This window comes from Diadema setosum, chromosome 19 (assembly GCF_964275005.1).
Source record: "Diadema setosum chromosome 19, eeDiaSeto1, whole genome shotgun sequence".
NCBI classification, from domain to species: Eukaryota; Metazoa; Echinodermata; class Echinoidea; order Diadematoida; family Diadematidae; genus Diadema; species Diadema setosum.
Genome location: NC_092703.1, coordinates 35,444,870 through 35,560,252, shown reverse-complemented (window position 1 = coordinate 35,560,252; position 115,383 = coordinate 35,444,870). Strand labels below are relative to the sequence as shown.

At 37.2% G+C, this 115,383-nt stretch overlaps 4 protein-coding genes and 1 pseudogene across 4 annotated transcripts in view; all 5 read left to right on the top strand.

The window, feature by feature from the left end:
• The first annotated feature begins 8,865 nt into the window (after positions 1–8,865).
• On the top strand, positions 8,866–44,358 carry LOC140242478 (uncharacterized). Its single transcript, XM_072322211.1, has 15 exons — positions 8,866–9,012; positions 14,563–14,622; positions 16,464–16,501; positions 17,447–17,647; positions 33,889–34,009; positions 34,688–34,780; positions 35,335–35,495; positions 36,343–36,425; positions 37,459–37,647; positions 38,416–38,540; positions 39,935–39,971; positions 40,523–40,671; positions 41,688–41,826; positions 42,954–43,038; positions 44,148–44,358. Exons 1-15 carry the CDS (start codon positions 8,866–8,868, stop codon positions 44,356–44,358), a joined length of 1,839 nt encoding a protein of 612 aa, XP_072178312.1.
• On the top strand, positions 18,940–19,712 carry LOC140242862 (uncharacterized; annotated as a pseudogene).
• A 12,996-nt stretch (positions 44,359–57,354) lies between the features above and the next one.
• LOC140243020 (uncharacterized) lies at positions 57,355–70,811 on the top strand. Its single transcript, XM_072322761.1, has 7 exons — positions 57,355–57,489; positions 66,060–66,210; positions 66,922–67,085; positions 67,365–67,584; positions 68,150–68,250; positions 68,627–68,755; positions 69,618–70,811. Exons 1-7 carry the CDS (start codon positions 57,452–57,454, stop codon positions 69,706–69,708), a joined length of 894 nt encoding a protein of 297 aa, XP_072178862.1. The 5' UTR covers positions 57,355–57,451; the 3' UTR covers positions 69,709–70,811.
• Positions 70,812–75,541: 4,730 nt separating this feature from the next.
• On the top strand, positions 75,542–105,715 carry LOC140243133 (mitochondrial pyruvate carrier 1-like). The gene is made up of 5 exons (XM_072322862.1): positions 75,542–75,705; positions 98,534–98,549; positions 100,072–100,152; positions 102,562–102,697; positions 103,180–105,715. The coding sequence occupies exons 1-5, from the start codon at positions 75,685–75,687 to the stop codon at positions 103,199–103,201; spliced, it is 276 nt and encodes a 91-aa protein (XP_072178963.1). The 5' UTR covers positions 75,542–75,684; the 3' UTR covers positions 103,202–105,715.
• A 4,351-nt stretch (positions 105,716–110,066) lies between these two features.
• LOC140242525 (NADPH oxidase 2-like) overlaps positions 110,067–115,383 on the top strand; it is a 23,010-nt gene continuing 17,693 nt past the window's right edge. Inside the window, exon 1 of the mRNA XM_072322261.1 lies at positions 110,067–110,188. Within this exon, the coding sequence (XP_072178362.1) occupies positions 110,144–110,188 (45 nt within the window). The 5' untranslated portion in view covers positions 110,067–110,143. The remainder of the gene's footprint in view (positions 110,189–115,383) is intronic.

The window sequence follows — 115,383 nt, the reverse complement described above, 5'->3', positions numbered from 1 at the left end:
GAGAAATTTGTTTTTCCACAATGACGAAAATAATGCGACTACACCTTTAAAGATCAAACCGCAAGAGAGTAATCATGAATTATCAAAACCCGTATTTTCATTCTGTATCTGTTCTCTGTGGGTTGCAGCTAAAATGTTTTTGAATGTAATGTTCTCCGATTAAAGATTATCTTCCGTTTTTCTTATATGCGAAATGAAGTCTACATGCCTATGGGATGGTTACACTATAAAGATCATTTCTGAAATCCACATAACGAAATTGAATTTACTTGAAACCTAATGTTAAAGTAAGGCATAGGTGTTTGCAATCACGTGAGTGATCACATTAGTATGTAGGGGATGAATATGGGTCTTTTTAACTCCTGTATTAATGTGGAGTCACATTCATTTTTATGATTCAAGTTGATATTTTTGTGGTATTATGCATTCTAACGAGGTATATAGATTTATCAAAATTAATGTGTATGTTTTTATGTACTCTATTGCATTATGTTTTCACTCGAGGTAATGCTGTATTTGGATTTGTAGTTTCTATACAGTGGATGACGGGTCTGGTATTAAAACCAACTGATATATTGTGAGATTATGGTTTTTGCATAAATGATAGCGTTCTCATGTTAAGTTTTTCTGTAACCCTATTTCTATCTGTTTTAAGTTGGTAAGAAAACCCTCTGTTGGATATTGTCTATTGACAATGAGTACAGTATGTGACAATGAAGACTATTTTGAGTGTGCGCATTTATAACATGCTGAGTTTCTCATTTTAAGTATAGGTCCTATCCTTCACCACTTGTTGTATACTCAGTCGCATAATCAATCTGAGTAATATGCAAAGATTTTTGTTTTGCCATCATATTTTGAATTGATACTTTTCTGAATGTATAAATATCTTCTATTTCCATTTCATATTCTAGACGAGATATTCGTTTCCGCTCTATTCCATCTTGTATACAAGATGGAATAGAAATAAAATGGAATAAAAATATATTTTAGGCTTTTCTACGTTAAAATTACTATCGAATGCGTTCATAATGTATTCATATTGTATATTGTATTCTTAGGGTTTGTATGATATCGTGACTATCCCTTACAAGCTTTTAACCGAATTTATCAGGGTGTGTGTTTTCTTATTCGGCAATAAATGGTTCAAGTGAAATCCGTATTAAGTTTCACTCTCTATCATTCGTGATGCAAGAGGCAATAATTTCTCGTTTTCGCTCGCAAATGAGCAACATAATGTTATTTTCAGTATAAATGTATACTCTGGACAACGCTCTTCAGCGCGAATCCTCTCCCCTTTCTCTCTTACAACCCTACCAGAACTCTATTGGATCGCTTGTGCTCAGTTGATCACTCTTTTCCTGAGTGAAGTTACCGATGCATGTGCTACCTGTAAAATTTCGCGTTCACTCTAAAAACATCCGGGTCAGAACTGACCCGGAAAGGGTCCGTTTGGGTCACCCTCCGTTCCGGGTCAGAAATGACATGATGGAATTGGGGTCAGATATGACCCCATTCAGAGTCATGAATTGGGTCAGGGTGACCCCATTCCGGGTCTTCATGACCAAATTCCAAGTCATTTTTTACCCGGAACGGGGTGTGACCCCAACGGATCCTTTCCGGGTCAGTTCTGACCTGGATTTTTTTTTTTTGGTTGTTGTTGTTGTTGTTGAAGAGTGCGCGTTGGATTTGCCTTTGCTCAGTATACTCCTTTTTGTTTGCATGGCATTTGCATGTTTTGTTTCATTGCGCTCGGGTTGCATTGTTGGCAGGTTGTTCCTTCCAGGGAGGTGGATCTCTTCCATCTTATTCTCTGTTCCAGAGAGATGGACGGAGCCCAGAAACCATCTACTCTGCATCAGTGACGAATCGGTTACACAACGTAAAAGCTGTTCGTCAGTTACTCCTTGAAGTGGTAAAACAAATCAAAATGTTCTGGTAGGGCTTACATAAAAAAAAAAACAAAAAACATGAATACAACGTAGTATATATGATACACAATACAGTGTTAAATCAGCAACTTACGCTAGTAAGAAGCAAATTCTGGTGCAAATTATTGATTTCATTGTTAACAGATAAAAATCAAACAAACAAACTATTTTTCATACTACAATGATTCCATGAACTTAAAACAATTGCGATTACAAAGTGCACGTAAAAATGATAGAAAAAATAAACAAAAAGTGATGATGATTAAAACTGGGACCACTTAAATGTAGAACTAAATGCACGAAAGCATGAAAACAACATAAAACTGTAATCAAGGTTATCTTAAAATCTTGGCTTTTTAACTACTTATTGCACAGTTGAATGCAGCTAAAAACAACCCACTTTGTTTGATATCATTTTGTATAGAGTCACATACTTTTTCACCACGGTAGTAAAGACGGTGCTTTTGAATAAGTGTCGGTTTAGGTATATCTAACTTAATGAGCGTTTTATGTAAGGCATATGAATATTGTATAAGAATGAATAATTCGTTTACAATATGTGTAGACATGCTTTCACTGAATATTGTACATGAGATACATAGCAACAGTTTATCGCGTCCATCTGAAAGGCGGTCGACATGCATGCGCACAGTAAACACTCTGCAGTGGTCTATACCAATTGCATTTTCTGTAGGAGATACGAACAGAAAGCAGCTGAGGTAAACTATTCAAGCCTATCAACATGAATAGAATGGGGTCCTTAATATACAAATTTATGTTGTTAAAGTATTAGCTAGTATTAGTACATGTTCTAGTCCTCTTTATACGAGTAATCATGTAACACCGGCTAACACCTAGTCAAGATTGTTGTGTGCACTGTGTGTGTGTATGTGTGTGTGTGTGTGTGTGTGTGTGTGTGCGTGTGTGTGTGTGTGTGTGTGCGTGTGTGTGTGTGTGTGTGTGTGTGTGTGTGTGTGTGTGTGTGTGTGTGTGTGTGTGTGTGTGTGTGTGTGTTGTAAGCTGGATTAATGATGACGCTGACAGTCTCCAGTTGACGTTGCATAGTCTGCCATAGATTTTATTGAACAGTCTCAGTCTGCCGATACAATAAATGTATAAACTCCGTATCATCCTCATGCGTACATGTCGAAATGCATAGTAATACAGAATAACAAATTCTATTTTGATTATTCGACATCAAAGAGCTCGCAGAGACTATTGCCATGTCCGTTTGTCTCACAAGTCAAAGTCAAAGTCAAGAATCAATTAAATCTGCGTCATCTTATCTCATGAAAATAAAAGTTACGTTGTGCCCATGCCAACCACACGCACTGCGCCATTGGCATGGACACAACGGGCTCATGCCGAAAGGGTGGGTTGGGTGGTGGCGCGTCGCGTTAATGGGAACACCACCCTTCGTCCAAAGCCCCCCCCCCCCCCCCGGTTGCGTGTTTTTTTTAGACGGCACAGATTGGGGGAACTTAAAAATCTATCGGGGACCCTATCCCTAAACCTAACCCTAATCCTGATCCTAACCCTAACCATCAAACCCTAACCCTAACCCTAACCCTAACCCTAACCCCAACCCTAACCCTAACCCTAACCATAACCATAACCAAAAACCCTAACCCAACGTTTTTCCCATAGGTTTAACACGCGCCATGCCCCAATCTGTGCCGTCTTTAAAAAAAACGCCCCCCCCCCCCCGGTTTTGCCGAAAGGGTGCGTTGGGAGCGTTGGGTCGCGTCGCGTTGACTGGAACCCTACCCTTCGTCCAAAGCCCCCCCCCCCCCCCCCCCCCCGGTTTTGCCGAAAGGGTGCGTTGGTACTTTTTCTCATGTAATATTAAAAGACGAGTTTTGAATTTATATTTAACCTTCAAACAAAAATTTCAAAGAGGCTATCGTCCGGATCGGTTTACACTCTATTACCACTTGGTCTACAGCCAGTTGGTCTAATAACCAGTTGGTCTAGTCATCATTTCGCCCAATTACTGTTTGGTCTAATTGTTACTTGGTTTAATTACTATTTGGTCTACAGTCAATTCGTCTAATAATAGCCATTTGGTCTATTTTTGGTCTAACACCAATTTATATCATCAAATACGTATTTGGTCTATTATGAGTTGGTCTAATTCCATTTCGTCTAATCATCAAATGGTCTAAAATAAAACCAAATTTGTCCAATATAAATTTGATGAACACATCATTAATTTTGGTCCATTGCCCAGTTGGTCTAACCTCTGTCTATCATCATTTAGTCCACACCCATTTAGTCTAATAACCATTGATCTTATTGTCATTTGGTCTAATAGCCAGCCTCCTGGTCTAATCAGGTACCATTTGGTCCAATCAAAAAATTCCCCCCAAAAAACTCGTGGGCGTGTTTTTACTTTAAAAGAGGTGCAATCAATCACTATGCATATTTTGTGCCTGTTAAAATTTATATTCTTTTGAAATCAAAGATGGCCATCAGAAATTTGATTTATCTGGAAAAAAAAAGTATGAGAGATACTTTTATGAGGCCTAGAATCACACTCGTGGGAGATCTTAGAGAATTTCAATGAATTACTTCACTGGGCGGTTTAACGAAAAACAGTTTCCTTGATTTTGCTGATCCCGGTAATTTATGTTCCTCAGAATCTTCGTTGAAATTGCGCTAAAGAAATTAAAGATTTTTTTTTTCTGGATATTATTGACTATTTTGAGATAGTAGGAATTAAGATACACTGATTGGGAAGACAATACACGTGGGTATATCAGGAACTACCCATCATTGAGTCAAACGGTGTAATACTCGTAATCAAATTCACGATAATATTTGATTATCATACGATATTGCGTTACATCATTGCACACCATGCCATCTGGACAATATATTGTAATGTGTGTTCTGTCCGTAGATCCTGATGAAGGCCATGACGGGACGAAAGCTTAAAAGGGAAACAAAAAGAGCAACGTCCGCCTAAAATCTGATTTCTTTCACTATGTAGGGCATATATATATATATATATATATATATATATATATATTCGCTTATTATTTTCCTTGTATCGTTAAACTATATCAAGCGATACTAGGATCCTCAATAGTTCTCAGAAGAGACTCCGCAGAAGCTGTGCATGCGAGTAGCCCGGTTTTGCGTTTATAATTCAACATTCCTCAGTATCGAGGTCTTAAGGTTATTGTTGTTGTTGGTTTTTTTTAACACTCCCCTTCCCTGAGTGAGTGTGTTTAGGTAGAAATGGCGTAAGTATCATGGGTCGGCAGTGAATTGTGGAGGAAAGGGTAGCTAAGGATCAGGAGGTTATATGTATGTGGTGGGGATCTACTAGGTGTTACAAAAAAACATATCCCACTTTTGATCCTTAATATTTCAAAAACTATATCAGATAACACTGACATTGATACGAGCAATAGCTGAATAGTGTACAATTTTGTTAGAGGCAATTTTAAAATGACAGCATAATTCAGTTTCATTAAATTAAACATTAATTTTTCAGTTAGGTTTCAGATTTTGCTCTATATTTTCAACCCTCTGAACAAAACTTTAACTTTGCACAGAAGTCAATTGGTGTGTATGGGAGTGCATGTGTAGTTGACACCCAGACAATGGTCCTGGACAATGACCAAGATTTGAATGCTCCATTATTTTTTCATGAGATTCCACTATCACAGTTAGTCTTTACTCATTCTGAAATGTGGTGTATGCAAGCACGTGGAAACATGTGAAGGGTTTGTTTGCAAAAACCGAGAAGTCCATTTTTGAAGACTTTGAAGTACGATCTCTGTCATAAAGTACAAAATAATACATTTTAAATGATATATTGGTCACTACATATAAAGGTATATTTTTGAAGTTATGGTCAAAAGAAGCAAAAAAAAAATCTTGTTATTCTCTTTATTTTTCTTGACCTTTAATCGCAAATATCTCCATTGGGCAAATATGGACTTATCGTTTTTTTGCAAACAAACTCTTCATGTGCTTACTTTTTTCATGTGCATGCATTTCACCCTTCGTTATAGGAATTCAGACTAGCAGTGCCCAGGTAATCCATTCATGTGTGTTGGAGCAGAGCTCTGAACAGGTGGTGTCCAGGTCCGGCTTTAGGGTCACTGTAAATACACAACATACACATCATTAGTTCCTGTGTAAAGTTTGGGTTTTGTACAGAGGGTTAAAATTTGACCAAAATCTGGAACCTAACTTTGAAATTAATAATGGATTTCATGAAACTGATCTAGGTTTTCATATGCAAATCACCTTCAACTAAATTGTACACTATTCAGCTATATTACTCATAATTTTATCAATGACAGTTTTATCTGATATCTAGTTTTCGAGTTATTAAGCATCAAAAGTGGGAAATGTTTTTGTTTGTTTGTTTTTTTTTAATACCTAGTAGATAGATGGAATGATGATGTTCGGACTTTATTGTTAGGACAGGTGTCTGTCTGGCAATGGGCAGATTGAAAGAGGGAGGGGAGATTTAAGTATGGAAGGTTTTTGATACGGGATATTCTTATGATTATAAAGGTGGAAATTGTAAGGAAATGTAGTTAGGGAGGATTGTTTGGGTGTTTGGTTGGCTAGTTATCTAAAGTGTTTGATATTTTCATTAGGCGATCCGAGTACCCTCTCGGATCACCTGTATCTGTAATGATTCTTTATTTCTAAATTTCTTTCTCACCAAATCTTGTGCAGAGGTTAACTCAAAAAGTCCTTGGACTATCAAGTCAAAAATTTATGTCAACTATGTATCAAGTCATAAAGACGACAGATCTCTTGTGTATCATTGTGATCAGTCAACCGTGACGTCAGTATGACGTAATTATCTAAAATCACGTTGTCAATCATATCTTCTAAACAGGGCGGAAATTATCCATGAAACCAGGCTTACATGTCATAATTCATTAAATCACAATTTTTGTCCCACTTCTCCCCACTCTCCACTGTATGCCCTTCGATCCCCCTTTTTCGCTTGAGAATCTCAAAAATCACCGTGGTCATTCGCCCCCAATCACAGATGTGTATTTGAAACAGGAAGTTACGTAAATCCAATTAGGTCACCTAATTTGCCAATATTGACAAATTTCCAAGTCTAGGCTTTTTTAACATTGGTATTTGCTGAGTTTACCGCACTATTTTCATTTTGTTTGTTTTGATGCAAAGATAATGTGAGTTTTCAGTCATTTTATACCTTTATCATTTACAAATGCGGAAAAGCTACATACTAAAGAACTTTTTCTTTTTATTACGATGTACATTGACTGTTTTTTTTGTGTGTGTGTATTTGAATGGAAGTGAATTATATTTCTAGTAGGCCTATTAGGGGGAAAATAATAGAGACATGCATCCTATTTATAGTGCACATCGCGGCACTGAGACCATGCACCTGTACGATGTGTCGTAGTGCGAGTACAACTACGTGACGTGTGTAGATCAGAGAGGGTGCCAAAAAAGATCGAGATACCAGTCTGTGTAGTGGTCACACAGTGCATGCCTTGCCTACATAGTCGTACCGCACAGGATCGGATCGATCCGATAGGCCGGCCTAGATTTCACGCATGCTATGCACAACGCGCGTACGCACACACAAAAAAAACAGTGAACGACCGAGTTAGCCTTTTGTCAAGGCCCTCTCGCTGTAATGGGCGAGCGAAGCGAGCCCAGCCGAGCGCGCCAGCGCGAGTAGTCCATGGGCCAAGACCCGAAAAATGGGTTGTTGGTACCATCTGAGGTGGCACAACCTTTTTGGTGTCAGTTTGTTTGTCGGGCATAGATATGCTTATCAAGCTATGATAGCATTTCCAAATGAGTAGCTTAGTCATAATAAATGAATTTTTAACCAATTTGGTCTCGTTTTTATATCCCTATACTTCTGAATCGAAACTAAACCGCTATACAAAGAAGAGCACTGCCTTCTGTATGTCCATAGGTGTTCTGTTGTAAACGCGGTGCGCTTAGTTTTTATTCAAGGCAGCGAAGGGAATATCCAAAGGGTTATGATGTCCACAGCTGTCACGCGGTGGGCTTAGTCTTTATCTAGACCAATGTACCGTTATCATATCTAAAGTTCCTCATAAAAGGGATTTATAACGATTATCTATACCGTTTTTATACTACCCTATCAACAAATATATCAGTTTTAAACAAAAATCACTCTGTTCATTTACAATATCATTCATTATAATGTATCGAAGTGTACCGGTACATTGTTTTGTATTATCTTATATTGTTGGAGGGAAATAAAGCGACATTGGCGTGGTATCAGCGTTTTCACCGTAGCGTTTTCGCGGGAAAATGATAAATAATTGAAAGATACGGTAAAATTCACGAGGAATTGCTTTTGATGTTGTTGTTGTTTTTAGATAAAAGGATATACACTGTATCATACGCCTCGGATATTCCCTTCGCCTTCTAGAATAAAGACTAAGCGCTGTGGACATCATAACCTTTGGATATTCCCTTCGCTGCCTTAATAAAGACTAAGCGCACCGCGTTTACAATAGAACACCTGTGAACATACCATAGAGCTGCATTTTACAGCTCTATGGAACATACAGAAGACAGTGTTCTTATTTGTAAAGCGGTTAGTTTCGATTCAGAAGTATAGGGATATAACAACGAGAACAAATTGGTTAAAATTTTATTTACTATGACTAAGCTACTCATTTGGAAATGCTATCATAGCTTGATAAGCATATCTATGCCCGACAAACAAAACGACACCAAAAAGGTTTTGCCACCTGAGATGGTACCAATATCTGGCCTGGCCCATGGACTAGAGCAAACACAACCCCACTCAGCTGGGCTCTCTTCACCATACAGCAGCGAGAGGGCCTTGACAAAAGGCTACGACCGAGTATACTAGCTGGCAGTGGTACGACTACTAGTGAGTAGTGGAGCGAAAGTCGCTCGAAATTTTGCTAATATGAGTTACTTTAAACATTTATTTGGAATTTTCTCTGGAGCCATTGTGTTCTGGTTCCTCTTTGTGAAAAGGGCAAACTCAACAGGCCGTCTGATCAGAAGGAGGGCACTCCAACCAGACTCCACCGAATACAATTGCAAGAAAGCGGTAAGCTGACTCTTACCTACATTTCTCGGGAGTGCAGCCCGTTGAAACGTTGCTGCAGCACCGTTAGCCGTTCGGGCGAGGCAGAAGAGCGAGCGAGAGGCAGCGCGGCGCTGCTATTTGTGTTAAAGGGACTGTACAGTAAATTTACTGGTTGAGGTGAGGATTCAGCTTGTGTAAAGAGCATACAATTCAAAGGGGAAACAAAAGTTTATTTGATGAAAATCGGTTTTGAAATGACTGAGATATCTAAAAACAAGAAAAACAAAGCTACAGTAAAGAGATCAAGTCGTGGCCTGTATTTGACCGAAAGATCGGTCTGTATCTGTCCGTCGGGGAATATGTTCCGCGGAGACTGCGTCTGGCTTCACGGATCCCCTCTGAGGCTCTGTCTACGGAGGACAGCGTCAATGGCAAAATATAAACGAGTCCTCCGGACAGACGGATCTTTCTGTCTAGGCCTGTATTAGGAATATTAGGATCGCTTTTTTGGATATCTCGGCCAATTTAAGGCCAGTTTTCATCAAATGAACGTTGAGTCCTTCTTCAAATTACATGGTCTTTTATATTTCATATGAGGTTTCTCATTATCTCACCAAAAATGATATAAACCTGAATCCTCACTTCAACCAGTGGTTGGACCTACAGGCTGTACATTTAATAGTCATTTAGACAGAAAGGTCCGTCTGTCCGGAGGAGACTTTTATTTTTTTGACATTATCGCTCTCCTCCGTAGACATAAGGAGGGGATCCGTGAAGCCAGACGCAGTCTCCGTGGAACATTTCCCCGACGACCAGATACAGACCGATCTTTCAGTCAAGACCTACATGTACCACTCATCGACCACTTTTTGAATGAATACCTTGTATCTAAAAAAATATCCCTCATTTTCACCTTAATTTCGTTCCACTTGAGGCAGAAAATACTGCAGATTCATATCCCGGGCTCAGATTGTTGACTCGTACCGTACGTGCGTAGTTCTCAGCGACAAACACAAGTGACAAACACAAGTGACAATTACTGACAGTTTTCACTGTACACCGGTGCAAGCTCATCATTTTAATCAACCTCCCGTTTTCCCACTGAAAAGCTCATAAATCCAGTGAATGGGCGAATATGTGTTAGCAATGCATATGAGGATTTTCTTCAATTCTTTTTCCTCCTGTTTCCTCAGGTTATTTACCTGTATCCCCCCTAATTTTTCTTGATTTATATTCATGTTCGAATGGTCCAACGTATTGCGCCCCGTCCCACACATATTTTTTATTTTATACGTGAGAAAGCCATTGCGCGAGGGGGGTTGATCTAAAAATAGGTGGTCAATGAGTAGTAGACTTACTATACTGTACAGTCCCTTTAATATGCAAATTGTTTGTACCACCAGTTTTTCGTATATTAATTTACTCTGAAGAATTGTCAGTCAAACCTTGTTTGTACTTGAAATATTACCAGTTTGGAGAAGAGTCTAGTTCACGTTGCTGGTAGCTAGGCCATGTAATTTTTATATTGCTGTTGACTGTTTTGTTGATATAAAGTCTTAACTGGCTTGTCAAGAATCAGTTACTAAAACATAGGATGCAGTTACTCATTACAGAAGTTAGGTAGGGCCTAGGCCTGATTTAACTGTAAAAATGTGAAATCTATGCTTGTTTTTTTTTTTGTCATTCATTATAACAACATTATTGTTACCGTGGAAAAAAAATTTAAATCAATTAAGAAACAAAGACAACAATTATACACTGATAGCTTAGAGAATGAACTCATGGAATGGGGGTCAAAAAGAGAAAAGATAATGAGCCTTGTCCATACTGTAGCTGTACATTCATACAATTAAAAGATTGACCCCTAATTATTCATAATGATTTTAGATTTACAGGTTGGTTAGGCAAAAAGGAAAAGAGCAAGATAGAGGGGGGAGGGGAAGAATAAAATTCTTTGTAAAAGATTAATTGAAAGGCATATTGAAGTGTAACTGCAATATTCAACATAGTGTATATTTGACTTGGATGATACATCTTGGTGGAGATGAGGATTGGGCTTTTAACTTTTTGCGAGATACCAAGAAACCACTTATGAAATATTGAATTTAAAAGTTTTAGCTTCTACCAACCTTTAATTGTAGTGGGCAAGCTTTCGTCCTACTCCTTATGAAATAGTACAGAGCATACCATTCTAGGAGAAATTCCAATTCTATTTGATGAAAATTAGTTTTGGAATGGCTGAGACATCCAAAAACAAAGTAAAACAAAGCGGTCATGATGAAAGGTGGGTCCCACCTTTTATTAGAATCGCTCTGTTTTGGATATAATCTCAGCCATTTCAAAACCAATTTTCATAAAATAAAATAAACGTTGAATTCCTCTTGGAATTACATCCTCTTCAATATTTCATAAGAGGTTTCTCATTATGTCACCAAAAAATGCCAGAAACCTAAAGTTAGGTCTCAACCAAAACTATATCATCCCTTTAATATTTGTAACCTAACCCGTTGAGGATGGGCTGATTTTGCTAACAACACGCATTTCCCATAGACACTTGCCCGAGTGCAATGTGTACTTGGGACACATCTTCAGACAATGGGTTAAACTATTCGGGGAGGGGGGGGGGGGGGGGGCTTTACTTTTTAGATCAATTGGCATATCCTTCCACCTCCATTTTGTTGGTTCTTTGAAGACTGTTTTCTTTCAGATATTTGTTTTATCATGATCTAAAGCTTAATTACATTGTACCAGCATTATTGGTGATGTGATCATGAACATCACGATTCAATAAAAATTTTGATGAGTGTTGGAGGGTAATAACTCGTTTGAGCACATGAACATATGGTATAGATATCAGTTATGAATATCTATAATGTCATAGTTACAGCTGTACATCATAGGCGCCGGAAGTGGGGGGGGGGGGGGGGGGGCAGCCGCCCCCCCCCCATCCAAAAAGTGGGGGGGGGGCAAAACGCATTTTTGCCCCCCAAAAAAGCCCCCCCCCAAAAAAAAATAAACAAATAAAGAAATGAATAGATAAAAGTAAATAAAGTTATATATATATATATATATATATATATATATATATATATATATAGGGAAATTTATTAGCTAAGACTAGTAATTCTAACTCTCATATATAATGTTTAGAACTTCATTTTTCGTTGCGTGTGAGCAGATTATCTCAACCGCATTCAACGGTAACCGTTGCAATTTTTAGAGGCTTTTGGCTATGGAAAATCGTGTAAATATAAAAATGTTAGCTTTAAGCACTGGCGGATTTAGAGGCGGGCAAAACTGGCCCATGCCAACCCTCCTTTGGAAGCAACTTTTAAAGTATTCTTCTTTGTTTTGTAATTTTTATATGTGTGCCCCCCCCCCCCAGAAAAAAAAAAAATCTTCCATACGTCCCTCTTCCACCGCTAGTTGTTACTAACGTGACACCTGACGTAGGTAGCGCTCCCGGAAAAATAGTTATAACCCCCCCCCCCCTTCTTAATTTCCAAAGCGAAAAAATATAGCTACAAACGGCAGTTTTTGGACTGTAAAATGTCAAAATTTTCAAGCTCAATCGCTTTGCTCGCTCGCATTCAATCGCTATGCCATTCTCCTGATGTTGCTGCCAGTAATTGCCAGCAGTTGCGCCTGGGCTGCTCCCCCCCCCCCCTTGATTTCCAAAGCGAAAAAAAATATAGCTACAAATGGCAGTTTTTTGACTGTAAAATGTCAAAATTTTGAAGCACGCTCGCTTTGCTCGCTCGCATGGAATCGTTATGCCATTCACCTAATGTTGCTGCCAGTATTCTAGGCCAAAAAAAAAAAATTGTTGCATTGGTGTAACCCGCCCGACCCTAAAAATTCAGCCGACCCCATGTTTTTTTATTATTTTTTTTTGCTATCGATATCAAATATCTTGTTGATTGCGATCGTGATCGCACGAACCCGGAAGTGGAAACGGCTCTGGGGAATATCGGATGTACGAGGGAGAGATCTAGCGCCTCGCATAAGCCTTCCTTGATCAGTACGTCATCTGTTTCCAACACGGACACGTACTCTAACAAGATTTATTCAGTGTATACGTAGCATTCAGAGTGCGATGTATTGTGCACAGTTTTGCCGTAGGTTTCTTGTGTGGAGAACTTACACGAATCTGTATATGTGGGACTGTAATAGAGATCGCCGTGTGCGATGAAAAGATTGTACATATGGGTCAATTTGCATCTATCTTATCTAAGTCAAAATAGTAAAATATGAAGTGAAAACATTCAGGATAGGGATTTCAACATCTTTAAATTCTGTGAAGGGGTATAATTCCAGTAATATCGGCCTCATAAATGATTTGTAGAATAGATGAACACAGCACATTCGGTGCAGCAGTTGTAACTGTTTACTGAGCTGAGCACGAGTTTTACACGTAAAATGCAGGTAGCAAAAAAAAAAAAAAATCCGCCCGACCGACCCTATTTGAAAATCTCATGTTACGCCAATGCAACCATTTTTTTTTTTTTTTTGCCTAATTGCCAGCAGTTGAGCCCGGTGCGCCTCCCCCTTAATTTCCAAAGCGAAAAACATAGCTACAAACGTCAGTTTTGGGACTGTAGAATGTCAAAATGTCAAATTTTTCAAGCTCGCTCGCTTCGCTCGCTCGCTCGCATTGAATCGTTATGCCATTCACCTAATGTTGCTGCCAGTAATTGCCAGCAGTTGCGCCCGGTGCGCCCCCCTTAATTTCCAAAGCGAAAGATATAGCTACAAACGGCAGTTTTGGCACTGTAAAATGTCAAAATTTTTAAGCTTGTTCCCTCCGCTCGCTCGCATTTTATTGTTATGCAATTCTCCTGATGTTGCTGACAGTAATTTGTCGTTTCACAACGTCATTCCATAATCCATGTAAGGAAAACTTACAATGTTGCTCAATGACTGCGTTGTTGAATGTATCACATTCCGTAATGTATTGTAGTCCCATTGTTTGCAGACTGACAGCGCACGCACACACGCACAAGCATCGATGCACACCCTCAAAATTACTTTTCCACAAGGTGCCCCCCTCCCCAATGTCTCGACCCATGGTACGTCACTGTACATATAACTATAAATATATACATATATATGTATATATATATATATATATATATATATATATATATATATATGTGTGTGTGTGTGTGTGTGTGTGTGTGTGTGTGTGGGTGTGTGTGTGTGTATGTGTATATTGTGTAACATATGTATGGTCTATCGTGAGCCCCCTCCAATATTTGCCCCCCCAATCCAAAACTGCTTCCGGCGCACCTGCTGTACATGCATATAATTAAAGAGCTTCAAGTGAGAGAAAAGAGGTAATTTGCGGGCATTATTAAATGCATTAAAGATGATTCAAATGGCTTTTCCTGGAATGAAAGAACTGTCATTGCAAAAAAAAAAAAAAAAAATCCCCATTAGATCAGGTAATATTGCAGCAATAATGTAAGAAAATGTTGAAACATGATATAACATTTCACAGAATATTGTATCTTTGGAAGTTGCATGATTTTTCTCTGCTTCTGCTTACTAAGATCTTTGTTTTCCTTCCAGAGTTTTCCACTTAGGTCATCAGGTCTTCTGCTGAGATTTTTGCGACACATGACCAGTACAGTAAGTTCTTAGAAAAAACTTGTTAAAACTGTGTTTAAAGGCCAAGTAAAAAATACACAACATATTTTCTTGCCCTAACATTTAGAAAAAAGGAGGATGAGTGTCTTTTTCTTTCTTTTTTTTTCCTTAATTCTTTTTGGGTAGTCTAATTTCCAGTCCTTTTTTACGCCTCCGCAACGAAGTGGCCGGAGGCATTATGTTTTCGGGTCGTCCGTCTGTCCGTCCGTCCGTCCGTCCGTACGTACGTCCGTCCGTCCGTACGTCCGTACGTCCGTCCGTCCCGTTTTGTTTTTGTTGATATCTCAAGAACCGTGTGGCTTGTGTGGATTTTAGGGTCACAGGGTCAAAGGTCAAAGGTCACAGGTTATTTTGTGAAAAAAAATTGAAATTTCATGTTTTTCTCCATATCTCGCAAATGGTTCAAGGTACATGTATCTTCATGGAACTTAGTATATATGCTTGTACCGATGGGCAGTGATTATCTAGGGAAGTTGGGGGTCATGGGTCAAAGGTCAGGGGGGTCAAAGGTCAAGGTCAACTCCTCAAAATATCACTACTTTCCTTAAAATGCAATATGCCTGAAGGTTTTTTTTAAAAAACTTGATATATGGCATGTATTACCCAATATATATTTTTGGGGAAGTTTCTTGCCAAAAGGTCAAAGGTCAAAAGGTAAAAGGTCAAGGGAAAGTGCTAAATTGCACTTTTTCCTCCATATCTCAAAAGTAACTCAAGGTATCATCATGAAACTTACATATTTATGCATGTTCAACCTAACAGTGATTCTCTTTGGAACTGTGAGGTCAAAGGTCAAAGGCCAGGTTTAGATAATGCTATTTTCCCATTTGATACTGAAATTATACTTTTTCTCAATACCTTGAAAATTACTCAATGCATAACCTTATAAAAGGGTCAAAAGTCAAATAAAAATCATCAGTTCCCCAAATATCTGCACTCTGACATTTTAATCATTCATCCAATTGAACCTTAGTTCTAGGAAAGTGAACATTCAGCACATTTGTGTCAAACCTGTCATTTTAATATTTTGCCAGTTGTGTGAAACTGTCATCACACATTGTCAAGACATTGTACTATAGACCTATTAGGAGAACCATGCATTATGGCGGAGGCATATCAGTAGCCGTAGCGATATATCTAGTTTAAGTAAGGTATGATATGTAGGCTGTGCATGTGCAAAGTTCAACGACTGAAACAGCAAAAATCAGTCGAAATTTTGCCATTTAAAAAAAAAAAAAAAAAAAAAGTTATTGATGCAGCAGTACAAATTGAGGCGGGTGGGGACAAAAAACTAATAGTCTTTTTATTCTACTTGGCCTTATGTGTCTTTTATTATTACTGTGGTAGGTTAAACATTTTAGTGTGCACCCTTCAATATTGATATATCTACTGTTGCAGATGCGTGGTACCATCCTTAAAAGCATGGCTTTCTCACTGGTATCTAGTTTGCATCACCCACTCTTTTTTTTTTTTTTTTTTTTTTTTTTTTTTTTTTTGATAGCTGCCAACCATTGCATCATCCTTCTTTGCTGAATGTAAGGTTTTTGTTTCATTTTGCGATATTGTGCACCTTGTGACTTGGCTCTAAGAATGATGGAATTGATGTTTCCTGTTTATACACAGCATCCTACATAGGTTGTACATTGTGCAAGTTGGAAAATGGCACCAAACATTGGCAGTACATGCATTACTGTGCTCTGTTAAATGTTGCAGTGTAAGGTGGTGTGTCTCAAAGATTATCTATTGAGGTACACTGTAGAGATACAAGTCTTTCTTAGAATGGACGAAAGTCTCATAATATTTCTTTTATTTTACATCCACAGTGGGTTGGAACACTGCTTCTAAAGCCCCATGCTGCAAGGTAAGGCTTACAATCTGTAAATGATTACCTCCACAAGCAGGTTATAGTTTTGCTGGTAATGGTTTGTTTGTCTGTCTGTTTGCAAAAAACAAACAAACAAAACAAAACAAAACAAAAAACAAAAAAATTGTGAACGGATTTGGATGAAATTTATGGGAAAAGTAATAGTAATGACACAAGGCACAGATGATTAGATTTTAGTAAGTGATTGGGACAACCATCTGGATCCAGGAATTGTTCAAATTTTTTTTTAAGGACTCTTGATATCATTTGCAAACAGGGCCAACAAACAAGTGAATTCAAGTTGTGTGTATTTCAGATACGAACACAAACTGAGCATGCACTTGGAATGCAGCAGTAAGCCAAAGTGGAGGTACTAGAAAGGATTCTTTATCATTGGGAAAATACGGTATGCAGTAAACTGAAAATCAACAGAGCTCAAATCCCTTACCAGGCAAGCCTGAAAAGAGGAGAATCAATTTGATCGTTTGATGAGACTTTTGTGATGGAAAGTGTACCTAACATGCAGTGTATTCAGAAATAGACTGTATACTGCACATAATATTTATACTATCAGCATACAGAAAAACAAAAATAGATATTTCCAGTAAGTGATTTACAATTGTGTACACATGATTACAGTAAACTTGTTATTTATGAAAAGAATCTTCATGGTATCAAGCTTCAATGTAGAAAAAAGGTATGAAAATATCAAGGAACATTCCAACTACTGGTAGTATGGTTTGCTGACTTTGGACTTGTAGCTGTGTAGAATTCAAGCTTCAGAATATTTCAAATTAGTGTAGCTCGACAGTATATTTTTGCATTAACATTTCCTGTAAACTTTTGTTTCCTTTCTGAAAAAAAAGAAGTGATATCAATCTCTTCAAGGCACTGGATATTGTTTGTAGATTATTTTTATATCAACATCATCCCACCCTCTAGGAATGTAAACATGAGACTGCTACGGAGCCTAATACTTGATGATGCACCAACCTTCTACCCATCCATTTCAAATGATGAGCCGCCTGCTGCCACAAACGCCCTAGAAGTGCAACTTGACCAGTTCATAGAGCCAGAGAGAGCAAGCCCAGCGGCAGACGAGTTCCGCTTCAACACCATTTCTGATTATTATCATGCCTTCAGGTAAGGTGCATGCAAGGCTGGTATTGGTGGTCGAAAGAAATTCTTTCCAGCTGCTCTACACTGTTTGCTATGCTATCATAATGCTCAGTGTGCCACTTGATTTGTTTATAGCCCATGTCAATCTATGGTGCTGAAATCGTCATGTTTGTGATTGTCTGCTAATGACAGACACTTTAATGACTTCAATCACAATTTATTGAGACACAAAATAGGCCCGTTTCATATAGCAGGCTTTCAAGTGGCCCTACTTTTCCTACTTTTTCCTACTTTTTTACTGCTGTCCCTACTTTTCCTACTTTTTTGCTCAAAATCCTACTTTTTCCTACTTTTTCCTACTTTTTTGGTGAAAAATCCCGCAAAAAAAAAAAAAAAAAAATGTGCAAGGCTACCCGGTACTTGAATATTTTATATTCAGAAATGATAAGTAGACTCTAGTTGCAGATTCTTACTGGTGGGGAGAGCCTCTTCAGTATGAAAGAGGGATAACACAGACCAATCAACCACAAGACTGCTGCCAGCCTCAGCTTTTGCTCCTGTGCAGATGTGATTGATCCCACTGATATTGCAGCCTAGGACTGTGAGCAGTGCTCAACCAGCTCTCATCATCGCTCAAAATTACCAGGTAAGCTTGCCATATACTTAAAAGTAGAATTTGACATGTGACTTCCAAAGAATACAACTGAGGGAAAAATGCTGCCTACAGCCAGTTTTAATGAATGTAGAGTTCAAGCATATCATGTCTAATGCATGTGCTGGCATGCAAATCCTCAGAAAACAGAAATTTCCTTTGCTAAAATATGGTTTACTACGTAAATCGTAAAGGTCATGTCAAAACAAGAAATGACACCTTCAGATCCCATTTGCCTGAAATCCTTCAGTAATATATGTTTTGATAATAATGAACAGTGATTACAATATGAAAAACTTAATATAAAAGTAAGTTTTTCACCACAGAAACTCGATCTGGTTGATGTGAGGATGAGTTATTCCCAAGAAAGCATGGACATGGTGTGGTGTACATGTGCATGTGGGGATTTCAGCTCTCATGTTTGGATGTGTATTGGTCGATATAGTGAAAGATGACTTCGCTGTTCTAAATTATCTCAAGAGTTTATCCTAATACTTGCTTTTTGACCTTCAGTCTCGTCTCTGGAGTGCCATTTAAAGGAGATATTTTGACAGCTGTTGTTATCTCTCCACCACGTGTTTTGTTTTCACTGTCCCACCTACTGGATTTTGTGTTTGCTGCTCATATTACTTTCATCACTTGTCAACTGTGACCTCGTCTTGCCATGGCAACCATTTCTAACAAGTTTGCCACACTTGAGGATGAAGGTGATACTGATGTGTCTTTCAAGATTAATGAGGTGGTAGAGGGGGCAATGCAGCTTGTCCCTGACCGTGAGGGTGGAAACCGTCAGCTTGTGGGGGACATAGTGAAGGCTGTGGTTGCTGCATTGTTGCCAATGGTGCAGTCCATCGCACATCAACTTGTGAGTGGCCCACAGGTGTCCGTGCAGAAGGTGCAGGCCACAGTTCAAAATCATGACAACAGACTGGACGAGGTAGAACAGTATTCTAGGAGAGACAATGTTATCATGCGAGGGGTGCCTGAAAATGATGGCGAGTCTACAAATGCTGTAGTCATCGATGTTGCTGCCAGCGCAGGGGTTGCCGTGTCTGAGGCAGATATCAGCACCAGCCACCGCGTGGGGAGGCCTCAGCCCAATAAAATGAGACCTATTGTTGCGCGTTTCGTACGTCGTGACCTCCGCACTCAGCTCCTTCGTAGTACTGTAAGCGTAAGTTAAAGGACTCGGAACAACACAAGGACATAATGATCATGGAGCATCTGTCCCCTGGGCGTGCCAAGCTTCTTCAGGCTGTGAAGCAAGACGAGAACACAGAGAAAGTATGGACAATCGATGGGAAGGTGCATTGCACTCTGAAGAGCGACCCGCACAAGAAGCACATCATTCACGGTCCAGATGACCTCTTCAAGCGTCTAGGATGGAGTGAGGACAAGCTGAAACAGTCGGGTCTCTTCCTCGACATTTCGACCTAGGAATTACCCGGCCCTCTTTCATCTACAGATTTAACCCAGATCTCATTTATAAGTTTGAATGTTAATGGTTTGCAGAGTAAACTCGATATTGGAATTTTGGACTTACATTTGCAAGCATATGATGTAATCTGTCTTTTAGAGACAAAAACAGACACACCAGATCTGTCTCAATCTCATGTTTGCGGTTTTCAGTGTTATAGTATGCCAAAATATTCCAATAAACAAAAGTTTGGTGGGTTTCACGGTATGTGTATTCTGATGAAGAATCATATTTTTAATTGTTCTGAAAGAATTCATGCAACAGTTTCTGAATCAATTTTATGGGTCAAGGTAAATAGTAAAATTTTAGGTTTTGAGTTTATTGTTGGTGCAGTGTACTTGCCATGTGAGGGATCAATTCACCATTCTAATGAAGTTTTTGACAACCTGGTGCAGGATATTATTGATATTAAAAGTAGATATGATGCACCCTTTTGTTTGCTGGGTGATTTCAATGCCAGGACGGGTTTGCTTGATGATTTTTTAGATGTAGAGGATGTGTTGACAGATCAGACTGGATTAGGCTTTTGTAATGATGCCTCTGATATGCATGTAACTACTGATGGCCTAGATATTCCAACTACTCGTTATAATACTGATGTCCATGTAAATAATAATGGAAAGTCTGTTATTGATGTGTGCCAAAGTTTTGATCTCAGGATTGTTAATGGAAGAATAGGGGAAGATCAGTCTGTCGGAAAATACACATGTTTCAACAAAAATGGTGGTTGTAGCACCATTGATTATGTTATTGTATCTCGCCAGTTATTTTCTAGCATTACACATTTCAGTATTGATGTATTTGATAAATGTTTGTCAGATGTTCATTGTCCTGTCAGTGTGACCTTGCAATCGGAAAATTCTACATCTGCTGTGAATGTCGACACTGTTTTTAACAATTCTCAAAACGCTGCAGTAGACAACGCAGTTTTAGATTCACAGCCTAATGAAAGTCAACGTTATTTATTATTCCAGTGGAGCAGTGACAGCACTGCAATATTTAAACAGAAAATCAAGGACTCGGCTGAGCTAATGTGTGAAAATGTGGAATGTTTAGATGGGAATGCAAATCAAGATAGTATTGATTTTTGTTACTCACAATTATGCAATATGTTCGTCAGTGTTGCACAAGATGTTGGCATTTGTAAGTGGAGACAATCTCGACATAATATAAACAAAAATGAGACTGTCAATAAGGATAAAAACAACCATCAGCCTTGGTTTGATGCAGAATGTAGAGCTGCCCGTCAGGAGTATTTGAATGTTAAAAATCGATTAAAGAGGAAGCTTAAATTTCTGGGCAGGTCAGGGGCTACTTGTCTATTGAATCATTATGAGTCTACAGGAAAGCTTTATAAGAATTTATTAAGACATAAAAGAAGGGCATTTCATAGAGATTTGAATGAAACTCTCCGTTCATTACAGGCATCAAATCCGAAAGAATATTGGCAATTACTCAACAGTAATAATGAACGCAAAGTAAAGAAAACAGGAAATGTTTCATTAGGGGATTTTGTTAATCATTTTAGTCATTTAGGTAATAGCCAAGAGGACCAGCCCACAGGCCTGGAAGATAGTATGGGTACTTCAGAAATTGTTGAGGCAGATGGTCCCTTGGATGCCCCAGTCACTTTGGAAGAAGTGGTACTAATGATTAAGAAACTTAAAAATTCAAAAGCTTGTGGAAAAGATTTCATAAGAAATGAATTCCTTAAGAATTGTCCCGTAGAGATGCTTCATGTGTTGGTAAAGTTCTTTAATGTGGTACTGGACAGTGGTATTGTTCCAACTGAATGGTGCATAGGGATTATCATTCCTATTTTTAAGAATAAGGGTATAGACACAAATCCTGATAATTATAGAGGAATAACTCTTCTCAGTTGTCTAGGAAAACTTTTTACTTCCATTTTGAATCATCGAATCTCAGAGTTTTTTGAAGCAGCTAATATGTTAGGTGAAGAACAGGCTGGCTTTCGTTCTAATTATTCTACAATTGATAATATTTTTGTTTTGAAGACTATAATTGATGTTTATCTGCAAAATAAAAAACGCTTATACTGTGCATTTATTGATTACAAGAAAGCATTTGATCTAATTGATAGATCATCTTTATGGTACAAAATGTTGAAGATGGGGCTTAGGGGTAAACTGTTTACTGTCATTAAGAATATTTATGAAAGTGCTAAATCATGTGTGGCGGTTAGGGGGGAGATGTCAGAGTTTTTTACTTGTAACATTGGTGTACGACAGGGTGAAAACCTTTCCCCGCTTTTATTTGCCATTTATCTGAATGATTTTCAAGAATACATAAGAAATTCATATGGTGGACTTAAATATTTGGAAAGTGAGATTTCTTACCACCTGGATTCTGATAATGTCAAAAAAGCTTTAAATCTTTCTTGTTTACTTTATGCAGATGACACAATAATTTTAGCAGAAACTCCGGAGGAGTTGCAAAAAGCTCTTGATGCTGTAGATAGTTATTGTCAGACATGGCGCTTGACTGTAAATGCAAGCAAGACTAAAATTGTTATTTTCTCCCGTGGGAAGGTTAGAAGAATTCCTGAATTCGTTTATGCTGGTGATCCACTCGAGGTTGTAGATGACTTTGTGTACCTTGGAGTTAAATTCAATTATAATGGTAGTTTTAAAAAGGCAATTTCTAAACAAGTCATACAAGCTAGAAAAACACTCTATAGCATGTTGGTCAAGACTAAAAAGTTACAGCTCTCTGTGGACACACAGTGCCACCTATTTGATCATCTTGTTTTACCTGTTTTACTCTATGGTTGTGAAGTCTGGGGTTATGAGTGCATAGACCAAATTGAAATTTTCCATAGGAAATTCTTAAGAAAAATTTTGCTTGTGAACAAATGTACTCCTGATTGTATGGTTTATGGTGAAACTGGACGTGGAGTAATTTTGAACCATATTAAATGTCGAATGATTGGATTCTGGTTGAGATTAGTCAGGGGAAAAGAAACCAAACACTCATGTACAATTTTCAAATTTCTTCTGCATTTACAAGGAGACATACACTCCCCGTCAAAATCACAATGGTTATTATCTATCGCAAATATTTTTTATTATGCAGGGCTAGGGAATGTGTGGTTAGCACAAGGGGGTGGATTTAGTGCTGCATGGATTTCACACACCTCAAAAGTTAGACTTTTTGATATGTTTATTCAAGAGTGGAGAGCAGCAACATGGTCAAATAGAATCTGTACAAATTATAGAATGTTTAAGGATAATTTGATGTTAGAGAAGTATTTACAAGTCTTGTGTAAGAAAGATTATATTACATTAAGTAAATTCAGATGTAGATCTAATGGATTACCCGTTAATAAGGGCAGGTTTGATGCAAGCGTGACAGATGAATTGCATTGTACTATTTGTTCATCCGATGATATAGGGGATGAATTTCATTATATTTTTGTTTGTCACTTTTTCAACAAAGAGAGATTATTGTATTTACCAAGTAGCTTGACGGCCAGTAGACCAAGTGCATTACATATGGCCAAATTATTCAATTCAACTAATGCTTGCCATTTGAAAAAACTAGCCAAATTTGTCAGAATTATTATGTTTCAGTTCTCTTCAATACCAAAGAAGAAAGACAGTATTTTTGTAGAAAGTAAAGTAGATGTGAATGTTTGTACACGTAGTGGTAGAGTAGTTAAACGTCCTTTACGCCTTGTTTTGTAAACATATTTATTTATATCTGTTATTTTCACACGTACATGTACATTATCACTTATATTTTTGTATTCATATATTGTAAATATGTTTGTACCCTCATACCCCGAGAGGGGGTCGATAGAGTCAATAAAATCTTACAATCTTACAAGTAGGGACCCATTTGCATGAAACTTGCATATTACTGAGGCTAAATCAAAAGCACTGCTCCCAAAGGTAAACTGGACCTTTAACATGAGGCATATGACTTGTAATATCTATTTGAATCATGGGCAGGTGGTACATGTAGATATGACTACTAGAAACCTTAATTCATCTGAAGGTAAACAGCTGAGGAAAGTTAGTTGCTGAAAAATCAGATGAACAAGAAGAAATGTTTAATTAACAGATCCCACAAATTGTTAACAAGGAGTGAGAACAACAGTAATTACTTAGCCATCGTGAAAGATAAAGACTAATAGAGCAGAAACCTCTTTATGGACAATCTTAAAAGTTGATAGCTTGTAATGTATACATCTTACAAGTATTGTTTAAGAGGTTGAATTGCATCATAGGTAAGACATACATTACCTCGAAGAACTTAAAAGAAAGTAGGAAATGGAAGAACTTCACAGAAAACAAACACAAAAATAATATTTCAGTAACGTTTAAAGATTGATTGAAGTTTAAACCATGAGAGGTTGAAGTTCACTTCCTGACGACACTTACAAACTATCAGGAATATGTAGAGAGAAAAGCCATCTAAAGCATTACCTGAGAAAAACCCTAACATTTAGGAAAGATAATGAATGCATATTCCACAAATAAGAGCAAGTGTGTGGATGTTTTAAGTTGAACCGCCAAGAACAGTTTGTTAAGTTTGGAGGAAACAAGTTGCAGTAAAATTAGAAGCCATGATGTCTTTTTATTCCACAGATCTTGCAAATTTTAGTTAAGGCTGAACATCTTTTTATTACCCAGCTAGTTTGAACAAGATATGAGAAAATGGTAGAACAGAAATCTCGTAATGAAAGTGGTCAAAGTGTGATGAGTCATTTGAAGTGACATATCAAAAATATTGAACCATCTGAAAGAGTCTTGGTAAAATGTGAGACAGGGAAACTTCTTAAAGGGCAAGTTCACCTTCATAAACATAAGGATTGAGAGAATGCTGCAATGTTAGTAGAACACATCAGTGAAAGTTTCAGGAAAATTGGACAATTTAAAATTTTTGTGTTGGAACCGCTGGATGAGGAGACTACTAAGGCTCGTGATGTCATATGAGTACAACAGTATAAAGAAAATATAAAGAAAATTCAACATATTTTCACATAATAAAAGAGCACTTGACTTGCCTCTTTCTAAATGCAATGGGAATAATATTACCCATAACATATGTCAGTAACAAGTCAAGGGAATGAGTACTTTTTTTCAAAAAATGAAATTTTGTGAAATTCTCTTTATATTTTCCTTATATTGTTGTACACATGTGACATCATACACTGCAGTAGTCTTCTCATCCAGCGGTGACTGCACAAAAACTTCAAACATTCATAACTTTTGAACGGATTGTCCAATTTTCCTCAAACTTTCAATGATGTGTTCTACTAATGTTGCTACATTCTCTCAATCCTTATGTTAATGAAGGTGAACTTGTCCTTTAAGAAGAAAAAAAGTGAATGGATGGATGTGTATGCCAATTGTGTCAACATACAAAACTTTAAGTTGAAGGTGAAAACCAACAGAACAATGGAGAGTATCAAAATTGAAAGGGCACAAATACACTGTATTTAAGGGGGGGGGGGGGGAGGGGATGGGAACTGCATGGTAAATATACAGATCTCCTAGAGTGTATTTGTACTCAAACAACCAGAGAAATCAGAGAAGCTAGCAAGGACTAAAATGATGACAGTCACTGTTTATTTATTCTCCAGATCTTGCAAAGAGTAGTTTATAAGATTAACATGCTGAAATACTGAGCCAGCAAAATATCTGGAGAATGAAAAGCAGAGTCTCAACCATGTAAAATTTCAAAGGCGGAAGGATGTAATATTCTCAAAAGATATGAAGAAGTTTGATTTCAAGAATATTGAATGAACTTAAAAGTGGCTGGAATAATTGCAAAATGGAGAATCTTCTTGAAAAGGTCAAATAGCTGTATGTGTATTCAACAAAAAGGGTCATGATGAGCTGAAAAAAAGTTGAATGTAAAGAACTATTAACTATGTCCAGTAAATGTGGCAAATATTGCAAACAGTAGTAAGTCATTGGAAAGTACAGAATGATTATTTTCTACAACTCTTTCTAAATTAACAAATGTAAGTTGATTCAAGAATATTGATGGAATCTAGCATCAACAGAACACCAAAGAAATGAAAACTTATTTATTTGTTATCTACAGAAAATTATCAAAAAATAGAGTCATTTTTTGCTACCTATAAAGTCGGTAAGACTACAGTGAGTGAGAAACAAAAAGCAGATGTACATGTATGCTCCTCACATCTTGTAAAGTGGAGTCATTTGGTTATATTACAGTCTTATGTTACTCTACATGCAAGAATACTACATTTCTCTAATGCTGAAATGTAAAGTATTTACTTTTTTTTCTCTCTCTCTGTGGCTGTTTTGTGTTCTAGTGGTTTAAGTGTTTCAAATTGAGCTTGCCTTGTGTTTCCATCTATATCATATGATTATGAAGATAATCTATATCACTGGAAATTCAGTTGGGGACACTGTGCCATATAAACTCAGTATCTGAGTGTGTAGATTTGTAGTGGGTCAGGATTTGCAAAATAAAGATGTCAATTCATTGGTAGATATAATTTCACTTCGTAAGGCCTCACTGTCATGAGACAACCCATTTTTCATGCATGTCTTGCTAGAAATGTAATATGATAACACATGCTCTCAGAGACTAATACTGAGCGCTACATATAAGTAGTTTAAATTATCCTGTTATTTTGAAATGTTTCAACACATGCTAAGTGCTTACATGTATTTGAAATTGAAAGTCTCTTGGAAAGATATAATTTCACTTCGTAAGGCCTCACTGTCATGAGACAACCCATTCTTCATGCATGTCTTGCTAGTGTTACGACCAAAATCACTCTGAGAATGATCGCACAAAAGAAACAATCAACTGATGTTCAGGCGGTTTATTAACAGTGATATTGTGGGTACAGACTCATAATCGGTTTTCACATCAGTACAATAATGATCAATAAAACAATTATAAATCAATAGTGGAATCACTTACACGTATCTGATATCAGGTAATCCTTTAATTGAGAAGGTCCAAATGCAATGTTCGATGCACAAATGAATAATCCTTGACGTGCCGATGAATGATTCCTCCGACGTAACTCCAGAGGCACAGGTTGCATTAATCCACAGTATAAATCCGGGGTAAAATCCACGATATATGTTCACGGCGAAACGCGCAGAATCCAAACGTTGTGACGACCACGTCCAGTTGAGGCGTTGAATGATGATTCACTTTATAATGTCCAGCAAGGAATCCAGCCCGTCACAGCTTTGCTGTAATAATGTCCGTTGACACTAAAATATGGAGTCCATCTCCAATGTAGGCAAATTAATTCTCTGCAGGCAAAATGTCTCCCAGGCCTTATCTCCACAAACACAGTTTGTATAGCAGGTCAGCAGGTAACACAGGACTGACTATAACAAGTCGCTTCAGAGCCAGAAGTGACGTAACTCTCAGAGCAGAGGTGTTGGGTACTCTGCCTACTGCAGAATTTCTCCAGCTTATATACTATCCATTCACCCCTTTCTAGTACATTCTGTAATTTTCTCCAACCTGGGGCCACATACCTGAACATACTAGCAAGTCCAAATTCCAGGAATCCTGGATGACTCACTGCCTAACTACGTGCATAACATCATTGCCAAAATTAACTACCAATCACATTGGGCTACAGGGACAGTGCCTCACTCATCCAAATATGTTAGCACTTCCCAGAATATTCTGGAATGGGTGAAATCATTCTAGATTGAGTGAGCTATAATGTATTTCCTGTCACATGCATGTACTATAGCTACATTTTATACCACGTAGAAAATTCTTCACTGATCTGGTCAACCTGTATGTACTATATCTATATCATATAGAATGTTCTCCATTAATCTGGTTCACCTGTGTACATACACATTAAAACAACCATGCATACAGCCTTGATACATGTACATAACTACTTGTGTGTACATTTGTGACACTAGAAATGTAATATGATAACACATGCTCTCAGAGACTGATACTGAGCACTACATATAAGTAGTTTAAATTATCCTGTTATTTTGAAATGTTTGAACACATGTTAAGTGCTTACATGTATTTGAAATTGGAAGTCTTTTGGAAAGTAAGTATATTGCTTATCTCATGGTCATTCAGCTGGAACCTGAAAGCATACTAAGTTGTTGTAAGCATCACTTGAATAACTTCGAATGAAAGTACATAAAAGTGTCATGTTTTTTAAGTTGCTTTTGTCAAATATCCTTATTTCCAATCTTTTTTACATTTTGGAATGAAACATATCTTCACAACTTCAAAACATTCAAATGAATGTAGATAAAAGATGCCATCTTTTAATTATGGAAGTGTATAACATACCTTTGGCATAGGTGTATAACTTACACATCATGGAATGTTTATGTCATATTTTGTGGGATGATATGTGACCGTCGATCACAAAACCAACAAAAGGTTGCATGCACTGATTTTGTATTAGGACTGAAAATAGATGATATGGGCCAATCCCGCCAATCTTGAGTTTTTCATATTTTCTGAAAGAGCAAGTCTTCTTCTATAATATTATACTAAAGTGTAGGATCATAAAAGGAAATTGTGTTTTTTAGCAGGTTTTTTTTTTTTTTTTTCTGGAACACTTTTTGGTAGAATAGTGTGATTAGGTGTTTCTCATAGAGTCATCTTTTCATTTCTTAAAAACCCTGTCCATACTTTTAACTTTCAACTCTAATAACTTTAGAAAGGACGATGCTTCTGCTTTGAAAGTTGGCATTGATCACCTACAGAATGTGTTAATAAAGCATGCGCAGCTTAATCTGATAATCTCTTCATTGTTGTAGCTCCAGTGGTTAACATTCTGGAGCCCCTTTTCTCAGTTCACATTTTCTGGAGTGTGTGCTTTCATTCCAATATAAGGATAGGTTTGGAGAGTCCATTTGAATCGAGTTATACATCATTTTTCATATTTAAGTTTGCTCTTTCAGAATCTGCTCTTAATTAAAAATCCATGTTTGGCAAATTTTTGTTGGTGTTGCGATGCAGGATCACATATATGGTAGGTGTTCATGTCAATCACAAAATTATGTCTTTTCTATATAAGTATTGTAATAAGTGATCAAGATTCATATTGACTGTACAGTTGAACATGCATTTGTGCTTGTTTCCTGACATTGTTCTAACGAACGTCTGCCTTTGTTGTATTTTTCAGGCTCTCCCAGGAGCAAAAGTGAGGCTGAGGCAGCAGGACTGTGAGTACAAATTAAGATTTACATGTAACATCAAGAGTTCTGGTGAGTATCGACGAAAACTACTCCAAAAAGCCTGCACATGTCCTGATTTATTCCTACTTTTTTTCTTTAATGCCCTACTTTTTCCCTTTCATGTCCTACTTTTTCCTACTTTTTTAGAGATTTTGTTCGTGCTTTATTCCTACTTTTATACATTATCCTGCTTGAAAGCCTGATATAGTCTTTGTAGAAACATTGAAAGGAAAATAGATCAGGAGGAATATTTGATCAAATGTGACATGTGAGTACGGTACTATGAGGTCTAGAATAAAATTTACACTTGATCAGTTGATGTGGTATCATGGTGCATATGGCAAAATTTTGCCAAGTATACTGCAGGGATATATTGTGATAGGAGAATGGTGCCCCTTGTGGAGTCCATTGTATGTACCGTAAGTTGGGTAAAGACCAGGGCCCCATTTCATAAAAAGTTGATATGATAGCAACTCTTGCTGGAATGGCAATTGTCATGCTATCGACAAGAATCCAGCTTCCTGATGGGCTGTTGCTATGGGAAGTTGCCATTCCAGCAAGAGTTGCTATCCTAACATCTTTTATGAAATAGGGCCCTGGAGTCCATGTTAAAGTTTTACACAATCAAGTTTTGTAAACATTTAGATATTTACTTTAGTGCAAATTTGCTTAAATTGACCTGTGCACTCATAAAGATTTAAAAAGAATAAACAGGCGTCAAGATTTGCAGATCAAATTTGTCTTCTGACGTTTTGTCCAAAGTCATTATTTCATGATATTAATTCAATCTGTGTTGGAAGTCTGGCACGTGATCAAATTACAAAAAAAGAACGGAAAAAAAGAATTACATTTTGGATGGGTATTTTGCAGGGAATAAAGGTCAAAATAATGCAAGACATAAAATTTGTGATCATTAATTGCCATTTATCTCCACTTTTGATATCTGGAGAATGATCTAACAGAGTAACTAGTAGATGGGCCATGTTTAAAACAATTTGATCAGAGTAAGTACGAACATTGGGTGTCTGTTTCATCTTTTTCCTTCTCATATCTTGTCACTTAATTTCTAGGGAGCTGCTTGGTCTGATTGGTCCATGTTGCCCAACTCACATTAATGAGATTAAAGTCCATTACACAGAAGGGGCCTCATATTTGTGATGATTTAAGAACTACTGTACAATGTCTGTTGTGACTACGCACCTGACAAGATGTATCATACTAATATATCTCTTCGCTGTGAATGTCATTTCCTTACATTCTAAACATCCCTTCTCTACCCAAGTTTGTTCACCTACAACTCAGTCATTTCCTTCCTTACCTGGGGTGGTATCCTCACATTGTATCTCTCCACTGAGCATTGAAGTTTTAGACAAAGATCATATCTATTATCCTAAAAACTATTGGACTTTGGTCACCCATTCTGAATGAACTTGCCGTGATCGTTGCAGTACAATAGGGGTAACTGCAACCTACATCTGTACTTTGTATGAATATTTGACTTTTGATCTACTTTTCCTTTACTCTTTGATAGAAATCTACATGTATAATATAACGTTCTGCTGTTGACATTAGGCTTGTACATAGTTTATTCATGACCGTGCTCTGACTCCCTTTGTGATTAGACACCAATACACATGTGTTTCAGTTGCACACAACATTTCATGTAGTTCCGTAAATGTCAGATCTGTTAGTTCTCGGAACATTTGGGGAAAAAAAGAGAAAACTACTCACAGAGAACCCCAAATCATGTCTGCTGTTCACCCCATACCAGTAGTTTATTGAAGGGGAAGTTTCCATATATATTGTGGATTGGGTGTAAAATGCAGCAATATTGATAGAACACATCATTGAAGTTTGAGGAAAATTGGACAGTCCATTCAAAAATGAATTTTTGAAGTTTCGGTGCTGCTGTTTCTGAATGAGAATACTACAACAGTTTGTGATATCACTGCGGAACAATCTGTATGAAGAAAATATATAGAGATTATGCAAAATTTAGTAAAATTTTGTATGAAAAATACCAATTATTCCTTTGACTTTTACTGTCATATGTTACGGGTAATATCATTCCCCTGCTTTCTAAAAGAGGTCAGTCAATTGTTTTTTCATTATACCATAAAAATGAAAATTTTCTCTTTATTGTTGTGCAGTTATGTCATGAACTGCTGTAATATTCTCATTCAGTGATGAAACTTTAAAACTTCATTAATTTTTAACAAATTGTCCAATTTTCCTCAAACTTCACTAAGGAAATGACAGTGTGTTCTACTAATATCTGCATTCAATCAATCCTCATTGTACACTATATATTAATTTTGAATTCCCCCTTAACTCGGCCGCATGTACATGTAGGTAGTTTATGTCAGCCTACAGCTTTGTATGATATTTTGATGATGGAGGGTTCTAGATTCACATGGCAGATAGTTTGTTTGTTTGTTTGTTTTCAAATTTGGTTATCATAATGTTGGACAGTCTTACAAAAATGGAGAGCCTCAGAAATGCATGCTGTCCTGGGATAATTTTGTATCAACATTGCTTCATTCATGACATAGTTCTGTAGCTATCAGGTGGAATGTTTCTTGCCTTTTTATCATCCTTCCTGTTCATTATTTGAACTGTGCACTGAAACTAAACAATGGGAGTGTTAATTGGAAAGACTTTCATTTTTCATATCTCAAGATTTATTGTATCTTACAGTTGTATGTCTACTCAGACGTACCAAAGGTAAAATAGTCTTCATCGAAGCTTGATCTCATATATTTGTTCGGTCAACAACATGCAGATTAATAAAAGTGGTGTACTGTCTCATGAAATACTACGACACAATCGTGATTTTGACATGTTTCATTAATCTGCTTTTTCATATCAATAGCTCTGTTGTCTTTTGCCCCCCCCCCCCCATCAAATAAAACATATATACAGGTCCTCTATCTTAGGATACACAGACCCTTATCTTAATTTTGACTTTTGAACTTTGGCCAGAAATGTGAACTACAAGTGTGAAATATATTTTCTGTTTGTGGTCTCATATGAGTCAGAAGACAAGAGTCGCACAACATGTTATCATGTAGTCTCAAGTTTTCTTCATGATTATTGTGTCCAGATGCTGTTGGCATCATTTGGCAGACCTAATCATAAACCCAGCCTTGATAATTTGTTTGCTTCTCATGTTTGAATACCATGCATAATACAAGAAACTTCTGTCCTCTTATGACAGACAGCATGTAATCAATGACTGATGTCTAGACTGTTAAAGGTACTAGCCCACATTTGCAAACCCACGAAAATCAAAACTGCATAAAACAGGTCCAATATGACTTCAAGTACAAGTTATAACAGTAACATACCTCACCTGTTGCTCTTTGTCTATACCATTCGATAAAAGAGAGAAAATCATCGTTTTAAAATCAATTTTCAAACTGGGTCAACCCGACCCAAAATCGAATTGCGAGCGCGGGCTAGCTACGTACATTAACTTACACAATGTATCGCATGCATGTAGTACGCGCGTGGACCGGAGCTAGCGAGCATTTTTATACGCATGCATACGGTGCATTTTCATTTATTTTTATGAAAGTAATGGACTAATTGGAACGAAATTTTGCACAGGTGTTACTGCAATCATACCCAAACTCCATGCTAACTATGAGACCAATTGCTGCAGGTTTACAAATGTGGGCTAATACCTTTAAAGGGAGTGAACAGTACTGGTTGAGGGGAGGATTCAGGTTTATAACATTCCTAATTGAGATAATGAGAAACCTTGCATGAAATATGAAAGAACCTGTAATTATAAGAAGGATTCAACATTTATTTGATGAAAATTGGTTTTCAAATGGCTGAGATATAAAAAAAAGTGTTAATGATAAAAGACGACAGGCCACAACTTTTGTTAGGATCTCTTTGTTTCACCTCATTTTTGGATATCTCAGTCATTTCAAAACTGATTTTCATCGAATAAACTTTTGATTCCCCTTGGAATTGCATACTCTTTGACATCTCATTGTAGATTGGTTTCTGAATATCTCGCAAAACATTAAAAGCTAAATCTTTACCACAACCAGAACTGTACAGTCCCTTTAACCTGTTGAGGACAAGTGCTGAGTATACTTCGGCAGTTGTCTGTTGGAAATGCGTGTGGTAGCAAAATCAGTCTGTTCTCAACGGGTTAAAGACAGCCTTTACTTGTGTTTTCCACATGAATGTTGCTGTCTGGAGAATTACATACTTTGTAACATAATTACAATTAAATACAGCAGTGTTTAAATATGACAGGTTTAAGCGTATAAATGTGATATTATTCATTACTGAATTTGTTTGAAATGGTTATGATCTAGATTCTGTTCTGCATTTTATTTGAAATCATAGAAGTATGTGTCTGTGATTCTACTACTCCAGTGAAACAAAGTATGGTGTATTTGCTGTATAGCAGGGCAGTAATTAAAAAGGCATCTAAAATCAACTACAGTATACTAGACTTAGGCTTCAGTCTTTGCATTTCGCATACAAACTTGTAAGTTTTAACAATGCCTGCTTATATTGGGAATTTCCTTTTGACTATATTGTCAATAGTATTATTGTATCAAGCTTTTATTCAAAGGCAAATTAATGACATTCATCACATTGTTTGATTCATCCAGTGACTGGCAAGTGTAAATTTCCAAGAAACTCTTTGGACCTGGTTTTTGCATAGCATCCAAAATGCATCTATCACTCCATGGGTATCTTTTACATTCTTATGCCTACCTCACAAACTCTGAAACTACATTGCACTCCCAAACCTACTCTGGTTGCCATGGCAATAATAACTTTGCATCATCTTTTCTGTCACATTTGGTCATCCCTTGTGTGTTGCATTGTAAATTCTTTCAATATTGGTATCGTCCATTTACCCATAGAATTTCTACGTCTTCCTTTTAATACCCCCTTTTGAAATCAGGTCTGGTAAGGTGACACCAGAGGATGTAGCAGAGAGCGTGATGGAGGCTTTGGAGAGGAGCAACCAGATGAAGCCAAGGATGCGGATGGTCACACAGTATGATCTGGAGGAGGTTTACAAGGTTCTGTGATCCTGTTTTCCACCTTTTTGTCATGAGCAACATTTCATGAAAGTTGTCAGCCCTTGCAAGTTGTCATTCTCTATCAGTTTCAGTAAAATCTTTTTTTTTTAAAAATTGGCTGAGAAGTATAAAGGTTAGTGTCAGAGAATCACAACTTTTCAGGGCTTACAACTTTCATGAAACGGTGTCAGGGTCTGTTGGAGGTGTATTTCTAGTTGGTCTGTCAAGTGTTTTTTATTTCTTTTACCATCTCAGTTTCTTTGAATGGGAACTAATGTTTATTCCAAGTTTTATTTCAAACTCAAGTGAACTCTTGATATGTGTGCTACACATCAACTTCAATCTGATAAATGTTGTGTGTACTTTGTATGTAAGATGCACCACTTATGATGATGTTTCTGCACAGGATGTAGAGAGCAAAATACCAGAATAAGTCGTTGTCATATTTTTACTGCACTTGACGTTGCTGGTACCAACAATGAAATGATTGTTGGAAGTTAATGGAAGTCAATACATACTGTTGTTCATGAATTCATGATGTTTTACACAACATAATGACGGTTGGTCAAAAATGCATACGAATCTACCAGTAGGGAGTTTTCTTTGTTGCTGGGCTCAGTACTTGGCATGGATGGAATGTTTCTTGTTTCTCATTGATGTAAATTTGAAATTTTCCAGATGGCGAGAGCATCAACAGTGAGGATTAATAACAAAAAACCTCTGTCCATCTTTGATGGTATTCCAGTGGTCATCAAAGAGTCTCTGGCTGTGGTATGTAGCCTGCATTAGATCCATTTCTATCAGTGGATGTTATGAAAGAACACATTAGAAATATGTATTATTTAATGAAAACTAGTGAACACTAGATAAAACTTCCTAGTTCCAGAGTATCTGAAAAAATCAATCTGAAATGAAAATTGAAATATTTGTGTGACTAGATTTACCATATTATTATTTTTTTTTTTTTTTTTTTAACGTAGACTGCAGCATTAAAACAAATCATTCAGTGAAAAGTCTGTGAGCAGGGTGATATATGCATTCATAGATGTTTTTATACCGACAGCATAATTTCAACATTTTTGTTTGGTGATGTGTGTTTTCATCCATTTAAACATCAAGATGATCTCAGTCAACAAGGTTTGACAGTTTTTATTTTAATCTTCACAATATTGAACATGTCTTTAAATTGGATGTTGTCTTTTAGGTGAAAAACGAAACAAAACAAAACAAAACAGAGACATAGATCTCAAGTTTCTGTTGCATAAGTGAATATTCAATTTTGGCCAATATGAAATCTTAGTTTTAAAATTCATTTCAATGCTCAGGTGCCATACAAACACAAAAATGGAACGTCTTTCCTCGGCCGGGATGAAGAGAAAGAAGACAGTGCCATTGCTGCTAAGCTGAGGGCAGGGGGAGCCGTCATCATTGGTGTAGCAAACATGCATGAACTTGGCCTTGGAACCTTGGGCATCAACGTCAGCTCGTATGTTCCCTATCGGGCCAGCAGGCAGACACCTTAATATGTCGTCCTTATCAGGATCATGCACTCAGATTGTCACTGCCAACATCAAAATCATCACAAACACTTTTCTTCTTCTCCATTACTGTCTTTGTGGTCATGATCATAGAAATCACTGTCATTACATTGTAGTTTGTTGTTGATATTATTTTCATCATCATCATCATCATTTTTTCATTATTCATCTTTGTCCTCAGCAATAGCATCTTTACTGTCCTCCTCATCATCATTTATCACTCTCATCATAATCACCATTATCATCTTCATCATCATCATCATCACCATCATCATTCCCATCATCATCATCATTCCCATCATCATCATCATCATAGTAACAAATGGTAATCATCACCTTCTTCATGACCATTTTCATCATTATGACTGGCATCATTGCCTGTCATTGAGACATGTATAGGTTGGACTGGTATCCCACAGCAATGTTTCTCACTTCCTTGTGTCTTTTGTTCTGTAGGTCCATCTCCATGGTAACCTTCATCTTCACCTCTGCACTTTAACCAAAGTCCCCCCCCCCAAAAAAAAAAAAAACCAACAAAACAAAACAAAACAAAACAAAACAAAGGTTGTAATTTGAAAAAAGAAGAAGAAGAGATCTGTTACATCACATCTTTCCCCTTGCACGTTTACTGTAAAAGTGGATATTTTCACAAGAGTATTTTTTCGCACTAGACCACACCACAAAAATGTCGACTTTTACCAGAATCTTTTTCTCTTAAGATTGATTTCTTTCATAACTAATCGATAGAAAAAAAAAAAAACTGAAGTAACAAAACTGTGATGTCCTTCTATCCAGGAGTGGTACAGCTCGGAATCCTTACAACCCTCATCACTATGCAGGAGGAAGTTCTTCCGGGTCTGGTGCCTGTGTGGCTTCAGGTAGAGTCAGACACCAGTTAAAGGCATAATTTACCATTTGCAGATGAAACAAAAACCCAGCATTAGTGCTTTGAAACTGTTCTAAAATGTGAGTTAGGGATAGAAACAACCACTGTAAAAATTTGAATCCCTACTAATCAATGTTAAGTATTGGTAAATACACAAAATGTGAACAATAGTTATGAAAAAAAAAAAATATTTCCAGACGAAACCATCTGCAGTTATGGTTTATTTAGAAATACATTGTGTACTGATATCTCTTTATATTTTAGGCTTCATTGCAAAAATTTTATAAGGTAAAATATTTTGTGATACAACAGACCTACACACATGCATCAAATGTCATACCTCGAACGTTTTTTAAATCACTGCTCCCAAAGGTAAGTAGGACCATTAACTTTCTCTTTCTCTTAGCTGCAATCTATTACAGTGCATGAAGTCAGTGTATACAGGTGACTGCCATCATAATGAAGTTCTTGGGACTGGCTGTTTTCTTTTGTTATATCGAAACTTTGTTATAGCCAAACTATGAAGTATTCAAAGATATATTGGTAACAATTTTGGACATAAATTTTTTTCTTCATTGTAACAAGAGTTTCCTTTACATGACTGTGTTCTTTACAATTGGAGTGCACTGTAGTATGCTGTAGTCAGTGTCACTGTAGTGTAGAATTCAATCAGAGACCAGGGTGCACAGAACTTATGACGAGTTGATAAGCAGAGGTATTGCTGTTAGCCTTCCACATTATGTGGAAGTCGAAAGGTGTGTTTGAGTGCTCTTCTAATGTGTACCTACTGTACCGTACCTGTGCAAGAGCATACCATACTATATTGTACTGGTTCAAATCTCCACAGAGCGCTTGAACGCTCCCAATCTGTCATGGTACTGTATAGTATGGTACAGTTTGCTTTTAAGCACTCCAACACGGCCAAAGTTGATGATAATATAGCAACAATATGAAAGAAAATATACTGTCTGTTGACTCGATGTCAGAAAAGTCTTATTTTCTTCTCGTTTTACAACTACCTGCAGGACTATGTCCAATTGCCATAGGAACAGACGGTGGTGGCTCAATACGCATCCCATCGGCCTTGTGTGGCATTGTGGGTATAAAGCCCACCCATGGACGTGTGTCGGCAGCTGGCACCCTACCGCTGTGCCACACAGTGGCAGTGACTGGACCAATGACAACCTGTGTTAGGGACACTGCCTTGTTGCTTGGTGAGGAAGGCCTGGACTTCTCTCCCTCTCTCTCCCTCCCATCCAGAAAGGTGTTCAAATACTGTTCCCCTTGTATTACTAGAAATGTGGAAATTTTCACGAGGTGGAAATTTTTGCATATTTTGGGCATCATGAAGCTCTTTTGAAAATTAATGTGCAGTCTTTTAGCTTGCTTTATATGTAATATCATTTCATATCTTTGATTTCAAGGAAGGTATATTGTGGGTATAAAACTGCAGTGTTGGATGTTATTTGTAGTTTTCTTCAGGTTTTGCTAGCCTCCTGGCGTGAGTGAATTTGCTTTCATAGTGCAGACCAGTTACCGTTTACCGTAGAATGTGTTGCCAGAACCCTTATTAAAATGGCAGTGGTAGCGTGGAACTGTTTGAAGTGCTTGCTCAATTGTCTAGACTGTCTTGAAAATCAAAATCGTGAAATTCATCTTACCTGGCCGAGCACATAAAAGATACTTGCACAAAACTTTCCACTTTCACCATACTCTAAATGATTTCCCTGATTTTCCATAAAATATCCACTGGAAGTTGCTCAAAGTATATGAATAGTATGAGCTGTTTTGAACTCTTTTTAGCTACAATGCAGCTTGATATGAGAAAATTGTGTGTGTTTTTTTGGACATGTTTTCTTTCAATACACATGATATGTTCCAGCTCTCACTTTCAAGAAGTCCCGATTTGTGTAAAATAAGACTCGCTATTATATGGCACAAATAGTATGAGACTACACCTTTCCTTCTCACCTCCCTGACAGCTTTTCTATCTGGCCAAGACCCTAGAGAGCCTTCATCGTGGTCTCAGCCACCCTTGGTCCTCAGTGACCTTGGGCCAAAGAGCCTAGCTGGACTCAAGATTGGCATTGACTGGACTCATTTTAGGGTGAGTTGGACTCTAACCATTCAAGAACCTTTCATGTGACATGTTATTAAAGCCTAAGATTTGATACTCTGTTTTATTACTGGAAAAATGGGTAAAGAAAATGGAATTCCATCGGGATTCGAACCTGGGACCTTCAGATGCTAGCCTGGTGCTCTACCAACTGAGCTGTAGAAAGTGTTTGTCCCAGAAACCCTGAATTCTCAATGCTCGGATGGTCAGAAGCTATAGCAGTGTGTTTGTGTGTGACACACACGCACACACCTAAACCTGACATAGACCCGAAGGATAATTCAACTTGGGAATAAATGCGAGGGATCACCGAAGTGATGCAGCTTTTTGAGTTTGTAACAAATAAAGACAGAATAAACTGACCAGAAAGAATATAAATTATTAGTGGAAATGTGAGCAAAGAAAATGGGATTCCAACGGGAGTCGAACCCGAGACCTCCGGATTGCTAGACCGGTGCTCTACCGACTGAGCTATAGAAACCCGTAGTACAGTGTTCGTCCCAGAAACCCTTAATTTTCAATGCTCGGGTGGTCAGAAGCTATAGCAGTGTGTTTGTGTGTGACACACACGCACACACTTAAACCTGACATAGACCCGAAGGATAATTCAACTTGGGGATAAATGCGAGGGATCACCGAAGTGATGCAGCTTTTTGAGTACATTTTTTTTGTATGTAACAAATGCAAATTTACATTATATGTTACTCATAGTTTGGAGGAGAGTACCTTCCACCAGTACCACTGTCGATCAGTAAATGAATTTTGTTTGTTTGTTTGTTAGTTTGTGCGGTTCCATGTTTCTATGCCTGTTAATGCGTACTTCATGCCACACAATATAAAGATTTGATAAACCATAGCAAGTGATTGTCTGGACTGTGTTAACAAAAGGTGGAGTAAACAGAATGAATATATTATTATTATTGTTATTATTATTATTATTATTATTATTATTATTATTGTTATTATTATTATTATTATTATTATTATTATTATTATTATTATTATTATTATTATTATCATTATTGTTATCATTATTATTATTATTATTATTATTATTTATTCGGCACTTGCAAGACCATACAAGTGATACAGATAAACAAAAAAAGCAAAATACAAGGATACAAGATGTCAGGCTTTCGCTGGTGCACTTCCCTAAGTTGCTGGGTTGGAAAAAAGCAATCAATGGCCCTTGGGCCTCTCCAACCAACAGCCAGTTTTTGACTGCTGTGAGGTTTACTTGCTTCTTGTCTTGTCTCTTCTTTGTATTGCAAGACTTAGTGACAACCAATTGATAATGATCTCTTGATTTTAATCAGTTATACTAATGAGTTCCTGCAAAATGATTGTCCATGGTCTTGTTCTCCATGTTATTTTGCTTTTTCTAGCATGCCAATCCAGAAGTTGTAGCAGAATGTGACAGAGGTATGTGGACATTGTAAAATGCTTCAGTGGTCAATGACAAAATTTGTCTCAAAAGCCTTCTGCATGATTTCTGTTTTCCCAAATTCATGTGAAGTTTGTGTGTTTTGTAATTTTCAATACACAATTTTATGTAATATTTTTCATACCAGCTTATTTGCAAACAACACTATTATAACAGATGCTTGTTGCTCAGCACATGCAGTGGCTTTTTAACCCATTAAGGATGGGCTGATTTTGCTTTAACATGCATTGTCTATAGACAATAAATATATAAATATATAATAAATATCATAAAATCATTGCAAAATATTGTTTGTGAAACACGGAAAAGAGTAAGGAGCACACCTTTCAGAACCAGCTTGTCTATTAAAAGATTTGTTCCTGTCTTTGAAGATTTTTTTTTTTCTTCTTCACATGGGAAGAGATGAAATCAATCGTGATTTAAATCAGAAATGTGTTGTAAACAGGAACAATAATAATCAAGCCCTAAGAACACAGAGTTCCCACTAAAAGTTACTGTTTGCTGATTCTTTTCTGGTATGAACCATCAGGAGTTAGCTTCTTGGAGCAACAAGGAGCGGAGCTTGTTGGGATCCAGATTCCAGAGTTTGAGGAGATGAGGATTGCCCACGCCCTTCTCATCTCCACGGAGATGCTCTCTCTCCTCCAGGGAGCAATGAGAGACAATTTCTATGACTTGGTGAGCAGTGATTTCTCATCTTATTACCTCCACCAAGGGAGGAGGTTATGTTTTCGTTACCGTTGGTTTGTGCGTTTGTTAGTTTGTCCGTGTGCAAAATGACTCAAAAATTAGTAAACGGATTGGGATGAAACTTGCAGGAAAGGTTGAGAATGACACAAGTAACAAACGATTAACTTTTGGTAGTGATCCGAGAATTTTTGGGGAATTTATGAAGGATTTTAGGTATTTTGGCAGGTAGGGTCAATGAACTTGGGAGTTCAGGCTTTGTGTATTTCAGGTTTGCATGCGCGCACTAAAGTGCGTGCTCTAGTTTCTGCTAGGGCGAGGCGCGCCGTGCGTCTCAGGGTTTATGACGTGACAAAGGCTTCTATATTGGGAAATCGGGCGACTTTCAGCACACAATGCTATAAGTACGTATGGGTGGAAATGGAAGAAGAAGATCAGTGGTGGAAATGAGCTGCATGCTTGGCGGAGGTCTGCGCTCTCAGAGTGCTTTTCTAGTTCATTCTTGCTGTCATTTACAACCCTTTCCAGAGTTTACCTTCAATCTATAGAGGACCAGAGTGTGACATCATAGCCATTCATCACCATGGAAACTCTTTCTAAACAAACTCATTTCACCTGAATATTTGTGAACACAACAGTTACTAACAATGTTCACATCCATCCCAACCCGCTGCCTTGAGCCTTGTGGAAGGACTTTTTGTTTAGGACCAGGCACTATTAAAGCTATAACAAAAGACTGTGGCATCTTTAATTTGATATGCTATAGTCTAATGTATTGTGTACTCTGGTAGCAATGAATTTAAACTTTGTGCATGCTTTCCATGTGTAATAGGCAGCCAAGGCAACATCAAAGTTTGTCCTAGGTTTTGCGTAAAGTCTGATCCTTATGTAACCTAGCAATTATCAAAATGTATGCAAACGTTGCTGCTCTCAAAGTGTGTAGGAGTGGAAAAAATGAGGTGGAGTGAGTATTGAACATGAGGTAGTGATTTCATTTTTGTTTGCAGGCAGCTGATACCACATTGATTCTAGGTATGGCAGCCACAGCCTCAGCAGTGGATTACATCAACGCCAACAAGCAGCGGACGAGAACCATCCACTTTCTGAAGCAGATTTTTAAGGAGGTCGACGTTATCGTCTGCCCAGGTATGTTTCCTGGTGAAACTTTGACGGAAAATCATTCACTTTCTGATGATTTACTCTCTAGACAATCTGAAAATGAGCTCTTGTCTTTAAAAGATATTTAGTTAGTATTTTACTTAGTTCGTATTTTAGTATAACAGCGATATCGGCAAACTATTTGAAAGTATTTCTCTGGTCACAAAATATTTACTAATTCATCGGGTTAGTGAAATAATTCAAAGATTGTGGGGCAGGATGCTGTACAACTGTGTAAAGTGGACAAGGAGAAAACATTGAACAGGTCAGGCAGAAAGACAAGAAATGATTTCTTAGTTTAATACAGCTTATATACTTTACTTATAAAAGTAAGTTATACTAAACATGTAATGTAAAAAACAAGTAAAATGCTGAAATCACAAGGTAACGTGTTGTATAATCATCATTTGTGACAACAACAGAGGCTGCTATAAAGATTTAGTTCCAATGACATGGAGTCAAAAATATTTTACATTTTGTGGTTTTTACCCCTCCCCCCCCCCCAAAAAAAAAAGGCCTTCATGCTAATTGGAAGTGTTTTTTGATCAAAATAAATACACAATTTTACAAACATATAGAATACATTTCAAGGTTTAACAAAAATGATTAGGTAGCAAAAGCCACCGGGAAAACGAAACAATACTGGGAGATCGGCTTTCATGTCAATTGAATCTGTGAATGTAAAGTATTGCCTAGTAGAGTTTATTTTTCAATACAGGGGCTATTATGTTTCACAGAGCTTGGAATTACCTGGATGTAAAAAAAACCCAAAACAAAACAAAAAGACAAAAAAAAAAAACCACCAACTTTTCGTAGATGCGTTTGATGCCAGAATGGTTATCATCTAAATGAACAGAGTTATTGAAATTAACACTCACAGGAACTCTTTTAACTTGGAACTGAATTATACTTTACAACATAACAGTGCATTGACCAATAATTCCATGAAAATCACTAGTCATCACTTTTTGTAAGTGGATCTTCGCGACTTTTGACTGATTGCTTGTGTGAAACTCTGGCAAAGTGGAGGACTGGTGTCCGTGGAGGTAACCTTTTGGAAGGTCAGTGAAAATGATGTGAAGTCCCCTCTTTTTGTCTTGAATCTCAACAAACAGCTACTGGTGTGACAGCTCCCCAAATCCTGCCAGGGGATCTACAAGTTGGCGTCAATGACACAGGAGCCCTGTTAGACATTATGAGGTGAGAGAGTAATACCTGAATGAATCATAAGGGGGTAGGATACCATGCTATTTCATGTACAAGCAAAATATTTTCCTTGCAGTCAGAAAGCTTGTCAAATTATTGTGTTCTTTCTGTTCTTTTACTTTGTTGTTATTTTCACCTCAGCCAACAGGGGAAGGAAAGAGGTTGTGATCTCATTGGCATTTGTTTGTTTATTAGTTTATTTGTTTTTTTTGTTTCTCTGTGTGCAAAATCACTCAGAAAGTTGTGAACAGACTTGGTTTGCATATGCGCACTACAGTTTGTGCGTTGCTCGGGCGAGGTGCCGTGCAGCTGGAAGCTGATTAGGTAACAAAAGGCTCCTTCACTGGGAAATTGGGCAATTTTTGCACCACGCATACATATGAGTGGAAATCACAGATCTCATTTGGAGATCAAGATCAGAGGTAGAAATGAGCTGCTTGGCAAGGTCTGTGCTCTCAGAGTGCTTTTCTAGTTGTTGATATTATTCATTGTCATTTTCATCATTTCTTTCCCATTTCTTTTCCTTTTTTTTTTTTTTTTGCTCCTCTTACGCAAAATTTTCAGGTTGATGCTTTCTGTTTTTTGAAAAAGCTAGAGATGCATGGTGCTATCAGAAATACTGATATGTTCCAAACTCCTCCCCACATTAAAATCATTGCATACTTTTTTCTGCCAGGGGTGTATTTTTTTTTTTTTTTTTGAGACGGTGTGTACACATCAAGTGGATCTGACTCAATTGAATCGAGTTGAGTGACATAAATTATAGATTTTGAAATGGATCAGTATTTGAAAAGTAAATGATGTCTGTGAGGTCTTCAGGTGCTGCAGTGATGTACTACTGTGAAGCGGAAATTTTTGCGTATTTCGCGCAACCAGAAACTGGCACGAAAATAAAAGTACACGAATATATTTGCTTGCCGTATGTTCCAGTGGTTGATGTCTTGATTCTGCGGAATTAAAAAAAACCGCAAAACTCTTCTTGCCCGACCGAGCACGAAAAATTAGTCATGCAAAAATATCCACTTTTACAGTATGTGATTTGTTTTGTTGTAGATATTAGTTAGTACACTTTGACATCGATGGTGATATCTTTTATGTTGCAGGTTTGCTCCACTGGGCAACTTGAGTGGTATACCAGGGCTGGCGGTACCAGTGGGATACGATGCCAAAAATCTTCCCATTGGCCTCCAGATCATGGGCCCGTGGTGGGAGGAAAATCGCATCCTTCGAGTTGGGGCGGTCCTGGAGCGCATGCTGAAGAAAAAGCACCAACCACAAGTCTACTTTGATATCCTAAAGGAGGCAATGCACTAATCTAACCACATGGTTATTACACAAATAGTGAGTGCGATGGTACAAGATTTTGCACATGGTGAATGATAGAGGTGCTCTATTCAACGAGGCAAAGCCGAGTTAAATAGAGGCCTTTTCTTTCACCTCGTGTGAAATCTTGTTCCATTGCATGAGTAAAGACCATACACTATTTGTTTTTAACAACACCTAGAACGTCAACAGATGTGTTCCACACAGATTGTGGAATTAGCACAGAAATGGCAACCATTTTCCATGAAAGACGAATGAGTAGCCACACAGCACAGTCACTGTACGTGTACGTACGTAGGTGAAGCCTGTCGGTTGAAGTTGTTTACAAAAATGAGTGACAAAAGTATGCGCTTTTAAGCGCGTTTGTAATTGTTGAGTGCACGCGGCAAATGTTTGTTTATTGTGACATCAGAGCCATGCGATGGAACAAAAACTTGGGGGTCAATTGTGAGTTTAGCATGGGAATCAGTGGAAATGGGTGACGTCAGCCATGTGCTATTAATTTTTGCTCTAACAAAATTACATGGCTTTCAGCCACAGCGTGGGATGGAACTTATAACTAAAGGTGTATAATACGAATAGAAGGTCAAATGGACACTGACCATCCAGGACAATCAGTAATGTGGTTATGACTGTCCATCTGAGGCAGTATTGTAACGATTCAGTGTCTATAATGTGGGCAATCGATGACTGAAAAGTAAAGTAATAATAATAATAATGATAATGATGGTGATGATGATGATGATGATGAAGTCTCTTTTAATGTGCTGTGTCTGTCACACAGTGACACTCCTCGCATAGAAATGTGAGAGCTCTTTTTAACATTGCTGAGATGATTAGAATCTGGGCTCGTAATTTTTGAGTGACACGTGTCCACTCAGGGCAATGTCAAAGAGATATGTTTCCCAGTGGAAAAGACTCTTGAAAAGGAACCAGATCCCAAAGAGAAATGTGAATTGAATGAAAGCAACAACAGTAAAACACATCAGTGAAGTTTGAGGAAAATTGGGCAATTGATGCAAAAATTAGGAATTTTTAAAGTTTTGGTGTTGGAACCGCTGGATGATCGGATGAGGAGACTACTAGAGGTTATGATGTCATGTGAAAATTACACATTCCATCAACTTGATACTGGCATATGTTAATGGTAGTAATTATTCCTCCTGCTTACTGAAAGCAGTTAGTCAAGTGCTCTTTCATTATTCTAGAAAAGTGAAAACATGTTGAAGTTTCTTTGCATTTTCTTCATAATTGTTGGCCACACATGTCATAAACTCAAGTAGTCTCCTCATCCAGCGGTTCCAACGCCAAAACTTTAAAAATTGATAACTTATTTATTGTATGCCTCTATTGTCCAATTTTCCTCAAACTTTCACTGGTGTGTTCTACTAATTTTGCTGCTTTTACTCAATCCACATTTCTCTTTGGGTTTTGGTTTCCTTCAAGTATTCTGCATTTACTCTTAACAGCCATGTATTTTATCGACTCAGGGAGGATTCAAGTAAAAGATGTCCAGTCTTTGCAGTGATTAGTGTCCGCTTGGACTGTATGCCAGTGATTTGTGTCCATTCTATTAAGCAGATACTGGTATATGTGTCCTCCCCAGGTATTTCTGTCATATACCACCTTGCCAGTTCCATGCTTCAAATTTGTCAGGTGTAGGAAGATGTGTGGATGTATTGAAAGCTTGTGCTGTTTTTAAAGATTTGTGGATTGTTTGCTGAGAAAAGAAAAGTATAGCTTTTCTAAGCAAAACTCCTTAATCTTATGTAAACTCAAGTTTTTGATGCTGCAAAATTTAGGGCCTTGAATAATGTGTAAATATTGAGTTGTTGAATTATAAAGTCATATATGATATGTAGCAGTTTGATTTTACAATTTACAATGTATAATCCTCCAATTGAAGGGGCCAAAAGTGTTTTTTCTTTTATTTACTTTATGATTATATAATCATTTGTTAAACTCCGCTAGCTTATTTTCATCAGCTTGTGTATGTTGCATTGTCTATACCTGTAATCGTTATAGTGGAGTCTATCATTTGTATCATATTTTACACAAATATTACACAAAATTATGAAGATTTTTAGGGTTATTTTTTACCGTGTATCATCCACATAATACAGACATGCTTGCTTGTGATTCAACCTCTTTTAGGGATTGAGAAAAGAACAATCTAGAACAATCAGGGATGGGAGGCACCTGCCGAAAAAAATTGAGTTCTGGTGGGAACTGTTTTTATCTGTTTACATGTCCTTTAAAGGACAAGGTCACCTTCATATACATGTGGAATGAGTGAATGCAGCAATATTAGTAGAACACATCAGTGAAAGTTTGGGGAAAATCAGACAATCCGTTCACAAGTTATGAATTTTTAAAGTGTGTGCACAGTCATTGCTGGATGAGAAGACTACTACAGTGTATGATGTCACATGTGTACAAAAATATAAGGAAAATATAAAGAGAATTTCACATATTTCTATTTTTTGAAAAAAGTGTACATTTCCTCGACTTGTCACTGAAGTATGTTAAGGGTGATATTATTCCCCCTGCCTTCTGAAAGAGGCAAGTCAAGCGTTCCTTTATTATGTGAGAAAAGTGAAAATATGTTGAATTTTCTTTATGTTTTCTTTTACTCTGTGGTTGTACACATGTGACATCACAAGCTGTAGTAGTCTTCTCATCCAGCAGTGACTGATCAGAATCTTCAGTACTCCTGTGCCTCAGGCTTTTTCCCCATCTTTTAAGGTCCCGAGTTCTTAGACTCATTAGGGTGGGTTTCCCCGGCCAATTTTCTGTTTCATTTTTGAGGGTTTCCTTGCTGGTGAGCCCTTGGGATCAGGCTTCGTAGATGGGCCTGTGGCAATATTGCCCAGCGAGGTTTTGGCTCTAGCTGTACTCAGCATTTCGCTGGTTTTCTGCAGCTTCGGGGTGGTGTGGCTGCCTTCCGGAATAGCAATCATGTTTGCGGGTTTCAGTAGTAAGAACTTTGATTGTTGAAATCTGTCACCATAATTTCTCACATTTCTTCTAGGGGAAGACAAAAGATCAGAGTTTCTCTCATATGAAAGTAGTTTGTATGGGCCAATGGCCTGAAAAAATGCTGAAAATTATAGTAGCTTGATTGCTGAGGAAAAGTTCCTTTCCCTGTGTATGTCATGTGCAAGGCGAATTGACTGCACATGCATGAGTGGATCTAGTGGTAATAACAATAGAATAAATATAAAATAAAGTAATCAACTAACTTAAAAGTTAGCATGACCTCTCTCTGAATCCCATTCCCCCCTTAGCTTCCAGGTCAAACTACACTGAGGGGAGTACTCTACTGTATCACTCATATTATCTGGTTTACTGCTAGCACGCGTGTTTCTATTTCTTCTGGTTTGTAGTGTAATCAAGGGGGACTGTGGCTTAATAGTTTAGTCTTAAAGATTAGATGTTGTGTGGATGCTCCTCATGTCTAAGGGGAAAGCTCTTTTATCACCAATGATTAGCTGGGTGCACATCACGAGACTGACACCCATGAGTCATACAGCCCATTAGTTCGACACTAGGCTAACAAGGCCCACGAGACAGACACATAAAGCCCCGTGTTGTATCTGATGAACTCATGGGCTATTTTACCTTGTGTCAAACTCATGGGCTTTATTTGCTTTATAGTGTGCGAACTCATGGGCTGTATGATTCATGAGCTGTATGACTCATGGACCTGTTTTTAACCCATTGAGGACGAGTCCCGAGTATACTCGGGCAAGTGTCTATGGGAAATGCGTGTTGTAGCAAAGTCAAACCGTCCGCAACGGGTTAATGTTGAACTCGTGGGCTGTATGGCTCGTGGGTGTCGGCCTCGTGAGATGACCCCTATTAGCTGTTAATGGTGATAAGCCTTTTTGTGATCATAGTTATATTTGCTCCCGGGATGAATTGGGAGTAGACAGAGGATTTGTTTTCAGAATGTATGGAGATTAGCTTTAGAAAAACATTTGATGTTTGTGTACCGGCAGTGAGATTTATTGAAAGTCTTTGCTTGTTTTTTTATGAACTTTATTTATTTATTTATTTTTTTTTTTTGTGTGTGTATGTTTATTAGCTTGCAGTTTTGTCCACCATTTTCATTTTCTGGTTTTATGTCTTTTAAAAATGATGCAGAAGTCTCCTTATGTTTTTTAAAGGAGAAAATTGGTATAACAAGGAGACCAATTGTATTGATGTGTCTTGTATGGATTGGGATTCATACCTAAATGATGCTACTCATATACTGCTGTAGCATGCACTCAACTGTAATGAGACCTTTGCGCTTTCAATCAATGCAACTTTACCTCTGTATCTGAACTATGGTATGATTGATGATTATTCCAAATACAGGTAGGCCTACAATGAATGTGAACTCATTTTCATTGGGTCATTTTGCCATGCACGAGTTTAAATCACTGCCTGAAATACAGTCTTTATGATGTATCTGTAATAAGAAAAAACACTGTCATTCCACATAGTAAATGTTCCGATATACATCTGACCAGTTTCTTCTGGCGTTAATAAAGAGTATGTTCAGCAGTTATTTAACTTGAATAACAAATGGGTGTAGATAATAACACATGGCTCATTGCATAATGTTGCCTTTAGAGCCAGTGTATATGTATTCGGATCGGTTGGTGTGCTTATTGCCATTTACTGAACTTTTCCTTCACTGTCTCACTCTTTACCTCCATCAAGGAAAGAGGAGGGTAAGTGATTATCAGCGTTGGTTTGTCTGTTTGCAAAATAACTCAAAAAGTGTGAACGGATTTGAATGAGACGTGCAGGAAAAGTCAATAGTGACGCAAGGAACAGATCATCAAATTTTGGCAGTGATCTGGGAAGTTTTGTAGATTTTATGAAGGATTTTCGATATTTTGGCCGGTAGGGTCAATGAACCTAGGAGTTCAAGCTGTGCGTATTTTAGATTTGCTTATATATGCGCACTGAAATGTGTGCTCTAGTTTCTGAGGAGCTGGAAGTTGATGATGTAACAAAAGGCTTCTATATTGGGAAATCGGGAGATTTTCAGCATGCATTGCATACATATGTATGGGTGGAAATTACTATTAAAAATTTCATTTGGAGAACAGGATCAGTAGTGGAAATGAGCTGCTTAGGGGAGGTCTGCACTCTCAGAGTGCTTCTCTAGTTGTCAAAGTAGTAATTTGATTATAATTAGATGAGTTCTTAAGAGTGAAAAATGTTACCCTAAGAGGACCCATTTCCAGAGATTGATAGATAAAAAGAAAGTGTGAAAGAAAAAAGAAAAGCAGAAAGAAAGAGTGAGAGAAGGAGAGAGATAACTTCACAGTGGAATGTTGGAAAGAAATCATGATTTTTTTTTTTTTTTAACATCACTTTGCTACAATGTGATGGAAACAGATCAAGTCACATTACAAATAATTTCAAAGTGCGTTGAAACAACAGAGATGATTTGCCCTGAACCTGCAAGACAAGATACAAACAGTTGCATCGCAATATAGATTGTTTTCATGGTATTGTGTTTCAAGCCGTGCATATCTGTATACAATATTATGCATACCTGTAAATTTCTTTCTTGTGTGAGGTGTAAACATTAGTGTGATATAGATTATTATTATTCCTTTTTTTAATGTCAAATGTCTGGTTTCTTTCAGTTTTATTGATGCATCATTTGAACTGACTTTGTGTATACAAGATTAGATATTTCAGTGATGCCTATCAAAGTTTTTTTTTTTTTTTTCAGTGATGTTTTCCAAAACATATGGATACACCAAGAAAGTCTCTGAGGGGAATATAGGATGTGTGTGTGTGTATTTCATGGAAATATAGAACATACAATATTCACTGCCCTTATCACTTTATTCAATATGATGCCATGACTTTTAATATGTACATGTATATTGTTGCAATGTGTGTGAAATATTCTTGCTTGAATCAGAGATTGCAGTCAACGAGTGTTACCGTACTCTTTTATGGCAGTCCCAGATGTGGTGGTGAGCCATTCAAAATCTGTCATGCATTAATTTAAATGAGGTCTGTCACCTCAAGCTGGGTCCTTTGATTCTGAGAGTGGAATCATTTGTCAATGACTAATGTAAAAGAAATCAGTACCTTCTCCATATGATTTAAATATCTTACTAACAACATGGCTAAAAAGAAATTATCGTGATTATGCATACACTGTACTCACAGATTATTTTTCATGTCCCATGGTCATTCGCATTGTTTACATAAAATTGTGGGTTTCACATTTATGGGTGTTGAAATGTCTGTACCAGCTGCAAATACATGTAAAATCAAATCATGCCTATTGTCTATGAATTATCCAGTCTATCCATAACTATATATAAAAAGTATCTAAGTCTTTATACGTGTATGTGCTGAAATTATGTAATCACTCATTATTGTGTATGATCATTTCCATTAATGATATAAAATGGGCTTTGAGGGAGAATAAAATTGAAACAATGGATATTATCTGATTGAAGTGTATTACTGCTTTTGGTATTGCTTGACTTGTTTTGCTAAACTTGTTCTTGCAAACTTATTTAAAGGGGCATAGTCCCGTTAGTGTAAAGGGCGCTGTTGATGATACTGCTGATCACCATTAGTATTTGATACGAAGATTGCTGAAGTTGAGCTGTCATCAAGAGTAAAGTGCATAGGTGTTGCTAAGTAACGTTGCCGTAGTTGTCTTCTCTGTGCATCGCGCAGTCTGTAGTAATGCCAGGGTGCGTGCATATGTGCTTCTTATTATAACATCACAAAAGAAGTTTGCTAAAGCTGTCATCCCCCTCAGCCGAATCATGAGCCGAACTGTGATCGGACCACTGATTACAGTGGATCGGACTTCTTCGGACTCAGGGAAATGGTTCACAGCGTAAGAAGTAGATAGCGTAGGCCTCTATAGGAAACTTGCGCCGTGCGCCCGTGTACTCATTTGACTAAACCACCAGGACCATGTGCCTTTAAAGGTGCATGGTCCCGGTGTTTTAGTCAAATGCGTACGCGGGCGCACGGCGCAAGTTTCCTATAGAGACCTATGCTATCGACTCCTCTTTGGCGCTTATGCTGTGGCCCACTTCCCCGAGTCAGAAGAAGTCCGATCCACTATAGTCAGTGGTCCGATCACAGTTCGGCTCATGATTCGGCTGAGGGGGATGACAGCTTTAGCAAACTTCTTTTGTGATGTCATAATAACAAGCACATATGCACACACCCTGGCATTACTACAGACTGCACGATGCGCAGAGAAGACAATGAAGGCAACGTTACTTAGCAACACGTACGCACTTTACTCTTGATGACAGCTCAACTTCGGTAATCTTCATATCAATGCTAACGGTGATCAGCAGTATCATCAACAGCACCCTCTACACTACCGGGACTATGCACCTTTAAGTTTTATTTAAGAGGTTGTGGGATCTGAAGCTAGAAGAGAGGTCTAAGAATGGGGTGATGTGTTTGTGTCTTTCTGTGCAAGTGTGGTGCCATATTCTGGGTACATGTTAGCCTATAATCTATTCTAAAAGTGGATCTTTTCGTGTGAGCAATTTTTCGCACTCAGTCTGGTAAGATGAATTCGCGTTTTTGTAATTCCGTGGAAATGGGACATTAAATGGCATGCAATTTTTGAGCTAGCCTCTGGTTGCGCAAAATGTGCGAAAATTTCCACACCGCGAAAATGTCCACTTTTACAGTAGGTGTGTGGAAGATGCAGCTATTGTCTTTGCCAAATGTTTCTAATGTGGCAAGACTACGAACGGTGGACGCATCCACCGCCTTTATCCTCCTGTCTTGCTTTACTCGTTTTCTTATTATCGACTATGAATTGGTGGCAGTTTTCTTACGGAAAAATGTGTGACAGTGAAGACTGTAACTGCATCCTCTGCCTAGATTATAGGCTAGGTAGCCTACATTGTTGGAGTGGAAGGGAAAAGTATGAAAGCTAGGGAGAACAATCAATCTACTGGAATATTTCATTTGGGTGATAATAAAGGTATTCATTAGGAGTGGAATACCAATTTGATTTTCATGCTTTTGCAGATACAGTGGTGTCACTACTACTGCTGCTACTGCTATTATCATTTCTGCAATTTTTACTACACTTCCTTCTACTTGAACTCTTACTTGCCATACACTGTTTTATTATTATTATCATTATCATCATCATTATTATTATTATCATCATTATTATTATCATTTTGATCATTATCATTATTCATTCATTTATATTGACAGTGGACTCCCATTATAACGAAGTTCTTGGGACCAGCAGTTTTCTTTCTCTATATCGAAATTTTGTTATAGCCTAACAAATACAGTACAAAAAAAAAAACAAAAAAACAAAAAAACAACAACAAAAAAAAAACAACAACATAGAGCTGATAATTTTGCGACCTGGATTTTTATTTTGTTGTAACCAGAATTTCGTTATAGTGGAGCGGCATAGCTTGAAAAATTAGAGGAATTGTGCATTTTATGATAAAAGCACCAAATTTCGCACACATGTTGACAATGACATTTGAAATAAATTCAGATATTGGGCCATCGTAAATAGCGCCCTCAGCGGCCATGGCAGCCATTTTTCAAAATGGCCGCCATAAATGCCATTTTTCGTAAAAATTTACAAATTTCAGAAGGAAAAATCAATACGGATTTACAAACGAGTGAGAAATAACATTTAAAATAGATTTGAATATTGGGCCACAGCAAATTGCGCCCTCAACGGCCATGGCAGCCATTTTCAAAATGGCCGCCATAAATGCCATTTTTTGCAAAAAAAAATTACAAATTTCAGAAGGGAAAACCAGTAAGATTTTGCAAACGAGTGGGAAATAACATTCAAAATAAGTTCAGATATTGGGCCCTCGTAAACAGCGCCCTCAACGGCCATAGCTGCCATTTTTTCAAAATGGCCGCCATAAATGCCATTTTTTGCAAAAATCACACATTTGCAAAAATCAATAAGATTTTGCAAATGTGTCGGAAATAGCATTCAAAATAAATTCAGATATTGGGCCATCGCAAATTGCGCCCTCAACGGCGATGACAGGGATTTTTAAGATGGCCGCCATAAATGCCAGTTTTCGTAAAATTTTAAAAATTTCAGAAGGGAAAATCAATAAGATTTTGCAAACGAGTGGGAAATAACATTCAAAATAAATTTAGATACTGGGCCATCGCAAATTGCGCCCTCAACGGCCATGGCAGCCATTTTTTTTCAAAATGGCCGCCATAAATGCCAGTTTCCGTAAGATTTTACAAATTTCAGAAGGGAAAATCAATAAGATTTTGCAAGCGAGTGGAATATAACATTTAAAATAAATTTAGATATTGGGCCATCGCAAATTGTGCCCCCAATGGTCATGGCAGCCATTTTTTCAAAATGGTCGCCATAAATGCAATTTTTTCTCTGAATTTACTAATTCCACAAGAAAAGTCAATAAGATCTTGCACTCAATTCAAAAATTCCGTTTGAAATATATCTTGCGCCTATGTATTACATTATTGTAAATAGCGCCCTCAATGGCCATTGCAGCCATTTTTCAAAATGGCCACCATGGATTCCATTATTTTTTATTTCCTGATTTCACAAAAGGAAAAGTCAATAAGATTTTTGCACACAATTTGAAAATCATGTTTGAAATAAATATTTGTATTAGATTATTATGATAAATATTTGTATTAGATTATTATAGTACTGCCCTCAACGGCCATTGCCGCCATATTCCAAAATGGCTGCAATTGTCATAATCATTTTGTTTTAAAAAATAGTAATTTCAGAAAGAAAAGTCAACAAATGTGTACATAAATTGAAAATCATGTTTAAAATCAAACAATATATCCAGGTTGCACTAACTCTAGAAATTGTTCCTTCGCAAATTTTCAAGGAGAAAAAAAAATGCTAATAACGGTAATTGCAGCCATTTTCCAAAATGGCTGTCATAGATGCCATTTTTCTTTTATGAAGATGTCCTAATGCCGGAAGAAGACAATAAACATTTTTTGCGCAAGTTGACAATTACATACAAAGAAGTTTAAACATTGAGCCATCATAAGCTGTGTTCTCAATGGCTATGTCAGCTATTTGTCAAAATGGCTACAATACACTCTTCTTTTTCTTTTCTTTTTTTGAAAATTTGCTTAACTTTAGAAGGAGAGGACAGTAGAATACTCACAGAGACATTGTGTAATCTGAAATATGGTGTTAAAGAAATCATTTGAGGAACAACTAAAATAAACAAGTCAAATGCTTAGCGATTATATCTCACCAATGATTAATGCATATTTTAGGTGGCAAACACGAAAAATTTCCGAAAGAGAGTAATATGAATATCCAGGGATAATGGCGCCATATATCAACTTTGACAGTAACACCATATCATTGAATATATGGGACTATATGACGTGTATCTAGTCTAAAATCTAACTTCCTAAACATTCTTAAGACATTCCTAATGGCCTTTCATTTTGCGAAAAGAGTGAATTTACTTTATGCTCTGCTTCCATAAAAACACATACATTTGATATCCATACTGTTAGCCGTCACACGCGAAATACTGCAATTAGAACTAAACTGAAAACATGAATTTAGAACTAACCCATCAATGAAACCTTTTTTTTAATCTAAATTTCTTTGAACACCAGATTGCATTAGATATAATTGCTCTTTAGCAGTATTCTATTGCTTTCTCCTTCTGGAATAGGCAAATAAAAAAAAGGAGTGTGTGGAAGCCATTTTGACAAAGAGCTGCCATAGCCGTTGGGGACGATGTTAAATTTCAAATTCAAATTCAAATTCAAACTTGAATTTATTTGAATGTCTTTTGTCAATTTCCACAAGAAATTGTATTGTCTTCTGGCATTATCATATTTTCAAGAAATAAATAGCATTTATAGTGGCTATTTGGAAAATGGCTGCCATGGTCGTTGATGGTGCCATTTGTAATGGCCTCATATATTATTTTCTTTTGAATATGATTTTCAACATATGTACAAATTTCATTGATTTTCTCTCTGAATTAGCAAATCTTTCCAAAAAAAAAAAAATAAGAAAGAAGCAGACATCCATGGCGGTCAGCATGGCCCTTGAGGGCGCCTTCTAAGAAGACCTTATACTTAGATTTATTTTTGAGCAGAATTTCCAACTTGTTTGCAAAGTCTTATTGACTTTTCCTTCTGACATCAGCAAATTTTTTGGGGAAAAAAGGTGGGGGAAGGGGGCATCCATGGCAGCTGTTTGAAACTTGGCTGCTATGGCTGTTGAGGGTGCACTTTTGGATGGCCTATTATCAAATTCAGTTTGAATGTAATTTTCCACCTTTGTGGAAATTCTGATTGACGTCTGCAACACTTTACGAAAAAAAAGACATTCATGCTGGCCATTTTGAAAAATGGCTGGAATGGCCATTGAGGGGGCAACTTGCAATGGCCCAATAAGTTTACTTTTGAATGTAATTTCCCACCTGTTTGCAAAATCTCGTTGGCTTTCCCTTCTGATTTTAGTAAATCTTTTCGAAAATATAGCATTTATGGCGGCCATTTTGAAAAATTGCTGTCATGACCGTTGAGGGCACAAATTCCAATGGCCCAATATCGAGATTTATTTTAAATGTCATTTCCCATTTATAACCAGAATTTCATTGACTTTTCCTTTTGAAATTAGCATTTTTTTAAATGAAAAAGTGGCACGTATGGTGACCATTCAAAAAAAAATGGCTGCCATAGCCATTGAGGGCGCAATTTTCAATTGCCAAATATCTGGATTTATTTTGGATGTAATTTACCGCTTCATTGCACAAAAGAGAAAAAAAATGGCTTTCCCTTCTGAAATTTGCATTTTTTAACAAAAAAATGGCATTTATGGCGGCCGTTTTGAAAAAAATGGCTACCATGGCCGTTGAGGGCGCAATTTCCGATGGCCCAATATCTATATATATTTTGAATGTAATTAACATTTATGGGCAAAATCTTATTAACTTTTCCCTTCTGAAATTTGCAAAGTCATCAAAGAAGTGGCACACTAGACAGCCATTTTAAAAAATGGCTGTCATGGACGTTGAGGGCGCAGTGAACAATGGCAAAATATTTAAATTCATTTTGAATGTAATTTCCCACTTGTTTGCAAAATCTTACTGGCTTTCCCTTCTGAAGTTAGCAAATGTTTTCAAAAAATGACATTTATGGCGGCCATTTTGAAAAATGGCTGCCATGGGCGTTGAGGGCGCTATTTCCGATGGCTCGATATCTAGATTTATTTTGAATGTAATTTCCCATTTGTAACCAAAATCTTGTTTACTTTTCTCCCCTAAAATTAGCAAATTTTACGAAAACATGGCATTTATGGCAGCCATTTTGAAAAATGGCTGCCATGGACGTTGAGGGCGCTATTTACGATGGCCCAATATCTAAATTTAATCTGAACGTGATTGTCAACCTGTGTACGAAATTTGGTGCTTTTATCACAAAATGCACAATTGTTCGACTATGCCGCTCCACTATTATAACTGTGTTTGCTATAACAGGAGTGCACTGTATTTATTCATCTTTTATTTTATTTTTTTTTTTTATTTGGATCTTGCAAAGTAATTTTGAAGTGACTTGACTTTGTGATCGAGAAGTACAGTGACGGAGCAGGTGTTACCCGTTTTCCGTGGTTTTCTAGAGCAAATTTGAGTCTTTTCCCACCTTAGATGACAGTGAGGTACAATGTTTTCCCATTGTGGGAGGCAATACTTTTGCGGGCGGTAAATTTTGCTAGCATTGGTAGTAGAAAGGAGTGGGGGAAGACAGAAGAGGGAAAGTAGGGGAAGGGAGAGGAAAAAAGATGACGGGTGTGATAATAGTTACGATGACCAACGAATCCAGGGACTTCCCCTGCGTTAGCCTGTTTTCCAGACGTCAATTTACATATAATGTACTGTACTTATTGCCAGCTAGCTGTCACTTCTTCGAGTAGAAAGTTCTACAGTATTCAGAACCACCTCAGTGCCTGTGGAGTCAAGCGGCGTTTGTTAATCATTCTTTCGGTGTGCCATTTAGTAAGATTATAAAGAAATAAAGTCAGAGTAATAATTTTTGCCCCATGGATAAAGGACTTGTACGTGGATATCGATTATGGAGGTAAGGTTTACGAGCAGATCTACGTACGGACCGCGTATTTTTTATTTACACGCAAGCCTGTGGCTTTTCGCGATCTAATTCAATGAAACCGCTCGTGATGCGTCTATGCTTACTCCACTAGGGTTGTTGGTTGCGAAGAGTTCTGTGAGCACTGAACCCTCCGCTCGCGATTCGTACACGTTCATCAGTGAGTGTGTGTACGCGCTGTGACAGATTTGCTCGCCGTGGTAGACCTGCATCCAAGTACACCCATGTACGTATGTAAACGAGTGAGAGTGCGAAAAAGAAAACAATACAAAACAAAAAATCTGACCAGGAGGAGAGGGGGAGAGAGAGAGAATCAAAAGGAAAGAGATAAAAAAAGCAATGAATATTCTGTGATATCTCATCAAATGAGGGTACATTCCATGGAAGACCAATTATTGGTGTATGATGGGGGTGTATATAATAGGCTACACTGACCGAATATTATATATATATATATATATATATATATATATATATATTCATTTATATTCATATATATATACAGGTTGGAGTGATTTTTAAAGGGATGGTAGGGGCGCTGAGCATACTCCCAAAGAATTACATTTAGATGGTCATTTTTCGCCTTTGTAAATTGTAGGCCTATACACGTTTGCGTTTACTGATATGTGGGGGGGGGGGGGACTGAAGGTGAAGCCAATCCACCCCCCCCCCCCGATATTGAAACGCATAACGACACAATAGGCCTACACATGACGAGTAATCTAACAGAATGTAAAAATGTAACTGCACTTTTTCCATCTCCGTTGATTGATAATTTAGATATTGACAGGAACGATTGAAGGGAAAAGGAGTGGAGAAGCAGAGCATGGATGGAAAGCTTGAAGGGAGAGTAGTTGAAAGTTATGGAATAGGCTACAGCTGGTACATATGCATGTACATGTATCAGAGAGTTGTGAAATAACACGATCGCTTAAATCTAATGACACCTGAATGGAACAAACATCATATATACATTGGAAAATGTTTGCCTTTTTTCTCATTTTAAAATTAATACATTGTATCAAAAGTACTGTATTTGTCTTTCAGACCCCCCTCACTCTCTTCTTTCCAAAACGTCTCTCATCTCCCGTCTCTCCATACATCATAGTATTTGTTCCAAATACAAGCTCTCTCGATCTCTCTTGACTCCCTCTCATATCACATGATTTCTGTTTCTAAGACCCCCTCTATATATACATTGTATGTACATGTATTAACTTTATTTCTCAGACCCCAACCCCCTGTTATATCTGTTGCTATTAAAGGCCCCCAAATCTATCTTCATACTGATGGTATATTATTTTGTTTCTCAAACCTGCCCCGCTCTTTTCTTCATACTAGTTTCAAAGACTCACTCTGCATATTCATTTTCCGACCTCTCTCGGACCCCTCCCTTTTTCAAATTCATGACTCGTGTATTCCTTGCTCGATCACTGCTTGAATTAGCCTATATATATCATACAATTTATTTGTTTTTCATACTCTCTCTGTCTCTCCCATTCTCTCTTTCTGATTCTTAAACTTTACAATGTTTGTTTACAAGACCACTTATTACTCTCTACATTGATCAGTTTGTCTAGAAACATGTACAGTCACATGTTATCTAGGAAAATTACACCACTGTTGCATGAAGTCATTATGCACTTTATTCACTTCTTTATGTTCAAGCACTTTTTTTCATGAAGGTATACTACAGATGTAATCGGATCCTCCAATATCCAAGAAGTATTGTGATACAAACTAGAACTATCACTCAATGTGATTAATATCCCCAAAACTAAACACTGAGGCAGTTAGCTCAACAGGCAATGATCGCTTTGTATATATGCTTTTCTTTAAAAAAAAATACTATGACAATGTATTGTTCAACATTGAATAAAATTAACAAAAATGCGTTACTATGCTCACTGATAGTCACATGTTCCATATCTCAAGTCAAGTGCTCAAAACTTGAGTGAGTAAAGTCAGTAAATCAGCAATTTCTATGATTTTTATTAAGAATACTGTTACCATGTCAACACAATGTTTGACATTAAGAAAAAATGAAGTTTGCACAACTATATTATGTCATAGCTGTCACGTGGTCATGTGCCAAATTTCAAGTCAAAAGCTCAAAATCCGAGGGAGTTAGGTGAATTCACAATATCATTGCATAAGATTTTCATCCAAAATGTGCTGTCACCATGTGTAGAGCCCACTAATGTCAACAATAATCGACCAGTAGAGTCATAACAACCACTAATGTGACTGCCGTATCTTCAAGCTATATGCTTACTTGACGACAGTCTTCTGCATTTCGTACACTCCGTTAATTCAGTCAGTGATTTTCTTTATTCCGAGTGGTTCCCTATCGACGCGTTCTCTCATTATACTCTTTTCTTTAATCTGTCGATATATCTCAATTTTATATTCATTTCATTTCATTTTCATTTCATTTATTTCATTCCTTCTTTCTTTTTCGTCAAACATAACACGAAATGAATCACAAGATATAACATAGGCATGTATTCGACTTTACATGGTAGATAATGATTAACAAATAGGAAATTATACATGCACACCGGCAGAATACAAAGTTATGTTTAGAGGGGAAAAAAGAAAGAACTGAGAGGTTCACTGAAAAGCATGCTTGTAAATTGTGAACCACTCAAAGGATTCTTGTGAATACATTAAACTTTTTTTTTTTTTTTTTACAAAGACAGGAGAGAACAAGACAGGACAATAGACAAGACAATAGAAACACAACGACATTACATGACTTTACATTAGGGTATACCATGACAGTAATAAAAAACAAAAGAATAATGGAAAGGAAGGAGAGAAAGAAAAAGGAAATGAAAGGAAAAGCCAACACGCTAAACATCGGGATCGTAGGAGGGAATTGAGGTGTTTCAGCTCAGTCAGCCGAGCAAAGTGTATACAAATAAGATAATGTAAAAAAAATACACAATGATGAAATCAATGATTGACGATGAACCCTTAGGCTGTAAAGACCAGCTAAGTAATGAATGGTATATATCTTAATATATGAGTTCAACAAAAAATATTTTAACTTACGCTGAAACGAATTCAAAGATAAAGAATTTTTTTATATCACAACTTAAAGAATTCCAAAATCTATGGCCAGTGTATATAAATGTATTTTGAGCCAATAATGTTCTCAGAAGGGGTAAATGAAACTCATTTGATCGCCTGGTGGGATAATTATGAAAATATTGATTTCGGGGAAACATTGAATCAAAAATGCTGGAAAGTGCATTTGTGTTATAATTAAACGTAAACTGACCCAGCTGTAAGAAAAAACAAATCTTTGATTTTTTAAATCGTATATCTAACAAATAATGGATCTGCATGGGAACGTGGAGAAACGCCACAAATAATACGAAGTGCCTTTTTTTTGTAATAACAATAATCTATCTAATAAAGTTTGATGGGCACTATACCCCATGCTAAGATTCCATAATTTAAATAAGGCAATATTAATGAAAAATACAACGTCAGCAAAGAAGACAACGGGATATGAGATTTAAGTCTATTTATAATACCAATATTACGCGAAATTATTTTACTAATATTTATAATATGAGGCTTCCACGAAAGTTTATCGTCCACTGTAATTCCGAGAAACTTTATATGAGATACACGCTCTAATTAAGTGAATGTCATCAAAGATGATATCTGTGGGTAAAACTTCTATATAGACTTACTGAATAACATATAGTTAGTTTTCTGAAGATTCAGTAATAATTTGTTGGCTCTTATCCATTGAGTCACTTTTTGTCCCCGCCGAACGAGTTCGAACAGGGGACTATGAAACGGGCTCCGTACGTGTGTGTGTCCGTCCGTCCGTCCGTCCGTCCGTCCGTCCGTCCGTGTGTGCGTCCGTGTGTGATCAAAATGTTAAATTTGCTACTTCTCTGTCATTTATGAGCCAATTTTGATTCTGTTTGCTTTATATGATAACACTACATTGGAGCTTTGAAACTTCTACACAGAATTTCAGTTGTGACCTTTGACCTTGACCTTTGACCTATATTGTACATTTTGCTACAAAATGCTACTCCTTCGCCATTTCTAACCCGATTTCGATTCCGTTTGCTTTATGTGATGGCACTAGGTGAGGGCTTCAAAACTTTTACACAGAATTTTGACCTTTGACTTCTTTGACCTTTGACCTTGATTTTTTACCTATATTGCACATTTTGCTACAAAATGCTACTTCCGGCGGGGACATATATTACGCACCGCGTAATTTCTACTTTTCCTTGTTTTAATTCGGAATTAACAGTAGAGTGACTGGATTTTGGTGGGAGAAGAAAATATTTGAATCATCGGCAAAACGTATAAAAGAAAGTATGTCGGATGATCTACAAAAATCATTTATGTAATATGATGAAAACTAAAGGTCCTAATATACTTCCCTGAGGGACGCCACATTTAATAACTTCAAGACTAGATTCGGATGTACACACTGCATGTTTCATTCTCTTGTAAACAAAAAGAAATGACTGTATTTCATTTTTGTAATATCATGATCGATGCAGAAAATTCTTAATAAATTCATTTGAATCTGGATCGTGTAATGTCATAACAACCACTATAATATCATCATAACACGTCGACGACAAATGTCATAATGGCCATAACACTAATGTCATAACACGTCGACGACAAAATTTAAAATCGAATTAATCACAAAATGTCATAACTCGTCGACCACAAATGTCAAATTTTTCAAATTTACTGCAAATGTCATAACGCGTCATAGGGGAGGATCCAGGAATTCCGTAAAGGCGGCGTGCCGCCTTTACAAAATCAAAGACTGGCGTGAACCCCCCCCCTTTTCTTCTTTTTATTTCTGTTGTTTTAACAAATATAGAGAGGGGGCACAAGAGAGGGAAGCGCCCCCTCTCGATCCGCGATTGCGTTGACCACAAATGTCAAAATCGGATTAACCACAAATGTCATAACACCTCGACCAGAAATATCAAAATTTCCAAATTTACTGCAAATGTCATAACGTGTCACAGGGGAAGATCCAGGAATTCCATAAAGGCGAGGCGCCTTATACAAAATCAAAAGCTGGCGCAACCAGCTTCATTTTATTTCATTTTATTTCTTTTTGTTATAACAAAAATATAAGAGACGGAGGGGGGCGCCGCGCCGCCCCTCTACAAAAGCACAAGCTGGCGTACCCCCCCCCCCTCCCCGCCCCCATTTTTTTTTTTTTTTTTTTTTACTTCTGTTGTTTTAACAAGAATATAAGGGGCACCAGAGGGGGATGCGCTCCCTCTCGATTCGCGATTGCATCATCCACAATTGTCAAAACTCATTGCTTGCATTTCAGGGGCGGATCCAGGAATTCCGTAAAGGGGAGACACCTTTCAAAATAAAAGGCTGGCGCAACCCATCCCCCTTATTTTTTTCGTTTAATTTCTTTTGTTTAAAAGAAAAAAAAAAGAGAAAGAAAATGAAGGAGGGGTTACTTTTGTATAAGGCGCCTCCCCTTTACGGAATTCCTGGATTCTCCCCTGTGACGCGTTAAGACATTTGCAGTAATTTTGAAATGTTGACATTTGTGGTCGACGTGTTGTGACATTTGCAGCAAAAATGGGAATTTTGACATTAGTCGTCGACGTTTTATGACATTTATTGTTAATCCGATTTTGACATTTGTCGTCGACATGTTATGACATTAGTGGTCATTACGACATTTTGTCGTCGACGTGTTATGACATTAGAGGTTGTTATGATATTGCACGATCCAAATTCAAATGAATTTATGAAGAATGTTCTGCATCGATCATGATATTATAAAAATGAAGTACAGTCATTTCTTTTTGTTTACGAGACAATGGAACATGCAGTGTGTACATCCGAATATAAAACTGAGATATACGTGTACAGATTAAAGAAAAGACTAAGAGAACACATCGATTGGGAACCACACGGAATAAAGAAAATCAAATGATCTGACTGAATTATGGCACATGCATTGGGAGTGTAAATTCAGAAGACTGTCGTCAAATAAGCATATAGCTTGAAGATGCGACAACCACATTAGTGGTTGTTATGACATTAGCGGTCGATTATTGTTGACATTAGTGAGCTCTAACATGGTGACAGCATATTTTGAAAGAAAATCATATATTCAATTGTGAATTCACCTAACTCCCTCAGCTTTTGAGCATCTGACTTGAAATTTGGCACATGTGACAGCTATAGTTTTGCAAACTTCATTTTTTTCTTAATGTCAAACATTGTGTTGCCATGGTAACACTATTTTTCATGAAAATCATAGAAATTGCTGATTTATTTACTTTACTCACTCAGGTTTTGAGCACATGACTTGAGATATGGCACATTATTGTGAGTGAGCAAAATAACACATTACTGTACTGTTAATTTTATTCAATAATACATTGTCATGGCATTTTTTTTTCCAGGAAAAGCATACAAAGTAATCATTGCTAGTTGAGCTAACTGCCTCAGTGTCTAGTTGGGGGTATATATTAATCACATTAGGTGATACTTCTAGTTTGTATTACAGTACTTCTTGGACTATACATCTGTACCTTCATGAAAAAAAAAAGTGCTTGAATATAAAGAAGTGAATAAAGTGCATAATGACTTCATGCAATAGTGGTGTAATTTTCCTTCATACATGTGACTGTAGCGACTGTACATGTTTCTAGGCAAACTGATCAATGTATATAGAGAGTAGAAAGTGGTCTTGTAAACAAACATTGTAAAGTTTAAGAATCATTGAAAGAGAGAAGGGGGAGGGACAGAGAGAGTATGAGAAACAAATAAATTGTATGATATATATAGGCTAATTCAAGCAGTGATCGAGCAAGGAATACACGAGTCATGAATTTGAAAAAGGAGGGGGTCCGAGAGAGGTCGGAAAATGAATATGCAGAGTGAGTCTTTGAAACTAGTATGAAGGAAAGAGCGGGGCAGGTTTGAGAAACAAAATAATATACCATCAGTATGAAGATAGATGTAGGGCCTTTATTATAGCAACAGATATAACAGAGGGGGGTTGGGGTCTGAGAAATAACATAAATACATGTACATATAATGTATATTTATATATAGAAGGGGTCTTAGAAACAGAAATCATGTGATATGAGAGGGAGTCAAGAGAGATAGGAGAGAGCTTGTATTTGGAACAAATACTATGATGTATGGAGAGACGGAGAAGAGAGACGTTTTGGAAATAAGAGAGTGAGGGGGGTCTGAAAGACAAATACATTACTTTTGATACAATGTATTAATTTTAAAATGAGAAAAATGACAAGCATGATTTTCCAATGTATTTCATTCCATTCAGGTGTCATTAGATTATGCGATCATGTTATTTCAGAACTCTCTGATACATGTACATGCACATGTACCAGCCTATTCCATAACTTTCAAATTTTTTGTTTTGTATTGTCTTGTTTTTCGCACTCTCACTCGTTTACATAGTACAATGTACGTATACATGGACTTGTTGGATGCAGGTCTACCACGGCAAGCAAAACTTTCACACACTCACTGATGCACGTGTACGAATCGAATCGGCGCGAGCGGAGGCACTGTACAAGTATATAAAGTAACCCACAGAACTCTTCGCAACCTGAGCGGAGTAAGCGTAGACGCATCACAAGCGGTTTCATTGAATTAAATTGCGAAAAGCCACAGGCTTGCGTGTAAATAAAAAATACGCGTACGGACCTTGTAAATAATATCAGTCTGTGGTCCCACTCGTAACTTTTGCAGTAAGCAGTTGGACTCCACTGCGAGAGTAACTATACACAACCCAGTCGCTGTATAAAGTAGCGACAGCGACACAGCGCCTATTAACAGCGCAGCGTCTGGTCGGGCTACTGCGAGAGTTGAAACGATCCATAAAAAACACGGTCGAATTTTGGCACGGAAGGTCGAACCTTGGTGCGGGTGCCGTATACTAAACTGTTTGCCTTTCAATACACTAAACTGGAAACCAGAAATTGCATTCTCCATTGGTGTGAGGCTAAAAATGGCAAATTCCGTGTGCTTTCTCTGGTTTCTTTCCTTTCACTGACATTGATTTTTAGGATGTTACTGAACACGTGATTTATTAACGATGACGTTGAGATGAATTATTATTAATGTAGAAACTCCAGATCAGAAGAAGAAGAAGGAAAAAAAAAATCTGAACAAAACCTTGAACATTAAATTTTGTGTCTATTAATGCTGCTCAAGAGTACAACTCCAGATAAAACTAGTCCATATCTGACTCGGTTTTTCTGTTTTTGTTTGTTTGTTTGTCTGTTCTGTGTGTGTGTGTACGTGTGCGTGTGTTTTCTTCATTATAGAACTACCTCTATACCTCTTTGCCTCGGTAGATATTCAGATCCAGATTTGGTCCTTCTTGAAGTAAGAAGGGTCATGGCCAATATGCAATGTGATGACATCTAGTGACCACCCATATGATATGACACAATTCACAATTGGATGTACACCCATCTCTATCTCTGTACTATTAAAACATTTCATTTCATTTCACTTTTTAGCCAAACTCTTGCTTGCTCCTCATCCAAGAAAGTTTCTGGAAGTGAAGCCTTTGAAGGCTCTTCTGTTGCTCAGCAGTACATGAAGTTCCGGCAGAAGGTCCCAGATCATGTTACAAAGTCTATTTTGGACAATTCACAAATCAGTTACAAGGCAAGTATAAGACCAACAATAACAACATATCTGCATGTGTTCTCAAGATGTTGATTACCAACAAAGTAGTAAAAATACGACCAAGTCTATTTCAAAGATACCGGCATGGTAAATGAAGCAGTGGTCATTCATAACATGCTTTTTTGTTTGTTTGTTTGTTTGTTTGTTTGTTTGTTTGTTTGTTTTGTTTGTTTGTTTGTTTTTTTTTTTTTAACATGACTTAGTAAGTGCACATTTGCTGCCATATAACTTGCAGCCATAATGGCTTGCACTGTTTAAATGTTATTAGCAGATCATAGTCATCATAATAGTCATGCAATGTTAATAAATATGTACCGGTAATAATAATATTCAGTACAATTGCCATAGAATTAGTCCTGCTGAGCTTGGTCTATAAACTTGTCCCAGTGTATGTCCCAGTGTCCCAGTGTACGTCTTTTCAATTTACAGAGTAATAGATACCTCCCAGTGCCAACAAAGAAAGTCTTGTGTGTACCAACTGTTTGTGTGTGATGTATAACATTAGCGTGAAAAGTGCACTTTCACCAGTTTAGTTTCAGATGACAAGTTGAATCCAGCTAGATCTTTTTCTTTTCTTTTTTTTTTTTTAGTTGGCAATGCATAAATTGAAATTGCTAGATAATTGTATATACTCATTAAGTATTCTTGTAGTTGCTCTAAAGAAGATCTTCCTTTTCTCTCTCCTTTTAGAATGAATCTGGCAAACCTGCATTGGTGGTTGATGTGGGCTGTGGGAGTGGTCAGTTTACTCAAAGTTTGGCCAGATATTGTGATCGTGTCATGGGCTTTGACCTCAGCAAAGGTCAAATAGCAGAAGCTAACAGACTCATTCAGATGGCAAACTTGGAATTCAGGTAAAACATGCATGCCTGTTCCCCATTATTCTTTAAATAATCATTTTCATTTGAGTAACGAATTGAGTTATCCTTGACAGGTTTTGTGTAATTGATAATATATTGTCCTGAGTGATCAACACAACACCAAATTGTCTGTCTTTCTTGCTGAATGGATTTTGTGTCAAACATATAAACAGAAGTATGTGTGCTACTGGTTTACATACTGAAACATTTTCCAGCTTATCTTACTTTTTTAATAGTGTGTCGTCTGTTTTTTTTTTTTCTGTTGATAAACAGTGTGGCGCCCTCAGATGACCTTCCGCTTGAGGACAAATCAGTTGACCTCATGACGGTAGCCTCAGCAGCTCACTGGTTCCCTTTGGCAACCTTTTCTGCCGAGGCTGAGCGAGTCTTGAGGCCAGGAGGAGTTATTGCCATACTGACTCCGTTAAGGAGAAGGGTATACCACGATGAGCCTATGATTCAAATGGATCTCCACCACTGTGTTGCAGACTGTGTGAGTGTGACCCCTGGAACAAAAGAGTCTTTCGGTTTCCTCCTACCTGTGATATTCATTTGCATATAAATGTAATTTAGAAGTCTTATTGCATACATGTTGATATTCCTCTTCCTTCATTATCTTAAAAAAAAAAGATCCTGTATGTAGATGTGAAAGTGCATCATATTGACTGTGATACTAAGATTATGTTTTAATTTGATTTAAGACACCAAAACAAAAACAAAACAAAAACGAAGCAACAATCAGCAAACAAGGAAATCCATGTACCAGGACAAATCCACTCTTCCTTAAAGATGATTTGGCAAAACACTTTCAACCACAGATGAACAAATGATACTTCCTAACCCTGTGATACCTCAGAGATATCAGCATCAATTGTTTGTTTACTGTTACCTGGTTCAAGACAAGCAGTATCCGAGAAGTCCAAGCAGAAGGGCCCAAAGTCACAAAAGTAGTAGTTTGTGTTCATACAAAAGAAGCTGAGATTTGAGAATTGGTTGGCTTTCGACAATATATTCTTGTATTCATGTGTTGTAGTGACTTTTATTTTTCATACCCACAGTTAAAGAAAATGGAACACTTTGCTCCAATAGGTCACAATGACAAGGAGAAATTTTACTGCGATTTGGAATTTCCATTTGCTCCCCAGGATGAGATGATCAGGTATGTCTTGATTTTTAATCAACTAAACAACAATTTGAAAAAAGAACACTAAGGTGTTGTAAGAAACATGGATAGTACAGCACATTTATTTTGTTTTGAATATTGCATATGTGTAATGACAAGTTTTTGGATTCTTTATACTGATACATAAATTAGCATTAGAGTTATGAAAGGAGAAAAAAAAAATGAAAAAGTGCGACTTTGTCAGCTTTTTCCATACTCAAAGAAGGCATTTTCATCTCTGTACTAAAAAAAAAAAGTAATACTAAGTGTCAGAGAATGTTAGAGATTGAAAAGGAATAAGTTTATCAGTTTTTCCTCACTCTAAGAAGGCAAATTTCATTTCTAAATCTGAACCTTTCTTCATTTTGCAAAGATATGGAATTGATTATGCCGTGAAGCACACACCCCACACCTTCACTGAATTGGTGAAGACAATGAGCTATGCTGTCAAATATCAACAGAATAATCCAGACACGTCTCTGTTTGTGGATACAGAGAAAAGGTGAGTTCTCAGCACATAAAGAATGGAAGTACATACTGTAGTTTGTCTGTCTGAGACCCCACCGGGAGCAGTGAGATCTGTGGACAAATCACTGTTACATTAAAAAACAAAATATTCCCCCTGCTCACAGAATTTCAGTAGCTTGAGATCTGGCACTGAACTTACTTTGATTTTACAAATGTGTATATTAAGCAAGTTGTATGCAGGGATAGCTTTGTTGAATTACAAAAATTTTGATGGTGTCTTGGTGATAATTGCTGAGTTTTAGCTGTTGGAAAGCTGTAGCAGTACGTTGACCCATTTATTTACTTGCAGTCAGTTTGCCTCTGTAGGAGATTCTGCTAGGATTGCAAACTCATACCCCTCTTGACTTCAGTTATATTCAAAGTAAAGGTCTGGAAATGAAGTTCTCCTTTGTAATTATTCAGTAATAATTCTAAAAATTTGTAGCACGTGGATGGAAAGTGTTAATTAAAGAATGAAAAAAAAAATCTAAACTTAATATCTAATCACTGTCGACACAGATCTTTGAGTGGGAATGATAGGAGTCAAGGTGGCCTGAGCTTTCGATCCTAGCGGAATCTTTGTCAGAGGCAAAATGGCCAGTGGAAATAATCCCTATACTCAGGTTGTCTGTAAAAGAAGAAGAAGAAGAAGAAGAAGAAGAAGAAGAAAGAAAAAAAGATGGTGATACAAGTGTATTGTTTATTCCGATTTCATGATGTATTTGTTTATTTGTTGTGTTTGTTTGTTGTTTATTTGTTGTGTTTGTTTGTTGTTTATTTGTTGTGTTTGTTTGTTGTTTATTTGTTGTGTTTGTTTGTTGTTTATTTGTTGTGTTTGTTTGTTGTTTATTATGCAGGTTGCATGAGATCGTCCAGCAGTCTTCCAGTGAGGAGTTTAAATTGATAACTGGTTATGAAATCATGATAGCAAGAAAGCCAGACAAATAGAAGACAGCGCCACCTACAGTCAGTGCTGCTAATTTTGCTGCTTGGGGATTGGATGTTGTGTTTAATATTGTTTGATTATTGGGAAAAAGAGGTTGACACTGCCAAATGGAATAAGACAACTTTCAAAGCAATAAATGACTGAGACAGAGCAGTTGAATGCAGATGTGTCACCAAAGAGATAACCAAGCTGTTATAGAATGTTGTATTGAAATACATCTATCTATGCAATCTTATGAAAGTGGAATGAAAAACCATGTTCACCGTGACTTTGCAGAGTGGAAGATGACAAAGTTCTGCTTTAATGTTTGTTTTCAAATAGATTTTTAAAGTTGTTGCACATCACTGACATGAATAGTATCCATTCATTTTCAAAAATATCTCAGGAAAGAAAATCTGCTTAATTTTGGTACAGTATTAATATTTTGAATAACAGGTAGTGTTAGAGCTGAAGAGATGTTATTCAGTCACATGGTGGTGAATTATGTGACTTTTTGCAGACATCAGGAAGTATTTGATGTGAACATGGTGACTCTATTTACAGAAATATTCTACACTGTGTGTACTGTTTCTATGGTCAGTATGACATACAGAAATGCTTGTTCTATCTTATACAATGTACTTGACAATTTGGTAGGTGTTGCCAATTTGAACATTGACTCTTTCTCCGTGATATATATCCTTGCCCTCTGTGTTGCTGTGATACTGAAATTACTTTTCAAAATTATGTATGTTTTCATGTATTTCAAACTTTTGTCACTGAGAGTCCATTTAAAAAGTTGCAATCACTAATCTTATCATATTTGATATGCTCAGGTTGAATGTAAGCACAATTATGATATTTTATGAGATTCTGTCACAAGGTATTATGCAAAATAGTGAGCATGTGTTTTTGTATACAACATGTGTGTGAAAATAGGTTGAAACTGAATAAAATGTTAAGGTGACATAGTGTTTGGTCATTCAAAATATTCCACATGATCATCATCATCTGATACTTTGAATTTGATTTTTTTTTTTTCGATTAATGATCCTATGATATTTGGTTGTAGAGTCTTAAAAGATAAGAATATTAGTATCATTTTGTCAGTAAATGTATAGTTGTTATCATAGTATCATTGTGGCATGTGCCAAATTAGAGACCTTATAAACCACAAAATTGTACACATGTATATGGACAGATGGCTTGATTTGGTTATTTGAGAAATAATGAACCATGCATTTTTCTTCAACTTCCAGCTACTGCATTTTTTTTTTGTCCTTTAGCTTTACTGATTTAAGAAACACAAAAGAGGAAGAAAAAGGAATGCTCTTCATTTACACAACAGTCTCCTAGTATGTCACTATTTCTCATGAAATAATTATCTGTGCTGTACAGTACATACAGTTTGATGAAGTTCATTGATCTTTACCAATTATCAAGGATTGAAGCTAACCCTCTCTGCTTGAAGATTTTTTTTTTAGTTTATTTCAATCCTTTACTCACACACAACAAAAAGCATAATTGAACTAACCTATTTGAATGTGAGGTCAAAAACTGGCATATTTATTTAATTTTGTTGACCTATGACTTTTGACCACTGAGCTTTCACCCCTGTCACACCAGACAACTTTGATTACTTATTACTAATCTCCTTGCCTGATGATATCACCAGTGGGCATTCCTACGTGAAGTTATGGCTGGAAAATGATGTTTGACAGGTGACATTGAGCATTTTTTTCTTCAATTTGCGAGAAAAATCAGTGGGATGGACAGACAAAATGATGCCTTTCAGGGTGGAGGTATAAAAATGAAGAGTTTGATCGCAAAGGAGCTAACTCCATTCTTGTCAAATTGAGATACAGGTGTATTGTATTTGCAATAAAACATTTCCAAAAAAAGCAAAGAAAATGATAGAAAAATATAGGATTTTAAAAAATTTTGACTTCAAGAATACAACCTCGTGTACCTCAAATCCGTCGGGACTAAATGGTTCAACTTATGCACTCAAACTTGGAGGTATGCGTACACAAGTTTTAAGAAGAGGAAATACATGAGGAAAAAATGGGGCTGCATTTTGCCTTGAAGTGAAGCAATATTTGGCTGATCTGACTTTGAGGTATGCGAGATTCACTGCACTTTTTATGCAACAGAGAGGTATCATTGGAATACATATAGTATCATATTACTCTATCTAATGATAGACTTACACATACAGTACTTTGAAATATCTAAGTATGGCACTTAAACCTTTTTGTGATCAAACTCATCAAAGGCATATTGTGCAATCTGTATGTAATTTGTATGTACAGTATTTGATGACTGATTAAATGTTCGTGCTGATCATGGCATGATTGATATAGCAGAGAACCTAGATGATAGCACATATCTAAATTTATTATAAAACATTTGCCACATAGTTTTGTATGATACACTGTATATGGTTGTTCTACATTAAATAATGCTGATTCTTTGTTTCTGCTTAAATTGTAGTTTCAGAGTTTTCCAATCATACATACAAAGTTCTGAAATAAGTAGGCTTACAGTATTAATAAAAACAGTATTTATACATGCAACATCAAAGTAACACACTGTATGTGTGCTAACTGTCATGTCATCAAAAGTTGAGATCAGAACCAGAAAATGACTTCAACTAAAAAAAAAAAAAAAAATAATAATCACTGATTATATTCTCTACATTATATGTCTGGGGATAGATCAATTTGTATCTTGAGATTTTTGTTGAATTATCTTTTGTTTTGATGTGGAAAAGCTGCATATATAGTGAAAATGAGAAAGAACAGAACTTGTAAAAACCACTTGTTAATATGCCCAGAGCATTATAAGGACCTTGATTTATTGATGTTTTATATTAATGAAAGCTGGATTAAATCTTAACTTGATTTATCATGGAGATGCTGTTTATGTTTGGCTTGTTTTCATCATACTCACACATATAATCACATGAGAATGTGTATTTCTATAAAATGTTTCGAGTCAAGAGTAAAATGTTATTTACAAAAGATTAGTAAAATACTCTTGTGAATACGCTGTACCGTATCGATTTATTTTCTGCAGTATTTGCCCCTTTGGATTTGGAATCATATGGGTACAAGTGACTCCTGTTATAAATGAAGTGATTGGGACCAACAGTTTTCTTTCATTATATCAAAATTTAATCAAAGCTGATCAGTTAAGTATCAGTTATCATTGTAAGTACATAAAGGTAATAGATGATAATTTGGGGACCTGAATGTTTGCTTCGTTGTATTGAGAATTTAGTTACAACTGTGTGTTGTTTTTGTTTTTTTAATCAGAGTGCACTGTATGCCTACTGATGATAGAGTGGAGATGTACAATGTATTCACAAGGACATAGGCATCAAACAAGTACATGTAGTGTCGCACTTATGCCACATGTGTAAGTTATATATACAATATATTTACAGTATTATGTGTGTTTGCGTGTGTATTATGTACGACCAAATTACGATATAATTATAATAATAATTATAGCAACATAACACCAACAACTATACAGTAATGTATATATATATATATATATATATATATATATATATATATATAATAATATGTATGCAGAGATGCCAAGTTCAAAAAACTTTTATGAGTGAGAATTTTTTTGACTCGGCGTCTCGGCGCTCGAGCGCATGCGCACGCGAACAAGGAGGGTGTCCCCCTCCCATGGTAGGGAGCTTTTTTAAATTATTAGCTCTTAATGATGCGATCTGGTGCATACTTAAGTGACTATTTTTTTACTAATTTTGAAAGGCAAAATGGAAATATACCTTCAATTGCAACTATCACTTTAATCCTTTGAGCTATGCTCCTTATTTTTGGCCCAAATTGCAGACTTTGCCAGATGCGTGAGAAAAATGGGTGCCATGCGTGAGATCGTGAGACAGACCCTAAATGCTGAGTCTCACGCAGAATGCGTGAGACTTGGTAGCTCTGTGTATGCAACATGATATGTTTTCATATATGTGAAAATCACAGAGCGGTGTACAAAAGTGCAGTTTATCTCACGCTGTTTCCTCAAACACCCGATATTTAAGGATGTACATAAATACTTACCGTCCCATTGCTCACTTGAAGTTCCTTGGGAAGCTGCTTGAACGGTTAATGGTCTCCCAAATGCAGGACTATTTGATGAATAACAATTTGTTTGCTAGTGCTCAATCTGCATACAGACCTTACCATAGCTGTGAAACTGCTATTGTTAGAGTTGTAAATAATATTTTGTTAGCTCTTGATGTATAGGGGACATGAGGCAATCTTGCTCCTTCTTGACTACACAGTTGCATTTGATACCATTAGCCAACAAATGTTAGTATCGCGCCTAGAAGAAAGATATGGATTTACCGGAAATGCACTGAAGCTAATCGCATCTTATCTTGAAGGCAGAAGTCATTGTGTACCGGTAGTTATTGGGGACTCAAAATCCCAGGTTTATTCATCTACCCACGGTGTCCCACAAAGGTCGGTAATTGGCCCTTTAGCATTTACATTGTGAGCTGCTCCACTACAGGACATCATTTCACATCACAATTTGAACTGTATGATGTACACTGTATACTGATGATACTCATGTTTATGTATTTATTGAAGGTGGTAGGCAAAATGATGCCATTCAGAAGCTACAGGCTTGCATTTCAGATATTAAGCATTGGTCTATTCACAATATTGTCTCAAACTTAATGCAAATAAAACTGAGGTTCTTCATTTTACCAGTAGATTTTGGACAACGTAATCAACTTGAATCTGTTACACTGGATGAAGGAGTTGTTAATACAGTTGCCGACTCTGCTAGAAATCTAGGTGTCAGACTCGACAAACATCTTACGCTGAATTCTTACATAAATGATACTTGTAAAGCTGCATCCTTTGCACTCCATAAAATTGGGACAATACGACAGAACTTAAACCGGAAATCAGTAGAGAGACTTGTTCACGCTCATGTGATGTCATGTATTGATTTTTGTAATAGTATTCTGTATGGTCTTCCTGACATGCAAATAAACAAGCTTCAGAGGATACAAAACTCTGCTGCGAGATTGGTGACACATGCTCAAAAGCATGACCTGCACATCACTCCTATTTTACATGAATTGCACTGGCTACCAATAAAGGTCCGTGTGCAGTACAAATACTGTCGCTGACTTTCCTATGCTTACAGGGCCTGGGTCCCACATATCTCCAAGACCTCATCCAAAAGGTATCATCCGACTAGAAATCTTCACTCAAAATCCAAGTCTCTCTTAGTTTGTCCCCAGACTGTCACCAAATTTTATGGAGCACGAACATTTGCTGTTAGCGTCAGCAGAATTATGGAATAGTCTGCCTGATAAAATTAAAGATGCTGAAACAACTGATTCATTTAGAAGAATGTTGAAAACATATTTATTTTTGCAATGATAAGGCTCATGGCCATCAGTGTTTCTCAGTGTCAGCTTAATCTTAATTTTCTATTGTTTACTTACCTGTCTGATATGCGCTATACAAGCACAGTTTATTATTATTATTACTGAGTATTATTATTGTGAATGTATGATGTAATTGTATAAAAAGTAACTGATTGACAAATTACCCTTCGTTCATACACACCGATTATTTAGTGCATTGAGTAAATAACCATGATTGAAAAAAAAAAAACAAAACAAACAAACAAGAAGAAAGAAATCATTAATATTATGCTGCATGCATGTAACCACCTTCGGGGGTACCAGTACCAGCAGACACACATGTATAGATTGTAGACGTTGATGGCGTTGAACTGATGTAATTCGGTTCTCATATTATATTCACCGCTGGAAGTCTGCGACCGACCATGATGGCATCACACGTACTTCGTCGTTCTTTTAACAGTTTTGCCAATAGAAATGTAAGGGATAATTTGCAACGTAATCTTCAGATGAGGATACGGCGTCAAGCAGCAACAGAAAGCAAAGCAGCTGTTGAGGAAAAGAAAATTGAGTTGTCATGGGGACAGTATTTTATGAGGTATGAATTTCATACATTGTGATTGTGTAGTCCGATACCTCTACTTTTGTGTCGTGTAGAAGTAGGTTCTACACATATATCAGATGGTGCACGAAAGCACGGAAAGTAACTTGATAATATGTACCGTAGATGATCTAACATTAGGCCTAAGTAAATTAGAGCCCCTAGTCTATGCCTAGATATATTATTGTACTGTTAATTCATGTCTTTTGATTTTTTGTTTGTTTTTTATGTTTTCGTTATGTTTTTTTTTTTGTCCTCGAACTTCGAAGATCAGTCCTATGTTAGAACGTAACGTTAGAAGTCAGTGCAAGCTCTTCCAAGTAATTTAAATTTATTAGAATAGATGGTTTAGTCGGTAATTAGAGTCAGACGTCTAGTAGTAGTAGTAACTAGTAAACCTGTCTAACTGGTACTAGTAGTAGTACAGTCAACTTCGGATATCTCAAATTCGTCGGGACTGAACATGCAGAAGAAAATGGTTCGAGGTACGCGAAATTCTAGCCTGACCAGACCGCTGTGCACAGCACAGCAGTCTGACATGTACTAGTGTTTAAACGTACGTAAACGACTGTCGCTTTTGACGGCAAGACCACAAAAATGTCTTTTATTTTGTTTGATTTTAACAGTAATACCACCCACCTATATCGTATATTGCTGATGGTTGAGTTGAATTTGGTGTTTTGTTGGTATCCAAACCTTATTGTTGAATTTTTCGGAGTAGATTGTGCGATGATTCACAAAATAAATGAACAGCCACGAACGCTCAACCCGAGGTACCGTGTTAGCATTTTATGTACGCCCGTGCGTTTCGTGTGTTACGTAAAGCTTGTCGTCTTCTACCATGTATTTCCGCGCGTGCTGCTCTCATGATATGACGTCACTCCGACTACCTACGTTGTAGCATAGGAGAGTGATTGCCATTCAATAACATGCAGAAGATGAGGAGTGAAGCAATAGGGACGCTCACAGACCTGATTTTAAGGACAGATTTCGGTAGGTTTTTGACGTAATTAAATAAAAATATGCATACTGATTATTGGATGATTATCATAGATTACGGGGATTCCTTATATTTTAGTTTTCCACGATTAAAAAAGATATTCATGAAGGAGTCGCACAACCACCACTGAAAAATGACAACGTCTGCGAAGGAGTAGACGTGCAGCCGCTGTCGCGAACAGCGGCTGCGTGTAGTTAGCGAAATTCGAGGTACGCAGACGTACGTTGAATTTTCTTCGACTTATCCGACGTTTATCGATGTTCAACATGGTATCTGTTATAGTGCCTACCGATTGTTTGCATGCTTGTCAATTGGAATTGAATCAACTTTTAATTGATGAAAAAATTAATTGATGATAAATGAAAATCGGAATTGAAATCAAAATATCAGAAATGAAGATTTTGGTGGCCCTATCGCACCACCAAAAAAAAGTCAGATGTTTGCCTTTACTCTTGAAAATGAACAGCGGTAACAATCGGCTCCGTAAGATACTAAAATAAATGTCAGATTTTTGGTCATACTTTTGGAAATTAAAAACGATAAGACTCAGCTCCGTATGGTACTAAAACTAATGTCAGATATTTGATTTTGCGTTCGGAAATGAATGAGGGCAACATTCGGCTCCGGAAGATGCTGAAATGTATGTCGAATATTTGCTTTGACGTTCAGAAATGAAGAACAATATTCAACTCCGTACAATGGTTCTAAAGATAAGTGTCGGATATTTCCTTATACTTTTGAAAGGAAATAGCAATAACATTTGGCTCCGGAAGATGCTAAAATAAATGTCCGATGATCGCTTTTATGTTCGGAAGTTGCAGTAATATTCTGCTCCATACGATGCTAAAATGACTGTCTGATGTTTGCTTTTAAATTTCGAAGTGAATAACAGTAACATTCAGCTGCGTTCAATGGTAAAATTAATGTTTGATGTTTGCTTTGACGTTCGGAAATGAGTAACAATAACGTTCAACTCCTTACGATGATAAAATAAATCCTGGATGTTTGCTTTTACGTTTGAAAGTAAATGGCAATAACATTCAGCTCTGGAAGATGCTGAAATACATCTTGAATGATTGCTTCTACGTTTGGCATGTTTGGAAGTGAATAGCAGTAACATTCTGCCCCATATGATGCTAAAAAAAATATTGGATATTTGCTATAATAATATAACATTTTGAAATGAATAACAGTAACGTTCAGCTACGTTTGATGGTAAAATAAACGACTGATGTCAGCTTCGACATTCAAAAATGAAAGACAGTAACATTCGGCTCCGTACGATGATAAAAAAAAATTGTCAGAATGATTCATTTCACTTCCGGAAGTGGACAGCAGTAACATTCGGCTCCGTACAATGATAAAATAAATGTTGTATGTTTAAAATGAATAACGGTAATATTCTGCTTCGTACGATGCAAAAATAAATGACAGATTGTTGCTTTTACATTTGAAAATGATTAAAGGTATTAATCCGCTCAGTTAGATGCTGAAACAAATAGTGGATGTTTGCTTTCACGTTTGGAAATGGATAAGGATAGCATTCAGCTCTGTAAGATGCTAAAATGAATGTCGGTTGTTTGCTTTTACATTTCAAGATGATTAACGGTAATATTGGGCTCCGCAAGGTGCTAACAGACTAATAAATGTTGGATGATTGCTTTTACAATAAGAAATGAATAACGGTGACTTTCGGCTCTTTACAATGCTAAAACAAATGTCGGCAAATGCTCCCACGTTTTTCATTTAATTTCATTTCTAATGTTTTTCTCCATTTTTTTTGTGTGTCGCCAGATTTTAATTTCGAGTAAATTCGACCACCAAAAAATAAAAATCAGTGATACTGGTGGCCCGATAAAAGTTAGTGTGGGACCCTGTCTATTCTATTCTTTATTATGCTCGGCCTATACTTCCACATCATATTCCACAATATTTTCATAATCGCATTGCTGAAAAAAAAAATCAGTGCTTGTGTTCTCGGGGAATAGATGAAACATACTTCATGAAAGGCAGAAAAAAAAAAGTTTAAAAAAGGCACTACGCAGGTGATTGATGTTTGGACAGTGGACCGTGATTAATGCCAAAGATATAACTGTCAACACCTACGCAGGTGCGCCACGACGGTTAAGAAGTCTACGCGCACGGTATGACTATCATGATCAAGAATTAAAACACAGTGGTTAAAGAAAAGAAGATGATGGGGCAGAGCGTAGTGCTATCGTAAGCACTCCATTGGCAAGGGTGCTATGTGCATACCGTGTACGTATGTAGGTAGGTGTTGGGGATTTTTCTTGTCAGCTGTGTACCGGGTATTTCTTTGGGCGCGCGATTGTTCTGGTCGGGAATATTTACAGTCGAGTGTGAAAAGATTTGTGACATGTCTTCTTCGCTGTCCACGCGCGCTTAATCGGAGATGCTGAGTGATGTTTGCAATTTCGATTCGAGCTACATGCTGGGAAAAACAATAAGTTAATTAAGATCGGGACAGTAGATTTCACTTCGAGGTAACCGAACTTCGAGTTATTTTCTTCGAGCTACGCGAATTTTAATACACGGAAACTCCATAGGAACAATCGGGACTTTCATTTCGCCCCCGAGGTAAAGTGATATTCGGCTTATTTGACGTCGAGGTATCCGAAGTTGACTGTAGTAGAAATCTAGGAAAGAGTTCCTTTTGGGACAGCCACCCCAATACTACAGTGGGTCAATGCAGATCTATACGACTAGCGACTCTACCTAGCAATCCGTGCGTATGGCAAGCAAGGTTAGGCTACAAATGTGTAGCTAGCCTAACCTTGCTTGCGATACGCACGGATGCACAAACTCACTTTTTGGGTGGCTGTCCCAAAAGTTAGTCCTGACGAAATCTTGTCTAGACCTACATGTAGTCCAGTCACTCTGGATCTTGGATTGGTAGCCTCCGGAACATTCCACTAGGGAATTTTAACTGGAGGTGTGGCTTTGAGTGGTCATTACTTTCGGTTAACTGAGTTTGTGGTTAGTTGGTCAGATAGTTTGCGCTTAAAAGCATCAATTGTGTTTGCAGAGACTACAGGAGAAGGGAGGTCGTTCCATTCCCTTACAGTTCTTGGGGAAAAATGAATTTGCGTAAACGTCAGTTCTTGTATGATTCAACTGGAATTGCCTGTTGTGTCCTCTTGTTATTGTGTGGGTCTTTGGGTTTATGTATTTGCGATGGTTAATATCCAGGGTCCCATTCGACATTTAGTAGAAGCAGGTTAATCTATTTGCCCGTCGTCTCTCTTGTAGTGGCGACCAACCAAGGGAGTCCTTAAGCGATTAGACACTTGTATCCCTGCCATAAGTTGATGTGGTGAACCTGGCTGCAGCATTTTGGACTTGTTCAAGCTCTTTGATGTTTTTGGAGGTGAAAGGGTCCCAGGCTGACGTTGCATAATCCAGATGAGGCCGGACTAGCGTCTTGTAGAGCTTTTCTTTACTTGATTGTGAGGTATGGTGGAAGTTCCTCCTCAGGAGGTTGAGTACTTTGGATGCCTTGGATTTAGCGTAATTCACTTGGGTATTCCATCTCGGGTCATTCTGGATATAGACCCCTAGGTATTTACTTTCCTTCGTTTCTTCCATTGTTACTCCCAGTATGTTATATCTCGGGTGGGACTTGTTTCTCCCCCTGGAGATTCGCATAGTGGTGCACTTGGACGGGTTGAATCTCATTCCCCAAACATCTGCCCAGTTTGTCAGCTTATTCAGGTCTTTTTGAAGAGTATCTTCATCTCTTTGGGACTTTATGGTGTTGTATACCAGACAGTCATCCGCAAAGAGTCTGACAGTACTGGAAATTCCATCACGTATGTTGTTAATGTGAAGCAGAAATAGGTGGGGGCCAAGCACAGTGCCCTGGGGTGCTCCACTAAGTACAGGGGACCAGTCGGATGATTTTCCATTCACAATCACTCGTTGGAATCTTTTTGTGAGGAAGGATGAAATCCAGGCTTTTGTATTTGAACGTATGCCATAGTGATCTAGCTTGATTAGCAGCCGCTGGTGGGGCATCACATCAAAGGCCTTGGCAAAATCAAGGATGGCTAAATCCATTGTCAATTTATTGTCGGAGTTTTTAGCCAGGTCGTGGTTAGTAACAATCAGTTGTGTTTCGCAAGATCTCGCTTTGCGAAATGCATGTTGGTGGTCTGACAGGATATCATGCTCTAACAGATGCCTCATTATGTTACTATCGATGATATGTTCCAGCAGCTTACAGGAGGTACAAGTTAGGGACACCGGTCTATAGTTAGCTGGGTCAGTAGTTTGCCCTTTTTTGTAGATTGGTGTGATGTTTGCTCTCCTCCAATCTAATGGTAGATCCCCCATGTCGAGTGAGTGCTGGAAGATATGTTGTAGAATGCTCGCTATTTCATCAGCTGCCATCTTGAGGGCCTGGTTTGGAATGTTATCTGGACCGATAGCCTTGTTGACATTGATGTTATGAAGTAGTTTCTTTACTCCTTCCTCGGTGATTACAATAGGTGGCATCTCAGGAACAGGTTCACCTTTCATTGATGGCTTAGGTGTTGTCTCGTCATCTTCCCTTGTGAAAACACTGTCGAATTGGGCTGCGAGAGCTTTTGCTTTATAAATCATCTGTTAAAAGTTTTCCATTTACTTTGAGTGGTTGCATCCCTGTTTTTTCCTTTCTCCTAGATTTTACATAACGCCAGAAAGATTTTACATTGTCCGAATCCATGATGGAAGCAACATAATTTCTGTGAGCGCGTCTTATCAACCTATCTGTCTCCTTCCGAGTATGATTTACAAAAAGTTCCCAGTCCTTCCGATTTCCTGATCGTTTTGCACGAATGTAGTGTTTCTCCTTTTTCTTACACAGGCGTTTTAAGTTTACTTGTGAACCAGGGTGGGTGCATATAACCTTTGACTGACTTGGTGGGGACTAACTCTTCAACAATGTTGCAAAGGTTGTTTCGAAACCAAGACCAATTTTCCTCAACACTTTTACTTTCAGGGTCGCGGCTGAAGTAGTTTGATCGGAGCTTGGAGGTGCTCTCCTTAAACTCTTCCTCTGAGACATCTTTCCATAAGTAGATTTTACGTGGTGGTATAGGGGCAACTTTGATATTTGTTGAAACTGAAACTCTGATGATACAGTGGTCGCTGATTCCAGGGCAAGATTCAACATTAGACATTAGCAAGGGTTGGGTAGTTAAAAGCAGGTGGAGTGTGTTTTTAACTCCACTAACATCCTGACGGGTGGGGAAGTTTACCATCTGGGTGAGATGATTCTCTTGTGTAAAATTTATAATTTTTTCATGGAGAGTGTTTTTTGGTTCCACTGGGTCTTCAGACCAGTCAAGGCCGAGAATATTAAAGTCGCCTCCTAAGATTACATGGGTAGACTTTTTACTCTTGTAAATATCAGTGAGTACATCTCCTAGGGTCTCAGTGGTTGTGGCCTTTTCATTTGGTGGTCGATAAAAAGATCCAAACAGAATAGTATGATCTGCTTGCTTTGAAAGTGAGGTCTGGCACCAGACAGCTTCAATGCAATCCTGCCCAAGATCTTTCCTTTCAAAACAAGGTATGTCTGTTTTTAACAGCTATAAGGACTCCACCTCCCATAGAATTTCTGTCTTTCCTGAAAACATTGAAGGAACTAGGAAATATTTCTGCTGAGTTTATGCTTGGGTCCAGCCAGGTTTCTGTACTACATCTGGCTTTTCTTGGTCCAGTAACGATTCAACAACAGCAGCTTTTCCTTTAATACTTCTAAAGTTAATAATTATGACCTTGAGGTCTCTGTTCCTATTTCTTGGTCTCATTTTCCCATCTGAATTTGTCTTCTTCAAATCATTTTGTTTTCTTAAATTCTTTGTCTCAAATAAATCTTTTTTGACTTCCTGTGGGGTTCCAACAGTAGATTGGTTTAATGAGCCTGTTAGCGGAGTGCTAGTAATAGTCACACCTCTGCATCTTGATTTATGTGTGGACTTATTCTTTCCTTTTACGACTGAACATGTCAGATTTTGGGTTAGTTAACACCAATAGACACCAATACTTAGTAGGGTTTCAATGATACCACCTGTTAAAAAAATTACCCCATATTTAAAGTGGATTCAATAAATGCAGAAATATTGAATAGTTTACAGTGCAGAGAAGTTTGACGAAAATTGCACAATCTGTTCAAAAGTAATGAATTAATGCAGTTTTGGTAAAATAAATATAACAACCACAACAATTTGTAACATCACAGTGGGGCAATGATACATTTGTATGTAAAAGTAAACTCAACCAAATAAAATTTCAACATATCTTCATGTTTAGCTCACCTGAGCCAAAGGCTCGTTCTTCGTCCGGCATCGGTCGTGCATCGTCTGTCGTGCGTCCGTCTTGTTAGTAACAAGTGGAAGGAATAAATACTTTTCATACAAAAAAAATTACATTTTGTTTAATTCTGTATGTATTTCTTTATGTTGTTTACCAGTTTCAGCTTTCTCCTAAAAAAAAAAAAAATTTCTTCAGACCATCCAGTTTCCAGTGATCTACTTTTCTGATTTTTATTTTTTTTGATTGAATGTACACAGACTTTCACCATTGATTAAATCACTGACTATATGACAAAAAGGAATAATATTGTTTACTCAATGAATGCAAATAAGGTTTCTAATGATACAATAATTTCCTGTTTTTCTTTTCCTTCTTCCTACTCAATGTGGATGACTCGACATTTTCAGCACGGTGAGTCTCAACATTTCATGGTTTTACACTACTGTAATTTTTCGCACAAGCAATTTTTCACGCTCGTCCAAGTAAGATGGATTTTGCATGTTTTTAATTCCATGGAATCAGTACATTAACTATTGGAACATATGGTATGCAAAAATATTTGCATGGTTTTTGCATTACTGGTTGCGCAAAATGCATGAAAATTTCCACACCCTAAAATTTCTACTTTTACAGTACATTGTGCAGATAGATACAGTATGATTGGATGATGCCACAATATATTATGTACAATTGTAGCCCATTCCATATTGTTAATGATATTTGTTGAATATACCCATTTTAAGGAAAAAATTGACCAAAGTTAGATTTTAAACATATTCCACATCTATCAGCATCCGGTATTTTTCATGGCTGTCCTGCAGATGTCTTCTTTCATCTGATTCTGACACTTTTCACATGCTGAAATCACTTCTAAAGAGAGAGCTAAGAAAGTCAACAGCATAAACTCTTTCAAGATCATTCCCTGGAGTCTATATTCATGTCTGGACGGTTCTAATGCAATATCCTAGCTACAGTGTAAGACATGGTGGATCTTTCCAAGGTCTGTCCTGCCATTTCCTCACAATGTGAGATTGAATACAAAAAGTGAGTTGTCATGAGTGATGGTACAACATTTTGCATGAGGCGAATGATGAGGTGCTCTATTTAAGTCAGCATTGCCTCGTGGTATAGAACGCTGCATAAAACCAAATCTTGTTCCTTTGCACAAGTGTGTTACAAACCTGATTTATTTGGCAAATTGTAATATGTTTTGCGTGCAATGTGCCTTGTTGTGGTACCAAGTACACTCTCTCTGTCTTGCTTTATGTTTCAAACTTTAAAAGCTGCTTTGATATCACATACTTTGTGGCTGCTATAGTCTGTAAATAATTTTTCGTAGACACACAAGTTAAAAATGGAAAAATTCAAAAAAATAATTCAACACAAAGGATTCACTGTCTTTCTAATTAATGTCTAAGTAGACCTACAATTGTACTTATTTCACTCTAAATCCTGACATGGAGGGGGGGGGGGGATGTCTGGTCAAAAAAGGTCAAAAAGACTATAATGGTTTTACACTAAAGTGTTCCATGCAATAACATTTTTTTTTTAACCTTTACTGTGCCAGTGAGTTAAAGGACAAATTCACCATCATAAACATAAGGATTGAGAGAATGCAGCAATATTAGTAGAACACAGTGAAAGTTTTAGGAAAATTGGACAATCGATGCAAAAGTTATGAATGTTTTAAATTTTTGTGTTGGAACCGCTGGATGAGGAGACTACTAAGGCTCATGATGTCATATGAATACAACAGTATAAAGAAAGTGTAAAGAAAATTCAACATATTTTCACTTTTTTTTGCATAATAAAAGAGCACTTGACTTGCCTCTTTCTAAAGGCAATGGGAATAATTTTACCCATAACATATGTCAGTAACGAGTCGAGTGAATGTGTGCTTTTTTCAAAAGATGAAATTTTGTGAAATTCTCTTTTTCCTTATATTGTTGTACGCATGTGACATCATACACTGCAGTAGGACATTTTCTCCTCATCCAGTGGTGACTGCACAAAAACTTCAAAAATTCATAACTTTTGAACAGATTGTCCGATTTTCCTCAAACTTTCAATGATGTGTTCTACTAATATTGCTACATTCTCTCAATCCTTATGTTATAATGAAGGTGAACTTGTCCTTTAATAATTATATGCACAAATTTCACAAAAACCTATGCACAGGGAATTCATGTAGCACACAGAGGATTGACCAATACTGAAACAAATGCAGTCCCTCAAAACTGGAAAGAAAGCTTGTGCAGCCTCTACATAATGTGTAGGGATTTTGATACCTTCATCAACTACACCACGTTAGTTCTTAAAGGTAGGGAATCCCATTTGTATAAATACAGTGGTATGTTGAAGAGAGTATCATTTTAGAAACTCCCATAAAATATTGAAAGTGGAAGGTAACATTTAGTACAGTGAAACCCCGTTATAACGAGTTCGGTTATAACGAGGAACCGCTTATAACGAGGTGATCGCGTCGGTCCCGTTTTCCTTTGCGTGTAAACCTATGGCAGAACGAATCGGTTATAACGAGTTCGGTTATAACGAGATTCCGGTTATAACGAGGACATTTTCGGCGCATCATGATAAAGAAAAACATAAGAAATTTGATCGGATATAACGAGGTACCATTTCTTGACTTGCCGCTTTTCAAACACGAGACAAATGAAACATTGAAAATCGAATTCACGCTATCCATGTCTTTTTCCCGTTTTGCAGAGAACGGTTCCTTCCATGTTTTCTTCTAAACCACGCAAAAAAAAAAACCCAACACATTAATACCATTCGATGTTCCTACTAAATTACTAAACATAATCACTCGATTTTCTTTTACGCGAGATCACACGCGTGCGTAATATTTTTCAGACCACAGCGCAAAAAGATAACGCACTCAAAAACTTTTCATGTAGCGACACTCGTGGCAAATACAGTGTATGGAAATCGGAATGCGTTTGCAACTCAACATTGTATCCTTTCCATTTGTAGTCCCGACTTCCAGTTCTTTTGCTGGTTAGCAAATACGAGTGTATGATTATAGCCGAAATAATTAATGAAATCGCGATCTCGCCTGGTGACAGTAGCGTAAAAATAGTTGAATAACGCAATCCTGTCGCAATTTTTTAAAGAACGGATGTATACAATGCGAAGGGATTTTCGGCAGATGATAAAAAACGCATCTTTAATCCTTTCGGGAAACGATAATACATTGTTAGAGATTACAGCCGAAATGATTCATGAAATCATCGCATTCCCGCTGGGCACCAACAGCGTAAAATAACCTCGCAAGTTCGGTAAACGACGCACGAATGTTACTCTGAAATCATCGTGATATCGCCGGATGACAGTAGCGTAAAATAACAGTTGAATAACGCATGTTTAGCTACTTAATCGGTGTTCAGAAGAAGAAACAAACTTATTTAACAATCACGAATGTTACTCTGAAATCATCGCGATCTCGCCGGATGACAGTAGCGTAAAATAACAGTTGAATAACGCATGTTTAGCTACTTAATCGGTGTTCAGAAGAAGAAACAAACGTATTTAACAATTTGAATAGATCTGGGTTTGTTCATTATCACAATTTTGACAACGCATTTCACAATGAAGATTTTTCATTCTTTCAAAATGGTCTACGAGTAACAGATTTGGGTAAAAAGGATCACAACCTTCTAAATTCAATCCTGTCGCTTATTTTTCAAGCACGGATGTACAAAACGCGAAGAGATTTTCGGAAGAAAATGAACAACGCATCTTTAATCCCTTCGGGTGCAACGAACATACATTATATAAGATTTACAGCCGAAATGATTCATGAAATCATCGCATTCCCGCTGGGCACCAACAACGTAAAAATACCCCGCAAGTTACGCTAAACGACGCACGAATGTTACTCTGAAATCATCGCGATCTCGCCGGTTGACAGTATAGCGTAAAAATAGTTGAATAACGCATGTTAAGCTACTTATTCGGTGTTCAGAAAAAGAAACAAACGCATTTAACAATTTGAATAGATCTGGGTTTGTTCGTCATCACAATTTTAACAACGCATTTCACAATGAAGATTTTCTTTCTTTCAGAATGGTCTATGAGGAACAGATCTGCGTAAAAAGGATCGCAACCTTCTAAATTCAATCCTGTCGCTTATTTTTCAAGAACGGATGTACAAAACGCGAAGAGATTTTCGGAAGAAAATAAACAACGCATTTTAATCCTTTCGGGCGCAACGATCATACATTGTATAAGAATACAGCCGAAATGATTCATGAAATTATCGCATTCCCGCTTGACACCAACAGCGTAAAAATACCTCGCAAGTTACGGTAAACAACGCATTTTATACAATGTGATTTTAATATAATATAGGCCTATACTTCTCAAGAACATAACGTGCACTATTATGCGAAGAGATTTTCGGAAGAAAAATAAAGAATTAACCTATTTCAACCCCGACATTTTCGCCTAATTCGCAAATAATTTCCCTTTGTTCTCTCGATAATAATGATCCATAATTGTGTAATAACAACGCAAAGGATGTTCTTAACTTTCATTGTTGGGTATATTATGACGTCGTGCTTATGTTTTTCTTTGTTTTTGATGCGTACGGTTATAACGAGGTACCGGTTATAACGAGGTAATATCGCCGGTCCCACGGACCTCGTTATAACGGGGTTTCACTGTACATTTTTATTGACCGTTAGATTTTGAATTGAATTCTTTTCGGGGCTCACCGTAAATTCCAGTACATTACTAGGCTACCTTTGCAGACCCATGCACTGCATGTGTGTCCATCATGTATATTTTGTGAATAAAGTTCATCAAAACTTACAAACATTTCTATATACATTCTTGCCACACACTCTATATATCAGCTCTTATACTTTTAGATTTGTGTTTATAGATAAAAAAAAAATACAGAAGACTGCAACAAAAAGGCTTAAGTGTGGCTGACACACACAACTACTTAGTAGTTGAGTTTTGTGCATTATTCAAATTGTAGATAACTTTTGACTTCCAAATTTCTCAGCAGTGGCCTAAACAAGTCCTGTGAGGTTCATATTTAATGTTTTGCTGCATTTTGGGAGGTCTGTAAAAGGTATCCCCTACCTTTAACAGCCTTGTATGATTTATTTTCTCTCCATTTTTTTTTTCTCCAGATTTATAGTGTCTTTGGGTAAAAAACAAGAAAAACAAAGAAAGATGTGATTGTGATCAGGCTGGTCCAAGCTTTTTTTTTTTTTTTTTTTTTTAACAGATTATACAGTTTTGTATGTGTGATACCTTGCATGCTGTGCTTTCTACCAGATCCCAGTCAAATTTAATGGCAGGTTTAAATCATCCAAAAAACTATAAGCCTATTGTTTCTCTTATATTTTTTTTTTTTTGGCAGTTCCCTCCATGTTCTGTCATTCATAGGCAAAAAATGTGAAATCTACATTGTAGAGTGAAATTTGAAGGTCCACACACATGTTTGCCACACCAGCCATTTATTTTAATAGGTACAGGGGCATATTCCAAGGGTGGGAAAAGACACGTCTCTAAAGATTGATTTGGGTATGCTGCCCTCATTGATCCATCATAGACAGTGTCAGAGGTCACTCTTAGCAAATGAACAATTGCAATAATACTAAAAAAAAAAACATGTATGTGTGTCACAGTAATTATGTATTTACTGACCGCATTTCATTCAAACTGTTTGTAGAGGTGTGTGGCCACTTTACACTGTAGGTCAAATGTAGTTTTTGGGTATACTGCCCCCATGTGTTGTAACTTTGACAGGCTACAGAGAGAGTAACATTCCTTGTCTGCACTGTACTGTCCACTTGATTTCATTACAATTTTCTGTGTACATGTAGGTGTACCATGGGAAATCTACAAGTAGCTTGTCATTGTTTTTGGTGTTAGCGCTCTCATTGTTTTTGGTGTTAGCGCCCTCATTGTTCTGACTTTTCAGACATGTAATGCTCAGATGTTCCATTATATCAAAACTGACTTTCATATTTCATAGGTAGTTTCTCATTATCTGACCAAAAAAAAAAAAAAAGAGAAAAGAATTAAAATCTGAAGCATTCTCTTAACAAAATGATACATGCTTTTTAAAGTGTTTCATATGAAAAAGAGTATGCCACATGCATTGTGTGGCAGCAAACATTTCAAGTTTTGGTTAGATAAAATGAATATAAACATTTTAGTATTATGGATCACTAAAGGAAAAGTTAGGATTTGGATTCACGTGCGACGAAAAAAAAGAAAAGAAGAAAGACATGTAAGAATTTCACCCTTAAAGAGGAAATCCCCCCCAAAAACTAAATAAACTTAAAAAGAAAGAGAAAAATATTCCCTACAGAACGATACAAAAATGACAAAAAACGGATAAGGAATAAGGAAGATACATGTACATAACATTTTGAAATTTCACATTTTCACATTGGGGGATGGCGCACCAGGCGCGCCCCCCTTAAATTGTTAAAACAAAAGAAATAAAAAGAAAAAATGGAGGGGGCCACGTGTGCCCCCCTTAATTAAAGGCCCCCTCCCCTTTACAAAATTCCTGGATCCACCCCTGACCATCATGACCTGCATACAAGGTACGTGAGTTAAAGATAATAAAAAGTTTTGGTACCTCAAAAGTTTCCATGAATTTCTGTGTTTCAGGTTAAAGTATCTTTCAAATAACTAACACTGTGAGACTTACTCGCCCCAAAGTGCTCTCATTTCTTAGTAATCATGCAATTAACTGGGACCAGCAGCCCCATACGCATAGCGACCAGCAGCCCCATACGCATAGCGTAATGGGGCTTCGCATTGTAGCATTCAGGATCATGACAGATTTAGTATCGCGGGTTAACATCAACTTAAAATCCAAAAAATTCTTCAATTTGAAGACTTACAAAGTAAGTTGAAGTCTTGAAAACAGGCTTCGGGCAACATTTGGTTCTGCCAATAGTCCCTTTCTGTTCGAATTGATGACTGAATGTGACTCTGTCAAGAGGACCTTGGGAGAGCTACATACACTGATTACTACGGCCAGCGCATACGCACACATCACATGCGAACAAATTTCAAATCCACGAACGGATAAGATGTTTGTGTGCGCATGCGCTGGCCGTCAATTCAGTGTAGCTCTCCCAAGGTCCTCTCGACCGAGTCACATTCAGTCATCAATTCGAACAGAAAGGGAGTATTAGCAGAACCAAACGTTGCTCGAAGCCTGTTTTCAAGACTTCAACTTAATTGGTAAGTCTTCAAATTGAAGAATTTTTTTGGATTTTAAGTTGATATTTACCCGCGATACTAAATCTGTCATGATCCTGTGAGCTACAATGCGAAGCCCCATTTAGCTATGCGTATGGGGCTGCTGGTCGCAGTTAGCTACTCAGTATGCGTATGGGGCTGCACGCTGCTGGTCGCAGTTATCATGCAATAAATGTTTCGTACAATACGTGTGCTACCTCGCCGCCGTACGGCGGCGGCTCTGGTACGAAACCATTATTGCATGATTACTATTTAAAGACATGAGAGCACTTTGGGGCGTGTAAGTCTCACAGTGTTAGTTATATGAAAGGTACTTTAACCTGAAACACAAACTAAGACAAGGAAATTTAGGGAAACTTTTGACGTAATACCAAAACTTTATTATCTTTAAAACATGTGCTATGTCGATAGTTAGTTTTCATAACTTCTAGAATGAAAATGAAAATATCAACAAATTTATGCACTTTTATAGCTTTCATGGTGATTGCCATGTCATTATGTTTGAAATGTTATGAGAGTTGGTTGGATTTTATACTCAGTCACAGTCATTACTGAGCAGGCAAACAGGATACGAAAACCAAAATTGAAAGTGTAAATTGAGAGGTATCAATATTTATGCTCACAAGTGGAAAGGAGTATAGTAATGGGTTAAATGTGCTTACAAATGTAGATTGGAGACCATTAAGCCATAGTTTGGTTGTGATTAATTTGATTGAGAAGTTGTAATGAGTTATTCGAGGTGATATTTGTGACAGTCTAACATCAACCAACCTTTAATACGTTGTGCTTATACTGATTTCCTTGAAAACATCAGTTTCATTACATGTCTTTTTTAAAGTCATAAAAGCAAACAGTTTTGTGCAATGTTTCTAACATCACGTATATCTGTCTCTAGTTGTTAAAAGAATACAATTATCATGTACTTACGAAGTGAAGTACGTGTGTGCATGCACGTGTTCTCAAATTTGCACATGATAAACAACACTATTTGGAAAGATTAATATGTATTTGTTATCGTAAAACAACCCCTCTAAAAACCACCTGTAGGGAAACCTAAACAGGAACTTTCAGTGAAACATTCAGGGGGAATCTGCTTCAGCCATGATGTGAAAGTTGCCCTTGGAACTTGCAGCATGATACTTAGAGGGGCTGTACAGTACTGGTTGAGGTGGAAATTCATGTTTTTTACATTCCTAAATGAGATAATGAGAAACATCTTATGAAATATGAAAGAGCATGTAATTTAAAGAAGGATTCAACATTTATTTGATGAAAATTGGTTTTCAAATGGCTGAGATATCCAAAAAAGAGATGATAATATTAAATAAAAGACTACAGGCCACAACTTAATTAGGATCTCTTTGTTTCACCTTGTTTTTGGATATCTCGGCCACTTCAAAACCTATTTTCATCAAATAAACTTTTGATACCCCTTAGAATTGCATACTCTTTGACATCTCATAAGAGTGGTTTCTGAATATCTTGCAAAACGTTAGAAGCTAAATCCTCACCTCGACCAGAACTGTACACACCCTTTAAAAGAACAAAACAAGGCTGTTGTGCCAGTTGATGTGGGTGGATGAAGTCACACTAATCATGTGCGCATCCTTCAGATTATCGTGACAGCATTTGTGTGTGTGATTTATATAAAGTATTGTACAATTACACATACTATGTGCATTATTGTTACTATGCATCAGCAGAACTTTGTCCAAGAAGTTGAATCCATCGATTGCCATCCTGTGTTAGTGTGTAGACTAGCCACATGCGCTGTGCACAGGGCGTGTTCCAACTACAAGGCTTGCATGAACATACAAACAATTTAGGCTTTACTATTCAGCATTTCATTATCCATGTGTGGCATCTTTTTCTGAATAGGATCTTTCCTTTTTTTTTTTCTGAACGTGATGTTACACAAGTTATAGATTGCGGTCACCACGTACCATGTTGATATGAAACATCTCTAGTCCTAATGCCATGCATGGCTGGTGAAGCTCAAACATAGCGGCTGTATGTTTGTTCAAGTCCTATGCATGACTGGCCCATCATGCATGTAATACATATGCTTTTAGTAGCAAAACTTGTAATGAAAGTTTTATGTGATGTGACACCAATAGTTATTCAGGTTAAATGGCGTTCATCTTTTGGAGGACTACATGTACTTGTAACATTTCCTCATATATCACTCATTCTGCGTTCAGCTGTAGAATCACATTTTACCACATTTGTCATGCTTGCCTTCGTAGGGTTGTTGATATTCGATGAAGTTTATGGAACAAAACTCCATTTTGGTCTTTCTACTCTAGATTTTGCATTGATTTCTTCCCTTTATTAGTAAGTGATAAGATCACAAACAGTTCGCCAAGTGGTTTGAAAAGATCCTGAGGAGAGTTTGCAGATTCTACGTGTCAATACCAGTATAGCATCATAGAACACCTTATGATCTGTGTCATTTGAGACAGAAAGTTACACTTTGTGTTCATGGTTAGATATGACACTGACAGATGTGTGATACAAAGCAGTGTATTTTCATTTGTGTTGCTTGAATACACAACATTCCTATGTTTCAAATTCTGTACTTAAAGGGATCATATAGTTTTGGTTGAGACCTAATTTCAGGTTTCTAACATTTTTTGGCGACATAATGAGAAACCTCTTATGAAATATGAAAGAGCATGTAATTCTATGAGGAATTCAACGTTCATTTGATGAAAATTGGTTTTGAAATGGCTGAGATATGCAAAAAAGAACGATTCTAATAAAGTGTGGGACCCACACTTTGTTTTACTCCGATCGCTTTGTTTTACTCCGTTTTTGGATGTTTCAGTCATTCCAAACCTGATTTTCATCAAATAAACTGTGAATTCCTCTTAGAATGGTATGTTCTGTACTATATAATGAGTGTTTCCTTTGTATCTCGCAAAAAGTTAAAAGCCCAATTCTCATCTCCACCAATACTGTACAATCCCTTTAATTACATGGCAGGATGTAAGTGTAGTTTTTTTTTTTTTTTTTTTTAATGTAATCTGATGTCATGAAGTATGTAAAATCTAAATATAACTGACATAAAAAAATATGTTGACTGTGTTGTATAAATTCCTCATCAGTAAGTCTTGAGTTGAGTTCATGAATGACCATGATATTCTGACAGTGACCATTGGAATGTTTTAGAGTAAATCCAGACTGTACTACATGTAGCATTCCTTGATGATGTAACCCCCCTCTTTCAGATTATATGTCATTAATGCCAACTTACCTATTGTAAAGGCAGAACCAACCTGACCTCAATACTTCATCCCAACTTGTACGACTTGCAGTGATTGTTCTGGCAAAGTTTGTCACTGGACAAAAGAAGTCTTAAGTAGGTCTTTAACACTGCCCCCCCCCCCCCCTCCCAACCTGGCAGCCATCCCTTTGTCTGGAAGCAGTGTGAACAGTCCCTGAGGAGCACCCTCCTTGAGGCCCAAATCAAGTTCTGCACTTCCTTGTAAGAATACAATGAGTAACCACGTAATCCAGAAGCCTTTCAGTCAGACTTGACAAGACTGTCAGGCTTACAAAGCTCTCCTTTCATTTCCTGGTCCCATGTCACTGTGACTGGATCAGCTGATGTCACCAAGGTCCATTTATGCAACCATTGTGTTACTGTGCCCCTGCATTTCTTTTGAATCCTGAAATCTAGTCAAACAACTTTTAGCATGAATTTCCTCCTTGATTTTGCATTGGTGCCACATTGTAATGTTTTGAAAGTCAAGAAATGAACATCAAAGAAGATCTTTTTATGATTAGAGCAGTCTTTACCACGGCAACAGCTGAGCAGCAACCAGTCAGTTGCTGTGGTAGCTGTGAAGAGTAAATATTGCCCTCACTGCTGTCTCTGAGTTGGCCATGGAGACCAATCGTAACTCTCCCCTACTGCCATTTTTTTCTTTTAGCTGTGCACCTTGACATAGTAAGGGGAAGCAAGTGATGTATGACATAAACTCCAACTATCAATATAATCACATGCTGCCAAGCCTTTCATATTTTTCTGGAGGCTCCCTGAAATATACTGTATACGCCATATATTTCGCGAGTCTAAATTTTCACGAATTGGGAATTCCCGATGATTTCGCGAGTGGTTAAATTCGCGATCGTTGAGTCCTGTACTACAGTGTAAATGGAGAAGAGTACACGCTACGTCACATTCACATCGGCAATCAGAGTCAATATTTTCGTGTGTCTTAAATTTTGCAAATAGCACCTGACTCGCGAAATTCGTGAAAATAAAAACCTAGCGAAATATTTTGCATATATACAGTATTCCATATCCTAAGAAGAGAATTTAAGACACTGTGATTCCGTAAGTATTTCCTTCTGTTAAGATGGGACACACAAGTATCACCCTGATTGTTCTCTGCAACTCCCTGATATTAAACTTGAAATATATGCAGGCCTGATGTACATAACGACTTGGTGCTAGTCTTTCTGAGATCATGTAGAAATGAACACTGTGCCATCGATTTTTAGCACTTCATTTTTAAGAAAAATGTGTGCTTTTTATTCGCTGAAGTGGACTGCAAAAACAGTATAGTGGTTAGTTGAAATAAAGCAAAGTAAACAGAATTTTTGCTAAATTTGTGCTTGCTGAGGGGTATCCCTTACACACTGTCTGGTGTTTAGACAGGCTTGTTTTTAATACCAATTTATTTTTGTATGATTTTCTGATTTGTTAGTAGCATTGGACATGATTTTGAGGTTAAAGGCAACATTTGAATACCCTTGGACATACCATAATCTGACTGTATGCTTCTCATTTTTGATTACTTAGTATTATAGAAAGATCAAAAGATATTGCTTTCATAACAGGAGGATACTGTTTTTTAAGTGTCTGCTACAGCTGTCTTCTTATTTTTCAATTTATCACAAAGAGCAAGTTCTTACCTAGCATGCAAATAAGTCATTGTAAGTTATAAGACTGACAATAATTCACCCCAGGAAAGATCTACACATGTACAAAGTAAGTTTGAAGATGACATACTCATTGCATTGTCTCCAAAGCATTCTGTCAGTAGAAATCCCTGACTTGCCACAAAAATCGCAGCTATTGAATTGTGACAAATGTTTTTTTATACCTCCGCCACGAAGTGGTGCCGGAGGCATTATGTTTTCGGGTTATCTGTCCGTCCGTCCGTCCTTCCGTCCGTAATGAATATTGTGGACAGCGTAACTAAAAAACCTTTTGAGGTATCCTAATGAAACTTGGCATGTATGTGTATTAGGGGGTGAAGTTGTGCCTATCAACTTTTGGGTGCACATGCTCAAGGTCAAAGGTCAAAAGGTCAAGGTCAAATACTATTTCCACCATATCTATGCAATGCCTGAAGATATTTTCTTGAAACTTAGTGTATACATGTATTACTCAATTAAGATTCTCTGGTGAAAGTTTGGGGTCATGAGGTCAAAGGTCAAAGGTCAAAAGGTCAAGTAAAAATATTTAAACTTCACTTTTTTCTCCGTATCTTGGAAATTGTTCAAGGTATCTTTATGGAACAGAGTATATATAACATGTACTGACTGGCAGTGAGTATCTAGAGAATTTAGGGTTCATGGGTCAAAGGTCAGGGGTCAAAGGTCAAGGGCAACACTTCAAAATTTTACTATTTCCCTCATATTTATGCAATGCCTGCAGGATTATTATTTTTTTTTTACACTTGGTGTATGCATGTATAACCTAATAGAGATTCTCTGGAAGCGTTCTTTTTTCTTTTTTTTTTTGTTTGCCTCAAAGGTCAAAAGGTCAAAGATCAAGGGAAAGTGCTGAACTAACCTTTTCCTCCATATCTCAGAAGTGGCTCAAGTTATCTTGAAACTTATTACATATTTATGCATGTTGTGCCTGACAGTGATTATCCTATGATTTAAGGGTCAAAGGCCAGATGAAAATGGTAACAATGAACTTTTCAATACAGAAATTGCACCTTTTCTCCATACCTTGAAAATTACTCAATGCATAAACTTATGAATGGGTCAAAGTCAAGTTAAAGTCCTTAAATCCCCAAATACATGCTCTCCTATTCATCCAATTAAACCTAGGCCAAAGAAGGTGAACATTCAACACATTTGTGACAAACTTGTCATTTTAATATTTTGCCAATTTTGTGAAAATGTAATCACACATTGTCTACATGTACTATAGACCTATTAGGAGAATCATGCATTATGGTGGAGGCATACCAGTCGCCTTAGCGACATTTCTAGTTTTTACTACAATAAATGAATGGGACGGAAGCACTCAGAGAGTGTCTGTGGTGGTTAGAATGGTCTGGAGCCAAGACTATGCAGGAGTGAGTCTTGTTAAATCAATAATAAAGGGGCTTGTGACCGAAGAAGAACTGTGGAATGAGGAAGTAAATGACTGGCATTTTACTGAGGTGAGGAGCAAAGAGAGTACCAGGCCTTCCTTGTGTTGGTAGTCACACAGCTTGAATCTCTGAAGGCAAAGGCCTTCCTTGTGTTGGTAGTCACACAGCTTGAATCTCTGAAGGCAAAGGCCTTCCTTGTGTTGGTAGTCACACAGCTTGAATCTCTGAAGGCAAAGGCCTTCCTGAGTTGGAGGTTGGGAATGAGCCAAGGCTCATTTTGTTTGAAAGTAAAAAAAATCTGTTCACTTAATAGAATACTTATCATGACAAATTCCAGACAGTAGGCCTATCTTAAGTCATAAAACACCAACCCGCTGAGGACTGGCTGATTTTGCTATAACACGCATTTCCCATATACATCTGTCCAAGTATATTTGGGACTTGTCCTTTAAATGGGTTAATTACGCTTGTAAGAATGCTTGCTGAGCATTTACTTCATAAAAACTCAAGTAAAACCAGGATTACCACAAGATATTGATTGAAACTTGTACAATCTAACTGATAATATCAGAAAATTATAGCCTGTCAGCCACATTTCCTATGCAATGCACAATATGACATATTTCATTTACATCTTTCAGCTTCAGACAGTGCTGTGTTCACATGGATGAATATTTTCGTAAAAGTCAAACTTGAAGTGTATAATGAGTGCATTGCAAACACACTGGATGTTTGCTGCTTAGGTCAGGGGCAGAGCTCTTTTACATATTTGTACAGTTTGATGGAGGGGTGGGGGCTTTCCCCCTCTAATCATTTCAATATTACCAAACTGACAAAAAGTTGAAGGTAAAATGAGAGAAGGCTGGGAGTGATGGGAACTTTTAGGAGACCAAAGTCTGCAAAATATTGTACAGTCTTCAGCTCAATGAGGATTTAAATCTAAAAACCTCAATACACACATTTTTGGAAATATTAACCAATATGTTGCTTTTTATTCCCCTCTTTAAGTATTAATTTGCAAACATTTTAAATGGAAGCAGTGTATGAAGTACACTTGTACCCAGATCAATGGCAGAAGTCTATGGTTTAATCCTCAGCAGATTGTTTGGAGTCACAGAGTATTTTATATTCTCTTGGCAGGATATGTTTGTATGTTATAAAATGGACTTTAGAATCTTTGCAATCTCATTGGTCAGTTGTCATGCATTGATTTTTACTGATCCACATTGAGCCATGCATCCGGTAAAATCCGAATGCATGGCTCAATAATGTTGTAGGTGCACTGGATGCATGATGGGGAAAATGGTTGTATTTCATAAATTTGCAGGCCCATTTTATGACACAAATGATGCACAGGCCAATTTCGTGGGTCAGTGAGAATTGGATGCTCTCGTTTCACTTTGGAACAGTCTAAAACAGTTCCAGAGTTAAACTCGCACATCCAATTCTCACCTACCCACTCTGTCCTGTGCATCATTTGCATGTTGATATATTATCAGAGAGCCTCCTCTTAAAGAATCAAAAGGACTTGGCATCATTGTTGCTGTTTTTAACTCTTTATAATGCGCCACGGTGAAAACTCCCTGTGTGCCACATTATTATGAGAAAGCCACTTAGTCATGCTTTGGGAAAACATTCTAATTCTAATTCTATGTTAAGTTTTATTGATTTTTGTTACCTTGGATGTACGTAATGAACAATGCTGTAGAGAAAAGTAAAAGTATAGTCTTTTTACAGTGTGAATTGAATATGAAATTATCACATCAGCATTCATTGCAACTTTGTTTTTACAGAATGATAAACAGTTACATGCCGAGAATAAAAACAAAACAAAACAACAACAACCACACACATCAGTTTACAAGTTTGTAATGCCTCTTTCTGTTTTCTCTCATGTATACAGCATTTCTGGGGCCCAGGTAAGTGCTTGAGAATTCCATTTACTTAAAAAAAAATCCATTTATTGAATGGACATACGTTTGTAGCTTCTGTTTGCATCCTATGTGAATATGATTCCCTACACACACTGCAAAATGAATTCTTTTCAGCCATGTCAATTGATGTACACTTTACATGTGTATGTCTATCATATCAAGCATTTACCAGTTTTTCATGTTTTGACTTTGATTTAAAAAAAAAAAAAAAATCTTTGGCCAGTGATTTTCGTTCTGCCATTTGGTAAGTGAATGTTTGTAAAAGATAATGAGGGAATCAGATGTGATTGAGAACATCTACCTTAATTTATTTTGGCAGAAAATACTTGCTCTGAAGTGCCATTAGTCTAACCCATTTCCTAATTTGAGGTGTTCCATTTATGTTTAATGTACTTTATATCCCAATTTTGGCAATAGTTATGGATTTTAACATACTGTACATGTTATGTAAACTGTACGTGTATTTTCTTTATTTCATTTATCAAAGTATAGACATGTATTGTTTGAATAACATCCCTGCACATGTACGTGTACTGTGCATTTTCTTTCAATTGATGCAGACATGTGTGCACATGTATCGGGACATGGAAACAGGAACTTTGATAGGGTGTGTAAGTGTGTGGCTATGTCGTCTGTTTGGGTATGTGTATGTGGTATACTTTTGCAGTGGGTGGATATGTGTCAGTGTTTTGGGTATGCAGCCGCACACTGACGCTGTGGGTGTAGATATGTGTAGGGGTATGTACAGCCGCGGAGCTACTATAGTAGCCCTTTGGTTCAGCTGTACACTTGTGATGTGGGCGTGTATGAGGCGTGGGTAGGTGCGGGTGTGTCTGTGTGTGTGTGCGTTTGTGGGTGCTTGTGTGTGTGTGTGTGTGTGTGGGTGGGTGGGTGTGGGTTTGCGTGTATTGTTTTTGAGTGTTGGGTGGGTAGGGTCACGAGCCATGCATGCTTTTTGCGTGTAATAAGACAAGTCATGTACATGTGCAGGGACCAAGTGCAATATTTTGATTATTACAATATGTGTACTTGCTGTACTTTGTTTAGTGTTATGTTACTTGTCCTTCAGTTATGTATACATATTTATTTTCCTTTACATGTGAAATTTTTAATGGAGACTGTTGCAAAGATTTTAATGCCGTAGTGCATGACAATAAAGGATCTGAATCTGAAATCTGAATCCGTTACAAATCAGAAAATAAGGCAGGAATTTTAAATTGGAAAAGAGAATGTCATTTGTCATTTCTAATCATAGCAAGAATATTCTAGTACAAATCATGACTATGAATCATGAAATTATTAAGCCATGTGAGAACCACAGAGGTGGAGCCTTGAGCAAATATCACTGTTATGAAAGAAATGAAACACTAAATTCCCATGCTTTCTCATTAGTATGTTGATAGAATGTACGATGGTCATTTTTAACATGTTTGTTATTTAATTCAATGTGAAGATTGAGTGGATTTTCATGATTTTGATGATTAATTTTCATTTCTGATGATCTTAGTGGCAAACTGGGGCATTCCACTGGCTGCTCTATCTGACATGAAGAGAGATCCAGAGATCATTAGTCCTCGAATGACTGCCGGTGAGTTAAATGCCTACCCCCCACCCCCCCCCCCCCCCTAGTTGTGTGTGGTTCTGTAGGCAGACTGTTTCATTCTTCTATAAAGAATTATTTCTAACAGGTTTTGCCTTCTAATGATACTTCCTTCACTTGTTTGTGTCATAGATGGCTGAGCAATAGAGTGTTTATTCAGGGGATGTTAAAACTTTGATTTTGAGTATTTAGGCAGGGGCTGCCTTGGGCTTTTATTCATTCTCAAGGAGTTTGATGCCATGCTTGGCTCAGCTGGAATATTTCAGTCATCCAAAATATACATTTCTTTGTCTTCCCGCAGTGTAGCAAATTTTGTCTCCCCGACTTCCGTGCAAGTCCAAAATAGCAAGCAAGCAAACAAACAAACAAGCCAAAAACCAAAAAACAACAACTTGCTGTGTCTGGTACATTGAAGTCTAAGTAACATTACACTAACTTTACTCAAGCAGAGCTTTGCAAAGTTCATACTTGACTGACTCAAACTTTGCTAGATATTCATTGTTCAATGATTTATCAAACATAAAAAAGGAAACCAATGACGCTGAGTGCTTACAATGACGTCCAAAAGGGAAGCAACAGAATTACTGTGTATGATTTCACATCTTGGTACAAGAAGCAGTTTGTGTATGTACAAGTACACAGGTTGATTCTTGGCATGGAAAGAATCAAGACTTTTAGGTCAGGCGCGCTGGAAGCAGTTTTGGATTGAGGGGGGGGGGGGGCAAATATTGGAGGATGCTCACGATAGACCATACATTATGTTACACAATATACACATACACACACACACACACACACACATATATATATATATATTTGTACAGTGGCGTACCGTGGGTCGACACATTGGGGAGGGGGGGGGGGACCTTGTGGAAAAGTAATTTTGAGGGTGTGTATGCTTATGCGTGTGTACGTGCGCTGTAATACATTATGGAATGTGATACATTCAACAACGCAGTCATTGAGCAACATTGTAAGTTTTCCTTACTTGGATTATGGAATATCGACGGTGTGAAACGACAAATTACTGTCAGCAACATCAGGAGAATTGCATAACAATAAAATGCGAGCGAGCGGAGCGAGCGAGTTTGAAAATTTCGACATTTTACAGTCCCCAAACTGCCGTTTGTAGCTATATCTTTCGCTCTGGAAATTAAGGGGGAGGCGCACTGGGCTCAACTGCTGGCAATTACTGGCAGCAACGTTAGGAGAATGGCATAACGATTAAATGCGATCGAGCTTGAAAAGTTTGACATTCTACAGTCCCAAAACTGCCGTTTGTAGCTATATTTTTTCGCTTTGGAAATTAAGAAGGGGGGGGGGGGGGCGGTGCGGGCGGGGGTTAAAACTATTTTCTGGGAGCGCTACCTACGTCAGGTGTCACGTTAGTAACAACTAGCGGTAGAAGTGGGACGTATGGAATTTTTTTTTTCTCAAGGGGGGGGGGGGGCACACGTATAAAAATTACAAAACAAAGATGAATTATTTTTAAAAACTTGCTTCAAAAGGATGGTTGGCATGGGCCAGTTGTGCCCGCCTCTAAATCCGCCATTGCTTAAAGCTAACATTTTGATATTTACACGATTTCCCATAGCCAAAGGCCTCTAAGAGCTGCAACGGTTACCGTTGAATGCTGACACGCAACGAAAAATGAATGTCTAAACATTTATGAGAGTTAGAATTACTAGTCTTAGCTAATAAATTTCCCTATTTGTATTTTATTTATATGTATATATATATATATATATTCATTTTATTTTATTTATTTTTATTTATTTATTTATTTATTTTTTTTTTTTTTTTGGGGGGGCTTTTTTTTGGGGGGGGGGGGCAGAAATGCGTTTTGCCCCCCCCCCCCCACACACACACACACACACACTTCCGGCGCCTATGTTTTAGGTAGCATTTATGCTGGATCATGCATGTCTTTTGAGCAAACATGCATGAATGTCATAGTCACGTCAGGTAAATTGTGGTATGGGAAGGTTTCTGAAATGGAGATCAGACAAAGGGAGCACATAGTTTATAGAGAATATTTGGCAATACACTGCTCTTTAAGTGTTGTTTGTGTTTCTAACCATTGGAATGAATTTGTAGATCAGTCTCAGCTGAAATATTTCTCAGTTAATCTTTTAACAATGACTGAGAGACTGAAGTATGAATTCAAAAGCTTGATTCATAGCCCTTACCTTATCTTCTTCAATTTGGAGGTAAATGCTTCTTGTATGTCTCTAGATGTCTTTGTGTTTGCCAACAATGCTGTCTGCTATAATTTTTCTTACCTAAAGTTGAGATTTATTCAAGTGTAATTTCTTCAGAATCAAGAGGAAAAAGAAAGAGATTTTGCTTTGTGTTGTTAATCCTTCATCACTTTTTGTTTCTCTGTGTTTTGTTCAGCACTCTGTGTGTACTCTGCTCTCTTCATGCGTTTTGCCTACATGGTTCAACCAAGAAACTGGCTCCTATTCGCCTGTCACTTCACCAACGAGGGCGCCCAGCTTACACAGCTCGGTCGCTACGTCACTCACTCCAGGTACTAATAACAGTAGAGTTGCCATAAATCCATTTCTTTCCATTTCTCGTACAGGATGATACACATACAGTCAACCTTGCCTAAGTCGATTCTATTTGGAGTGATGAAATAGCTTTGACTTAGAGAAATTTTGACTAACGAGGGATTAAAATCAATAATAGAGAAGGGGACTTGAATAGACCTTCGACTTGGACGATTATTCGACTCATGCAAGGTCGACTTAAGCAAGGTAGACTGTATACCAGTATGTATATCTAGACATCTTTAATCTCGTAAGAAGCTGATATAGAATTGATGCTGTAATATCAGCAATGTTTTGAGTTGTTAGAGATGTCTGTTGATGTTAAGTTTTAGTGATAATTGCTGCAACAATTTCCAAATTTAAGATAATTATTAACTTATTGTTATGAATAGATGAAGAAATTGTAATTAATCAAATTAATTCATTGTGTTTTTATGTGTCTTTATTATCTCCTTTCCAGAAGCAAGAAGGAAAGCAAATGAAGATTGAAATTCTTTGGAGCTCTGGCGTCAATGGGATATTTTAAGCACAAATAAGGGTTTCTATATAATCATGAACATGGCGACTGTCCATGGAAATATATATATTTTGAGTATTATGACAATTTATTGTATGGGATAGCATGGAGTATGTGTAATGAAATATTATGGAGGATTGAGTGTCATGGTATGTAAGAGTCAGTGCTGACATTTCATCTAACTTGAATCATAATCTACGGTGCTTCAGGAGACTATTGCTCTTAGTTCTCACCACTGACCAAGATAGATTGGCCATCGCAACTGTCTAGAATTATTTTTGTGGTTGACAAGGTAAAGAATGAGACATGTAATTCGTTGATGAATGCAATAATGGGCAGTTGCTGAGGATCTTCAGCCTAGGTCAAGGAAGTGACGATGCACATGTATGGTATCATGTCATGAAGTATACGAAACTTATGCAAGCAGGCAATTGCATTATACTCACTGGACTTTAGTATCATATCTGCTTATAAAAATTGAAGTGCTACTGTACTTGAAACTCGTACCTCCTACATGTTCTTTCTCATTATAAATGTGAAAGTAAATTTCAGCATATGTGTTGGATATACAAGTTGTATGTGATGATATTAGAGGGTGTATTTTGTACTGGTAGTAAAGGTGGTTTGTATTTTCCCTGATGTATTCGGTAAAATGAAGAATGTGCCGTGTCGAGCAAATACAACTCACATCATATCTTGATGTTAGATGCTGTCATCATTTAAAAAAGATTGTAATATCAAAGGATTCTTTATGATGAAGAATGTCAACAACGCTTCCAGAATGATGAAACCATCACACTGATTTCCCATGAATCATGAATGGGGATGGTAGAAGTCTTATCTGGTAAATTAGACTGCACTTTAATCAAGCAAGCATACATATTCAAATGTGTAATGGAGTGTTTTGCTCAGCAAACATCCATTTCATGTAACTGTGTGCACCATTTTTTCAACATGGTATATACTTTGCATTATTATGGCTGATAGACTAAAAAAAAAAAATCATTGTTTGCGTTGTATTCTTTGTTTTGTTTGTAAAACTTGTTTGGTTTAAGATGACTTGGCTCTAAACATATAAGTCCTGTGATTTGCTTGTTTTGTTTTGGTTTTTCTTTTCCTTTTTGCCAATTAAAAAGTAAATGTCTGTAAGTTAGCCATTAAGAGAGAAGCAATTCAAATATTTGTGCTCGACTGACAGAATTTATATCTCTGTCACCAAATTATTATTAGGTATAATGGAAACATATTGTTCAGCACTATCTCTCAAGAAATAATATGTAATTCATACTTCTATCAAGATCCATCTACATAAGGCAATTCCACTATGATGCAGGTGACTCCCGTTATAACGAAGTCCTCGGGAACGGCAGTTTTCTTTCGTTAAATCGAAATTTCATTGTAACTGAACTAATAAACAATAAAAAAGCAAAGGGCCGATAATTTTGCGTCCTGGATTTTCATTTCATTGTAACCGGAATTTTGTTATAACCATGTTTGTTATAAAGGGAGTGCCTTGTATGAATTATAACTTCCTAAGGGGTTATGCAGGGGAACCTTGTTATATGATAAGGATCTAAAACCATGACAATTATCTTGTTATACCAGGGTTCTCATTTTATCAGGGTATAAAAATAAAGGGGGAAAATAAAGAGAGAGTTGGAATCTCCAAAATCACTGACCTCCTTGTAACAAGGTTCCACTGCATTTTCACCCCCCAACTCTTATCATATGTGTGGGCGAAAGTTTGGTACAGTACATATCTTACATTGAATTAGATTGTTCAAGTCTTATGCAGTAGAAATGATTATTATGTATGATACATGCAGATCTTCATAATAGTGGTATTATTATCTTATGTGTTTTTGGTATTTGGTACATATCTGTTTAACTTTGCCCAGATTGTATACTTGGCTAAACTAATTATTACAGCTACAGAGCTGACAAGTCTCTTTGATTCTGTAATAGGTTCCCTGACAATCAACCCACTGAAGACTAGCCCCAAGTGTACTTGAGCAGGTGTCTATGGGAAATGCGTGTTATAGCGAAATCACCCTACCTTAAACAGGTTAAGATATGAATGCCTGAATAAAAGAGAGTCCATTAGAGAGAATTCTTTATAAAGTAACCCAGTCTTAATATTTCAAGTTTGCTGTTATGGGAGGCTGATGCATAAAATTGAAATGTAAAACACTCATTCAATTATGTCTATATTTGCATTACTTTGAAAAGGGTTTTCAAAGATCTTATGTTCTGGTATTCGTATCTCATATCTTGATCAGAGAATATCAAAGTCTCCTTATCATGACTGCGCGGTGCACTGCTTTGTACTATTTGATTTATTACAAGTGTACAACACTTTACAGAACTTTCACCTCTGTTAACCACTTTGGTATATTCTCCATCCATTCATGTGTGACTCATGCTGTGAAAAATGTTGAGAGTAAATCAACAATTTGATAGATAAATGAAATACACTTTATGAACCTTTCACTACTCATTTTCTTGATGTGTCATGATTTATCTTGGTCCTGAAGATAGAAGTAAAGGGTAGAAAGTGACTGAGAAAAAGAATTCAGAAGGCTGTTCAACCCATTCCTTATGAGAATCTGGTGGCCTGTATAATAAGTTTATGGGGATTTCAGAATTCAGTACAGAAGAGGTTAAGAGATATGTCTTCAAAGAAAGAGATGATGAGATATCTGTTTATAAGTAAAGTTACAAGTATAGATTTTGGAATTTGTATGTATATGTGTGTGTGTAGTGTGTGTATGAGAGACATGAAGAGTTATGCATGCATATTGCTACTGTAATTGAACAGAAAAGAAGAAATTGGGAAAGATAGAGATGAAGATTGGGTAGGAACTGCTAAATAGAGCAGAAATAGACAGACAGACAGAGAGATAGATAGGGGGGGGGGGAGATAAAGAGTGATGGAAAAGATCTTTGTATCTCTAATGTTAGCATCCAAATTACCAATTATTATTACAATCTTATGTTTCTTCTGCATGCCTGACATCACTTGCCATAACGCCATGTATATATTCCATCGAATTATATGTATATTTATTTATTTATTTATTTATTTATTTATTCATCTGTTTATTTATTTATTTATTTATTTATTTATTTATTTATTTATTTATTTATTTATTTGTTTATGTATTTATTTATTCATTCATTCATTTATCTATTTATTTGTTTATTTATTCTTTTATTTATTCATATGTGTGGAAGTAGGCCCTACAACTCAGATCAAAAAGAATATAAAATCCCACATGATTTGCAGGTTGACCATTCAAAACTAATGTACAGTGGGTGTGCCATAACCAGTAATCTATTCGGTGGAGCTTCCAGGTGTCTTCTTATGGGAAAACTTTGCTCCCTGTCTATTTTCAAAGAAACCTTTATTGTTTTGTTTGTTTGATTTTATTAGATTTGAAGTAAGTCAATTGGAATATGGCACAAAACTCATAGCCTGGGTTTCTACTGTATACTGATTTTTATTTCATTCATATTCAACATCTCTCACTTTTGCGTTCTGCTGTAACACACCAATGCGCAGTAAACAATGACAAAGCAATATCCAATGTCATAGACAACTTTTTAATCGATTTTTTACCTTCTTGATACATTTCCACAGAACTGATGCCAGTAGGAGGGAACTGTGAAAGGTTAAGATGTTTTACCATGTATAAGCCAGTTTGGGGTTCCACTTTGAGCATGAGCAGAAAAAGGTCATTTGTACCAGCAGAGCATATTGGTTTTTAAATTCACTGAGATAAGCATCTGTGATGCAATGATTATTCAGGTAATCCTTGTATTAAAGTGGTGCTTGCCATCACATCCACCTGGCAGCAAAAGCAGTATTTGGCAATATCAATAGAAGAAGATTGTCATTACATGCAATGCAAAATAAATGGATGTTTTCCGAAGTGTGAATTGATGGATCATTCTGATCACCTGGTCTACGCGAGTACATCCTTTAATTGAACATGACTGATGAATTCCATGAATTGTTACATTGGGCAAGCTAATGCATTCTGTTGCTTGAAGACTAGTGGAGTGCCTAATCAACTGAGAAGGAAGAAAGGTCATTTGTACCCAGCTGTACATGAGTTAACCCCGAACTGGCTTATTACTATGCGAGAGATAATGATAAGTATAAAGTTATCAGCCACATGAGCAAAAGAATGTGTTTTGTTGATTACTGGAAGGACTACGTGACTTCCTATAATTTACAGGACTGTATCCGGAGCCTACATCAGCAGCCGGATGAGCATTAGGGTATATGTCAACTCTCTTTTGCCTTGTAATATCCGTTAACACGATAATATTTGAACGATACTGGACAGTGATAATGTCACGTACTTAATGGCACGCAACAACCAGTACCCTCGACAGAGACGTCTAACCCGTTACCAGTTGTCGGTAGCTATTACACTGTGCTCTGCATTCATTATACCTTCATAACATTCAAAATTCAAACCATTCTGATAGCACTGAGGAGAGTATAGAAGCAGTGATATATACATAATTATCTCAATCTGATTGTTTTATCTTGTTTAGAGGAAAGTTCATTTCGAGAAAGAAATTATCTGCCTTTTTACTGTTAAACCGATTCTCGTATGTACTTTGTCTCCAAAGCACTGAATGCGTAAACAAGAAAAGGTTGCAAAGCGACGAAAATATCCTAAAAAAGAAACAAAACAGAACAACAAAACAAACCAAAGAAAACTGTATAGCACAGGTAACGATTATAAGCAAACCACAATAAAAGAAATCAAACTAAAACAATGAACTGAAAGAAAACAAAAAATGTACCAGGAGCAAGTTGTACTAGAAATTATTTGATATGTCTGAGTTTTGACATAGTACGATTCTCCGTGTTGTAACAAACCATAAGATATCGTAGCAAGGAAAAAAAAAAGGGGGGGGGGAGATGTAGGAGCCTTTATTCCCTAATCGTTTTCAATCATGTAATATTTGATGTCCAGATTACTGTTGACATGTTGACATTCATTTCGGCTCAGTATTCCCCTTACCCCCCCCCCCCCCCCTCTCTCTCTCTCTCCTGTCCTTTCCTATCAGCTTGGTCCCCGTTTACAAGTTTAGCATGTCATGCTTTGGTTTCTTTTCCTTTCCTTATTACCGGTGGGATCGGAGTGATATAAGCCTTTATTGGTTGACAGGGATTTCCGGACAGAAAGGGTAATTTCTTTTTTGTGAAGCGAAACTGAAACTTTCATCGAAATCTAGTAAAAAAGTTTGTTGTAGTTAAAAGGTTGTTGTTTTTTTCTCAAACTCAACAGTAGAACTTTTATCAAAATCGGATAAAAAGTAGAGAAGTTATGAACTGTGAAGTTTCGATGATTTTTTTCTCCAAATAGTTTTTCCAGCAGTAAATATGAATATGCAAATGAGTTAGCTGATGATGTAATCACCTCACAATAATCGTGCGGGGAAAAAAAAAACTGACGGCAATTGCATTTTCTTTTTGCCATGAATTGGTTAATTATGTTTTATTTCTGGCTGAATAACTTCAAGGTAGTGATCAGTCAGATATATTAGGATCTAAGACTGGGGTATTATTGTGTTTGAACAGCAACAACAACAAATATATCATGATGATCAATGTCAAAAATTCTGTAAAGAGCCGGTTGTGAGATGATGGCATCCTAAAATCCCTGCCTCCACTCACTGACTATTCAAGAACTGGATGATGATGATGATGATGATGATGATGGTGGTGGTGGTGGTGGTGGTGGTGGTGGTGGTGATGATGGTGGTGATGATGATTATTATTGTTATTATTATCATTATCATTATCCTTACTACTACTACTACTACTATCAGTATATTGCCATTACTGTTATCATCTTCATCATCAGTATTGTCATTGTTATAAGAATGAAGTGGTAGTATTAAAGATTTACAACAGAAGTATGGTCATAGGCATGGTGTGACTCACATGGCTCTTTGAACTGTCACACTTTGATATTTCTCACTGTCTCTATTCATATCATGCATAAAAATCGACAATGTTCTTTATATTTCGGACATTTTACTCTTCATAACTTATATCCTTTATCTGCAGCTAAAGTAAAAACTCGGGGTCTTTCTTCTTTCTCTTAGCTGGAGCGACGGCCCTTCGAATAAAGAAGTCACAAGTGTAACTCATTTTCCAGCCATCTGCATTGTGTCACGATCTAATGTAGAGGAAACTCAGGTTATCATAGTATCATTGAGGTACATTGTACTTACTGTACTGTGATGGTTGTGTACTGGTGTAATGTGCTAGTAATTGTTCGCGGACTCTTCCATTATCTATATCGGGCTTATGCTTTTGACTGTCCTGATGAGCAATTCGTATGACGTAATGTGACTATTTCCCTTCGTCCGTGTTGCTGTTCCATTAACATTAGTCACGCCATCCGACCATATGAGGTCTCAGTCTATGACAATAGCCTCCATTATTTGTTGTTGTTGTCTTTGTTACATCATCATAATCGAAAAAGGTGTCGCCGACCAGGCTTAAATGGATTCATCCGTTTTGATCATCCTTCAGAATAACAACAAAAGTTTTCTCATGCACAAGCACTGTTCAAAGCATCCGCGTACGTCTAGATTCGACACTGTCTGACTGTGTGCGTGTCCGTATCGCACGGGGTGGAACGTACACCTTTTGTCGGGAAGCTCGGCTGAGGGATTGTAATGCGGAAATAACAACCAGATAGCCGGGCCTGGACTCTCAAACATTGTTTGACTGAGTGAGAGATTGTAGAGAAAGTACATTGGACTCGGTGAGGCGGCGTGAGTACTGTCTTGAAGTTGTGAGACAGTCAGACATTCTAAGCTGTGGATGTATCACATCTAACTTTTCCGCGGCTCGTCCCACGAGAGTATCAGCATGGGGGATAAGTTTGTAAACGAGGGTCTGAAGTATTTCTTTCTGGTAAGTACACTGATCACGTTGGTATATGCCTAGTATATCTCCTTTTACGTGATTTCATTTTGCTGTATATCTCGATGAGAGACTTTCTCGGGCATTCTTCAACTGTGTTGATTGTGCCGCTCAAGTGTTTTTATTAAAGCGTATAGTTAAGCAGTTGTGTAATACGATGTTGCATCCCGAAAACATAGTAAAATTTATAGACGAGTTGCTACCATTGCTACCATTGCATTTTTATTTGGCCCTCGAGCTAATTAGCCATAAACCCTTTCTTACATTCATACACTTTAACAGATACACGCACGATTGTACGTGTACTTCGACTCTTTGGAATATCAGACACTATGATAACGTAGCACACACCTCCAAAAGGACTCGAGGTCGAAAGAAAGAAAGAAAAAGTTTTGATGGTCAAGCTTTGCATTCAGAGAATAGATGTCTGATGAACCGTACGTTCTATACCCGTCTGATTCACGCATAGTAAAGTAGAGCACATGATAATAATACAGATCTGGTATGGTAGTGCTTGCCCGTTATCACAGTGAGAAATCATATACACGCATTATTGTATACATATAGCATGCACTACAACATTGCCGTCTAACGTTGTGGGGGTAAACACTCCCCCTCCCCACACATTTTAATGTGACACTCTAATGAATAGGAACCCCCAAGAAGACCGTTTAAATGCGATTTCTTGCCAGAGCCCACTTTCACCACGTTTTGAACATTAGGGTAATAATCATATATCAACTTTAACAGGAATGCCGATGATGCATAATTATTAGATATAAATCATTCTATATAAGTCCCTCAAAAATGATAGTGTAGCAACAATAATTGATTAGAGCAATAATTTACTATTTGCAGATGAAACCATTAAAACCCTCGCCATGTCTTTTGTTAGTCACATTAATATCACAAAAACATGCAAGTTATGCTGAGTCGAGAGGAAGGTGCATTCCAATGTCTTTTGTTAAACCAGGGAGGTGTTACAGAGATGGAGTGGCAACTCTTCGTAATTCATGCAAACACAATGTTTTGGTTCAAGGCGTTACAATGGGATGTCTAGCATTCCATTACGCTTTGAAGTCATGCTCGGCGCCGCTCTGGTTTGCAAGACGAAGTTCGGAGACGAAGAACGCATTTCACCTTTCGTTGAATTGCAAGTTTTATTTCACCGTAAGATATTAAATGAAATACTCGAATTGATTTAGAATAGTTTAGGAAAGAATTCAATATTATAAACATGTATTTCTAGTTTCTTCGTAATGCGCAAATCAAAATGAAATGAAAATTAGGCCCTTTTAAAAACCTAATATTTTTCTATAATGCGCATAATTGTGCATGTTAGTTTTTTTTATCTTTTAATCTGGGATATTTTGATCTTTCAAATACAGTACTCCGCTAAAGCGTATTCCAGCGTGCTTTTAAACTATTTGCTGTTAAAATTGTTAGTTTTACACTGCATTTTGGTTCGCTGCTTCAATTCAAGTTACACAAATTCATTGTTGCCATCACATTGAAAGAGAGAGCGAATTGCAGTAGGGGCAAGTATTTCTAGATGTGAGAGCGCTAGTCCTGATTATTGATGCTCTCTTTTGTCAAAGCACATGGCTAACACCTGTAGTTGAACGCATAACTTCTCGGCGGCGCCGCGCATGACTTCAAAGGAGAGCAGTAGTTGTCTCTCCTTCTCTAGCACCTCCCTGGTTAAACATTTCAGTACTTTAGCAATGATTGACAGATGAGGTCATCTCAAGAATATTGGTTTGGAAGGATTTTTTTTGTGGGTGTTCCCAAGTAATCTGAAGAAAAATAGAAGAAAAATCGTTAAAGATATATATGGAATGTATCTACATATTCGTCTCACCGCAAAAGTGATGTTGAGGGCATAAATCAGCACAAAATCAACATGCATTCGGATTTCAGGGCCCCTTTAAAGCCATTTTCACATGCGTCGATCGCACTCAGTGTTTGTTGGAAGTGAAAGAGCCAGAAATTCCCCGAAAAACTTCTTTTAGATCAATAATCATTCATGAATCATCCAAAGTGAAAAAGACATTAATATGTGCATGCACTTCCTCTTGCTTTTATTGTGCGCAAAAACGGTGAAGTATGAAGTATGGGCAATAACAACAGCACGGTGAACAGGAAGAAGACATATGCAGCGAAATGGCAACGTTTAACTTTTACTCTCGTAGTCAAGACCATTCAAGCTCAAATCGAGTAGACGCCTTATTTAACTTATTACGTGATAAATTCTGGTCTTAATGAGTAATATGAAACCTGCAGAAAACACAATTTGTAACTGCTTTTGTCCCAGACTGTCCCATGTCAGACGGTTTGAAATGGAGCAGATTTTTTTTTTTTTTTTTCGGGGAACCAAGCAGCCTGAGACAATATTATGACATAATAAATATATTCGTGGAATTTAGATTACTTTTATGGATGATGTTCTGGCACATTCATAGATGAGGATAATTCTAAAACGATATAATTGTTAGTGTGTAACCCCTTCGGACAGCGTGTTGTTAAAGTTTATCAACGGAATGTAGGATCTTCGCGAAGAACGGCTGGGTAATACACTTTAGGCCAAATTAATCCCTATCAATTAACCTTGCACTGTTATGGGCTTCATTTCCTTGTCTCTTCCTGTTTATCCTTCTTTCTCGTTTGTCACTATCAGTCCGTCAATCTGTCTATCCATCTATATATGTCTGTTCGCGTGCGTGTATGTTCTGTATGTATGTGTGTACATGTATGTTTACATAATTATCTAAACATGTCATGAATTCATCTATCTATCTATCTATCTATCTATCTTTTTGTTTATCTACCTTTTGAATTGTCTATATCTCTGTCTGTCTGTATGTGTGTCTGTGTTGTTTGTCTGTCTCCCCTTCTCTTCCAGCCACTATCATGTCTATTTCGCACTCGGTTGGTTTTATTGACGATGGGACAAAATACATCAGGTTCAATAAAATCTACAGTTTATCCAATCAGTGCCTCTCATGTTCATTCAGCAGAAAAAAAAAAAAAAAAACCAGCCTTGCGTGTTAATAATTCTACCACGCAAGGTAATGTTGCAGAAAAGAAAGAAAAGAAATTCTAGAGCTGAGTTGAACGATGGTAATTTGACCTCCCTGTCACGGCACAGCGTTCATTCTTTCGGTCAGGTAAACCATGGACCTACAACAAACCATGGACCTAGAACAAAACCATAGGTAAACAGCAACGTGGCACAAAAAGGAAAAAAACACAATTCAATGTATATTCATCTATCTATCTGTCTGTCTGTCTATCAGCTATCCATCTATCTATATCTATCTATCTATCCATCCATCTATCTGTCTGTCCAGCCATCTATCTATCTATCCATCCATCTATCTGTCTGTCTATCTTTCTACTTGTATTATACTAATGTGTCATCCTGATAATTAAGTATGTTTACATATCTCCCTGTGTGTTTGCCTGTCTCTTCCCTATCTATCGTTCCATCTATCATTTTATGTATATAACACACGGATAAACAAAAGGATTTATAATGATCATATACAGCTATGTCGGCATCGATCGATTGGGAAATTCTGATATTACTTAACTCAGGTATCGCTATACAGTGTAGGTTACCATGTTTATCAAGAGTTGGTGTATAACCTAACGTCCTAGGACCTCTATTTTGACGGTCAATATGGGTCTGGAGTACACCACACGACCCATGGAGTGTACTGTTGGACCCGATCTCTGGGGCTGAATTTCAGTTGTTTCGGGGCATTCCAATTGCATTGGCAAGAAGACTTAAATGGTGTATATTGCGATGGTCCATATGATTGTGTTTAAAAGTGTTGGAAGCGCTCTCATCCGATCGCCCTCCCCGCTCTGATGGAGACCAGTCGGTGTTGTTCAGTGTATGCATTGATCGAGAGGTACTTGCCATCAATGACTTGTGTCTTTCATACCCAAAGCTTTTCTTCGCCCCTAGGCATGGTTTAGGTATGAATATAATGCACTGTGTTCGCAGATCTCTCACTCTGTAGAGCTCATCAAACCAGGATTTGTCTTGTGTGTGTGTGTGTGTGTGTGTGTGTGTGTGTGTGCTTTGTCATGTGAAAGAATGACAGAAATAAATCGCGTTAACAATCTGATGTGTTGACCTGGAAAATACTCATCAATGACACCCTCGCAATATATATATATATATATATATATATATATATATATATATATATGATATCATATATATGTATACAATGTATATATAACATTCTTATGTACAAATGGAGCAAAACGTCTATAGCTCTATTTGTACATAAGAATGGGTAGGCACATAATCTAGCTGTATAACCATTTTTACACAAATTTGACCCACTAAGACACACACTCCCACATAAGATTAATGAGTGTATTCTCTTGATTCTAAAAGTTCGTCTTTCATAACACTATAGAATTCATCGAAAAACAATGAGCTACTTTTTTTTTTTCCAGGCATGCGGTTTGTAGAGCTTTCGTAACAAACCGCATGGAGCTAGTATTCGCCATGTTGGTATCGCTCGATGGAGCTCTTTCAAGAAAGTTAGTGTACTGCATCAGCGAACTTGAATGAATATCAAAGCAACACAAAATTATCTTGAGTAGATCAAGTCTCTGTTGTAGGTTCAACACTTTGTGCAAATTTGATTTGTCGGCGAAAATTTGCCAAAATTAAAACACATCAATATTTTGATCGTGGATAGTAAATCTTTGTCTAGATATCACTGTGATTGCATAATAGAGTTTCCTATTTTAGTTGATATTATTTTTGTTGCGTATTGGGAGTCTCCCTGGTTTACAAAAGAAAGCTAGCACTGAGGATCTCTCATGTAAACGTGTAAAACTCATAATCATGATAACTAGAGATGTTGAGATGCTTTAGTTAAGTGCGTACAGGAATGTCAACGATCCGCGTGTTGTGAAACCATGCTCCGTCTAATTGGAGAGGAGCAATGGTGATTCTTTTGAAACAGGAGAGTGAGGAATCAGGGTTAAGCATCATCAATTATCCAGTCTGAAAATTATTCAGTTTGACGGTTTGGTGGTATGCTGTCTAAATTAATGTATTACGATGAAACATTTTGATTTTTGTTTTTCTAAATTGATGATGTACGTACAATTCCAATAATAAATATCTTGGATCAAAGAAGTTGTGTACAATTAGC

Bases quoted from the DNA above. Each gene is read 5' to 3' on its own strand.
- LOC140242478 (XM_072322211.1), top strand. From the start codon at position 8,866: ATGAGTTACTTTAAACATTTATTTGGAATTTTCTCTGGAGCCATTGTG. The intron at 14,623-16,463 runs GTAAGTTCTTAG...TTACATCCACAG, and splicing joins TGCGACACATGACCAGTACA to TGGGTTGGAACACTGCTTCT. The intron at 35,496-36,342 runs GTATGTTCCCTA...CCTTCTATCCAG, and splicing joins TTGGGCATCAACGTCAGCTC to GAGTGGTACAGCTCGGAATC.
- LOC140243020 (XM_072322761.1), top strand. From the start codon at position 57,452: ATGGATAAAGGACTTGTACGTGGATATCGATTATGGAG. The intron at 66,211-66,921 runs GCAAGTATAAGA...CTCTCCTTTTAG, and splicing joins ATTCACAAATCAGTTACAAG to AATGAATCTGGCAAACCTGC. The intron at 68,756-69,617 runs GTGAGTTCTCAG...TTTATTATGCAG, and splicing joins TTTGTGGATACAGAGAAAAG to GTTGCATGAGATCGTCCAGC.
- LOC140243133 (XM_072322862.1), top strand. From the start codon at position 75,685: ATGGGGACAGTATTTTATGAG. The intron at 100,153-102,561 runs GTGAGTTAAATG...TGTTTTGTTCAG, and splicing joins TAGTCCTCGAATGACTGCCG to CACTCTGTGTGTACTCTGCT. The intron at 102,698-103,179 runs GTACTAATAACA...TCTCCTTTCCAG, and splicing joins CGCTACGTCACTCACTCCAG to AAGCAAGAAGGAAAGCAAAT.